Genomic DNA, 112,171 nt, shown 5'->3' on the forward strand with positions numbered 1-112,171 from the left:
GCCACCCAGGCACCCCTGCATGAAATTTTAATATCACAGATAAGCTGTGTATCTTTTTATGTACCAGGGTCCTTTTTGGGGGGAACACAAACCATTGTTATATCTATGATTCCTGCTGCCCAAACCAGTTTTTGACCCCTTGGGGTCAATCGAGAATGCATGCATGCCCTAGACCATGGGCCCTTAATATTTTGTGGGCCACAGACAGTCCTTTGAGAATATAACAAAAACTATGGACCCTACCCAAGAAAAATACATATTTGCATATATAATCCAACACCCTGAAGCAAAAATTCCAAAAGATTCATGGATCCCAATCTAAGTTTCCCTGTATGACACTGAACTCTTAAGGAATCTCATTCTATTAATCTGTCTCCTGAGAATATTGAAAGGTACCTGGCCTGTACAATAATAATCGTAAAAATAATAACAGCTAATATTTACTGAACTCTTACTAATATGTCAGGTACTGTCCTAAGTGTTTTATCTGCATTATCTCCGTTAATGCTCATCCTACCTCATGAGGTCGGTTTTGTTATTACCCCCATTTGAAGATCAGGGAACCAACTGATATTAAGTTACTTGACCACGGTCACATGCTAAGAAGTGAGAAATGCAGTAATTGAATCAAGATCTGCCCCAGCCCTAGAGCCACTTTCGTAGTCATATTATATTACATTTATTGACTACCTGCTGAATGAATGAATCTTTTCCTTTGGTACTTATCAGTTTTCTTTTTTTAAAGGTTATTTATTTATTCATGTGAGAGAGAGAGAGAGAGGCAGAGGCAGAGGGAGAGGGAGAAGCAGGGAGCCCAATGCGGGGCTCCATCCCAAGACCCTGGGATCCTGACCTGAGTCGAAGGCAGACACGTAACCCACTGAGCCACCCAGGCACCCACTTATCACTCTTCTTATAAGACATTCCCTTTTAACCGGTTTATAAACTCCTAAAGGTTGGGAGCTCTTCTTGTGCTTTTAGTATCTATCCTGGAACTTTCTGGTATCTTAGAGGTGCTGTCATTGACCCTGTTTTGTCCTTCTACTCTCCCCATCCTGACAATCTCATGTGCTTAGAGTGTGATGGGGAGAAGGCTGATGGAATGCAGGGGGGGTGCTAATGTGAAGGAGTCAATTTGATGGGTAAGTGGGCAAAGAAACTATACCAGGAAGCTTTATATAAGACAGTGGTTCAAAACCCTGGGAAGGTCTAAGACCCAGAACAACGAAGCCAGACACCTAGATACTGTATGAATCTACTTCTATGAGACTCTAGAAAAGACAGATCTATCGTATGGTCACCAAAAGGGGATCATTGGTTGCCAGGGATGGGGATATGGACTGCAGAGGGACAAATTTTGGGGGGATAAAGGAAAAGTTCTTTATCCTGATCAAGGGGGCACTTACATGGGTGCAGACTTTTGTTAAAACCCATTGAACTGTATGCTTTAAGTGGGTGCATTTTGAAAGCATTAGGGCGCTGAGTCAATATTGCCTGGTTTCTGATCCTCGTTTTGCCACTTCTGAGTTGTGTGATTAAAGTCAAGTTGCTTAGCCATTCAGGGCCTCAATCTCATCACCTGTAAATGGTGATTATCTCATATAATGGGGAGGTGGGGTGAGTTCATCAATGTTAAGTGGTCGGAAAGTTGCCCATGTCAGGCTCTAACAAGGTTAACCATCATTACCGCATACCCACTCACCACCTCCTGGGCCATAGTTTTATTTCCCCCACATAATACAAGCCGTTATGGAAAAGAGACTAAAAATGGGGCGACTTTCAGTAGGCAATTAACTTATATTCCTTCAGATTCTTTTTTTTAAAGGTTTTATTTATTTATTTATTTATTTATTTATTTATTTATTTATCAGAGCGAGAGCACAAGCAGGCAGAGTGGCGGGGAGAGGCAGAGAGAGAAGCGGGCTCCTTGCTCAGGACTGGGATCATGACCTCAGCCGAAGGCAGACGCTTAACCGACTGAGCCACCCAGGCGCCCCATCAAGCAAATTCTTTACCTATTAGTTCAACACTTATCACTGGCACTAAAGGTAATAGTCTTTAATGTATTTGGAATGTTCGTTCATTACATGTTTACTTGATGCATACTGGGGTACAGCTAGCCAGTAAATATGCCAGATGAGGTCCTTGCTCCGTTAGAACCAACAATCTAAGTAGAAGACAAAATATTTAAAAAGTAAATAAATAAAAATAATAATTTTAGAGAGGGATATCTTGTAAGAAAAAACAACAAGGCAGGGTGATAGGATAGTGACTGCGGAGTTGAGAGGGCCATCTGAAGAGGTGACTTTTGAGTGGAGACCTGAATGATGCGGCAAAGATCTGGGAGAAGGGAGTTCTAGCAGCAGGACCCCCAAGTGCCAGGGTCCTCTGCTGTGTCTGCACTGGGCACGTTGGTGACACAGCAGGAAGATCAGTAGGGCTGAAGCAGAGATGTGAGGAAGAGGGTTGGAGAGGCAGCTGGGGGGCAGATCCTACAGGGCCTTTGAGGCCATGATTAGGAGTTTGGATTTAATTCTTAGTACAGTGGGAAGCCATTGGAGGATTTAAAGAAAGGGGAGTGGTAAAATCTCATTAAAATTTTCTCGGGGCACCTGGGTGGCTCAGTGGGTAAAAGCCTCTGTCTTTGGCTCAGGTCATGATCCCAGAATCCTGGGATCAAGCCCCACATTGGGTTCTCTGCTCAGCAGGGAGCCTACTCCCCCCCCCCCTGCCTGCCTCTCTGCCTACTTGTGAATCTCTGTCAAATAAATAAATAAAATCTTTTTAAAAAATTAAAAAAAAAACTTTCTCTAAAAATTACAGGTTAACATGTTCAGAAAAACACATTGGTTTTAAGTGAATTTTTACTTATGTAAGTACCCCTTTAACCACTGTTTAGATCAAGATGTTAGTACATTTCCAGCCCCCAGAGGGCTCTCTTGTGCTCCTCCCCGGTCAGTTTCCCGTTCTTGGTGGTAGCCTCTACTATTAATTTGCTTTTCCTTGAACATTGTATAAATGGAAACATACAGTATGTACTCCTTTTGGTCCAGGTTCTTTTGCTCAATCTTTTGTTTGTGAGATCTTTTTATCCTGTTGCCTATAGTACTTTAGTCTCTTAAAAATTTGTCATGTAATATTCCCTATATGAATATACCAGTTTATCTAAGTTTAACCATTCTTTGGCTGATAGACATTTGATTTTTTGAATATGATGAATGAGGCCACTAGGAAAACTCCCCTGCCTGTCTCTTTTTGCGGGACATAGGCACTCATTTCTCTTGGAAGAGTATCTGTTGAATTAGATTTGATTTTAGAGAATCATCCTGACCACTGAGAGTAATGGGTTTTAGCAGAGCAAGACTGGAAGTGGGGAAATCAGTTAAGAGGCTGCTGTGGCAAAGGACAGAGACGGTGGTGGGTTAGACTAGGGGGCAGCAAGGAAAGGACAGATTTCAGAATATATTTTGAAGTGGAGCTGACAAGACTTGATAAAGAAAGGAAACAAGGATAACTCCAAGGTTTCTGGCCTGAGCACCTTGGTGAAGAGTTGAGAAAGACCTCAGTCTGAAGTTCATTTACAGATAATACGCTTGAGATGCTAATGAGATATCCATGCAGTGATACTGAGTTTACAGGTGGAGATTTTTAATTTGGGCTTGGTGGAAATGTCTGCACCGGAGAGATAAATGTGGGAATCATCAGCATATAGATGTCACTAAAGTCATGAGACTATCTGATCTGACAAGTAAGAATGGGGAAGGGGGAAAGGTAGAAGGGGGAAAGAGGCCAGGACCTTTACCCTAGGAACTCTTGTGTTAATGGACCCAGCAAAGGAGAGACAGTGAAGGAGTAGCTTTTGGGGTGCATGGGTCTGTAGTTCCTGGGAAAAATAATCAAATCTTTCCTGAGAACTGGAAAATATATACAGCCTTTCTCTGTATGACTATAAGAGTTCTATTTTAGCAAGTAATGGATAAGTGGAGAGTATGCAAAGTCACCTTAAAGAGAAGAACCAACTCCCTGCCAGCAAGATTTGGCTGTAACCTAATTGAAAATATTAAAATATTTAAATAAAGAATGTATCAAGCTGAAGAGAGGTCAGCGATGGAAGCCTAATGAAGGGAGAGTCCATGAGGCCCAGGCGGGCACAGCCTTTCTAAATACCATCCTGGAAAGAGTGCTTTAGCCAACAGAATTAGAGTAGTCCAGGAGGACTGGCAAGGCTGCCCATAGAACAGAGATGGGGGTGGAGAATTGTAGCCAAGAAGAGTTTTCTGAACCCATTGGCACGACTCCTTACTGGGGATGGCCAGATGCCATTAAAGATAAAAATATTCCTGTTCAGTTATGTCATTGTGCATTTATATGTTGACATTTTGATTCTGATTTGGTTTAAAGAAGAGAATTGCTGGATATGAGTCTGAGCAACAGTAAAATTTAATGGTAGAATGGTAAATTAATACTGCTATATTATGCTTCGTATTTCAGTTGATTGTAAACTTCACCGGCACAGTCAAGTACTTCCAAGATGTAGTTTTGAAGTCTAGGGGTGCCTGGGTTGCTCAGCCAGTTAAGCGACTGTCTCCAGCTCAGGTCATTTTCCTGAGGTCCTGGGATCCTAGGATCAAGTCCCGCATTGGGGACCCCACTCAGTGGGGAAACTGCTTCTCCCTCTGCCTGTCCTTCCCCCTGCTTGTGCTCTCTCTCTCTCTGACAACTGAATAAATAAGATCTTTAAAAAATAATAATAAAAGCAACTTATCTAATCTTCCTTTTCCCCTCAATAAAAACCTGGAGTCCACCTCCTGTAACTGGGACGCTGTTTGGGTTTCAACCGAAATCAATGTACCCTGAATTGTAATTCTTTGATCCAAAATAAACACTCTGACTTTTGAACCAGTTTCTTGTTTTTATTTTTTATTTTTATTTTTTTTAAGATTTATTTATTTATTTGACAGAGAGAGATCACAAGTAGGCAGAGAGGCAGGCAGAGAGAGTGAGAAAGAAGCAGGCTCCCTGCCGAGCAGAGAGCCCGATGCGGGACTCGATCCCAGGACCCTGAGATCATGACCTGAGCCGAAGGCAGCGGCTTAAACCACTGAGCCACCCAGGCGCCCCCAGTTTCTTGTTTTTAGATGGACATTCCTGTTAGTGGTACATTCAACACTGCAAATCCCTCCTAGTGCTCTCTTGGGGCGCAGCCGGCTAGGCCTCTCCATCCACCATATTCCTACCTTCTGAAACCGCCATGTTTGTTTGGTAAAGTAGAATCACACACTGCTAGATGGGAAAGGGTGACAAGCGCACCATTTTCCAGATGAGGAAACTGAGGTTCCCAGAAGCAGAGAACCTGAGCAAGAGCCCACAGCTTACTGAAGTGAGTACTCAGGTGGGAGCCTCTGGTCAGTGCTCTGTCCAGAATATCCTAATCTCTTAGAATAGACATTCAGTATGTATATCCCCAAACCACAGGGCTCCCCTCACTTCTGGAGCAGGGTTGGTCACTAAGGGGTATGTCTTGGATCTCCTGCCCCCAAAGCAGAATTGTGTGTGTATGTGTGTACAATGTGGTACAAGGAATGGGATGGGGCGTTAAAGGAGTCCCTTCTTAAGTCATTGGAGCAAATGAATAGATGGGTTAATGCCCAGCTGGTTAGGCCTGTAAATCGCCCTCAGCTTCTTCTCCTATTCACCTCTGCTGCTGCCAACTGAAGGGACGAAGGGGAGGTCTGCACTGGAAATAAATAATGAGGGCTGCTTCTGTTTCTGGGAAAAGATGGCAGGGATCTCTCCAGGAGTCTCACCTCTGGCAGTTCAGGATCAAAAACCTTGCTATTCTTGCTTTCTCTAAAATGGCCAGGTAAACTTGGATTCTGAGCACTCCGGACTAGGGAGATGGTCGTGGGAAAAGGGTATGGCTGGGATTAGTGGAGAAGGGGAAGAAGGGAGGTGTTTTGGAGGCAGGAAGAAGCCCTGAAATTCCTGAGTCCTGTCATACTAGGAATGGGGCGCCGGGAAAGGGGCCGCCTTGTTCCTCACCTCCCTTTCTGTCTGCCCACTTGTCTTCCTAACATCACTATTCCTTCCTTAGTTCCTTTCATCTTTTATTAGGAGCGGGCTGGGGAAGGGCTGTGTGTCCTCTCCAGCTGTGTCTGTGACAGCCCCCTTGGCCCCTCCATCCTCGCTCCCCGATGCCCTGAGGCCATCCCCTCCTCTTTTCTTCTGCTGCTCCCCACCCCCCCAACAATGGTCTCTCCCGGTGCTCTGTGGCGCTGGGGGGTGGGGGGGAGGGAGGAGGCGGGCGGAGGCGGGGCCGGAGCGTGTATGGGGGGGCAGGTCTGCATTGCCGCTTCCCCTGGTACCCGGAGCAGCAGTCGATGCTGCCGCCAGCCCCGCGCCCGGGACCCCCGCCCGCACCCGGGACTCCCCTTACCCAGGGCGCTCAGGCCAGGTGAGACCCGTCTCTCAAGTCTCTTACCTCCACCCCACCCAGGGCAGAAGCATCCTTGCCTTGCCTTGCAGCCATTTTATCCTCGGATGCTTTGCTGGGGGGTAAGAGGGTGGGGTGGGGGTGGGGGGTTGACCGTCCGCAGTTTAGGGGTGAGGGGGCTGGTGGTGGTCTGAATGGATATTTATTTCAGTTGCTGTGAGGATCAGAATACATATATGGAGTAGGGGTGTTTTTCGCGACCTTAGCCAAGTCGCTACTACCTTTCAGATATAGACGGGGTGGGGGGTTTGTTAGGTGGGCTAACGTTCCTTCAAAGTCCAATGCCCTCCTCACCTTGCACACCCTCCGCCGCTCCCCCCCCCCGCCCCCCCCCCCCGCAATGATAAGTGACCTTGGCTGGGGCCAGAGAATGGATACTGCCTCAGTCGGCTTGCCTGGAGTTGGGGAGGTGGGGGCAGAGGAGAAAGGGCAGGTGAAGGAGGGAGGGAAGGGAAAGGAAGAATGGAGACGCTGGATAGAAAGATGGTAAACCACCGGGGTTGAAGCGCGCATGGAGGGGACTTTGGGTCGTTGCTCCCGGGTGTGGGGGAAGGGGTGTTGAGCGATGAAGGGCACTTGCCCAGAGGCAGGACTAAGGGTGGTGGTGGGGGGTGGGGGGCACTCAGAGAATAGGTTCAGTCAATTCTAGGGGCTCCTCTCTTACGCCAGAGCAGAGGCGAGATGGGGTGGGGGGGTGCTGGGGGTTTGGCTATTGCTGCAAATGCCGGTAGAGACTGTCTCTATGCCTATGCTTGTGGAGGTCTCTCCCTGCCGCCCAGCCTCTCGGTATTCCTCCGCTGTGCCTTCTCAGCGGACACCTTCATCTTTTTCCCCTTCCGAACTGTGAATGCTCCATCTTCCTAAGCCTGGGATAGGATGTAAGGAGGGGAGGTGCAGCCTTGGGCATCTTGGGTGGGAGCTGAGGCTCAGTCACCCAGCTGTAACAAGAAGGGGAGATCCAGCGCCCCCCCCACTCCCCCCCCCACCCCCACCCCCGCTCCCGTCTTACCCCCCCACCTCCCCGGTCGGTGGATGTTTTTAACTGACTGCTTCTTAATGACCTTGTCACCTGGGCTATGGAGGGTTGGGGAATGCGGGTGACTCCCAAAGTCAGGGATTTTGATTGGGGGTGGGAGCTTCTGGACCCTTTCCTTATCGTCCAGAAGGGAAGCCTTTGCTCGGGAGCCCCCCTTCCCCGTTCTGCAGAAAATCTCCTGGGCCCATTTTTTCCGGTCAGATGGAGCCAGCCAACCTTAAAGGGCCGTGTAACCCTGAATTTTGTCTTCTATAACCTCCACCTCTTCAAGTCCTGTCTCTCCCACAGGCTTAGCCACCCTGTGCTGCTTTGGGGGCTAAAAATAGCACCACTTCCTCACCAACTCCAAGAATTTGTCTTCTTTCTCTCCGTTCTGACCTCCTGGGCTCATTGGCCCTGGGGGAGCCGGCTGTTGAGCCATCATATCCGGCTGTGGCTCTGGGGGCCTTATCTACCTACCCTCCATGTACCTTCTCAGGGCATCTACCTACCCTCCATGTACCTTCTCAGGGGTAACTAGCGTTGACAAACACAGGATGTGGCTCCTGGTGGGTCCATCTGTCTCCTTCAGGGTTTGGGGGTTGGCGGAGATCCTAGACAGGAATGAAAGGAGACGAAAGCAAATGGACATGCAGTGAGGGGACTCCACATTTCCCTCTCTTGCATAGGGGATGGTTGGAGCCTTGAATCACAAAGAAAAGAAGGTGACCTAAGGGTCACTGGTTTTGGTCATTGTGGTCCACTGCTCTCATCAGGCCCAAGGGGCTAAGGCCCTGCTTGTCAGTGCTTCTCTCTGAGCCACGTAGCGTGACTTATCCCCTTCTAACCAGGCTTCTGTATGCGTGTGTGACATTTAAGGAAGGCCCTAGATAGGTGGGAGCAGGAGGCAGGATATTTTTAGGGGAATGTTCTCTGATCAGAATCTCATCCTGCTTCCCCTGTTTCTGTGAAGGAAAGGGGTTTCTCCTGTGCTTCCCTCTGGAGGATGTCTTTTTGGGGGGTAGGCCCAAGGCCCCCTTCATTCTCTCCTGGCCTCCTACACAGTGCGGTATTTGTGGACTCCTTTTTCCTTGACTACTGGAGGAGGAGCAGAAAAGATTAAGGGGGATTAATTAGGAAGGGAGGCCCTGGAGAAAAGAGTCACAGCTATGGACATTAGACCCCCATGATGGAAAAGTATGGATCTGATCAGCCATTTCTATTCCTGCCCACACCAGGGAAGGGGCCCATGGATGATGTCCTGAGGGAAAAGTGGCAGCAGCCAGACATTGCCTCTTCTCCGTGACCTCAGGTTCCAGATCTCCCCTTTTTTGAGTCTTCCCTTGTTTGTCTGGAGAGAGACAGTGTGGGCCCATCTGCTGGAATTAATTTGAACACAGAGGGGTCTTTGGACTCTGTTTTGGGAGGATACTGGACAACAACCTCCAAGTACAACCTCCAGTTCTTTCCTTGCTGCTTCCTGCTTCCTTCACATTTTTTTTTTCAATCTAATAGGAAGGAGGGAAACTAATATTTGTAGAATATCTACTATGAGGTTGAATTCTCTTGTGGACTCAGAAAAAGAAAATTATCCCCAGTTTAAATATAAGGACACTGAGGTTGAGGGAAATTAAATAATTTTCCCAAGAGCAGTCAGTAAAGTAAATGGCAGAGCTGGGATTTCAACTTAGGTCATACAACTGTCGTGTGCTTTGCCCCAAACCAGCTTTCTCCATAAACATTCAGAGGTGGCTTTTGTCCTGGGGTCTCGTGAGGGAATAGAGAGGATCTCACCATGTTATCAGCACTGCAAGGAGTAATGACTAGTATTTATTCATCACTTTGTATGTGCTGGGTACTATCGTAAGGAAGTTATACATATTGTGTCATTTAATCCTTCCTTTCCCCTTAAGGAAGAGGAAACTGAGGCTTGGGTGTTCAGAGTCATGCCTGAGGTCACTTAACTAATAAGTGCTGAAGCAAAAAGTCAAACCTAAGTCTCTCCAACTCTGGAACCCATCTTATACCCACTGAGAAGACCCTCTTTGTGAGGCCTATAAACATGGAACTTGAGGGGAGGAGTGTGGAAGCCTCACTTCAGGTGACTGAAGTCAACAGTTGGGAGGACTTGGTCCCTATACACATTCTTTCCAAGCTCTGCGCCAAGTAAGAAAGCCAGAGTGGACTAGAATAGAGAATTCTGGTTTTCCACGTTTCTTGTTTTGTTCCTTGCAGGTCAGTGGTAAAGCAAGGAATCTGATCTTTATGTGGGACAGGGGATCAGGAGGAGGGCTCTAAGGTGACCCAGACTCTAGAGAAATCTCATAGGGCTGATCTCCAAGGTCAGGGTAAGGGTCTGTGAACAGTCCACGGTCGGTCCAGGAAATCACCCCTTTTTACTGAGCGTGGGCTTGAAGCAAGGAGACCATCTGTAATACGTGGCCCCAGAAGGGCTCTGAGTTGATGGGAGCTCTATCTTGGCCTTCTTTACCATCTTAGGCTTCACAACCTCTTCCCCCTTCCCCTTTATATTTTCTAGATCTCCCGAAGCTTCTAGAAGAAAAGTAGGCGGACTTTCCTGAGTTATCCTGGCTCTTCGTCTTAGCCCCCACAACCTGGCTCCCCCCTCCTTTCCTATTCCCCTGCTCCCCATCTCCCTTCCCCATGTATCCAACTGAATTGGCCAGCACTCCTCACCCTCTTTCCCCCTCCTAGACTTTCCTATTTTCTCATTCCATGGCTAGAGATATTTGAACACACTTCATCTAAGTACCTGGAGGAAGGAGGCTTTCTGACTTCACAAATCCTTGAACAAAATCTGAATAAGGAGCAGGGAGTGGAGGAGGTATAGTGAAGCATTTCCAAAGACATCATGGAAGAAGGCTTCAGAGACCGGGCAGCTTTCATCCGTGGGGCCAAAGACATTGCCAAGGAAGTCAAGAAGCATGCGGCCAAGAAGGTGGTGAAGGGCCTGGACAGAGTCCAGGATGAATATTCCCGTAGATCCTACTCCCGCTTTGAGGAGGAGGACGATGACGATGACTTCCCTGCCCCTGCTGATGGCTATTACCATGGGGAAGGGGCCCAGGATGAAGAGGAAGGTGGCGCGTCCAGTGATGCCACTGAGGGCCACGATGAGGATGATGAGATCTACGAAGGGGAATATCAGGGCATCCCCCGGGCAGAGTCTGGGGGCAAAGGCGAGAGGATGGCAGATGGGGCTCCCCTGGCTGGAGGGAGGGGGGGCTTGGGCGACGGGGAGGGCCCCCCTGGCGGCCGGGGGGAGGCGCAACGGCGGAAAGAACGGGAAGAACTAGCTCAGCAGTATGAAGCCATCCTCCGGGAGTGTGGCCATGGCCGCTTCCAGTGGACACTCTATTTCGTGCTTGGACTGGCGCTGATGGCTGATGGTGTCGAAGTCTTTGTGGTGGGTTTTGTGCTGCCCAGTGCTGAAAAAGACATGTGCCTGTCAGACTCCAACAAAGGCATGCTAGGTAAGACACACTGGGGAGGCACTCCAGGCCTGTCCTGCCCCAGACTCTAGAAACCCCTGTCCTTACCATTGGGCTCCTAGGCCCCTGGCCCCAAGATGTCCCCAGAGGGCTTGGAGTTCCTCTGCACACTCTCCCCTCACACACCCTCCTCTTGAGGCTGGGTCACAGTGAGGTCCTTTGTGCTGGGCTGGGGCTTGGGTGGTAGTCTGATTAGTTCTCCAGGAGGTGGCCATGTTTCTTTGGACACTTCCTTTTGGTCAACTTGACCCTTTCCCTGATCTGGGAAATAAGAAATCAGTGTCTAAACTTCCTAGTTTAGATGGGAAGTCAGTTTAGGCTGACGAGGATAGGGGAACAATCCTAGGCCCGTCTTCAGCCAGAGAAGATGGGCCACACTTGTTCTTGGCCAGCATCGGCAGTGTTCAAGGGCCAGTGAGTGGTCTCTAATGGCCCTTCCTGATGTGAACCCTGAAGGAGGAAACTCCCTAGACTCACCCACAAAGAATCTCTCATTCTTGCCGTGCTCCCAAGTTGCCGTGAGACCTTGGACAGATCCCCACTCCCTGGGGCTCGGCTGAAGCATGGCTAAAATGCAGAGTTTGGAGTAGATGATTTTTAAGATCAGTTCCAACTCCAAATATAGGAAGGAAGTAAGAAACAGGAGAGTTTTAGGTCCAGAAGCCCTGGAACCAGGAGGAGTAAAAGACAGGTTCTGTGTGGGGGGTTTCATCGGGGGGGGGGGATAGAAGGAATGGAGCTGCTTTCCCAGGTACACGAGAGACCCCTCCTGCTGCTTTGAGGGCATCAAGGCTGGGAGGGGAGAGGTGACCCTAGGAGAGTTTGGGAGTCTGGGACAATCCATTGCTCCTTCCAGGCAAGCCAGAGATGGGGATGGTGTGTGTGTGTGAGAGAGGGACAGAGAGACAGAGAGAGAGCAAGAGCTGAGAGCAAGCAAGAGAGAACAGGGGTGAGGGGGGAGAGAAAGAAAGAATTCTTGGGGTTTCCCGTGTCTGCCTTCCTGCCTTTGAATCCCTGGCCTGCAGGGATGGCCTTCTGTCTTTGCTCATATTTCACCGTCTCTTACTTGCTCTCATCTCTGGGTAGACTTAGCTATTCTAGAAGTTCTCCAGCTCCTTGATCCATTCTGCTGCAGCTCTAGCTTACTTAATGCTCACAAAGTGCGAGAAAGAAAGCATGTCCTCTCATACCCCTGCTGCCTCTGTTTCCCTCCTTCAGGCCTTATAGTCTACCTGGGCATGATGGTGGGAGCCTTCCTCTGGGGAGGTCTGGCTGATCGGCTGGGCCGGAGGCAGTGTCTGCTCATCTCGCTCTCAGTCAACAGCGTCTTCGCCTTTTTCTCATCTTTCGTCCAGGGTTATGGCACTTTCCTCTTCTGCCGCCTCCTTTCTGGGGTTGGGTGAGTGGTCACTTCCTAAGCCTCTGGAGGAGTCCTGAAGGAGGACCGTCCATGGTCGCTGTTGTATTTCTAGAGCCCAACACAGTACCGGCATACCAGATGTTCCTCCAATCTGGATGCGTTGAATGAATTCATTTCTTCTACCAACTTCAGGCCAGCTTCCCCCTGTCCAGGACCTATCTACCACTTGTCCAGAACACCATTCCTTGTCCGATCCACTCCTCAGTCTGCCACCCACCCTCTAGTTCCATTCTAAGACTGGCTCCATGAAGAGGCCGGTGGGTCTCAGCCTTAGCCCTGGGTACCTGCAAACCCTTGAGTTATCCCCTTTCCCGTTGACATATTTCCTGCATTTGACAAAAGACCTTGCTAACACCCACAGCGGCCAGAACTTGGAAGCCTTGACCCATCACACTCCCACACTCCCTGAGGTACCAGCATGCGTTCATTGCCCCGGCCGCAAGCTCTTGTCTTTTACCTGCTCCCCACAGACCTGCCCTCAGACTCTTTTCCCATCTTTCTCCTCTGGGCATTTCCCCTCTTGTCCATAATTATCTTCCCTCTCATGCAACTCTGCAGTCATCTTCAAGATTCAACGTCTGTGCCTCCTCTGCCCCTGAGGCCTTCCTGCCTGTGTCTCAGGGTCCCCAGGATGGGTGCTTGCTGGCTGCTGGGGAGGGAGTGTGCAGGGCACTGTGGGAGAAATCTCTTTACTAAGGTGTGGCAGATGAAAGGCGCTCAGGGATGCAGAGCGCTGGGGCAAGGGATCTCTCTAATTTTTCTAATGCTCAGTTCTTGCGATGCCCTCCAGGATTGGAGGGTCCATCCCCATTGTCTTCTCCTATTTCTCGGAGTTTCTGGCCCAGGAGAAACGTGGGGAGCATTTGAGCTGGCTCTGCATGTTTTGGATGATTGGTGGAGTGTATGCCGCTGCCATGGCCTGGGCCATCATCCCCCACTATGGTGAGCAGCCCCCGGGAAACGTGCCCCAGTGTCTCCCTCTTCGCCCAGGTGCCTGGTAGTGGGAGCCCCCCCAGCCTCTGGCCTCTCTGCTGATGCTGACTTGTCCCTGCCAGGGTGGAGCTTTCAGATGGGGTCCGCTTACCAGTTCCACAGCTGGAGAGTGTTTGTCCTTGTTTGCGCCTTCCCTTCCGTGTTTGCCATCGGCGCGCTGACCACACAGCCAGAGAGCCCCCGCTTCTTCCTGGAGGTGAGTGGGGCAGGGGCTGGGCTGGGGGAGGAGAGGCAGGGAGTTCTGTGTTCAAGCACTCACCATGGGTTTGGTTTGGAGGACCCTTGCAGGGTCCATACTTCTGGGGACTTTGGCTTGCTTCCTTTGTCTGGTGCTGTATCTCTGTAGGGGGGTGATCTCTGTGCACGGAGAAACGAGGGTACCTGCTCACCCAGGAGTGGCTTAAGATGTTGTGGGCAGAGGGCCTGGTCCCGACTTTAGAGTTCAAGAGATGTTTCCCTCCTCTACTTCTTCCCTCTCCAAGTAGATCTCGGTCCAGCAGGGTTAGGAAGCTGCTCTTCCTCTGACCATCTCCTTGCCCTCATCAATTCCCTTGTTTTCAGTTCTCTTTTCATTATCCCTATGAATCCCTAGGACCCGTAGTTGTATCTGTCTCCTGGACTCTCCCTACTATGGCCCAAGTCCAATTATATTTTGCCGTATCCCTTCTTGGGCCTCATTCAGAGCAGGTGATGTCCGTGCCCAGAGGTCGGAGGTAGTGGGGGGAGCCTTTTTGTATCTTGGACTAGAGAAGCCACATGGAGGGGGCCTGTTGCCCTGGCTCAGGCAGGAGCTAACCCAGATATGGGAACTGTGTCTGTGGCTCTAGAATGGGAAGCATGATGAGGCCTGGATGGTGCTGAAGCAAGTTCATGACACCAACATGCGAGCCAAGGGTCATCCTGAGCGAGTCTTCTCTGTAAGCCATAGCCCTCCCCGAGATCCTCCACAGCACTCCGGTCCCAGCCCCACCAGCCTCTCTCTGGATACCACCCCCTACCTACCCTGACCTCTCCAACCATACCCCACACCCTCCCTCTATGTCATCTCTTGGGGTATTGTGGCATATCTCTCCCCCACCCCCTGCTTGCATTTTGCTACCGGAGGAGAAACCGAGGCACCAGAATGGGATTGGGAAATACAGACTATATGATGGCTAACCCCCTCTCTTGACCCCAGGTAACCCACATTAAGACGATTCATCAGGAGGATGAGTTGATCGAAATCCAGTCAGACACGGGGACTTGGTACCAGCGCTGGGGGGTCCGGGCCCTGAGCCTGGGGGGGCAGGTAACGAGGGATGGTTCATGAAGAGAGAGAAGGGAGCGGGAGAGGTGGAGATGAAGGCAGGGCTGGAACCTGTGTGTGGGGATGGTGGGTGACCTGAAGGGAAGGGGTTGAGTCGGAGAAGGGGGGACCTGGGGGTACTACAAGTTAGTGTAGCCTCTGTCTGACTATTCTGTTCCACCTAGGTTTGGGGCAATTTCCTCTCCTGTTTTGGTCCCGAATATCGACGCATCACTCTGATGATGATGGGCGTGTGGTTCACCATGTCATTCAGGTGAGGGGGTGTGTGGGGGTGGTGGGGATCAGAGTCCTGAAGACCAGATGGAGGTTAGACAGGCTGGGGGTGGGGGGTGGGGGAGACTGTGCCAGGCCGAGGGCAGAGCAGATGCACGGGAGATAAGAGTGCAGTGGGTGAGGAGACCAATGTGAAGTCCCCCCTGGACCCTCGGCAGTCGGTGAAGGGAAGAGGGGTGAAGGATGAGGCTGGAGAGGTGAGCAAGGTCCGGACTCTCTCCCCCCTCATTTCTGGACCCTCTGGTTCTAATCCTGAGCTTTTTCTGATTCCATCGTCCTTGACTCTCCAGCTACTACGGCCTGACTGTCTGGTTTCCTGACATGATCCGCCATCTCCAGGCGGTGGACTATGCAGCCCGGACCAAGTTGTTCTCTGGGGAGCGTGTGGAGCACGTGACCTTTAATTTCACGCTGGAGAATCAGATCCACCGGGGGGGACAGTACTTCAATGACAAGTACATGGGGAGCTTTCCATGTCACTTCGTCCCTGTCCTTTCTACCTCTTGTATGAGCCTGGGAGTTTGGAGACGGGGTGTTTGGGGGGTAAATGGGGTTTCTTCTCACTTCCAGGGAATGAGTCTTGGAGGAGGGTATGAGGATGAGGGGAAAGTTTATCTCATCATCCTGGCCTTCTAGGTTCATCGGGCTGCGTCTGAAGTCAGTGTCCTTTGAGGATTCCTTGTTTGAGGAGTGTTATTTCGAGGATGTCACTTCGAGCAACACATTCTTCCGCAACTGCACGTTCATCAACACTGTGTTCTATAACACTGGTAAGGTGGTGTGGCTGGTGGCTGTTAGACCAAAGGGCTGGATGGACCCTGAAGGGGGGAAAAGGAGACTTGCTCATTCCCTAGCCCAGGGTTCAGAAGCTGAGATCTGTGGAGCCCTGCAGGAAGGTGGTACACGCGCCTGTGAGCTACTACCAAAAATTCCAAAAATCGAACAGAAATGGAACATTCTCTGTAATAGTTTTAAGACTACCTGGCAAAATATCAAAGTTCTTTGTCTTTGAGCTGGAATTCAAGTAACTGTGTGATGTTATGAATGCAATTTTGAAGAGGGCAGAACTCATTCCAACAGGGTCTTCAGGAAAAAAAATCATAAAAGGGTTATTTGGTGGGTAAAAGGTTGGAAATCATTGCATTAGTCCAGTGCCTGTTTTTTTTTTTTAAGATTTTATTTATTTATTTGTGGGGGCACCTGGGTGGCTCAGTGGGTTAAGCCTCTGCCTTCAGCTCAGGTCATGATCTCGGGGTCCTGGGATCCAGCCCCTTGTGTGGCTCTCTGCTCAGCAGGGAGCCTGCTCCCCCCCCCTGCCTGCCTTTCTGCCTTCCTATGATATCTCTCTCTGTGTATCAAATAAATAATTAAAAAAATCTTTAAAAAAAAGATTTTATTTATTTATTTGAAAGAGAGAGAATGAGAGAAAGTGCATGAGGTGGGGAGGGGCACAGGGAGAAGCAGACTCCCTGCTGAGCAGGGAGCCGGATGTGGGACTCCATCCTGGGACTCCAGGATCATGATCTGAGCCAAGGGCAATTGCTTAACCAACTGAGCCACCCAGGTGCCCTGTTTTGTTTTTATTTTTGTTTTTATTTATTTGAAGGGTGGGTGGGGAGGGGCAGAGGGAGAGAGAGAAAGAGCCTCAAGCAGAGTTCCTGCTAAGCAGGGAACACCACGAAGGGCTCAACCCCACTACCCTGAAATCACCACCTGAGTGGGAATCAAGGGTCGGCTGCTTAACTCAGTGAGCCCCCACAGGCACCCCACATTAGTCCAGTTTTTAAAACAGTGATTCTCAAACATGAACTGCCGCTTTGTCAGCTAGACTGAGGATCCCGCCTCTGATGAAGTACTGGGTAAGCTTTTCCCACCTTGCAAGGAAAAATAATGGAAAGGACTTCTAATGATTTTTAATATCTGCTCAGGAATTTTTCCTAGACCCACAGCTCCACTACTGCTTATAGTCAGCTAGGGCAGACAAAAGGAATGAATAAGAAGCAAAGATTATTAGTGAGAAAACTTGGAAACAGTCGGTTCCACTGTTCCATTTCATAGACATGGTCATTTCCTACACCATAGGAACAATCCTGGTTGCCAGGGTGCTCTCATTTGATGTTTTATAATGAATGCCCTGAGCAAGTTTGAGAGCCCTGCCCCCCACTACCCCCTCCCCCCGCCCCACTAACCCCACAAAAGCAGCGCCTTGAGCCCTGCCTTGAGCCTCCCTCTCACATTTCACTGACCACCCGCCTTCCTTGGTCTTGGCCCCCAGACCTGTTTGAGTACAAGTTTGTGAATAGCCGTCTGGTGAACAGCACGTTCCTGCACAACAAGGAGGGTTGCCCGCTAGATGTGACAGGGACCGGCGAAGGCGCCTACATGGTGTACTTTGTCAGCTTCTTGGGGACGCTGGCTGTGCTTCCCGGGAATATCGTGTCTGCCCTGCTTATGGACAAGATTGGCAGGCTCCGGATGCTTGGTAAGGGGGCGGGTGGGTGGTGGTGTGTCAGAACTGACTCGGGGGCTGGGGAGCAGGGCGAGCTGTCAACATGCTTCTCCCCCGATTCTGAAGGAAAAGCTTAGCCAGAGAAGGTTCTCTCTCTCTTGTCTTCTGTTTAGGTCTTGGCTGCGAGATGGGGTGGGGCCTGGCGTGGAAGCTTCTCTGGGGGGTAAAGGAGGTAGGCAGAATAGTGAGCACGCAGGCTTGGAGGCTATGCGTTTTGAATCTCAGCTCCGCCACCTACATTGGGCAAGTTACTTCACCTCTCTGAGCCCAGGCTCGTCTGCAAAATGGGGGTGATGAAAGTACCTGCCTGACGCATTAGATCAATGCATGTAAAGATCAGGCTCCCTGGCCCCTAGCTGTCATTGAAGAGATGGTTGTTATTGATGTTACTAGTAAAAAGAGAATTATAAGGGAGGTTGGGGATGAGGGAGGAGCCTTCGTTTTAAGTTCTTTGGGAAGGAGAGTCTCATCCTGGGCTACCCTCAAGCCTGGTTGATGGCATGGGGTGGGTCGTGGATGGGAATCACTGTGGCTGGGTTCATGTTCCCTCCTTTCCTGGCTCCAGCTGGCTCCAGCGTGATGTCCTGTGTCTCCTGCTTCTTCCTGTCTTTTGGGAACAGCGAGTCAGCCATGATCGCCCTGCTCTGCCTTTTTGGGGGGGTCAGCATTGCATCCTGGAACGCGCTGGACGTGTTGACCGTTGAACTCTACCCCTCGGACAAGAGGTAGTCAGAGTGTCGTGGGGGCAGGGCCGCCGGTTTTTGGGGAGGTGGCATAAGGAAGTGGGCTGAATGGGAGATCATCTTTAGGGTTAGAAGGACGCACATTCCCATGGAGTTTCTCCTCTAAGGGCTGGTAACCTTAGTATTTGCTCCTTGAAGTCTTAGCTATTAACCAAATTTTTTGGTCTTCTTTTCACCTTGCCTCCCAATCTCTATTCCCTGATGTCCATGCCTCACCTCTCCTATCCTTCCATCCTTCCTCTCCTTCTCGGACACCACCTGCCATCTCTCCTTTGTCCTCCCACCTACTTGCCCATCCCCCACAAACCCTCCCTTGCCTCTTCCTTATCTCCTCTTCTGACTGCCCTGGGGACTCGGAGCAGGACCACAGCTTTCGGCTTCCTGAACGCTCTCTGTAAACTGGCAGCTGTGCTGGGGATCAGCATCTTCACATCCTTTGTGGGAATCACCAAGGCTGCCCCCATCTTGTTTGCCTCGGCCGCGCTTGCCCTCGGGAGCTCTCTGGCCCTGAAGTTGCCTGAGACCCGGGGGCAGGTGCTGCAGTGAGAGGGCCGCCAGGCTTTTGAGGGTGGCAGGCACACTGTGAGGCCAACGGCTCCTTCTCCCTCCCTGCCCTGCCATCCGGCCCGAGCAGCCTCACTCCCCACTCCCGTGTTCCGTGTCTTAGCCGTGTGTTTGTGTGTGCGTGTGCGCGTGTGCATGTGTGTGACCCCGTGGGCAGGAACTACAGGGAAGGCTCTTTCATCCCCATTTGGGGATGCAGCTCTCCTCCCCACCTCCTTCCCCTCGTTGACTTTGCACAGGAGAAGGCTCAGGCTCCCCCTTCTCCCCCAGTGTTAGTGAGGGGTCCTAGCTCTTCCCCGCTCTAGGGCTTCCAGAACAGGCCTCCGGCCCTCCCCCTCATCCCCTCTACCTGGGCCCTGGTGAAACCGTGGGCATGTGGTTGCGCTGGGGGCTGGGGCTCCGTGTAATCTATGGACCAAAAGAACTTCTTAGAGTTGGAAGCGCCTCAGGTGCCCTTTCACAGCTGTCAGATGCTGGGGGAGTAGCAATAAACCTCAGCCCCCTGGCCTCCACTCCCTCCCTCCCCCCGCCAATTTGGGCTACAAGTAAGGAGCCTGAATTTTATGAACTTAGCTGATTCTTATTTATTTATATATTAAGTTCTGAGGCAGCTCAGCAGGACTGTGTGTGTGTGAATGTGTGTGTAACACTTCACGTATGTGTTGTGTATGTGCTGTGGGGCGGGGTGTCACTGTCCTAAGAAATAAGCCAAGGGTGATCTCCGCGGATACACACACTACCTGCCTCCCATAGTCCCTCCCCTAATCTTGTTTCTGGGCCAGGCCTGGGAGGGAGGAGCCCCAGGCCAGGCTAGGATGAGTCCTGCAGTCTAGCCGGACCAAGGGCACCTGACAAGGTCCATCTCCCCGCCTCCTCTCAAGAAGCACAGGCCCCTGGAGTGAGAGGCTCTACCCACAATAGCACAGACAGGGACGGCACAGCTGCCCTTCCACCCCCCACCTGTCCCCTCACAGGCAGGGTAGCAGGGGAGGGAAAGAAACCAGGCATGGGGTCAAACCAGCAGATCAAAAAGCACAAGGAGCTGGGGCAGGGGCAGAAAGCAGGGGCCCTCCCAGCAACTCCTCTGAAGTGGGAAGAGGTTGGGCAATAAGCCAGGGACCCCCTAATGTGGGACCAGAAGCCTCAGTTTCCCCATTTCACCCTTTCTACATGATAGCCCCAGTAAGTTAAGCTGCCCTTGTCTCACCCCACTGTGTGGCTGCTTTCTTTGGTGCCCTCCTGCCCCCCCACCCCCCACTGTAGCTGTGACGTGTTGTAGTTTTTAGCTGTTTGTAAAATGTTAAAAAAAAAAAAAAGTTAAAAGGAAAAAAGTGAAAACAACAACAAAAAAAGAAAATCCAAATTCACCCTCCTCATGCTGCGTCTGGTGCCCCCAGCCTATGGTCACTCCCCCCATTTTGTAACACTGAACCAGGTGGGGACTGTTTAACTCTTTGGTGTCTGTGCTCAAAGGACTGCCTTCTCCAGTGCCCAGTGTACAAGTGTGTACCCCTTTCCTTACCCTTCATTTGCTGGACGCAGCCTTCTCCCTTGTGCCCTCTGAAGGGACCCATCCATCTCTCCCGTTCTCCTGGGGAACCCCCCTAAACTCAACTCTGTTGATGTGAAAATGAAATGAAAAATACTGATGAAAAATAAAAAGGAAATAAACCCTTAAAATCCCAAATGGCTATGTCTGTGCTCTGTTCTAATCAAGCCATTTTCTGATTTTTTTTTTTTTTTTATGGTAGCTCTCTAATAAAACTCTATTCTTTCTATGCCTACAGCTGACCTTGAAGTCAGGGTCCCACCTTCTCTCTTGATCTCTGTGCCTCTCATCTCCTATGCCAATTCACTTACACATCACTGCCAGATTGCTCTGCCCCAGAATGCTCTGTGGTATGGCCTTCCTCAAAACTCAGTGACTTCCTATTGTCCAACCAGATGCAGTCCAAACTATAGCTCAAAATGATCAAAATTTATGTTCATCTTTTTCTTTAGTATGTAGAGTCTATTGCCACATTGAGGTCATTAAAGTTGTTTATCTGGACATCATTTCAGCTCCCCTCAGAAATACAACTTTAAAAGGCTCATAAGGAAAAGGACTATATAAAGTTTTCTCCTTCTTCTATATTCATTTTTTGTATTATCTTTGCACTGCCTTAGTGTGTTTTGGTTTTTGTTTTGTTAAGGATTTTTCTGAGAAACAAAGGCAAATCCTTTTGGAAATGGACAGGCTGATAGAAAGCCAAACATTTCCCTGGTATGAAATTCAAATGTATTTGTAACTCCTGTCTTGTCCAGTCAAGTCACTGTCTCCTCCAGCTTCTCTGCCTTTGCTTGAGCTCTTCCCCCTACTTGTAACATCTTTCCTCTCCTTTTCTGGTTTAAGTGGGCTTTCCTTTAAAGATCCAATTAGGTGACACACACACACCCTGCCCCCCCTCCCTCAAAGCCCTCCCTGATCACCGGAGGCTACAGGTATCTTTCTTCTGCAAAGAATACCTTAGCACTAATTCAACAGGCCATTAACAACACAAAGCAGCATATCTCCTATGATAATTTATCTTTTAATGTGTAGGATTATTACCAACTCATCAGGTCCCATGATTCCTCAGTCACACTCTAACATGAAATGCTTGGGCAGCTTTTCCTAAATAGCATAGGGCAAAGGCAGTGGTGATTCTACTCTTTCCTTGGGTAAGCTCTGATCTGAAACGAGTTGCTATCTGCAGAGACTAATGTATACGCTGGCTGAATGGGACCCAAGGGTCCTTATCCCTTACAAACACCAGACTGTATTGACCGGAAGAAAGCCCGTAGTTTATTCACAGACAAGCCATTAGCATCCTGGTCTTCCCTCTCCTGGGGCTCAGGGGGTTCCCCGAGTTTTCTTGATCCCACCCAGGCAAGGGGGGCTCATGTCCAGTTGAGGGTTTTCCTTCCACTGGGCGGGGGTCCGCGCCTGTATGGCCAGTGCGTGGACCGGCCCAGCCAGCTCCTCAGACAGGGCAGCGTGGACCAGCCGATGCCGCTGTAAGGGGCTTAGTCCCTCAAAGCGAGAGCTCACCACCGCCACGCGGAAATGCGTCTCGCTGCCTGGTGGGACCGCATGGCCGCCGCTCTCGTTGCGCAGCTCCAGCACCTCAGCGTTCAGGGCCTGCTCCAACTTCGTGCGAATGGCTGCCTCGACGGGACCGATAGTCCCCAATCCTGCGCTGCTCCGGGACAAACAGGCGCGACCAGCCATGGAGAACAGGCGCCCGACCAGCTGCCCACTCAGCATCGGCTACCGCAGAGACAAGGCCCAGAGCAGTGAGGGTCAGGGCCTCTCCCCCCGAACCGCCCACATCCGCACTCGCCTCCTGCAGGGTGCCCGCCTCAACTCCAGACACCAACCCTTCCCTCTGTGTGACGTGGGGGAATTTGGCCTCCAGCCGCCGGCAGCGGAGGGCCTACGAGGGATCGGAAAGGGCCCGCAAACAGGCACATTTAGCAGGGAGTGGGCCGGCGGTTGCAAATACAGGGTACGCGCAACTCGGGGTTTGTGGTTGAGCCAGTGTCCCCTTTAAACCCCAGGTTGGGCCCTTTCTACCTTCCGCTAAGCCTTGGCTACCGCAGTTGTGGCTCAGGGACCGGACTCCTGAAGTTCTCGGACAAATGCTGTCGTCGCGTCCTGAGGCACGCTGGGAAATGGAGTCCTTGGCTACGCGGTAGTGGAATGGGGGCTCACGGGAATTGTAGTCTATGAGTTTTGGCGACTCGTGTTTTTAGGTTGTGAAGCAGAGTTGGAAAAAATCCGGGAATTCCTGCTCAGTTGGGACTGCTGTTATTTGATACATTTTATTGCCATCGAGCTGAACTCCTTTACTTTACATAAAAGAAAATGGAAGCTCGTTACATTTACTGGACACATAATTACTGTGCGCAGACCAGTCCTGGAGACTGGGAAATAAAGCTGGTCTGGTCCTCGAGAATTTTCGAGAACCCTGACGATGAACAAGCAAGCGGGCAGTTACAATACTGTGTGCTAAGTGCTATGGTGGGACGGAGAACAGGATGCTAAGGAGTCATGTCAGCCAGACCTGGGGATGCAGAGGAAACTTCAGAGAGATTTTAGGAGAATGGTTTAGAAGAGACAGCTCAAAAGCCCCTGTCTCAGTCCCTCATAGTCAAGCTGTAGTAGTCGCACACGCAAAGGCCAGGAGAGAGAACATTGGAGGAGTGGTTACTTAGGGTCTAGTTAGGTGTAGTCGGAGCCTGGAGGGGGGCGGGGGGGGGGGCGGGCAGAGATAAGGGTGATGGGGAGTAGGTAGGCGTGCTTGGGAGAAGGCAGGGGCTGGACCATACTGGACCTTGTAGGCCTTGTTAGGTGGCTTTGTCTTTATCCTGGTAGCAGTGGGAGGCTAGTGAAGGGTTTTTTTTTTTTTTTTTTTTTTTTGCTAGTGAAGGTTTTAAGCAGGGTTGTAACGGGATGAGCTTTTTTCCGAGATGATATGTAAGTTTTCAATTTGTATTTTATTTTTTATCTTTAATATTTTATCAATTATTTCTCCATACATTCCCAAGTATTTTCCCCAGCTTCTAATTTTGAAAAATGTCAAGCCTGCAGAAAAATAGAATCCAAAGCAATAGCTACCTTTCAGTATTTTTTACATTTATGTATATTATATACTTATAAATATATATTTAAGTACTTTTATACTTAAAAATATACTTATTTTCAAATTTGAAAATTTGTTCAATTATTTTCAAATTTGAAAATAAGTTGCTGATAGTAGAGGCATTTCACCATCAAGTACTCCAACATGTATCACCTAAGAGAAGGATATTCTCCTATATAACCATAATATCTCTATCTCACTCAAGAAATTGAACATAATGACATATTTTTTCCAAGCCTTTAAAAAAATTTAAAAAACTTTCAGAAAAGTTGCAAGATTAATCAAGTGAGCTCCCTATTTACCCTTCATCTAGATTCACTGACAACATTTTACCAAACTGGCTTTGTCTCTCTTTGACTTTGTATGTATATAATAATAATAATAATAAAATCATTGCTATTTTTGCTGAATCATTTGGGAGTTAATTTCAAAAATCTTGCACTACTATCGACTTGAGCATCTATCTTCTGAGAACAAGGACATTTTCTTACATAACCACAATACCATTACCACACGCAAGACATTTAACATTCATAGATCATACACAGCTGACATGCAAATTTCCCCAGTGGTCTCATTAGTGTCCTTTATAACTTTTTATTTTTGGGAAACCAATCAAGGGTCATGCATTGCATTAAGCTGTCTTTAAATTTGTATTTTGCAAAGATGACGTGAATGGTCGGAGAGGTAAGGGTGAAGGCAGGGAGGCTGGCTGCGGGCTCAGTGAGAGATGATGATGACTTGGATGGTGGTGGTGGTGGAGGTGAAGGTGAAAGTGGAGAGAAATTGTGACTACAAGATACATATATTAGAAGGGTAAAATCCACAGGATGTAGTGATAGATTAGTTATGGGAGGGGACGTGTCAAGGCTGACTATTAAGCTTGTACATCCGGATGGATGGCGTTTGTTCTGGAAGATACAGAATGCTGGAAGAAGACCCGGTTTGAAGGGTGGAGAAGGGGAAGATTAGGTGCCCAGTTCAGTTTGGGGCTTGAGTCTGAAGTGTCTTTATGGTATTCTAGAAGAGTTAGCAAACTGGATACATGGTTCTCTGTGTGTGTATTTTATTATTAACTTTTCCTTCTGAAGTACTTGCAGAGTTATAGAAATCCCCAAAATGGTACAAATAATTCCTATATATCCCTGTGAGATAATAGAAATATGTATATTGGTCCTTGGCCCAGGTTCCTGGCAAAAAACTCCTAAAAACCTTGTAAGATCCTAACTGGAAGAAACTCTTGTTCTAATATTGGTCTTTGATTCCAGTTGCTGACACAGTGCTCCTGTAACCCTTGCAACTTCATGGATGATAGCAAAGTCTTTTATTCTAAGAAGGCAACTCTGAAGGGGGATCCTGCCTAAGGGGTGGTCACCAGAAAGACCAGGCCATGATTAGAAGCTTGGAATTTCCAGTCCTGCTCCCATTCTCTTGAGAAGGGAGAGGGGCTGAAAATGAAGTTAATGATCCATTGTGGCAATGTGATGAATTTTCCATAAGATCCCAGAAGTATGGAGCTTGGGCAGCTTCTGGGCTGGCGAACATGTGAGGTACTGGGAGAGTGACCTGCCGGAGAGCCCCGTCCCACATACCTTGCCCTTTCTCTTCCATCTGGGTGTTCTTCTGTATCCTTATCATATCCTTTTGTAATAAACTGGTAAAGGTAAGTAAAATGTTTCCTTGAGGTGTGTGAGCTGCTCTAGCAAATTATTAGAATCCAAAGGAGGGGATCATTGGAACCCTAATTTATAGTCAGTTGGTCAGGAGGACAGGTGACAGACAGCCTGGGCTTACAGCTGGTGTCTGAAGTGTATGTGTGTGTCGGAGGAGGGGTGGAGGACAGTCCTGTGGGACTGAGCCCTGTAACCTGCAGGATGTGATACTGTCCCTGGGTGGATGGTGTCAGAACTGAATTAAATTGTAGGCCACCCAGCTGGTGTTGTAGAAGATTGTTTAGTGTTGGGGGAAAACCACACATTTGGAAGTGAGTTGTTTTATGTGACCAGTAGAGGAGACTCACAGGGAAGAAACACACAGGAGACAGACTGAACTGAGGTATTCTGCAACACCGGTGAAAAATGGAGTGTCTCCAATACATAATCCCTCCTCTGATACTCAGATTATCCAAATGTTAACATTTCATTATGTTTGCTTTATTTCTATGTATTTATCTACACATAAATAATTTTTTTCTGAACCATCTGAGAGTAAGTTTCAGAGATAAAGCCCCACTTCCCTCTGAGCAGCTGTGATGGTTAGTTTTATGTGTCAACTTGATTGGGCTGTAGTGTGCCCAGATATTTGGTCAAACATTATTCTGGGTTTGGGGGGATGAGATTAACATTTAAGTGGGCAAAGCAGATTGCCTTTCCTGATATGAATGGGCCTCATCAATCAGTCAAAAGCCTGAATATAGAACAAAAAGGCTGGTCCTCCTTGAGAAAGAGAGGAGTTCTTTCCTGCCTGGATGTCTTTGACTTGGGACTATGGCTTTTTTTCCTGCTTTGGGACTCAGACTGAAACACTGACTCTTCCTGGGTCTCCAGCCTACTGGCCCTCGGATGGGAATGGTAGCATTGATTCTCCTTGTTTGCAGGCCTTCATCAGCTGTCCCAGGTTTCCAGCTTGCTGACCCATCTGCAAATCTTGGGATTGTCAGCCTCCATAACCATATGAGCCAATTCCTTATAATAAATCCTTCTCTCTCTCTCTCTCTCTCTCTCTCTCTCTATATATATATATATATATATGCTATCAGTCTGTTTCTCTGGAGAACTCCCCCTCCCTGCTTTTTTTAAGTGAGGGGAAGGAAGAAGGAGAGGGAGAGAGAATCTTAAGCAGACTCCACGCCCAGTGCAGGGGCTATTGTGGGGCTCGATCTCACAACCTGAGCCGAAATCAAGAAAGAGTTGGACACTGAACCCACGGAGCCACCCAGGCGTCTGTCTCTGGAGAACTCTTATATTTACTGATGTGCATTTAGTTAAAAAAAAAAAAAGACATTTTCTCACATAGCCACAATATAATTGTCAAACCCTGGAAACTGAGATTGATACCGTACTTTTATCTAATATACAGATCTTACTCAAAATTTGTTAATTTCCCCACTAATGTCTCTTTTGTATATAAAATGAAAAAAATATGTTCTGGTTCCAGATCCAATCCGGCATCACATGTTGTATTCAGTTGCTATGTCTCTTTGGTTTTTGTTAATCAGGAATATTTCCTTAGTCTTTGTCTTTTATGACTTTGACATTATTGGAGAGTACAGACCATTTATTTTGTAATGTCCCTCAATTTGGGTTTGTCTATTATTTCTCTAGGATTCAGACTCAGGATACACATTTTTGGCAGGAATACTGCAGAAGTGATATTGAGCCCTTTTCAGCGAACCATACCAGTGGGCATGTAACTTGATATGTCACCGCTGGTGATAATTCTGATCATTTATTAAACTGGTATATTTCAGGTTTCACCATTATAAATGTATTCTTTTTCCACTTGTAACTGTGGGTGATAATTTGAATCTATGTGTTATCTTGTTATTGAGTTTTTGTCTACTAATTTTAGCATCTGAGAAGTGTATCTGAAGCAGGGGTTATTGAAGATGGAGTGAGGTTATCTTGGGATAGGTGGGTGGGGAAGTGGGTAGGGGTGGTAGAATCATGTCAGGAGAGAATATATGAAGAGAGAATCCGATTTTCTGCTAAATCGCTCTGGCTAGCGTGTAAAGAATGTATTAGAGGGATAGGAAGAGTAGAAAAGCCGTTGGCAGTAATCTGGCGAAAGAATCCGAGTGAAGGCAGGAGATGGGCTAGAGAGAAGTAAATCGATCAGAATACTGCTAAAGAGATGGAATCTATAGGAGTTGTTTTTGGTCAGGCCTTTGCTGCTTGCTAATCCAGTGACTGATGGGGAATGATGGGAGGCTGCGGTTGAAGAAGGCCTTGCTAAGGAGATGATTTAAACAGAGATTTGAATGACTAGGGGGAACTAACCATGTGGAGAGATCTGGCCAGAGAAAATGTATTCATTACGTTCTTTTAAAAAATTATTATTATTATTATTTCTTAGAGCACGAGAGTGGGGCAGAAGGGCACAGGGAGAGTATATTAAGCAGGCTCCACGCCTAGCACGAGCCTGACTTGGGGCTCGATCTCCGGACCCTGAGATATGACCTGAGCCATAATCAAGAATTGGACGCTTAACCAACTGAGCCACCCCTGCCCTTATAGTCATTATGTTCTAAAGATGTTATGTCAAGGTCAGTAGTGGCATACCTGGGTGTTCAATTAAATGTATTGGATGGATATGTGAACTAATGTATGAAGAGAGGGCTGATGACATCATTATTTCTGTTGCAAAAGTGAACAAAAGCTTTGTAAAAGCTTTGTGAATTGCAAACTCCATAGAGCAAGCTTAGTGTCTTTGTCTCTAATAAAAACATAGTCATGGGGCGCCTGGGTGGCTCAGTGGGTTAAAGCCTCTGCCTTCGACTCAAGTCATGATCCCAGGGTCCTGGGATCGAGCCCCACATCAGGCTCTCTGCTCTGCGGGGAGCCTGTTTCCTCCTCTCTCTCTGCCTGCCTCTCTGCCTACTTGTGATCTCTGTCAAATAAATAAATAAAATCTTTAAAAAAAATAAAAACGTAGTCATAATATCTACTATGTAGTGAAGGTTTGTCATGACCAGACCAAGACTTTTAGAGGCGTTAAACACCAAGAGAGGGGCGCCTGGGTGGCCACCTCGTGTGTAATTCAAGAAAACAAAACAAAAAAACAATAAACACTAATCTGTGACATGAGGATTGGGATGTCCCGCAAAATACTCATCTTCCCTCCATGATGATTACTTCAATATTTGTTCTTGGAAAGCTTAATTTGTGCTTATTGGTGTATAATTTACACATAAGGAATTTGTAAGTATACAGTTTAATTCTGCTTATGAATACACCCATATCAAGGTACAGAAAATTTCCAGCACCCTAGAAGGCTCCGGGAAGTCAATACCACCCCACCACAGGTAACCATTATTCTAACATCTATCACCATAGATTAGTTTTGCCCATTTTTAACTTCATATAAAAAGAGCCACATAGCATGAATTCATTTGTGTTTGCATTCTTTCATCCAATATTGTCTCTGATGGCGTGGCAGCAATTTGCTCGTTCTCACTGTTGTAGTATGGCGGGATATGAATATACCACATTCTGGCATGTGCTCTTCGTTGCATGCATTCATTTCTGTTTGTTTATGTATATCCAGGAGTGGAATTGCTAGGTTATCTGATAAACCTAATGTTTATTTTTGAAATGACAAATCAGTTCAAAGAATTTTGGGGATGTCCCTGTTAATGTTGGTGCTAAGTACTGTTTTAACCCCATGAAGTAGCTCCTATTATTACTTTTGCTCTACCAGTGAGGAAGTAGAGACCCTTAGAGGAGAGGTAATTGCCCACAGTCACAGATCCGGAAAACAATGCAGAGTCAGGCTGTAGAATTTGGGCTCTTAACTGTTAACCTTTTCAGCCTCCTAATACAACTGTGGGCCCTCTCGGGTTCCAGGCTCCGTACTAGGTTCTTTACATTTGTTCTCATTTATTCTAACAACTCTATTATGGTTGGATGTCTTTTTGTGTAATCGACGAGCTTTTGGTCTATCTTCCATCACTCTGGCTATCGCCATGTACTGTTTATAGCTGACATTTGGAGAGTGATTGTTGAGTAAGAGAAAGATTTTTGAAAAGAAAACATTAATTCCCTAAGAGCGTTACGCCATTTATTCATGCCGAAAACATTTAATAATAGAACCAGGTATAGAAGGAATTAAGGACGCAGATTCAAAAAAGACATGGTCTCTCCCTTGAGGTGGTCACAGAAAGGAAGGCAGAGCAAAGTCAAAGCACTTTACGGAGTGGTAAGTGCCAGCACCAGGATCTGAACAGAGAGGGGGTACACTGAGGTGGTGTGTGTGGGAAGGGAAGACCTCATGAAGGAGCAGGTACCCAGAAGGACGGGGAGGGTTCTGCCAAGTCAAAGCATTCTAGCCAGAGGCCACTGTACGTGCAATGGCAGGTAACTGCGGACGGGCCTTGCTCAAACGGTGTACGGCCCAGTATGCAGGAGGCTGAGGGTGGCGCTGAGTGAGGCTGTGGTAGAGGGGAAGGGAGAAGAACATGGTGGAATGGAGCCAGAAGACAAAATAAGTATTTGATTAACTAGATTGCCTGGAAAGGAACTCAGTTGCCTGGTCTAAAAATCCCAGTTGCCTGCTTGGGAGCCTGCTTCTCCTTCTCCTCCCTGCTTGTGCTTTCTCTCTCTCTCAAATAAATAAATCTTAAAAAAAAAAAAAAAAAAGAAAAGAAAGAAAGATCTTTAAAAAAAAAAATCCCAGTTGCTTTTTAGTTGAAGGAACTGAGAGCCAGCTTCTTTGTGATGCTGCACTACTTTTACGGACGGCCTGCTCTATTTCTTGTTTTACTAGCTCTGGTAGGAGCACTAGGCAAAGAGCTCTGGGGAGCGATAGACAGTAATTGAGCCTCATATAATTTGTAGGATATTGGCCTATCTAGACTTATCTAATAAGGTTTTATAGCTGGATGGAATCTCATGTACTAAATCTAATTTCTCTTATTCTCTTCTTTTGTTTAATAGAGGAAGAAAGGGTGGCTGTGTAAGTGAAGTGGCTTCCTGCAGCCAGACACCTAGTGAGTGAGGCCGCGTGAATGCCCTGAAGAGCACAGGTTTTGAGTCAGGCAGACCCAAGTTCAGATCACGTCTCAGTAAATGGCTGTGTCCCCTTCAGCAAGCGCTTTAACTTCTCTGAGCCTCACTTTCCTTATCTGTGACACAAACAATCGTCACAGGTAGCCCCTAGCGTAGGGCTTATTACATAATAAGGTTCCGTATAATCTCTTTGCCCTTCACCTTTCCTAATAGCAGCGGGTCACTGCCATAGAAGTAAAAATGAGATCAGAGATCAAAGAGAGGGGGATGTCAGCTGCCCCCTCAAGCAGGGCCTCTTGGGTGCCAGAGTTGTGGTGGGGTCCCCACTCTCTGGGTTCGGACCCTATAGGTCTGAAAAGTTGACACAATCAGAACTTCCAGGAGATACTGGCTCACTGGGGAGAGAACTTCCAGAGGGTACTGGCTCACTGGGGAGAGAACTTACACTACCAAAACACACAAGAAACTTATGAATAGTCTAGAATGCAAAGTCATTACCCTCCAGTGATATATCTTCTCATAACTGGCTCAACCCTTCTCAGTCTCATATTTGTATCTTGAAGTAGAGTAATTGGAAAGTGGTTAATTGAACCTAGAATCTGAGCTAAGAGAGACAGTCAGAACTATTTCACCCAGGTTGTGAGAAAAGGCTGAGCTTTTCCCAAGGACCCTTCTATAATAGCCTAAACCTCCGTGTCTAGCAGACATATAAATATACATTCTTAGTGCTGAAAGAACAACACATTCCTACTGTAATTGCCCTGTTGAGACTCTATGTGGACCACCTCTTTCTATTAACACATGCATCTTCTGCAGTGATACAGCTGATGGGGTTAGAATCACCTTCGGGTACATTCTGCTTTTGAAAAACCTTTGATTGGATGTGGGTGTTTCACAAATCTACACCAGTATTCTTACCAGGGACAATTTCTACAGATAGCTGATTTTAACTTCCAGAGTTTAGATTTCCTCTATTTTCCAGTTTCAGCTATCTTTATGCCCTTTGCCTTGCAGGTAGATCGTACTTGATAAAGGTCAGTTCAATAAAAGCGAGGATGAAAGAGAGAACATCAGAAATGGGCTCAAGGAAGAGGGTTTAAGTGTATTTTTTTTTAAAGATTTTGTTTATTTTTATTTATTTGACAGAGAGAGATCACAAGTAGGCAGAGAGGCAGGCAGACAGAGAGAGGAGGAAGCAGGCTCCCTGCCAAGCAGAGAGCCCGATGCAGGACTCAATCCCAGAACCCTGACATCATGACCTGAGCCGAAGGCAGAGGCTTAACCCACTGAGCCACCCAGGCGCCCTAAGTCTATTCTTTATAGCATTCTACTTCCTGTCCTTATGGGATACTCAGGAGAGGGTGCAAATAGTGTGAGGGGTGTAGAACACTCCAGGGTGGGAAGCTGAGGAGAAGGAAACAAGATTTTCAGTAAAGATTTCTCTAGAAGGCGGCTGGATGAAGGAAAACAAGTCTGCTGGGCTGTTGCTGAAGTCTAAGAGAGCAATGAGGAGGCAGACAAGAGCACGGAAAAAAGGCTGAAGAGACGTTAGGGAAGTGACCGGATATGCTGTTGAGATGCAGATAAGGGTAGACTCTGGCTTAGGTTGTATTCAGAGAAAGAGCAAACAGAGGCGACTGGGGGCCATTTGGATAATTCGAACTGTTGGGACAAGTGGGCTGAAGTACCTGGTAAGCAGTTTGGGGTCAGGGTCTGAGCTTCCGGAACAAATCTGGATGCCTATTATTGAAAGCATGAAAGTGGGAAGACTCCCCGGGAAGAGTGAAGGGTGGAGGGGGGTGTTGGGTAGGAGGCAGAGCCCAGACGGACACGGGAATGTCAGGACGGGCAGAGGAAAAGGAGCAGGAGGAGGGAAGTCGGAAGACATTTTGAAAGCCAAGGGAGCAAGTTTCAAGGCGGTATCGGTTGCCTCCTGGAGGTCAAGAGCAGGAAGACAAATGTCGTCCAGTCCTTGGTTACGTGGATTCCGAAGAGCGTAGGCGGCTGGGGGTGAGGCGAAGCCACACCGAAGGCCACGACTCCATTGCAGAGAAAGCGGACGGCCTTACTAACATATTTTTTTTGGAAGTCTGGCTGTGAAGACAGAAAAGGCGGGACTAGAAGGGTAACTTAAAGCTCAAGGGGATAATCAGCTTCAGAGTCCGTATCCTTGAGTGGGAGCAATTTGCTGGAGGCCCTCTGCAGGCCTTGTGGGTCCTTCTTAGGATTGCTCTTCTAGCTCTAACTGTGAAGGGGGGGGAGAGAGAAAAAACGACCCCCGCCCTTCTCTAAGCTGGAAACAAAAAATGCCATTCAGTAAAAGGCAAAACAAAACAGCGTTTGGTCGGAAAGCCTTCTTTCTTAAAAATCCTGGCATGCAAATAAGGGGCTTTAATGTGGCTCCCAGCGATTGGTAGGTACTTACGAAATCCGTCATTTCCTCGTAGTGCAGGATGCAAACGAAGAGGCTGCTTTCTGCCTTCCTATTGGCTGTTGCACTGAGCTACTTCCCTTCACCCCTCCTGGTAGCTCTTATAAATTACACCAAATTGGTTATCCTCTCCACTTCTTTCTCCTTGAATAAGAAGCTGTAACTGCATTTTTGGTCGTAATGTCAGGACGCGGAAAGCAGGGAGGCAAAGCTCGCGCCAAGGCCAAATCGCGGTCGTCTCGCGCCGGCCTGCAGTTCCCGGTGGGCCGAGTGCACCGGCTGCTGCGCAAGGGCAACTACGCCGAGCGGGTGGGGGCCGGCGCGCCGGTGTACCTGGCCGCGGTGCTGGAATACCTGACGGCGGAGATCCTGGAGCTGGCGGGGAACGCGGCCCGAGACAACAAGAAGACGCGCATCATCCCTCGCCATTTGCAGCTAGCCGTGAGAAATGACGAAGAGCTCAACAAGTTACTTGGGGGTGTTACCATTGCTCAGGGCGGCGTCCTGCCCAATATCCAGGCGGTCTTGTTGCCCAAGAAAACGGAGAGTCACAAGCCTGGCAAGAACAAGTAATTAGGAAGGTCGAGACCATCCCCACTAACCCCAAAGGCTCTTTTAAGAGCCACCAAAACGTCAACGGAGGGGCTGATAACGAAATAGTGCACTAGCTCTTTTTTTGAAAACTTGGGTGGCTCTAAAAAGAGCCTTTGGTCTTTGGCCTGTCAGGGTTTTATTTACTTTTGGCTTTGTGGCTTTCAGTTTTCTTTGGTAAGAGAACGGCCTGGATGTTGGGCAGGACGCCGCCCTGGGCGATGGTGACTTTGCCCAACAGCTTGTTGAGCTCCTCGTCGTTGCGGATGGCCAGCTGGAGGTGGCGGGGGATGATGCGCGTCTTCTTGTTGTCTCGGGCCGCGTTCCCCGCCAGCTCCAGGATCTCCGCCGTCAGGTATTCCAGCACCGCCGCCATGTACACCGGCGCGCCGGCCCCCACCCGCTCGGCGTAGTTGCCCTTGCGCAACAGCCGATGCACTCGGCCCACCGGGAACTGCAGGCCGGCGCGAGATGACCGCGACTTGGCCTTGGCGCGGGCCTTGCCTCCTTGCTTGCCACGACCAGACATAGTTGATAGTGAGGCTAAGACACTCAAAACACGGAAGGTCACAACAAAACAGAACTGAAATGTCTGCGATTGAAAAGCCTTTATAAGCTTTGCTAGGGGTGGGGTCATGAACGAGCTTTTCATTGGTCCTAAATTGGCTCCAGAACTGGCCAATGAGGCCAAGAGTAGGTGTTGTTACGTAGTCATTGCTGATAACGCAAGGTTCCTACAAGGTCCAATAGAAACGAAGGGCTTTTGGAGCCCTAATTTGCATAGGGTGGTTATAAAAGGATCAGGCCCGCCCATTCTCGCACTTCTCTTTGCTAACGCGTACTGGTGTTTTACGATGCCTGAGCCGGCAAAATCCGCTCCCGCGCCCAAAAAGGGCTCGAAAAAGGCTGTCACCAAAGCCCAGAAAAAGGACGGCAAGAAGCGCAAGCGCAGCCGCAAGGAGAGTTACTCCATCTACGTGTACAAGGTGCTCAAGCAGGTGCACCCGGACACCGGCATCTCGTCCAAGGCCATGGGCATCATGAACTCCTTCGTCAACGACATCTTCGAGCGCATCGCCGGCGAGGCCTCCCGCCTGGCGCATTACAACAAGCGCTCCACCATCACGTCGCGGGAGATCCAGACGGCCGTGCGCCTGCTGCTGCCCGGCGAGCTGGCCAAGCACGCCGTGTCCGAGGGCACCAAGGCGGTCACCAAGTACACCAGCTCCAAGTGAGTCCCTGCCGGGACACGGCGCTCGCATGAGTCGCCGGCCGCTTGATTCCAAAGGCTCTTTTCAGAGCCACCCACCTAATCACCAGAAAAGAGCCTTGTTCACTTATTTTTTCCTCATTTGCTCTCACAAAGTAAGTTACTCCACTTGTGAAAGATCTTGGAAGATGGTACACGTAGCTTTTTAAGCCTTTCCTACTCGAGATTTTTGGCGCGTGACTGACTTTGCTTTTTAATCTGGGGCGCGTCTTAACCCTGTAACTGCCTCTTGGTTTTCTTACAAGTCCTTTTCGAATTCGAGTATTGAAAACCCGCTTCTCAATTTCCATCCCCAGACTATTGTGTCCTGGTGACTCTGTTGGGTGTATGTTTCATCGGTGTTCTAAGACGAAATGAGTGGTTTTGGTCATCCTCACTTTTAAGGAGGGTCCCAGGACAACTAAGCCCAGGTCCCGAGAACATTGCGTCAGAGCCTCGAAGAATTCTCCCGAGCGTTTGGCAGCTGCGGGCGTCCAGTCACCACTTCTGTCCAGCGGTGTGGCCTCCGGTGGATACCGGCGGTCTGGGCACTGAGGGTGGAGCCTGTGCTGCCGGGTCTTAGCCTTTTTCCCTGATTGGACGACATGAATATTCAAAATCGCGCGCCCTCTCCGGAATTCGTAGATTCTGGTTTCCGACGCTTGCTTTGGGGCTTTGACCTCCCAATTATTTCTCGGTTTGTGGATCGTTTTTGCATTTAATTCTCTAGTCTCGGAACGCCCCGGCCTTGCGTCGCTGCAACGCGCTGGCCATTTAGGGCTGGGCTCAAAAAGTCACCTCTCAGAGACCTTTCCACGTGCCACTCAGGAATTTGCGTCTCGTTCCTGCCTATCATCTGATCTCGTTTTCTCTTCCTCCTAGCAGCTGTCGGAAATTGTCCGGTTCGTTTATTTTCTTATTTATGGTCTTTCTCAAGCCCTTAACAGAGAGTTTGTTGGTCTGGTTTTCTGCTAAATTATCAGCGACAGTCTGCCTGGCACATGGTGGACACTTAAATTCTTAATTAAAAATTTTCAAATTAATTTTCCCAACCCGTCCCTTTCTTAATCGCTTCCGTGGATGATGTGTGCCGTTCATTTGCATTCGATAAATGTGGAGACAAAAACAAATGTTTTTGGAGCTCTTTGGCAAGTCAGTCCAGGGTCCCTTCAGGGCATTAGCTCTGAGGAGGCCTAGGTTAAGATTATTTTTCTGCACGAAAATGGAGGTTGTGGTGGTTTTCCCATTATGTTTCTGGTGGTGTAATCTCTTTTGGATTTTCATTAAATTCAGAGTATTGGTTGCTGGAGAGATCCTTTTCCCATCTACTTTTCTGACACCCACTGTCTCCATCCTGATACTCTGTTCCCCACGGAAAAGATGAGCTTTTTATTTATACTCATCTTCTCACTTATCAGGAAGCCCTGAAAAGATAGACCCTGCTAGACAGTCAAGGTCAAATAACCCCTTTTACAAAGGAGGTTGAGAAATGCAAAGGAATTGGTTCACTGGTTATGCAGTTAACATTGTTCGCCTTTGTATCCTTAAACGCGCAGACAATTGCATTTTAGTTTTAGTTTGTGTAATTACAGAATGTTCACTCTTTCTGTCCAAGCCTTGATTTTTGCTGATGAAGACACTGATAGTCTGATCAGGTATTCAACTCTACTTTTGGCTAAGGGGTCCTGGAGTTGATCCTAAGGGTTTCACAAATCCAAGTGGACTCCAAGCATTATCGTAAACTGAATTAATCTTATGTTTCCTACATGTGTGTTTTCAAATGTGTGTAGATGCTGTTGTTATTAATAAAATTACCCATTAATTTAAAAGCTTGCCTGGATTCCTTTTATCTGTGATATATTCTCTCATTAAATGAAGTTAGATAAAACTACTGCTGGGTCTGTGGAAAAGCTGTTTGCCTCTGACTTGGCGGATGACTATTTATTAGCCATTGGCCACACTTACTTCTACCCAAGAGGTGCACTGGGGCTGAAGTAGCTTGTTATGAGGCCTAGTCACTTAAAAAGATACGACTGCAAATAAGAAGCATAAACAAGACAGAAGAAATGAAGTCCTTAAAAAAGTTTAACATCTATAGAGCACTTACCATGGACCAGACAATTGGTCTAGGCCTTTGCACATAATTAATCCTCACAAGAACCTCATGAAATAGTCACCATTATTATCTCCCATTTTATAGATGAGGAAACTGAGGCACAGAGAGGCTTCTCTTCAGATGCTCCAGGGAATAAACTCCTAGTTCAGGGTTTAAGGGATTTGAGAAAGTAAGATCAATCTCTAGAAGCCTTGGACCTCTCCCTGGAGTTTGGCGGGGGTAGGGGGGGTGGGGAGACTGTCTAGGCTTTAAAATGAAAATTAAAAGGAATATCACCTGCTTTATTATCTATAGGATGCATCCTGTGTATAAATCTATGGTGGTGACAGTGGTGGTGGCTGAAATCCCTGGGGTTGGGACTGGGGAGTTCTGGTTCTCCAACCCAGAGGCCATACCTCAACTTACTTACCTGCTGGAATCCCTTTACTAGTATAAGAGAGTCTTGATCACTGGTTTCAGGCCCCATCTGGGCATAGTGTTTATTAGGAAGGAAGTTGTAGAGCGGGGAAGGGGGAAGAGATGAATTTGGAATTTGAAATTTTAACTCCGAAGGGGGGCTAATTTAGGGATGTGAGTTTAATCCTTCTAAAGATCCTCTTTGATCACTTTTTCCTCCTGTCAAACATCTGTATACATTTGCTTATGTTGGGGTTAATAACAGTCATTGTTATAATAATAATTACTTCTACTTATTGAGCGCTTAACTGTTTCCAGGGTCCTCTGCCGAGGGCTTTACCTGCATTACCTCATTTCATCTTTGCAGCCACTGTGAAAGTAGGTTCCGCTATTATCATCTTTATTTTATAGTTGGAGGAAACAGTCTCAGAGAAGTGAACTTGTCCCGGATCAGTGGGGAAGTGAGTGATGGAACTGCAGTCCAATGTATGCTTTTAAAAAGCTTGATATTCGGGGCGCCTGGGTGACTCAGTGGGTTAAGTCTCTGCCTTCGGCTCAGGTCATGATCTCAGGGTCCTGGAATCAAGTCCCGCATCGGGCTCTCTTCTTGGTGGGGAGCCTGCTTCTCCTCTCTCTCTGCCTATTTGTGATCTCTCTCTCTCTATGTCAAATAAATAAATAAAAATCTTTAAAAAAAAAAAAGCTTGATATTAAGGGGCGCCCAGGTGGCTCGGTTGGTTAAGCATCTGACTCTTGATTTCTGCTCAGGTCATTGATGTCAGGGTTGTGAGATCGAGCCCAGGATGCCCAGCGCAGAGCCTGCTTAAGATTCTCCTGTCTCCCTGTCCCTCTGCCCCTCTCCACCGGCCCTTAAAACACAAAACAAAACAAGAAAACTAACAAAACAAAACAACAAAAAACCTTGATATTCAAAACTCTCCAGAATCCGCCTCTCCCTGCTTTTATAGCTCTGTTTTCTACTGGTCCCCTGTGAGGTTAGGGAGGTTTTCTGCTCTAAGGGTCTGCTCACCTTCCACTAAGCCCATTTTGCTCAGGTCTGGACTGGACTGCCCCTTCCTTCTGGCTTGGCCAGAGCATTCTTTCAAGCCAAAGCTCTATCTTCCAGCTCAAGTGACACCTTTTTTCTACCTTCCTTCCTTCATTTTTCTACCATATCCACCTGTACTTTTATTTTTATTTTTATTTTTTTATTTATTTTTTTAATTTTTTAAAATTTATTTGACAGAGAGAGATCACAAGCAGAGAGGCAGGCAGAGAGAGAGGGAGGGAAGCAGGCTCTCCGCTGAGCAGAGAGCCCGACGTGGGACTCGATCCCAGGACCCTGAGATCATGACCTGAGCCGAAGGCAGCGGCTCAACCCACTGAGCCATCCATGCGCCCTGTACTTTTATTTTTAAACATTATCGAGTTATAATTGGCATTCAATAAACTGCACGTTTAAAGTATAATTTGCTAAGTTTTGACATACATTATATACCAATGCAAACATCACTACACTGAAAATAATGAACATATGCATCACCCCACCCCCAGAATTTCCTAGTTCCCCTTCATAATTCTTCTCTCTGCCCCCTTCACCAATGACCTCCTTTGCCCCCATCCCTGCCCTCAGGCAACCACTGGTTATTATATATTATAACCACTGGTATTAGAGATAGTTTGACTTCTAAAGTTTTATGTAACTAGAATCCTACAATGTGTATCCTTTGTGTCTGGCTTCTTTCACTCAAATTCCTTTTTTTTTTTTTTAAGAGATTTTATTTATTTACTTCTGAGACAGAGAGAGAGCATGAGCAGGGAAAGGGGCAGAGGGAGAATCAGATTTCCCGCTGAGCAGGGAGGGAACCCGATTCGGGGCTTGATCCCTGGACCCTGGCACCAGGACCTGAGCCCAAGGCAGATGCTTAACCGACTGAGCCACCCAGGCGCCCTCTGTTCACTTGCTGATGGATAGCTGGATTCTAGTTCTTCCACTTTGTAATACACTCCAATTTTTGTATCGTGATAGTTCCACAGATGAACACGATAAAGTTTTTTCCCTCAGTTGGAAAGGATCTCAGATGGGGCATGAGACCTATACACAAATATATTCTGTTCAAGTGGGAGAAAGTGTTAGGGTTACACCTACCCTCTCCTGGGCTCACACCTCTCATATCCATTCCAGGTTCCGCAGCTAGCGCAGTCTTCCAAGCACAGAGCTGACCTCATCACCCACCTGCTCATAAACCTCCAGTGGTCTCCCTCACTGCCTCAGTTGGGCTTTCACCAGAAAATAAATGAAACAAAAAATGTTAAACTTTATCAGTAATTCTTATACCATATTTGGCTTCACAGTGCAGTCTGGGGACCGCATAGCTCACAATATGGCCAATCAGAATTTACTGCAGAGAGGGTAAGCCTGAGGGCCCGCTATGTTTAGGTCTCAGTAAGTGACCCTAAACTAGGAGACTGTCCCCGTGCCTGGGAAGACTACATTTCATCATTCACATGGGTGATGGGAAATCTGTATTTACTAATTTTGTAAAAGTTTTTAAGTATCTATTGATAGTATTAAGTTCTGTAAGAAAGACTCTCTAGGACCATTCCTCTTCCCTGACTCCTAAGCATTGCTAGATATGATATCATTATGTCATTTTTTCACTCAGTAATTTGTTGAGTATCTGTCAGATACCAGGTGGTCTGCTGAGAGACAGAAAGGAGTCGAATGGCATTGAAAACAGGAAAGCCCATCTCAGGGAACACAGGCTCTATGTCCATTCAAGTACCTTGTGGGGCCGATGGCACCTTGATCCTCAAATGAGTATCCAGTCACTGTAATGGGGCTTCCCTGAACGTAGAAATGGCCCCATCAGGCCTTCCAGGCTGATAACAGCCACACGGTGCTCGGAGGGGACTGTGAGATTCCGAGGGGACTGTGAGATTTATAACTGGTCAAATGTAGAGGTTTGCTAATGCCCTGTGCTGGTTAGGGCTAGAGAAATGGGGTAGTCTTATACACTGTTAGTGGCAGAAGAATGTGGTGCAAATGTTTTAGTGGGTAATATAACAATAACTATCTTGATTCCCTTTTCATATACAAATACACAACAAAAGACTTCCAAAAAAAGCCTAAATAAAAGACTTCAAGATATTCATGCAGGGATTGTAAATAGCAACTTTTAATTTAAAAATGTATTTTTAATTCTTTTTTAAAAATATTTTATTTCTTTATTGAGAGAGAGTGCACAGAGGAAGAAGTACACTCCCCGCTGAGCAGAGAGCCTGAGGTGGGGCTTGATCCCAGGAGCCTAGGACTATGACAGGAACCGAAGACAGAGGCTCAACAAACTGAGCCACCCAGGTATCCCCGTATTTTTAATTCTTGATAATTGAGAAATTAAAACATACACAGAGAGGGCAAGGTACTCGTTATCCAACTCGATCAATTACCAAACTTAAGACTGTCTGTCCTGTATCATTTTTTTTTAATTTTTATTTATTTGACAGAGAGAGATCACAAGTAGGCAGAGAGGCAGGCAGAGAGAGAGGAGGAAGCAGGCTCCCCGCTGAGCAGAGAGCCCGAAGCGGGGCTCGATCCCAGGACCCTGAGACCATGACCTGAGCCGAAGGCAGAGGCTTTAACCCACTGAGCCACCCAGGCGCCCCTCATTTTTTTTTTAAGATTTTATTTATTTATTTGACAGAGAGAGAGATCACAAGTAGGCGGAGAGGCAGGCAGAGAGAGAGGGGGAAGCAGGCTCCCCACTGAGCAGAGAGCCCAATGCGGGGCTCGATTCCAGGACCCTGAGATCATGACCTGAGCCGAAGGCAGAGGCTTAACCCACTGAGCCACCCAGGCACCCCCATCCTGTATCATTTTGAAGCAGATCCCAGATACCGTATTATTTCATCCATAAATATTTCTTTATGTATCTCTAAAAGATAAGGACCACAATAGCAAGTCACATAGAAAATAATTAACAATAGTTCCTCAATTCATCAAATATCCGGTTGGTGTTAAAATTAATCTGCATGTCACAGCTTGAAGAAATGCTTTGCTTGAATCTGAACCCAAAAAGTTCTATACACAATGGTTGGTTGACATGTCTTTCAACTCTAATATCTGTTTGCCATTCATCTCTTTTTTCCTTCTAGTTTCTTTGTTGGAGAGACTGGGTTGTTTTTCCTGTTGAGCTTTCCAATTGGGATTTTGCCGATGGCTTCCCTGTGGGGTAGGTTATCAGGATCTCCTGTCCCTCTACATTTCCTGTAGAAACAGATGGAGTACAGGGAGCAGAGCCTTGACTAGACTTAGGTTCACTTTTTTACTCCCTGGAAAGACTGATATGTAAGTGGTGCTATTTTTTTTTTTTTTTCCTTTCTATTAGGAAACCCACAATGTCTGATTGCTTCCCTTTCTGAGATAACATCTGTTGATGTTTAATGGTTCGATCTTTTAATTCATTGGGGACTGCAAAATGATACTCTAGCACTCCTCAATTTATTAACTAGAATGATTGTAAAAAGAGACAGCAGTATTATTTTTAATAGTAAACACTTAGAGACTACTTAAATATCTTTTAGCAGGTGAAAAGAAAGTGATAGGGTCCCTTTTGGTGTAAATAAAAATGGTGTATGTGTACTGGTGTGTAGGAACGTGTACATGCATGAAACATTTTTCTGGAATTTCACGTGATAAAACTGACAATGCTGGCTACCGATAAGAAGGGTTTGGTTAGGCCAGAAGGAGGCTTTTACTCTTCATGTCTTTCAATATTATTTGAATTTTTGATCAATGCTTGAAATCATTGTCAGTAGAGGTTGTTAGGCCAGTGGGGTTATTGGCTTTAAAGGGAAAAAAAAAAAAAAAAAGCCCCAGTGAGTGCTGTGAGAATATTTTTGGTGAAAATAATATGTTTTAAATACTTATCCTACCACTTGGCCGCTACTAGGCCCTCAGTTCATTTTAGTTAATTCTGAAAAACAGTTTAAAAAATCTTCAACAGAATAACCAGCCCTCAACCTAGACAGCAGCAGTGAACCCCAGATGCTCTTGGGGTTTATGTGTGGACCTCCGGTGCAGGGACTGGAACTCTCCTAGTCCCAGTCTCAAGAAAAATACAATCACTTAAAAAATGGTGAACATTGGGACACGTGGGTGGCTCAGTCGGTTAAGTGTCTGCCTCCAGCTCAGGTCATGATCCCAGGGTCCTGGGATCGAGTCCTGCATCGGGCTCCCTGCTCAGTGGGGAGCCTGCTACTCCCTCTCCCTCTGCCCACTGCTCCCCCTTGCTTCTGTTCTCTCTCTCTGACAAGTAAATAAATAAAATCGTAATAAAAAAAGAAAGCAATATGCCTTTTAAAAAATTGTGAACATAACTTTTAAAGAGATGTTTCAAAGTGATTTTCCTGACTAGTCAACCTTGCCTATGAGGCTTCAGTTGGAGATTTGGTGCTCAGCCAGACCAGGAGGGCCAGTCAGACTCTTCAAGGAGGACTAGGTCACGGAGGTATGTGAATTTAGAAGAGAGCATGTAAAGCCGGCCCTGGACAGTTGGTATGGGTTACTGGACAAGTCAAGACTAATACTTAGGGAAGGTTATTCTGATCTTCTTATCTTTATTCGGACTGAGACATGCAGAATAAATTGATGCTCCTAAATTTTACTCATATTTTTAAAAAATTTGCAGATCACACATAATCTAAGGCTCTATTCCTATATTTGCTGAATACATTTAGTAGAACCATTGGCCCCTTTTCTTATTTATTTTTCCTCTATATGTTCATTCTTTACTCCCTTGCCAACAATCTTAATTTACCCTCGCCATGTTCTTGCAAAAAGTGTATTGCTTTCTAGGCATTAAAATAATTATCATTGCATACTATATATTTCATCTATATGGCATTCTTGAAATAACACAACTACAGAGATGAATAGATTAATGGTTTCCAGGCGATGCGGGGGAGATGGGAGGTGGTTGGGAAGACGCTGGCAAGTTCTTTTGAGATAACTGCATTACACAAGTTCATACAGGGACTAAAATTGCATAGAATTACATGCACACACGCACATAAATGCAGGTTAAAAAACTTGTAAGCAGTAATTAAGGCCTGCATATTAGTTAATATAATCTACCAATGTCAATTGCCTGGTTTTGATATTGTATTACAGATACATAACATGTCACCATAGGGAGACGCTAAGTGAAGATCTCATGGAACTCTTGGTACTATTTTGGCAACTTCCTGTGAGTCTATTATTATTATTTAAAAACATAAACTAAAAAGCTGCAGAACGTGCTTTACTACTAACTAAATAGATGCCAAGGTAAACGAGAAGGGCATATATATTTTTTCTATGGCTTATGTATTCTTCCTTGGTGCCAGACGATGTTTTAAACACTTTGCATGGATTAACTCAGTTTATCCTCATTATTTCCATTGTCCAGATGTAGAAATGGAATCACAAGAGAAGTTAAGTAACATGGTTCAGTCATAGGGTCAGGAAGTGGCGGAGCCAGGATTAAAAGCCAGAGTCTCCTTTGTATAACTAAGTCAAAGAAGCAAGACATTGATGCAGCACATATAAGCACTAATATTTCTAAAAATATTAGAAATAACCAAAAATGTAGGATGAAAAAAATTTAAAAATTGAAAAAAATCCTATGTTAATCAAGCTACAAGCACCACTTAGTCTAACAAGCCAGGTTTATGGACTAGTTTTCAAAGAGGGAAAACGCATACCAAAAAACTGTGATGTGTCTCACCAAACAAAGGAAAAAACAGAGTTAATGTAGGTTGTGGGGAAGCCTGGAGTGGAGGGGTTTGATGGGCTTAAAGAAAAGCAGGGCTGTGTGAAAGGATGGACATTAGAATGAGGCTTCGAAGTACGTCCAGGATCCTGTTTCCTTGGAAACCACGAAGTTAAGATAAAGGTGGAATGTTGTGTTTAGAAACCTCTTATTGTAGTTTTGTACCTGGTCTAAGATCAAGGCTGATGCTCTGTGTCAAAGTGATTTGGGTCCTCTCAGCAGGAAGGGGGATGTTCCATTCTTGCTGATGTGCTTTCAAACAGCGAAGGTTCTGGTTGTCTATGATTTTTAGAACAGGTTTCTCAGGTAATAAGAGAAGCAGTGGTCCCTCAAAGAACTCATGACTCTAGCTGCAGCATGTCCTTGGAAGAGATGTCTCCTGCTAATTCTTCGGCTCGCTAGATCTCTGTTTTCCCAGACTGATGAACAGCAGAACGTGTTTTTATTTTCTTGGTTCTAGTTAATTTCTACTCTCTGAGAATGTACCTAGTGGGGTCGTGATTTGACAGATAGAGATCACAAGTAGGCAGAGAGGCAGGCAGAGAGAGAGAGAGGAGGAAGCAGGCTCCCTGTCGAGCAGAGAGCCAGATGTGGGGCTTGATCCCAGGACCCTGGGATCATGACCTGAGCCGAAGGCAGAGGCTTTAACCCACTGAGCCATCCATGCGCCCTGGGTCGTGTTTTATATCATATTCTATATTTCACTTTCCCCCTGCTCTAACCTTGTTTTAAGAATTGGCCTTTCCGGGGTGCCTGGGTGGCTCAGTGGGTTAAAGCCTCTGACTTTGGCTCAGGTCATGATCTCAGGGTCATGATCTCAGAGTCCTGGAGCCTGCTTCCTCCTCTCTATCTCCACCTGCCTCTCTGCCTATTTGTGATCTTTCTCTGTCAAATAAATAAATAAAACCTTAAAAAAAAAAAAAAAAAGAATTGGCCTTTCCTGCTCAACCCCCACAAAGCTGAACCCTCATCTCTGCCCCCGTGTTGTGTTGTGAACGTTCAGTGTGTAGACTGAACTTGCTGCATTAAACTATGATGAGCCAACATTACCTTATCTCCATGCTCTCAGTGACAAACATCGGGGTTTGCTCCACTTCCCCATCATGAAAAGTGCTGCAAGGAACATCGCTGTACCTTTCCCTTATGGACCTATGTAAGAATATCTTTTGGATAAAAATCCAGGAACACAACTCTGGTTATTATGATCTGTTTATTCTTTTTTTTTTTTAAGATTTTTATTTATTTATTTTGGTGAAAGAGGGTGAGTGAGTGAGAAGGGGAATAGCAGAGGGAGAGGGAGAGAATCCCAAGCAGACTCTTCCCACTGAGCTTGGAGCCCATTGCAGGCTTAAACTCACCACCGTGAGATCATGACCTGAGCCGAAATCAAGAGAAGGATGCTCAACTGATGGAGCCACCCAGGTGCCCCAAATCTATCTTTTTTTTTTTTTTTTAGGATTTTATTTATTTATTTGACAGACAGAGATCACAAGTAGGCAGAGAGGCAGGCAGAGAGAGAGAGGAAGCAGGCTCCCTGCTGAGCAGAGAGCCTGATTCGGGGCTCAATCCAAAGACCCTGAGATCATGACCTGAGCCGAAGGCAGAGGCTTTAACCTACTGAGTCACCCAGGCGCCCCGCCCCACGTCTATTTATTAACTGAATGAAGAGTACCAGGGTCACCTCCAGAATAGTCATCCCAGACTTCCAGCACCATGGCATCAGCCCTCCTCTGAGCCCACTTCCAGGCCAACCCTTGCGTCATCCAACTTTCTGAGTTTTTCCCCTCTCTCTGGTGTTAAGTGATATCTCATTGTTTTCGTTTTTGTTCCTTTGATTGTTAATGAGCTTCAAGCATCTTTACATGAGTTTGATAGCTTTTGTGTTTGTTCTCTTGTATATTGCCTATCCCTATCCTTTGCTCCAACATTGTTTCTAGAATAAATCTTAGCCCCTCCCTAGTTTGGCATTGAGTCCCCAGTACTAAAATCTCACTTTTTTTTCCCCAAGATTTTTTTTTTTAAGTAAATCTGTACCCAACATGGGACTCAAACTCACAACCCCAAAATCAAGAGTCACATGTTCGCGGGGGGTTGCCTAGGTGGCTCAGTCAGTGAAGCAGCCAACTCTTGATTTCGGTTCAGGTCGTGATCTCAGGATTCTGGTATCAAGCCCCACCTGGGGCTCTGCTTCAGGATTCCCTCTCTCCCTCTGCCCCTCCCCCTGCTTTCTTTTTCTGTCTGTCTCTCTCTCTCTAATAAATACTAAATCTTAAAAAAAAAAAAAAGTAAGAAAGAGAAGATTTTGTCTCATGTTCCACTGACTGAGCCAGGCAGGTGCCCCTAAAAGCTCCCTTCTCATCACTGCCCTTTGCCCAAGCTACATGTGGCCCCACAGCAGTTCTTCTGTCTTTGTTTTTCCTGTCTCTTCTGCCTGGAGTACACCACCTTCCCCTTGCCCCCAGTCTGAGCATGTCTCAAATCTTAAATATTCTTTAGAACCCAGCTCAAACTATCGCCATCCTTATTTGCTCAGCTGGAATGACCCTTTCCCTCTCAGCTCCCACAGAGCTCAACCTGCATCTCCCGTTGTCACCTGCTGCAATATGGCTTCCGCTGTAGCTGCTGAGGTGGGTATCACCTCCCTACAGAGTCAGGCACGGGTTGTATGCAAGCACAGAGAGGTTCAGGGGGCCTGTTCGGAGAAATATTAAGACTTTAACAATAAGTAGGATGATTTTGACTTTATTCTTCGAAGTTTCCTCTGGACAGTGTTTTCCTAAGTATACCCATTAGTGGGTTATGAAATCGATTTACTTGATAGAGATCACCTTTTTCCTTTTCCCTTTTTTAAGAAGCATAAAACAGAGTATATCGCAAACAGGAAGTATCATTTTGTGAAACGCATTGCAATTTATATTAAGAATATAGGGGAGCCTGGGTGGCTCAGTGGGTTAAAGCCTCTGCCTTCAGCTCAGGTCATGATCCCAGAGTCCTGGGATCGAGCCCATCGGGCTCTCTGCTCAGCAGGGAGCCTGCTTCCTCCTCTCTCTCTGCCTACTTGTGATCTCTGTCTGTCAAATAAATAAATAAAATCTTAAAAAAAAAAAAAAAGAATATAGGCAATGGCGCCTGGGTGGCTCAGTGAATTAAGCCTCTGCCTTGGGCTCAGGTCATGATCTCAGGGTCCTGGGATAGAGCCCCGCATAGGGCTCTCTGCTCAGCAGGGGGCCTGCTTCCCCCTCCTCCTGTGCCTGCCTCTCTGCCTGCTTGTGATCTCTGTCTGTCAAATAAATAAATAAAATCTTAAAAAAAAAAAAAAGAATATAGGCAATGGAAAATGTATTTCATACTGTGAGTTGAGGTCAAGAGAGGTCTGTTCTACTGTACTGAAGCATCACAGAACATATTCCCCCCAAAGGTGCTACTTTGGCATATTGACTATTTTGAGCTGTAGGCACTTGAAAAACAGCAAATGCAAGGACAGACTTTCTCTAACCATGCCTGCCAAAAGGCAGAGAAGGAACTCAGTTGTCACAAATCCCTTCCCTGGGAATTTCATCAAACAGAGAAGACTGCCCCTTATCACAGGAGAACTGGACCCCACAGCCAGGCAAACTTCATCAGAAACTATCATACCTCCCGTGAATTCTTCTAAGGGACTGTTCATCTCTCCTTAAAAGGCATTTACTTTCCACTAAGAGAATTTCGGTTGTTTTCGGGTACCAAGTTTGTGGTGATCTGTTCAGGAACCCTCGGATGCCCTCACTGGCTTCTAGCAGCAGTTGGGGTGTGAGCTGTCCCCAGAATGGGAAGAGCTTGCTGCTGCTGCCAGTCCCCTGTGAAGCCTGTCAGGATTCTTCCTGCCCGGACATGGCGTCAAGGAGCCCACAGAGGTCCAGGGCTGGGGGAGGTCGACCACCATCTAGGGGTGCTCAGTGCCACTGGTGGAGATGGAGATGCCCTGAGGAACTCAGGGCTGAGCAGGTCGGGGCGGCTGGGTAGGCCCATGAAGGAGCCAGTCTGCTCACTGCGGGGCACTGTCTCCCATTCCAGACCCCTTTTTTCTCCTCTGCCGTCTTGTTCCTCCAAGTACACTTCCTGCTCTGCTCCTCATCACTCTTAACACTCCCCCACCCCCCAACAAATTACAAGAACCTGGTGTCTTTCATGAATGAAATGATGGGATGTTTCCTAATCCTGCTTTAACAGATTACCCTAAATTTAGAGGCTTAAAACAGCACAAATTTATTCTCTTACAGTTCTCAAGGTCAGGAGCCCCAAATGAGTCTTAAGGTGCTACATTCTGTGCCAGAAGGACTGATTCCTTCTGAAGGCTCCAGAAGGAGAATCCGTTCCTGTCTCTTCCAGCTTCTAGAGGCCACTGAGCATTTCTTGGCTCCTGGCCTCAGCATCCAATCTCTGCTTCTGTCATTGCATCGTCTTCCCCCCATGAGGCCTCTTGCCTCTTTCTAATATGGTCTGTTATGATGATACTTAGGGCCTACCCGGATCAGCCACGTTAGTCTCCCCATCTCTAGGTCCTGAATTTAATCACACTTGCGAAGTCCCTTTTGCCAGTTAAGGTCACAGATTCTCAGGTCGCTGGGATCAGGATGTGGACGTCTTGGTGGGGGGCTATTCAGTCTACCCCCAAATTTGTACCCCTCCCTAAAGCATCTCCCCTGAAGCACTGATCACCCACTGAGGGCACTGGCAGTGGTGAACTCTGCCTTCAGCTAAGGTCACCAGATGTTGGCTAATGGTGGACTTCAGCCATTTGTGGACAAGTGTCACAGCCCAGGACAGCTATCTTCTACCCTCTTCTGAGACTGACCCGCAGGAAGTTCCTTCCAGGGTGCAGGCTAGACCTGATTCTGACCGGCAAATTCCCGAGAATTCCCTGAAAGGTGGTGTGGAGGTGGGTAGATACTGGGTGCTGTGTCCTTCAGAGTAAGGATTCAGAGTCTGAGGTCTTCAGGTCCCTTATCAGGCATTTCCTGACCACTGAGGCAGTCAGGATGCTGCCTTACAGATATGAATAGGACAACACGCCCATCCTGACCGAACTCAGAGTCTGATGGGGAACTAGAAGGATAAATGAATCCTGGAGGAACTGCTAAAACCAGAGGAGAGTATATACTTGTTAGAACCTGGGGAAAGTGCTGTTGGTCTGAGAAGGAGGAGTAGGGGTTGGGGTAGGGGGGGCACATAAGGAAAGCTTCACAGGACTGAATTGTACAGACTAAACAGTAGGTCCGCCAAGGAGAGGAACATATCTGGACAGAAGAAAGGGTTATGCCGAGTCATGAGAGGAATTGCAAATTGCAGACATTGGGTTGGATGAGAACAGATGAGTGGGGTTAGGGGAATGGCTGATGAACATCCAATGAAAAGCCAGGGAAGGTTTGCAATTTAGGAGCTGTAACGGTATTTACCTTTATAATATTGTTTCGGCTTTTCTGAATAGCTAATAATCTTATTAATTTTTTTCTGTTGTTTATTTTGGATCAGACTTGTGGCGGTCACTTTATGGGAACTGTTTCCTTAAATGTCTCCAGATACCACCAGCAGACAGGTACCAGTGTCCCCATTTTACAGATGAGGAACTGAGGCCTGGTGAGATGAAGCATCTTGCCACAGTGTCCTAGGTAGTAAGAGGCAGAGCCAGGACTCAAACTCAAGTCTGTGGCCTTGCCCTTAGCCTCTGCTTCTCTGTACTGATCATGACACATGGGCCTGCATTTCATGATGAGGCTAATAGGGTGGAGGAGATGGAAAGAGTGTGAAGCTCAACTCTGGCACAGGGTGGAAATTTTTTCTCCCTTGATAGTGGTAGAGACAGGTGGCCTATGGGTAATGAGTCCATTGAATCAGCAAGTCCCTCAATCCTGTACATCATGAACTTCCTGTTCCTGCCCCCCCTCCAGCTTCCTGTATGTGCTCTTCACTTGGTCTTTTCTGCTTTGGAATGTGAACTTTGGAGTCCTAGAACCTTGGTAAGAATCCCTGGCCATGGCACTCACTAGCTGCGGAAGCGTAGGCCAAACACTTTAAGCTTCCTACTCTGTAAAATGATAAAACACCTACCTGCCTTGCAGGGTTGTCATGGTGATTAAAAGAAAGATGAAATAACAGGCTTAGTCGGAAGTGACCAAACTTGATGAACACAAGTGGTTGTCATCATTTCTGCATGGCATGCACAATATGGCTCCATTGCTCTCACCTTTGCCTCCCTGGGACAAATGCTGTCCAGGTAGCCCTCATCGGTCTCCAGCTATCCTTCTGTCTCTTGGCATTCCCTTCCTTTCCTAGCCCCATCACTGCTCTGGCTGCTTCAGTCCTCCTCTCTTCTCCCAGACCCATGACTAGATCTCATCAAATCCCCTGCCTTCTTTTAGCCCTTGTTCCCTTATCCTTCCTTCTGCTAGGAGCTTCCCCCAGAATATCTCCAGCTGAGCCCCTTCACTGAATAGATTAATATTCTTAACTCCCGGTGAATGTGTGGACAGTTAATGGAATTCTCAACCGAGTGTCAGAAAGGCCTTTAAGCATCTTCTTGGTTCCAAAAGAACCAAAGTTTGTTCTCCCTGAATTCTTCACCTTAGTGAATTTTTCCATCATCTCCTAGTTCCTCAGGTCAGGGAGAAGCTCTTTCTTCTCTCCTATTCTCCAAATGCCTACATCACCAAATCTTTTTTTTTTTAACATCACCAAATCTTACCAGATTTATCCTTCTACAATTCCCTCCAATCCATCAATTCATCTATGTCTTCTGGTCACTGCCATAGCCGAGGCCACCATTAGCTCTGATTAAAGGACCCAAAGTCCAATTAACAATACCAGTTCTGGGGCACCTGGGTGATGCAGTTGGTTAAGCACCAGACTCTTTGTTTCAGCTCAGGTCATGATCTCAGGGTTGTGAGACTGAGCCCTGTGTTGGGCTCTGCGCTCAGCATGGAGTCTGCTAGAGTTTCTCCCTCTGCCTCTCTGTCCCATGTGAGCACACGCCTTCTTTCTCTCTAAGAAATAAACGAATTTTAAAAACAAAAACAAAAAACCCAATACTAGTTCCATGGCAGATTTTTTCCAGGAACCAGGTTGAACATGATGAGACTTTTTCATTTTCCTTCAAATTTTGTGATGAGACTTTTGAAGAGAACATGAATTGCCTTTTGCCTTTTTTTCCCATCCAAGTACTAACCAGGCCCAACCCTGCTTAGCTTCTGAGATCAGACGAGATCGGGTGCGTTCAGGATGGTATAGCCATAGACACCTTTTTCCTTTTTCTTTATATGACTAGTTTGTAATTATGTACCTAAAACAATAAGATTTTGATACTGACATAAAAAAATTTTGGTACTACTTCACCCCTAGTTTCTCAAACCAACAAAGACATTCCAAACATTTCCTAGGAAGTTTGGATTTCACAGAATAGTGGTAGGAATGTCAGCTCTGTCCTACTACCAAACAGGTGTCAAAGTTGTCACTAAAATGCCTGTGGCAGTTTTGGAAGCCGTTGAAGGCACTGGAGAGTTCCTTGTAGTCCTCCCCAAACATGCTTACAGTGAGAATCAGATTCTGTGGCCCTAGCCCTGTGGGGGCAGATTTCCAAGATGGCAGCTGATAGGTAAGACAGCAGTGTCCTGACAAGACCTGACCCTCTGCTGGGCGAGAAATATTGAGTTAATAGGTCCCACTTCCTCAGAAAATGAGTTTGCATACTGCTTTTGGTTTGCTAGCCCTATGTGAGGGTAGGGGGCTCAGTCAGGCTGAGGACAGAACCCTTCCATTGTCAAGACCCACACCTGCCGTTATGTCTCATCTTTGACAGGAAACCAGTTAACACCAGCCAGGGAGGGCCTCCACTGTCCCATAGCAGTGAGGGACCAGGCCCTAATTCCCCAGTGCTCCTCATCTTCTGCTTTCATTCACTGTTCTCCTTCCACATCCTGCAATCTTTGAGTTTGGTGAGTGAGCACTCCACTGTTGTGGTGAGAGGAAGAGAAGTGGGTAGAAACAGGAGATGGGTGAAGGCACATCCTAGCCATTCTCATTAAGCTAGGAGCCCCTATCTTAGCCATGACAGACACACATGGGCTGTCCTCCAATCTCAGGGCCATGGGCAGGTCTTGGGTATCTTTGGCATTTCAGATTGTTGGTATCTTGCTTTCAAATCTGATTACTATCAGTTCAAGGCATGTAATCCTGGAAAGGAAGGGTTCCAACGTGGAAAGTCACACGCTCAGGCATCTGCTCAGACACTAACGGCTCTGACACTTTGGAAGTAATTCTTCTTCTGAGAACTTCAGGCTGCAACTTCAAAAACAAATTCCAGTGGATGAGATGCTGGGTGCAAAGCTGTCATCTCTGCACAGCTCTAAGTCACTGCTGCTTCTGCTTATAACTAAGTCACAGAGGATGCCATCACGTACCGTTGGTCTGAGCAGGGACTGAGGCCCTGGGCACAGACCCTAGAGCCTGTATTGATCTCCTAGGGCTGCCCTAACAAAATATCACAGACTGGGTGGCTCAAGCAACAGAAATTTATTTAGTCACAGTTCTAGAGGCTGGAAGTCCAAGATCTCTTTGACATAGGATTTGGTTTCTTCTGAGGCTTCTCCTGAGCTTGCAGATGGCTACCAGATTCTCCCTCTGTTCCCTTATGGTTGTCTCTCCGTGTTGACTGTGTCCCAATCTCCTCTTCTTTTGTTGTTTTCTTAAGGATTTAATTTTAGAGAGAGCACCCACGCAAGTTCATGTGAGAGCAGGGGAGGGAAAGAGGGAGAGGAAAAGCATCTCAAGCAGACTCTCGGCTGAGTGCAGCACTGCCTCATAGCCCTGAGATCATGACCTGAGTCAAAACCAGGAGTCTGACGCCTAACCGAGACACCCAGTTACCCTCGATCTCCTCTTCTTATAAAAAAAGACACTACTTGCATTGGATTAGGGCACATCCTAGTGACATACATTCCTTTCCTTCCTTTCTTCCTCCCTCCCCCCTCCCTTTCTTCCCTCCCTTCCTCCTTCCTCCCCTTCCTTTATTTCTTTCTTTTCACTTGAGAGAGAAGCACAAGCAAAGGGAGCAGGAGAGGGAGAAGCTGGCTGTCCACTCAGCAGGGAGCCCAGTGTGGGACTGATCCCAGGACCCGGGATCATGATCTGAGCTGAAGGCAGATGCTGAATAAACTGAGCCACCCAGGTGCCTCCTTAATGATATTTTAACTTAAATGCCTCTTCAAAAGTCCTAGATGGCCTTAAGTACAGTCACATTCTGAGGTACTAGGAGTTAAAGCTTCAACATAAGAATGTGGGGAAGAGGGCAGGAGACACAATTCAACTCATAACAGGGACTATGAAAATCTCTGAGTCTGGGGATGAAAATTGTAGCTACAATCCATACTGCTCTCTCCTCTTCCCCCTCCCCCCAACGCCTTGCAAAAAGGCAAAAAAAAATTTCAAGTCTTTCCTCCTCAGTTTCTGTTCCCTTCAGTGAATTTCCACCAATATCTGTAATGGTTTTACCTGTGAACAAAAACACAAACTCTGGCCTTTTCCAGATGCAAATAAGTGGTGTTCAAAGAAGAGGGGTCACCCACACACTTGCTGCTGAGTCATGTGCAGTGCCGGCTTTCCAAGGCCCCAGCCGACTCGTTTCTAAGACACCAAGAGGCCTTAAATCTTCCACCTTATCTGTTGTACGAATCGCCGGTCGGAGATAAACTCGTCTCTGCCCTCACAGATTCTAGGACGCCAAATATAACCAAGAAGGGGAGGAGCAGAGCGGGTTGTGTGCCTCCCATTAGTTCCAGCCGCCCAAGAGCTTGAACTATGAGCGCCCCGCGCTGGACAACTCCTCCACTACATGCACAAAGCTTTATGCCTGCATCTGGGGCTGTTCTGGAGGAACAGGAGTCTCCGGCTGCGGACGAGAGCAGGTAACGGTACCGACCAGCAAAGATCGCGGGGAGGGGCCTTGGTTAAGGCGGCCTTTGAACCTTTCCAGCGGCTGCCGCTCTTTTTGATGAAACCCACAGGACTGTCAGAACTGAATGCCGGGCTGCAGAAGCCAGACCCTCTGTCCTCTGGTCCATTTCTGCTTGGAGCTGCCAATACTACCCGCCTTGAGGCCCACTGACATTAAAAAGGGGGACGGGGTGGGGACAAGACTGGGGAAAATGAGAACGTCAAGGACTTAAGAACCTCTGGCAAAGTCGCTCAGGCCCACAAGGGACTTTGGACGAGCAAAATCCGGTTGGTGGGAGAAGCCTGGGCATTACTGACACCCAACCCGCAGGTAAAGCTCAGGAATCCAGAACTTGACGCGGAAGAGGTCGGGCCATACGAAGGTGGCGATTTCCCTCCCCAGCCGGAGCGCCGCGCCTTTTGGGGCCACTTCCGACTGGGATGTGGAGGTCGCCCGCGCACAGCGACGCCGCACCACTCCCCGTGGCTTAAAAAAGCCAGCTGGGGGGCGCCTGGGTGACTCAGTGGGTTAAAGACTCTGTCTTCGGCTCAGGGTCCTGGGATCGAGCCCCATATCGGTCTCTCTGCTCGGCGGGGAGCCAGCTTCCTCGTCTCTCTGCCTACTTGTGACCTGTCAAACAAATAATCTTTAATTAGAAAAAAAAAAGAAAAAAAAAAGTCAGCCGGGGTGCGTCCTGGACTGCAAGTCTCCAGCGTGGCATAGAGAATCCGTTGTCTCGGGCCCCTCTTGACCCTGAAATCCCTTTTTCTCTTGCCCAGACAGCTTACAACCTGGGTCACGGTGGAGCGGCTAAAAAAAGACACCACGCCCACCAGTAAAGCGAACGTGGACCGCCGTCTCGGAGAAGCAAAACTGAGGGCGCTGGCCGCCCGGAGAGGAAAGCCAGCCAACAGGGAACCTGGATCCGGCGCGTGGCCTTTACTTCACCTATCCGGAGCACTCCGCTGTCCCACCCTCCCGCTGTAGGGAAGCGTCCGCCGGGAAGAAGAGGATGGATGACTTAAGTGGCACAGCTTCTTCCGAGTGCTATCGTGGGTGGCTCTGAAAAGAGCCTTTGGATGGGATGGAACCTCGAGCCGAGCGCTCACTCAAGCCCGCTCCCCGCGGATGCGGCGCGCCAGCTGGATGTCCTTGGGCATGATGGTGACGCGCTTGGCGTGGATGGCGCACAGGTTCGTGTCCTCGAACAGCCCCACCAGGTAGGCCTCGCTCGCCTCCTGCAGCGCCATGACGGCCGAGCTCTGGAAGCGCAGGTCCGTCTTGAAGTCCTGCGCGATCTCGCGCACCAGCCGCTGGAACGGCAGCTTGCGGATCAGCAGCTCGGTGGACTTCTGGTAGCGCCGGATCTCCCGCAGGGCCACGGTGCCCGGCCGGTAGCGGTGCGGCTTCTTCACGCCGCCCGTGGCCGGCGCGCTCTTGCGGGCCGCCTTGGTGGCCAGCTGCTTGCGCGGGGCCTTGCCACCGGTCGACTTGCGGGCGGTCTGCTTCGTGCGAGCCATGCCGACCAAACCACCACCTCACCCGCGCTGCCGCAGCCACGCTAACGCCGCCTCCGCCCGCCGCCCCACTTTTTATAGGCACCGTCTGTCTCCGATTGGGCGGGACAAGACTTGAAAGTCCCGCGCTGCCCGTCCATTGGCCGTGACGTCACCCGTCCCAGCGTCACCCATTGGCTTGGGCAGAATCCTCCCTACCCCGCCCGCCCGCCTCGCTTACTCTCCAGTTTGCCAACAGCTTTCCGCACCTTTTTTTCTTTTCTTTTGGGCGGGCGGGGGAGGGGTGTGTTAGCTCGCAACCGGGTCGAAACGTTGTTCCTCCCCAGCCCTTCAACCCCCTAGAACACACGGCTCCTCCTCCCTCCCTCCCCCCGCCCGCCCGCCCGCCCGCAGTCTCCCCAACTCGACCTCAATCTTGCGTTGGCTCCGTCCCCCAAAACGCCTTGTTACCTTTGCAGAGCCCCCTCTTCCCATCTGACGGGCCTTTTTTTTCCCCGCCCGTCGGGGCTTTTCAGGTCGGAAAGTGGTCTCACCTCATCCCCTCAACCCCACCGCCTTCCGAGCGCGAGATGCCGCCTCCAGGAAGCTAAGTGGGGGCCCGCACCGCCGCTGCCAAGGCCGTCCCTCACTGTTACTTGACCTACAGCCGGCTCAGTAAAGCCCAGGACCAGGTCCGCCGCACTCCCGCAAGCTGCCCGCCCCCTTGCCGGCCGGCAGGGGGTGCACGTGTGCGTTGGGCAAAGGCCTCCGGAAGCGGGCCAGCGGCGCCCTCGGCCCCCACTTAAAGAGAGTCAGGGACCGCCTAACGGTACTCCTGACCGAACCGAGCGTGGCTGCACCCCAAGAGGTCTGACCCTTCTCCCTGCGTCCAGTCCTAAGGCCTACGAGCCGCCCAACAAAATAAAGATGGTCGAGAGCTCAGGGTTGGAGACGAGTAACGGGGGGAAGGGCAGGCCCTCCCCTTCGCCTCGCCTCGCCTCGCCTCGGTGTCTCCGAGGGGATCGGCCCACTACCCGCAAAGGCAGAACGGAGCAAGCTGGCTACTGTAACAACTCTTTTATTTGACAGAGTGGGTGGCTCTTAAAAGAGCCTTTGATTTCACAGGTGTCCCCTTCCACACCAGGGCTGGCTGGACTTCAGGACGCCGGCCTCACTTGCCCTTTGCCTTGTGGTGGCTCTCCGTCTTCTTGGGGAGCAACACGGCCTGGATGTTGGGCAGGACGCCGCCCTGGGCGATGGTGACTTTGCCCAACAGCTTGTTGAGCTCCTCGTCGTTGCGGATGGCCAGCTGGAGGTGGCGGGGGATGATGCGCGTCTTCTTGTTGTCTCGGGCCGCGTTCCCCGCCAGCTCCAGGATCTCCGCCGTCAGGTACTCCAGCACCGCCGCCATATACACCGGCGCGCCGGCCCCCACCCGCTCGGCGTAGTTGCCCTTGCGCAACAGCCGGTGCACTCGGCCTACCGGGAACTGCAGGCCGGCGCGAGACGACCGCGACTTGGCCTTGGCGCGGGCCTTGCCTCCTTGCTTGCCACGACCAGACATGACGGCCACGTTCCCGCAAAACACCGCCCGCTAAGCCTCCGACAAAGTCGCCGTGCACCACCCCGCTTCACCCTTTTATAGGCAGAGCCCGGATTGTCCACCCAGCCCTTCCATTGGCTGAAGCGCAGCTGTGTCCTCACGGCCAATAGCGTGGCTCGGCCAGAATCCGCTCATTTCCATAATCTCGTCCCCCCGCGCAGGAGCGCCGCCGAAAACTCGCGAATCACCACGCAGCCCAAGCAGAGCCTTAATTTGCCTACGGCCTCTTTAAGTAGCGAGGCGCTTCCGGCCGCCTGGGCCTTACTGCACTACGTGCGCCTCCGAACGGCTCTGGGGTGTCGCTCGCCCTTCCCGCTATGCCCGAGCCGGCCAAGTCCGCTCCCGCGCCCAAGAAGGGCTCCAAGAAAGCGGTCACCAAAGCCCAAAAGAAAGACGGCAAGAAGCGCAAGCGCAGCCGCAAGGAGAGTTACTCCATCTACGTGTACAAGGTGCTCAAGCAGGTGCACCCGGACACCGGCATCTCGTCCAAGGCCATGGGCATCATGAACTCCTTCGTCAACGACATCTTCGAGCGCATCGCCGGCGAGGCCTCCCGCCTGGCGCATTACAACAAGCGCTCCACCATCACGTCGCGGGAGATCCAGACGGCCGTGCGCCTGCTGCTGCCCGGCGAGCTGGCCAAGCACGCCGTGTCCGAGGGCACCAAGGCGGTCACCAAGTACACCAGCTCCAAGTGAGTCCCCGCCGGGACGCGGCGCTCGCTTGCGGCGCCGGCCGCTTCGCTCCAAAAGGCTCTTTTCAGAGCCACCCACCTTCTCCGTGAAAGAAGCTGTTCACTTGCTGTGTTCTGTATGACTCCTATGTTTTTTGGGATTTTTTCCCAGTACATTAAATGCATGCCTCTTCCGTTCAAAAGTCCGTCTCTTCCTTTTTGGTAAGCAATAGGATAGTTTATGCCTACTCAGGTTGGTGATAAACGAACTGGGGTGTAGGTATGATGTGGCTTGTTGGAGAGGACTGTTTTTGAAACTGGCTTTGGTTTTGCTACGTGCAATTGAACATGTACACTACTAGGTTAGACTGAGAAAGGCTGTGTTGATTTTCATAAACTTATTCATGCACGATAAGATAGTCTCCGGATAAAACCTGCAATCCTATAGTGTTACCAGTTGGCAAAAACGGTGGTGGTACTTAAATACTTAATTATGTATGCTAAGAAGTGATGGCTTTTATATTTGATTCCAGCAGATCCCTCGAGTCGGTATCCTCGATTCACAAACACCTCCTTATATCATTTATGGAAAATTCTCTGATTAGGAAAATTGAAGCTGATTTTGATAGAGGAATTAACCCTTCATGATGGTGCCTTCTTTCTACCTTCTCTACCCCGAATCAAATTCCACAAAACCTTCTAAAATATGGTAATAGTGATTTCCCCCAAGAATTGTTACTTAGATTAGTTTGTCCGATTTAAAGTCTATTTCCACATATTGGGAACGAAAAATGGGTAATTTCTGAAGCAGGAAAGAGACTGAAATGCTAGAGGAGCAGAAAGCCCAATATGGTTGGGAAAGTGAAAAGGAAGTTGATTGGCTTGAGAGTTTGTTCTCAGTGTTTTGGGAACTCTTGGATTGTTCTAGGCAGGGATCTGTATAACCTTAAAAAAGATTACTCTGGTTGCTTAGTGGTCATAGACCCTAGGTTGCCCACAGTAGGAGCAAAAAACCAATTAGGACGCTATTGTAGTGTTGCGGACTAGAGCAGTGATTCCCGAAATCTGGTCCCCAGATCAGGAGTATCAGAATTACCAGAAAAAATCTATTAAAAGTGAGAATTTCAGGCCCTGATAATCTGTGTTAACAGATCCTTTGGGTGATTCCAATGGGTGCCTAAGTGATAGAACCCCTAGGAAGTCTAGACACTTTGGATTGGAATACAGTGATGTAATGGTGATGGTTAGCTATGTTGGAATTAGGATTATATTTTGGAGGTAAAATTGACTGGTTTTGGTGAGGAATAAGATTATGTTAAGAGCAAAACCCCTAAATTTTTGGTTTGAACAATTAGTGCTGTGTGGGTTTGTTCTTTTAAAGATTTGTTTATTTGAGAGAGAGTGTGTGTGTGGGGTGGAGCAGCCAGAGGGGGAGAAGGAGAGAATCTCAAGCAGACTCCCTGCTGAGCCAGGAGCACGAGGCAGGATTGATCCCTCAGACTCTGAGATCATGACCTAAGCGGAAATTAAGAGTCAGATGCTTAACCGACTGAGTCTCCCAGAACGCCTCTGAACAACTGGGGCTGTAAACCAAAATGGAATACTGGGGGGCACCTGGATGGTTCAGTCTAAGTGTCTGCCTTTGGCTGGGGTCATGATCCCACTAGAGGAAAAAGTACATCCTCAGGGGAGAATCGGGGAACTGAACCAACTACTCATGGAATTCAGCCAAACTGGACATCCAGTTAAGTCTGTCAGACATCCGTTAAGCCTGTTTATCTGACATACTTTCGTTTAAACTAGTTTGAATCTTGAAATGTTTGAGAAATAATAACATAATTTCCCAGCATAAACAATGATAGACCATTTGCCCTGAAAGTTCTCAAAGAGGTTAAATGAGGTAGATAAGAAAAAAATAGAGGTGCTCCAACTGCACATTTGGACCAAGTTTCCAAGTTAAATTAAAATCAATACTTCACCAGGTGGTGAAGAGATTAATATTACCATCCAGAAGGAATGTCTGGGATTTAAAGAAATCTGAGATTTTATTTAAAAACTTAATGTAATTCTATTATTAAAAATCTTAGTATTTGTATGAGTTTCTCAGGGCTTCCATAACAGAGGGCCAGAAACTGAGTGGCTTAAAACAACAGGAATTTGGGGTGCCTGGGTGGCTCAGTAGGTTAAGCCTTTGCCTTCGGCCCAGGTCATGATCTCAGGGTCTTGGAATCGAGCCCCGCATCGGGAACTCTGCTTGGTGGGGAGCCTACTTCCCCCTCTCTCTCTCTGTCTGCCTTCCTGCCTACTTGTGATCTCTCTCACTCTCTCTCAAATAAATAAATAAAGTCATTTAAAACAGCAACAGGGATTTATTCTGCCGTAGTTCTGGAGGCTAGGAATCTGAAGTCAAGGTGTTGCCAGGGCCCAGTCCCTCTGAAGGCTCTTAAGGAGAACCCTATTTTTTCCCAGCTTCTGGTAGCTCCAGCGATCTTTTTGGCATGTGACTGCATAACTCTGACCTCTGGCTCAGTTTTCTTTCTGTGTGTTTGTACATTTTCATGTTCATAGTCACATGGAACTTGGGCCCACCCTAATGACCTCATTTTAAATTGATTACAGGCAAATCTCATTTTATTGTGCTTTGCAGATAATGCATTGTTTACAAATTAAGGCTTGCACCAACCCTATGTGGAGCGAGCCCATTGGCATCATTTTTCCAACACCATTTGCTCACTCAGTGTCTCTATCACATTTTGGTAATCCTCACAATAGTTCAAACTTTTCATTATTATTGTTATGGAAACCTGTGATCAGTGATCACAGCTTGCTGAAAGCTCAGATGATTGTTAGCATTTTTATCAATGAAATATTTTGTAATTAAGGTATATATATCGGGGTTTTTTTTACATAATGCTATTGCACACTTAATAAAATACAACACAGTGTAAACATAACTTTTATATGTACTAAGTAACTCAAAATTTCATTTGATTTGCTTTATTGCAATATTTACTTTATTGTGGTGGTCTGGAACCTAACCCACAATATGTCAGTGCCTGTACATTGCTGCAAAGACCCTACTTCCAAATAAGGCCACATTCTAAGGCCCTGGGGAGTTAGATTTCAACATATCTTTTTAGAGGACAAAATTCAATGCCTAACAGTAGTCAACAGCTGTGGTAAGCTGCACATGGCCCCCAATTACATGTACATCTAAGTCCGTAGAATCTGTGAATGTTACCTTATATGGCAAAGGGGACTTTACTGATACGATTTTGAAATAGGGAGATTATCCTCAATTATTTGGGTGAACCCCAAATGTAATCATCAGGGCCATTATCAGAGTAAAGCAGAAAGGTCAAGGGCGGAAAAAGGTAATGAAAGCAGAGAGAGATTTGAAGATGATACAACACCTTTGAAGAGGAAAGAAGGGACCATGAGCAGAGAAAGGTCCCGCCTAGAAGCTGGAAAATGTGTGGAAATGGAGTCTCTCCCTAGAGCCTTTGGAGAGAGTACAGTCTTGGTTTCCACTTGGTGAAACTGATTTTATATTTCTGATCTCTAGAACTGTAAGAGAATACGTGTGTGTTTTAAGCCACAAAGTTTATAATGCAGTTAGTTGACCCCTGAACAACACATTTGAACTACACAGGTCCACCTGTACACATTTTTTGGATAAATACGGCCCAGAACTCCAAATGTATTTTCCTTATGATTTTAATCACATTTTCTTTTCTTTAGCCTACTTTATTGTAAGAAAATAGTATATGACACGAACTATGTGTTAATGACTGATGTTATCAGAAGGCCTTCCTTCCAGTCAACAGTAGATTAGTAGTCGTTTGGGGGGAATCAAAATTCATATGCAGACTTTTGACTGCTCAAGGGTCGGTGCCCCAAACCTGTTGTTGTTCAAGGATCAACTGTAGGCGGTGTTGCCAGTGCCCCGGTGGAGAACCTGAGGTCATCATGGAATCTGAAATACTTCAAGTGGATACAGAGTGATTTCCGCACTGCAGACAATGAAGTGTGTTGTTGTGGGCAATCGTGCCATTGGTAAAACATGTCTCCTGATATCCTACACAACAAACAGATTTCCACCTGTCCATGTACTAGCTGTTTTTGACAAGAATGCAGTCAGTTACGATTGGTGGAGGCATATACTCTTGGACTTCTTGACACTGCAGGGCAAGAGGATTGTGACAGATTACCACCACTGAGTTATCCACAAACAGGTATATTTCTCCTCTGTTCGTCAGTGGTCTCACCATCCTCATTTGAAAATGTGAAGGAAAAGTGGGTGCCCGAGATAACACCCCATTGCCCAAATACTCCTTTCTTGCTTGTTGGAACCCGAATTGATATCTGAGATGACCCCTCTATGACTGAGAAACTTTCCAAGAACAGACAGAAGCCTATCACTCCAGGGACGGTTGAAAAGCTGGCCCGGGGATCTGAAGGCAGTCAGGTGTGTGGAGTGTTTTGCACTGGCACAGAAAGGCCTAAAGAATGTATTTGACGAAGCAACGTGGGCTACCTTGGAGCTTGCCGGACCAGAGAATAGCCACCGGTGTGTGCTGCTGTGAATGTCTCTCCAGAGCTCTTTCCCTATGGCTGGCGTCAGCATCATACTAAAATCAATTTTAAATCAAACTCAAGATTAAAGATTAAAATTCATTTTTGCAATAATGACAAATGTCTGCACCCACCCACATGCACTCATGTGAGACAAGCCCCGAACTATGGTCCCCTTACCCCTCTCTAATTTGAGTAATTGTGTATTGTCAGAAAAGTGATTAGTACTAGTTATTGTTTTGTCATTTGTTTAAAAGCAAGGCATGCTTGTGATGACTATAGCAGATTAATGTGGGATATTGAAGTTGTTTCCAGGCTCCATCCACTCTGGAGAATGATCTGGGACATTTAAAGATTTTATTTATTTATTTGACAGAGAGAGATCATAAGTAGGCAGAGAGGCAGGCAGAGAGAGTGAGAGGGAAGCAGGCTCCCTGCCGAGCAGAGAGCCCGATGTGGGACTCGATCCCAGGACCCTGAGATCATGACCTGAGCTGAAGGCAGCGGCTTAAACCACTGAGCCACCCAGGCGCCCCATGATCTGGGACATTTAATTTTGTTTGTTTGTTTGTTTCTGGTTTTGGTGGGGGCAGTGGGGTGGGGTACAGGGAGTGTGTGTTGGGGGGTTGTTTTTATTTAGTCGTGTTTTTTAAATTCATTAACCACTGGACAGCCCTTAAGGGGAGGAGGACGGATTGATTCCACATTCCACTTCCTAGATCTAGTTTAGAAAACTTGTTCTTTACCTCATGCTCTTAGGAAGGAGTATAGTAAATGCCTCATTTAAAAACATACCCCTTCAGGGGCGCCTGGGTGGCTCAGTGGGTTAAAGCCTCTGCCTTCAGCTCAGGTCATGATCTCAGAATCCTGGGATCTAGCTGCGCATCAAGCCCCCGCACAGAGCTCTCTGCTCGCGGGGAGCCTGCTTCCCTTTCTCTCTCTCTCTCTCTCTGCATGCCTCTCTGCCTACTTGTGATCTCTATTAAAAACAAAAAAACCCACTCCTTTTTGAAAGTTGCCTTTTCTCTCTACTCTTGAATAGGTCCAGTATTTGAGGAAACTCACAAAGGTGGGTGGAACGTGTCTTGCCCCTCCTCTCTTCTAGGATGCACACTATATATGTGACTGTGACTTTCAAGGAAATTTGCTTGCCATTTGCTTTTGAAGTTAATTTCTAACTTCTTTCTTCTAACTGATAAATGAAGAAAAGTATTGTGCCTTTGGAAGTACACCAAATGGATTGAGTACGTGATTAAAAAACATTTTTTTCCCATCAGTCATTGTCTTACATGCTTAGCAGAGATATCCAGCTTAATATTGTACAATACGGTGTTCCTAGAATACAGCTGAAGACGTGGTAAATCGAGAAAATGTGAGAGATGGCGCTAGGAGACAGATCTTTGGAATGATGCACATCCTCTTTCAAGCTGGGAGGATGAAGAAGCTGGGGGTGTGGGTGGGGTGGGGAGAACATTTAACAACATGAGACCAAGTCAGGGGAATCCCCTTATTTCTCTTTTGCATATGAGGAACCCTAGAGTAGCTAGTTGAGGGCTCTAATTTAGTTAAAAAAAAAAAAAAAAAAAAAAAAAAAAAAAAAAATCATGGAGTCTTAAGACTCTTTGTGAGAGTTAATAGGAATTTTATCCACTTATTTTGGTTGCAGTTTCCAATTTTTTAAAAAAAATGTTTGGGTAATCTTCTCCATCTTCCCTTAATCCTAATTCTTGTAGATTCATTACTGTTGAACCAATGCTTTTTCATGTCCTAATTCTTTGTATATGCATTCTTTTCAGATGTATTAACAAATACAAAACCCTTCACCAAAAAAAAAAAAAAAAAAAAAAAAGGATCAACTGTAATTAGTTACAACTGCAAAGACTATTTCCATTTAGGCCATGGAAACTAATATAACAGCTATATATAGGATATTTTTTTCACAATTGAAGAAATTTGAATATGGATTGTATATAACTTAATATTAAGTCAGTATTAAATTTGTTGTATGTAATAATGGTATGTCGTGATATAGGACATCTTTATTTTTAAGGGAGAAATGCTTAAGTGTTTAGGGAGAAATGTCAGAATGTTCGCAACTTATTTTTAAATTATTCAGAAAATGTGTAAGTGTGCATGACAAGTGATAAAGCAATGCAGCAAATTGTGATAATTAGTGAATCTAGATGAAGATATGGTTGAAGATCTACTATTTTTTTTCAATTTTTCTATACATTTGAACTCCCCCTTCTTGAGAAATTTTTTTTAAAATTGTGATTAAAGACTTTAAGTGCTACAGAAACAGCTTTCACAGACATTATCATCCATTTTATTTTTGCAATAAAACAAATCTATGTTGGGCGCCTGGGTGGCTCAGTGGATTAAGCCGCTGCCTTCGGCTCAGGTCATGATCTCAGGGTCCTGGGATCGAGTCCCGCATCAGGCTCTCTGCTAGGCGGGGAGCCTGCTTCCCTCTCTCTCTCTCTCTCTCTCTGCCTGCTTCTCTGCCTACTTGTGATCTCTCTCTGTCAAATAAATAAATAAAATCTTTAAAAAAACACAAATCTATGTTAACTGATACACTTTCATCAAGAACATACGATTTTTTATCTCATTAAAGGGCTTATGTATGTTTGAGAATGATCATCCATCTACTAAATAGAACTCTGAATGTTATCTCTCGTTCATCATACTTGCTCTATTCATTAAAGATTACAGTGACTTACGTGATTGCACTAGTCCAAGGATGCTCTAATTACAGTGGCTTAGACATTTGGTTATTCTGTCTTCTAAAGTCTGAGGTTGAAAGTGAAGTTGCATAGGGGAGTTTATTCAAATTTGGTCTCAGTAGACCAAAGCTAAGTCATTTCCAGGGAGAGAACACATCTTGACATGTTCTAGTGACTCTAAGTGCTTTCAGAAAGAGATGGCAGATCATCTACAAAGAGCAAGAACCAGACTTTCTACCCCCAACCCCTTTCTCTTCCCTGAACTCCAGATTATTTCATATTCCCATTTGGGAATTTGATCTTTCCTATCTGATTCCTACTTGATATTTCCACTCAGATAGCTACCAGGAGTCTCACAATTTTGCCCGAAACAGTACTTCTGGATTTCTCCCTCTAAATCTACTCATCACTCATGTCAGTAAATAGCAGCTCTTTCTGAATGCTCTGTCCAAAAACCTGCAATTAATCCTTTATTCTTCTCCTGTCATAACCTGCATTCAGCTCATCAGTTTCAATTAAAATATATCTTCACTACTTCTCAGATCTCTAGTGATACTACCTATCTCTCTCCTGCTACTACTCTTGCTCTCCTATAGTCTTTTTTAACATAGCATCCTGGATGAGCTTTAAAAAAACAAGTCAAATAATGTCATTACTCTGATCAAACTCTCCAAAGGCACTCCAACTCACTTAGAATAAAAACCAAAATCTTTGCGACAGCCTATGAAGCCTCTCTATGGCCTACGTGGTCTGACCCTCAGCTACCTCCCTGATCTCTTCTCCCTGCAGATATTCTCTTTGCTTGCTGTGTTTCAGCCGTATAGCATTGCTTATTCCTTGAACTCCCCAAACTTGTGCCTGCCTCAAGGCCTTTGTGCTTGTTTCCCAATTCTTAGAATCCTCTTCTCCAAGGTAGGCTATGGCTCACTATCCTATCTATTCAGGCCTTTGCTCAAATATTAAGTGATCAGACCTGCTGTCCATACAGGTTCCATATTCTGTGGAATATGTTCCATATTCTGTAGTACTCCATAGTACCTATCATTCCCTGATTATAGTATTACATTTCTTTCATTTACTTCTTTTCAGCATCCACCAATGAACACATAGCTTTATGTGGACAGGGACTTTTTCTTCTCTGTTTATTGCTGCATCCCCAGCATGTTTTATTTATCTGAGGGTGCAAAATATGATCCCCCTACTTGCCTTTATTGCAGGAAGTGGTGTGCACTCATACTCATGGTGGAGCCTGAACAGATGTCTGTTTTGTTTTCACACTTGTAAGTGTAAATTTTGATGCCAAAGGGAATTATTGATGGATAATATAGTTACACTGAGTCACCTCACCTTTACGAATTAGCTGTTTTTGCTTTCCTACCCAATACTCGGAGAATCCTCAGAACCAAATAGTGATGACTCCCTCCCCAACATGTAATTATAGCATTTGCCCAACATCCTGTGTGCCTCTTAAAATGTTTTCATTATATTCCTACCCTGTAAACTCAAACCTCCCCCTATTTTCTTTTCTCCTTCCCATTTCCACGCTTCAGCCTCCTGCCTAATCTCTTAGTAGATTCAAGCAAAGGCACGTGCAAAAGCAGGAAGATGTTTCCTGGGGTCTAACCACTGGAAAGAAGGGATGGATTCAGTAGAATACTAGGAAATAAGCTACTGTTTTTTTAATAAAGCAGGGCAGACGGGAGTCAATAAAAAATCATGCTGGAGGATCATATTTGGGATTTTATGTGGGTACATGAGAAAAAAGGAGTATATGCAAGGGGATGAGCTAGAACACTTGCAGTGTACTTAACATTTTTTTCCAGGAAGTTTTAGTTTTGCACCTTTATTTTAGTACCTTATTTTTCTGTTCTCACTTGACCTCTTTAAAATGTGTCTTCGAGGGCGCCTGGGTGGCTCAGTGGGTTAAGCCGCTGCCTTCGGCTCAGGTCATGATCTCGGGGTCCTGAGATCGAGTCCCGCATCAGTCTCTCTGCTCAGCGCGGAGCCTGCTTCCCTCTCTCTCTCTCTCTCTGTGCCTGCCTCTCTATCTACTTGTGATCTCTCTCTGTCAAATAAATAAATAAATAAAATTTTTAAAAAATATAAAATAAAATGTTTTTGAACACTAATGAAGGTAGAAAAGCAAAGTCCTATGCTGTATTTAGTGCCCCGGATTAATGATGGGATATATGAAATTAATTTTCTGTGTAGTATTATAGAGAGTTCTGGGAAAGGACAATTTTGGAAAAAGAAGTAACTGTCTGGGCGGTTGACTGACACTGCCAACAGGTTCTTACCAACTAATATGGCAACTATATAGACAGTATGTCAGTGGTTATCACATATGTGAATCACCTGGAAGTTCCAGAGGTTGTCCATCCTTGTCTCTCCCCCTCAGTGCCCGTGATCTGGGTTCAGTGGAAATGTTTGGCTTTAGAGGTAAACAGACTGATTCAGGGTTGAATGGCCTCAAATATTAGGAAGCACTGCTTTTAAACATCTAATCTCAAAAATGGAGAAAGCCCTTTTCATTCTCTAATATTTAGTGCTTCTATTTTCAAGAGAGGAGAAAACACAACTGTTACAAGAAAGTGACAAACATTTTTCAGACTTAAAAGTTTTAGCAATGTTGAGTTCCTGGACACTTTATGATTAGCAGGCCCAGGTTCTGGAAATCCCTGAGCATCTATAAACCCTCTTTCCTTCCTTCCTTATCCAGACTGTAAAATAGCAAAATTACAACTATGGGGAATTGTGTAACTTCTTAACACCTGAGCAAAAATGGTTTACTATAGATTACAAGTGCCCTTTTTACTATCTTATTCTGACAATTTAATGTCTCCAAGTTTGAGCAGTAAGTACGTACTGACTCAGTGTACCTGAAAGGAATACCAAACTGGGACAGGAGAGGTATGTAAACTAGAAATTACTTCAACGACAGAATCCAGATATCGAGATACACGAAAAGAGAGGTTCTGGAAGTGGTTTCAAAAGTATTGTTTTGCATTTAAACACATGAATTTTCTGTTGCAATGAATGTTTCTGCAGCAAGGAAAATGCAGTCACAAAGTACAATCCAAACTAATTGCTTTACAGTAAACACTCCTTAACACTAATTTCCACAATCTTAACTTGAGACTTACGTTGACTGCCACATATCGCTACCCGTTTAAGTTAGAGCTGTTACTTTTCAGAATGAATGTACGTACTCTATCTAGCTCTCAACCACGCAAAAAAACCAGGACCCATCTTGGGTTCCTTTCTTGTCCTCCAAAGGAAAAAGCTGATATTGCCTAACGAGCTGAAACTAAGTGGTGTGAAAAGAGAAGTTTTGAATATAAATAGAAAAAAAAACAGCTTCTTTCACGGAGAAGGTGGGTGGCTCTGAAAAGAGCCTTTTGGAGCGAAGCGGCCGGCGCCGCAAGCGAGCGCCGCGTCCCGGCGGGGACTCACTTGGAGCTGGTGTACTTGGTGACCGCCTTGGTGCCCTCGGACACGGCGTGCTTGGCCAGCTCGCCGGGCAGCAGCAGGCGCACGGCCGTCTGGATCTCCCGCGACGTGATGGTGGAGCGCTTGTTGTAATGCGCCAGGCGGGAGGCCTCGCCGGCGATGCGCTCGAAGATGTCGTTGACGAAGGAGTTCATGATGCCCATGGCCTTGGACGAGATGCCGGTGTCCGGGTGCACCTGCTTGAGCACCTTGTACACGTAGATGGAGTAACTCTCCTTGCGGCTGCGCTTGCGCTTCTTGCCGTCTTTCTTTTGGGCTTTGGTGACCGCTTTCTTGGAGCCCTTCTTGGGCGCGGGAGCGGACTTGGCCGGCTCGGGCATAGCGGGAAGGGCGAGCGACACCCCAGAGCCGTTCGGAGGCGCACGTAGTGCAGTAAGGCCCAGGCGGCCGGAAGCGCCTCGCTACTTAAAGAGGCCGTAGGCAAATTAAGGCTCTGCTTGGGCTGCGTGGTGATTCGCGAGTTTTCGGCGGCGCTCCTGCGCGGGGGGACGAGATTATGGAAATGAGCGGATTCTGGCCGAGCCACGCTATTGGCCGTGAGGACACAGCTGCGCTTCAGCCAATGGAAGGGCTGGGTGGACAATCCGGGCTCTGCCTATAAAAGGGTGAAGCGGGGTGGTGCACGGCGACTTTGTCGGAGGCTTAGCGGGCGGTGTTTTGCGGGAACGTGGCCGTCATGTCTGGTCGTGGCAAGCAAGGAGGCAAGGCCCGCGCCAAGGCCAAGTCGCGGTCGTCTCGCGCCGGCCTGCAGTTCCCGGTAGGCCGAGTGCACCGGCTGTTGCGCAAGGGCAACTACGCCGAGCGGGTGGGGGCCGGCGCGCCGGTGTATATGGCGGCGGTGCTGGAGTACCTGACGGCGGAGATCCTGGAGCTGGCGGGGAACGCGGCCCGAGACAACAAGAAGACGCGCATCATCCCCCGCCACCTCCAGCTGGCCATCCGCAACGACGAGGAGCTCAACAAGCTGTTGGGCAAAGTCACCATCGCCCAGGGCGGCGTCCTGCCCAACATCCAGGCCGTGTTGCTCCCCAAGAAGACGGAGAGCCACCACAAGGCAAAGGGCAAGTGAGGCCGGCGTCCTGAAGTCCAGCCAGCCCTGGTGTGGAAGGGGACACCTGTGAAATCAAAGGCTCTTTTAAGAGCCACCCACTCTGTCAAATAAAAGAGTTGTTACAGTAGCCAGCTTGCTCCGTTCTGCCTTTGCGGGTAGTGGGCCGATCCCCTCGGAGACACCGAGGCGAGGCGAGGCGAGGCGAAGGGGAGGGCCTGCCCTTCCCCCCGTTACTCGTCTCCAACCCTGAGCTCTCGACCATCTTTATTTTGTTGGGCGGCTCGTAGGCCTTAGGACTGGACGCAGGGAGAAGGGTCAGACCTCTTGGGGTGCAGCCACGCTCGGTTCGGTCAGGAGTACCGTTAGGCGGTCCCTGACTCTCTTTAAGTGGGGGCCGAGGGCGCCGCTGGCCCGCTTCCGGAGGCCTTTGCCCAACGCACACGTGCACCCCCTGCCGGCCGGCAAGGGGGCGGGCAGCTTGCGGGAGTGCGGCGGACCTGGTCCTGGGCTTTACTGAGCCGGCTGTAGGTCAAGTAACAGTGAGGGACGGCCTTGGCAGCGGCGGTGCGGGCCCCCACTTAGCTTCCTGGAGGCGGCATCTCGCGCTCGGAAGGCGGTGGGGTTGAGGGGATGAGGTGAGACCACTTTCCGACCTGAAAAGCCCCGACGGGCGGGGAAAAAAAAGGCCCGTCAGATGGGAAGAGGGGGCTCTGCAAAGGTAACAAGGCGTTTTGGGGGACGGAGCCAACGCAAGATTGAGGTCGAGTTGGGGAGACTGCGGGCGGGCGGGCGGGCGGGGGGAGGGAGGGAGGAGGAGCCGTGTGTTCTAGGGGGTTGAAGGGCTGGGGAGGAACAACGTTTCGACCCGGTTGCGAGCTAACACACCCCTCCCCCGCCCGCCCAAAAGAAAAGAAAAAAAGGTGCGGAAAGCTGTTGGCAAACTGGAGAGTAAGCGAGGCGGGCGGGCGGGGTAGGGAGGATTCTGCCCAAGCCAATGGGTGACGCTGGGACGGGTGACGTCACGGCCAATGGACGGGCAGCGCGGGACTTTCAAGTCTTGTCCCGCCCAATCGGAGACAGACGGTGCCTATAAAAAGTGGGGCGGCGGGCGGAGGCGGCGTTAGCGTGGCTGCGGCAGCGCGGGTGAGGTGGTGGTTTGGTCGGCATGGCTCGCACGAAGCAGACCGCCCGCAAGTCGACCGGTGGCAAGGCCCCGCGCAAGCAGCTGGCCACCAAGGCGGCCCGCAAGAGCGCGCCGGCCACGGGCGGCGTGAAGAAGCCGCACCGCTACCGGCCGGGCACCGTGGCCCTGCGGGAGATCCGGCGCTACCAGAAGTCCACCGAGCTGCTGATCCGCAAGCTGCCGTTCCAGCGGCTGGTGCGCGAGATCGCGCAGGACTTCAAGACGGACCTGCGCTTCCAGAGCTCGGCCGTCATGGCGCTGCAGGAGGCGAGCGAGGCCTACCTGGTGGGGCTGTTCGAGGACACGAACCTGTGCGCCATCCACGCCAAGCGCGTCACCATCATGCCCAAGGACATCCAGCTGGCGCGCCGCATCCGCGGGGAGCGGGCTTGAGTGAGCGCTCGGCTCGAGGTTCCATCCCATCCAAAGGCTCTTTTCAGAGCCACCCACGATAGCACTCGGAAGAAGCTGTGCCACTTAAGTCATCCATCCTCTTCTTCCCGGCGGACGCTTCCCTACAGCGGGAGGGTGGGACAGCGGAGTGCTCCGGATAGGTGAAGTAAAGGCCACGCGCCGGATCCAGGTTCCCTGTTGGCTGGCTTTCCTCTCCGGGCGGCCAGCGCCCTCAGTTTTGCTTCTCCGAGACGGCGGTCCACGTTCGCTTTACTGGTGGGCGTGGTGTCTTTTTTTAGCCGCTCCACCGTGACCCAGGTTGTAAGCTGTCTGGGCAAGAGAAAAAGGGATTTCAGGGTCAAGAGGGGCCCGAGACAACGGATTCTCTATGCCACGCTGGAGACTTGCAGTCCAGGACGCACCCCGGCTGACTTTTTTTTTTCTTTTTTTTTTCTAATTAAAGATTATTTGTTTGACAGGTCACAAGTAGGCAGAGAGACGAGGAAGCTGGCTCCCCGCCGAGCAGAGAGACCGATATGGGGCTCGATCCCAGGACCCTGAGCCGAAGACAGAGTCTTTAACCCACTGAGTCACCCAGGCGCCCCCCAGCTGGCTTTTTTAAGCCACGGGGAGTGGTGCGGCGTCGCTGTGCGCGGGCGACCTCCACATCCCAGTCGGAAGTGGCCCCAAAAGGCGCGGCGCTCCGGCTGGGGAGGGAAATCGCGATCTTCGTATGGCCCGACCTCTGCCGGGTTAATTTCGGGATTTCCGAGTTGTGAGTGTATCTAATACTCCCATTTTTCGCCAGTAGGATAAGTCCTATCTTCCATCTCTAAGACAAAATTGGGGTCGCGGGGACAGGCTGGAAAGTGCCTGCGGTAAGCTGGGCCTTCGCTGGTGCATTCTCCGTGTAGACCCACAGAACTGAGACTCTTGTGTGTTCTGTGAAGGTCTCTAAAAGCTTGGATTCGTCTCTGGATTTTGTTAAGACTCGGAATTACTTGTTTTGTTAAGACACGTGGGAACTCTTCAGGTATCTGAGAGGTTACCCAGAGAAAGAACAGATTGGGGGGCTTTTGAGTGAACGTTCTTGGGAAGAGTAAAGAGGCAGAACATAGTCTTCCTTTGGGAGATGAATTTACCCACAATCAGGAAATAATGAGGGTGTGGGCCTTAGGAATGGTTCTTGCACCATTTAGGAAGTGCAAGCCCTCTGGAGTGGGACAGAGCCTTGCTGACCCCCCTCTACAGAGCTCTACAGGTCTGAGATGCTACGGGTACAGATGCAAATGCTCTGCTAGTCTTAGATGACACCTCTTTTAACCTTAGTCATGTCCTTGCCCTGGAATGGGCCAAGACTTAGGTTTTCTGTTTTTTTGCAGCACAGTGACAGGTTAAAAATATTCCAGCAGGTATTCACAAGGGAAAGAAGAGGAAAGGAAGGAAACCGTTCTGTTTTGTAAGTTCCTGTTCTCTCTCCCGAAAAGGTGGAGACTAGCGTATTTTCGTAGGGACTGGGTCACACCAATCTCCAGGGCATACCCCCAGGTTCCTATTCAGACCATTATTCCCTGTTTAGGCCCTCAGTGCAGGATAGATCCATGGGTCTTGCATCTGTACTATCTGAGTTAAGGAGTAGCTTTTCGAGGTCGGGAGGGAGAGGGTACCACCTTTGCACCCATCATCTCACCCATCATCATCCATCCATCTTTCAGGCACATAATAGGGCTTTCTGAAGTACAACCTGAGGCTTTCAGGTGTGGCTTGTCCAACATCTCAGGCCCAGGAGTGGCTGAATTGACCCTGGAAGTTGTGATGTTGGTTACAGGTGTCAGTCCTCTACATCCTGCGCTTGCCCCCAATATCACACTGCTTTAATCTACCAGTCTGAGTGCCTCTAACCTCCAGGAAATCTCCCTGTCTGAACCTCAAAGGGAAATTTAGTGGCATTGTTGATAGTCAGAAATAGAAGAAAATAAAAAAAAAAAAAAAGAAAGAAAGAAAGAAAGAAAGAAAAGAAAAAAGAAATAGAAGAAAATCTTGTGTTCCTGTTACTGGAAAAGCCTCCCCTCCCAGCAATCTTTCAAATCTTTAAGAGACCAGCACAGACAGTACATCAATACAAGATAACAATTTAAAGTGTAAGTTTTCAGTGTCCAAAATCTACAAAGAACTTAGCAAACTCAACACCCAAAGAACAAATAATCCAATCAAGAAATGGGCAGAAGACACGAACTGACATTTCTGCAAAGAAGACATCCAGATGGCCAACAGACACATGAAAAAGTGCTCCACATCTCTTGGCATCAGGGAAATACAAATCAAAACCACAATGAGATATCACCCCACACCAGTCAGAATGGCTAAAATTAACAAGTCAGGAAATGACAGATGCTGGCGAGGATGCAGAGAAAGGGGAACCCTCCTACACTGTTGGTGGGAATGCAAGCTGGTGCAACCACTCTGGAAAACAGCATGGATGTTCCTCAAAAAGTTGAAAATAGAACTACCCTATGACCCAGCAATTGCACTACTGGGTATTTACCCTAAAGATACAAACATTGTGATCCAAAGGGGCACGTGCACCCGAATGTTTATAGCAGCAATGTCCACAATAGCCAAACTATGTGAAAGAACCTAGATGTCCATCAATGGATGAATGGATAAAGAAGATGTGGTATATATATACAATGGAATACTATGCAGCCATCAAAAGAAATGAAATCTTGCCATTTGCGACGACGTGGATGGAACTAGAGGGTATCATGCTTAGTGAAATAAGTCAATCGGAGAAAGACAACTATCATATGATCTCACTGATATGAGGAAGTGGAGAGGCAACGGGGGGGGGCTGGTGGGTAGGAGAAGAACAAATGAAACAAGATGGGATCGGGAGGGAGCAAACCATAAGTTACTCTTAATCTCACAAAAACTGAGGGTTGCTGGGGGGAGGGGGATCGTTAGAGGGTGATGGGGTTATGGACATTGGGGAGAGTATGTGCTATGGTGAGTGCTGTGAAGTGTGTAAACCTGGCGATTCACAGACCTGTAGCCCTGGGGATAAAAATACATATGTTTATAAAAAAATAAAAAATTAAATAATAAAATGTAAGTTTTCACATTTAATAATTTCTGTACTTGACTTAGGTGAGAGTTTAGAGATAGTTAAGGAGAAGGTAAATAAATGTTCTTCCTGTAATGATTAGCTTCTACATGGCTAACTGGGTTGCAGGAAAAGTCTACCCTGAACCTCCCTTTTTTTTTTTTTTTTTTTTTTAAGAATTTTATTCACTTATTTGACTGAGAGAGCACAAGCCAGAGGAAAGGCAGGAGAGGGAGAAACAGACTGAGCAGAAAGCCTGTTGCAGGACCTTGGGATCTTGACCTGAGCCAAAGGCAGGCATTTAACCGACTGAGTCACCCAGGTACCCCAGAACCTGGGATTTTCAAGAAGCGAAAACCAGTTTTTGTTCAGATTTAAATTGGCCTTAGGGTAGGGGATGTGTTTGCTCTGTGGTATGGCCCTGTGGGCACTATCTTTTCTTCCTTGGAAGAGAACTTGGTCTCTGGGTTCACACCCTCTCCTGGTCATCCTTATCCTTCTCCACATCCCCATCTCAAACTTCTCTTCTCTGCCAGGCCCACTGATATTCCTGGTTTCAGCCATGCTGGCCTTGGCTTTTTCTTCCTTCCAGCTCAAAGGAGATCATGGATTTCCTGCTTGTCATATCTCTGCTTCCCTCAAGTGCTCCCAAGTTGATATTTTCTGCTGTGTCCCCTGTCTTGAGCTGTACACCAATATTTTTAACTGCCGGGTGGCCAGATTCTTCTAGATAGGTTAATAAGCCCTTCACACTCATCTTATTTCTAAAAGTACATCATCTTGCTTCCCAAAGCTATTTTCCCCCTTCCATATTTACCATCTTGCTGAAATATACCTTCATCCCCCAGGCTGTTCGGGGCAGAAGTTCCTTCCTCTTCTCCTTTGTCCAAATTTCAGGAGGCACCAAATGTTATCAAATCTACTTTCTGACTTTCAGTTCCATCACCTTTCTCTATCCATCCATGGTCTCTGTGTTAACTGAGCCCACCCCCCACCCCCCACTCTGATCTGGAGGATTAAGCTTTCAGGCTAGACTCTGCCCTGCCAGTAAGCTCCCACTCTGTCACTCTCGTGTTTTAATTTTTTCTACCTCCTTCCCATTCCCTTCAGGTTAAAGCCTACCTTCTTTTGTATGGTAGTTCAGAGCAATGGAGGTTAAATAACTAGTTGGGGCTCAGCCATTAGAGGAAACCAAACTTGAAGGCCTTACCCCTATAAGAGGTCTGTGACTTCAGCAGGTAAATCTCGGTAGGCCTTACTTTTCCAGTTTGTAAAATGGGGACATTTGTAAAACGGGAACATCTTGCAAATAGTGTTTTTGGAAATATTAAAAGTGACCATTCTTAAGGAACCTAGCACAATGTCTGGTCCCAAATAAACATTCAGTTAATTTGAGCTACTTTATTATCCGTTATTAAGTTTAAAAGATCCCAATAAGAATTGATGTACCTCTAGTTCCTGCCATTTCTCAGAGCCTTCCCAGCTTTTGGACCCCCTGCCAGGCAAACAAGTAAGTTCTAGTCCAATGGAACATCTGCAATCCCCAAGGATACCATGTCTTCACACATTCCATTTCTTCTATCTAGAATTTCTTCTGTGCTCCCCTTTTTTGTAACCCCAAGAACCCCTGCTCATTCTTCAAGATCCAGCCCCCCTTCCCCTTTCTCTTCCTCCTCCGCATCTCCTTGCCTCTCCCTCTACCTCTTACTCCCCTTCCTTTACCCTCAGCTGTAGGCCAGCAGCATTGCTCAGGGTGAAGATCATCTTGTTTTCCCTCTTGTTCAGGCCTGTGGCATCAGCACCCAGGGTGCATGGCATGCCCCAGGGAGTCAGGAAATGCTTGACATGCTTGACGAGGGACCCGCCCTTTGGCTTTTACATGAAGAAGTTGGGAATAAGAGGCCCCAGCTCTTGGGTCCCTGCAGTTAGAGATGAAGAGGAGGTCTGAACTAAACCTCGGCAAAGAACTTCCAAGGTCCTTGGGGGTGTGTCTTGGAACGTGGGAGCAAGAAAGTGCCCGAGAGCAGAGTGTCTGGAAAACCTGTTCCTGGTGATAGTAACTGAGAAAAGAGTTCCCTGAGCTCTACCCCAACCCGCACCCCTGATCTGTTCCTGAATGTAGACGATCTGGGGAGAAATGTCTCCCTTTATATCCCCAAAGACCTCAGATTTAGAACTGCTAGTTGGATTTTTTGAGGATGTGATGGGGGACCAGGAACAGACAGTAAAGTATATGTAAGGAGAGGTGGGAAGAGGAGGAAGGATGGCAGAGGAGAGAAAGGGGATAGAAAACGAGACCCAGGGTCCTTGCTGCTACAAACTGGGCTTGACATCTGAGGCCCATTGCAGGTAGGACCAGGGCTCCTGAACCCCAACCAAGGAAAGCCTCCCAAGAGAAAAGACTGGGATCTCCGTTTCTTCCTGTGTTAAGCAGGATCATAAATGCACCAATGCACGAATGTTGTGAGGATGAAGAGAGACCATATAGTCCACAAAAAATGCTTGGAACAGGGCGCCTGGATGGCTCAGTGGTTTAAGCCGCTGCCTTCGGCTCAGGTCATGATCTCAGGGTCCTGGGATCGAGTCCCGCATTGGGCTCTCTGCTCGGCAGGGAGCCTGCTTCCCTCTCACTCTCTCTGCCTGCCTCTCTGCCTACTTGTGATCTCTCTCTGTCAAATAAATAAATAAAATCTTTAAAAAAAAATGCTTGGAACAGAGCCTTACATGTCATCATAAATCAGTATTAATAGTATCATTAACATCGAGGGTGTAAATATTAGTGACATTCATGGGAATTGGTGTAAACTACAACCCTGTCAAGTCACAATCATGACACACATAAAAAAAACTGACGAATAATTGTAACTACACAACCTGCTTATAGACTGTGTGGGTCAGGCAGTGATAATATCTAAGTCCAGGTTCCTAGATGGCTTAGGGCTCATCTTTCACTCACCTGTCATTCAATTCACAATAAGCCTGGGGGTGAGGAAGGGCCTTTTTTCTTCTTAAGATTTTATTTATTTGTCAGAGAGAGAGAGAGAGGAGAGAGAGAGCACAAGCAGGGGGAGCAGCAGGCAGAGGGAGAAGCAGGCTCCCTGCTGAGCGGGGAGTCCAATGCAGGACTTGATCCTAGGACCCAGGCAGACGCTTAACCAACTGTGCCACCCAGGCGTCCCTGGTTCCTGTTTTCAAAATCAATTTTACCACTGAAAACCACTGAAATAAAGAAAATTATGAACAAAGTAAAATCATCACTGAAATGAAAAATTGTTATTATTTTGTTTGGCAGGAATCCTAACATCTCTTCATGCCTGGAAGCACATGCATGAGTTTGCAACATTTATGGAAATGAGTTCTCCAGGCTGTGTGAGGAGCCCTGCGCTATAACGGAAGGCATGCTGTGCCAGGTGGCAGAGAAGGTTCGGATGAGTTCTCCAGAAGCTCAGAGGGAGAGGTGACTTCTAACAGAGGGAACCAGGAGCTCTTCCTGTAGGAGAACTTGGGCTGAGGCATGGAGTCTTAATCCAGGCAGAGGAATGAGAAAAAGATGAGAACTGTGAGTGGAGGCCAGACCACAGGGTGACCCAAGGGTGGGAATGGGAAATTATTTTCAGTCATTTCTGACTCTGAGGCCAGCTTCTTGGGAGTCAGCATGCCGACTGGGGAGGGGTAAATTTTATTCTGTAAACAGCATAGGGGAAAGGATTACAGAAAAGGAAGCAAAATATTTAATAAATACATAAAGAGAGATGTTCAGAGATATTAGCAATCAGATGCACTCGGGTGGCTCAGTGAGTTAAGCATCTGGCTCTTGACTTTGGCTTAGGTCGTGACTGCAGGATCATGAAACGGAGCCCTGTGTCAGGCTCATACTGGGCACAAGCCTGCTTAAGATTCTCCCTCTCCCTCTGCCCCTCCCTGCCTCCCAAAACTTGTGCTCAAGCATGCTTTCTATCTCTCAAAAAATAAATAAATAAATAAATAAATAAATAAATAAAAGTAATCAGAGAAAGGCAAATTAAAGCAATAGGAGATGGCACTTTACTCTGGACACTGGGAAATATTGGAAAGCCGAATAATACCAAGGGTTAGCCGGGATGGAGGGCTTCGATGGCTGGTGTCCTGCTGGTGGGGTGTGGACTAGGAAAGCCTTTATGAAGAGCAGCCTGGTGCTTCTTAGGCCAATTAGGGATACACATGCGAGGAAGCAACAATTCTGTTTGGGGGGAGTTTTTTAAAGATTTTTTTAATTTATTTGACAGAGAGACACAGTGAGAGAGAGAGAGCACATGCAGGGGGAGTGGGAGAGGGAGAAACAGACTCTCCACTGAACAGGGAGCCCGATGTGGGGCTCGATCCCAAGACCCTGGGATCGTGACCTGAGCCGAAGGCAGACGCTTAATGACTGAGCCACCCAGACACCCCAACAATTCTGTTTTTGAATATTTATTCAAAACTTCGCCCACAGGCCTATCAGGGCACCTGACATTAGAAGCCATGTGGGTATTTGTCACTGGGAGAGCAGATGGAGAACGCATGCTGGATTCACTCCCTCCCTGGGGATCTCTGCGGCAGGAAGAGACAGTGGATTAAATGGACACATAACTAGGACAGATCTTAAAAACATAGTTCTGAGGGAAATAAGATAACGAATAGAATTCGATGTAAAACACTACTATTTATGTAAATTAAAAGACATAAGTATATTTTGCAATCATGCATAGAAACAAAAAGATAGTTAAAACATAGTAGAATGGTTTTCTACGTGGAGTGAAGGAAAGTTTGGGAAATGAGGATAAAAGAGAACAAGGAAAGGGAGGGAAGCCAATAGAGGGTTGTGCCTCAAGAAGGTGGGTCACAGAATCAGAGCTGTGTGTAAAGAAGGCCAGTCTGGGGTGAAGGCGCAAAAGGAGTGAGAGGTGAGTGGCACCCGAGGTGGGAGGCCAGGACAGAGGTCACACGGACATTGCAGATGAGGGGTGTTAAGGATGAGAACAAGGGAATCAGCCACATCGATGGAGGGGAGGGAAAGTTTTGACATTTTTGCATGTGGAAGATTGCTGGAGCCTGGATTGGGGAAGAAGATTTCTCTAGACCTTCCTGCCTGAGTGACTAGGAGGATGTCACCTTCGCAGGAATAGGCAGCCTGGGAGGGGGCGCCTCTGAGGTTTGAAGGTCAAGCCCCACGGGTTCAGAGCTGTCAATAGGCAGGGGCAAGTAGCTGTGACCTTCAGGCAGCTGGGAATGTGGATCTGGCCCTAGATGTAGTTACCCCGCTGGGTTCTCTCATCTGCCCTTAGGAGCTAGAGAAACACTTGGGCCGTCCTGGGAAGAGCTTGTAAAGACATGGCCCAAAGGAGAGGCCTCTTAGGAACATTTACACCACTTAGGGATCTGGTGGGGAATGGAAGCTGATGCCAAGTTTTGTCCTGGAGGAAATATTTATATTATTTATTTTATTTATTTGTTATTTTTATAAATGTATATATATTATATTTACATAAAATACATAATATATATTTATGTTTATAATATATATTTATAATATAAAATATATTTTATATAAATATAAATGCATATTATATAAATAATATAATATATATTTATAAAATACAGTAAATAATATAATAAATCTATATATGAATATATAATAAAATGTATGAATATACATTTATATATAAATATATAAGTAATATAAAATATATTTTATGCATTTGTTATATTTATTTATTATATTATAGTATTGTTATTATATTTTCTCATTATGTTTAATGAGAAAATTGGACCGGGTGGGGTCCTTTCCATCACCAATATTGTATGGTTTTATTAAATGAATATGGCTCATGTATTAAGATCCTCATGTTATTTGTGATGTAAACATTTTAGAAAAATACTGTAGTAAGATTCAGGAGCACCATAGTGTATCAGAGAATGCCAAGTTATCAAAGCCGCATAAACATCAGTTTCTGGCATTGTAAAATAAGTGTATTATTTACCTTCGGGTGTTGTTCTGAAGATTTGGAATGGTACATAGTAGGTATTCAATAGATGTGAACTATTACTCACTCTTTAGTTAACAATTAAATCAAAGAGAGGTATCTAAATTCTACCCAAATGCCCCCACAAATTTGGGGAAACCAGGGATTTCCATGCCTCCTGCCAGCACCATCTCTTTTTCCAGTATCTTTTTCAGTGCTGCTGCCACCATTCTTGTCCAGGGCCCTCTCTGGCTTGTAACACTCTCCTAATTGTTTTTAGTTTCTCATTCTCCGTCCCCTTCAGTCCAGCTTGCACCCAAAAAGGTCACCCTAAACTTGCCCAGAATCAACCCAGATCTCTATGCTTTATTCTTTTGACTCTAATCGCCTCTGTCTTGTCTCAAGATTCTCCAAGATTCAGCTTTTTAGGGTGTGGTTAGCTATGGTATTGTGATACACAATAAGAAATATATATTTGGTCTTTGTCTCAGTTAATCTCACTCTCTAAAGCTATATAAACCCTATATAAACTTCTTTTGTCTCAATCTGCCTCATTCTTATTAAAGGATGTAGCTTATCATTTAAAAGATGCTTCTTGGGGGGCCTGGGTGGTTCAGTGGGTTAAGCCTCTGCCTTTGGCTCAGGTCATGATCTCAGGGTCCTGGGATCGAGCCCCTCATCGGGCTCTTCCAAAGCGGGGAGACTGCTTCCCTCTCTCTCTCTCTCTGCCTGCTTCTCTGCCTGCTTGTGATCTCTCTCTCTCTGTGTGTGTGTGTGTCAAATAAATAAATAAGATCTTTGAAAAAAAAAAAAGATGCTTCTTATTTACTCAGACTCATGTTAATGGATATTTAGGTACTATCCAGGTTTTTGCCACTAAAAACACTGCTACGATTTATTATCCTTGTGCACAGAACTTGGAGTATATTTTTCAGTAATTTTGATAATTATTGCTAAATGGTATTCCAAAAATTTGGGTACAACAGGCTCTGGACGTCGGTTAACTTTTAAATCTGGCTGGTTTGTTATCTGGTTCTGATTCTCACAGTTCCTCTTAGGCACCCCGATGAGTAAAAATTAGGTATTTCCTGGTCTTGCAAATTTTCTGAAGGCAGCGGTTCCTCTCCAGCCCATCAGGGCCCCTGCTCTGGGCTAAACTTTGAGCTTCTGAGTAAGTTTTCTCAGCCAGGTTTTGATTTCAGGTTTCTGTTTCTTTGATTGCTCTTTTCCCCTTCCTCTCTTCCTTTACTACTTGGTTTTTGTGTTTAGCTCTCTTTGAGGGTTTATCATTACACTGCCCTGGCATTGCAAAGCTGTAGAAAGGAAATGAAGGGCTGATACCTCTCGGGTCATCGGGATGACCTCCTGGGTCCTTGCTCAGCCCATTCCAGCCTAGTCCTTGGCTCTGTAGACTCACAAATTTCATTTTGCTGGTAGGCTGGGTGTAGGAGTCTCTGAGAACCTAGATCCCACTGACCAGACTCTGAAGGGACAAATGCATAAACCCTAATAATAACTGTTGTCATTAACAGGCAGTAGCATGTATTGAGTGCCAGGCATAGGGCTAACTGCTTTGTAAACATTAATACAGGTTATCCACATAAAACCCTGACACCATAAATATTCTTTCCCTCCCGATACTATTAATAAAGAACATGCAGTGCAGAGATTAAGGAATTTCCCCAAGGTTTTACTGTTAGTAAATGGTGAAGTTAAGACCCTAACCCAAAGAATCTGGTTCTAGAAATTGTGCCCTTAATTTTCAATGAGAAGCAGAACTGATTCACTCATTAGCTCCCTGCTGGCAAACCTGCACAGGAAGCCAAACTTCAGTCAGAAAATTGGGGAGGAGCATGGAGGCAGGCGACCTCAGGCACTGCCATTATTGAGTTGGAATGCTGTTTCACTCTAAAGGCAGCCTCATTGCAGGATCTGGATATGCTCCCTAGAGCCAGGATCCCGTCTGCCATGGAGGGTTATCTGGATGGTCACAATGCCATGGTTGTGTCTTTACCCACCCACCCCTTGTTTCCAGCCCTCTTCTATAATATAGTTGTTGTGGTGAGAAATTACTTCGCTGTAATCATGGCTTCCCACTCTGTCACCAGACAAGGAACCCCAGAATTCACCAAACAAAAAGGTTCACAGGCCATATGAAGACAGATATACCAAATCACACAGTTAATTACAACCAGTTAACACATACACCAAGGAGGAAGGTGAAGGTGATGTGGGAAGTTAGCACACTTAGAAGAGGGTGTAGTGATGGCAGAAGCACCACACAGTATCCAACCTTGACTTATACGATCTGTCATCCCAGTTCCATCAGCCTTCCCAACCCATGCTGCCGTTAAGAGGATTACAGCTACGCAGGAGCGTGGAGGCTCAGCAGATAGAAGGTGTCTGAAGCTAACTTATGCTCACTCCATCACAATAACCTACTGAATAGCTATGGATTTCCCTGTGTGTGGCAGGCAGAGGACATACTGGTCTTAACACCCATCTCATTCATTGGTCTCACCAATGGATGGTTGATTTAAGGCTTGAACACTGGGTACCTCATGTACCTCATGAATATTCAACATGGTTCTTGGCCCTTCCAACCCCATCCCCGTATCTCTGTTTACCACACATACTCTACTTAAGTTATTTCTATTAACATGTCTCAGAAGTTAATGCTTACTTATTATCTACAATTACCTTCTTCCCTCTTATTTTTCTTACTTTCTATGGAAGAATTGACTTTGTTTTTGTTGTTGTTTTGTTTTGTTTTTTTTTGAGAGGGAGAGGTTTGGCAAAAGGGGGAGAGACAGAGTCTTAAGCAGGTTCCATGCCCAGTGCAGAGCCTGACGCAGGGGCTTAATCTCACAACCCTGAGATCATGACCTGAGCCAAAACCAAGAGTCGGACGCTTCACCACCTGAGCCACCCATGTGCCCCAAGAATGAATATTCTTAAAGAATACATTTAACACATTATAACAGTCAACTCAGCTGGGGAATCATTTGATTCTTTAAGATGACTACATTTTTCTGGTTTAATTCTGAAAAATACAGCCTGGCCAACATGTTCAGACCTCATTTTTTACCCACTATCACCATCTTCTCGAAATTTTGGCTATACTGTCTCCCCACCACACTCATTATAGAGCATGTAAGAACTAGATTGGGTGAAATAGGCAACAAACACACCAACTTTAGTTTCTTTTTATATTACTTCAGGGCTTTAATCTTTCACATAGATCTCCTTTGATCCTTAAAACATTCCTGTGAGAAAGACAGGAATTCTCAGTAACACTAAAGATGAGAAAACGGAACTTTGGCAAAGCTAAGATTTGTCATGGTTCATACAGCTCAGATTCCCTATCTAGCTATCTATTATCTATCTTGTGATTGTTTGGGGGGAAAGTTATACATGTTTATTTTAAGAAATTCAAACAATTCAAAAATGTTCAACAAATGTAACAAAAATCAACACCAAGAAACCATTCTACAATTTTTATAAACCTTCCTGGTAATTCTCCATACAGCCAGAAATATTTATATTATATATATATTTATAATATAATATATATTTATATATATTATTATATATATTATATATATTATATATTATAATATAAATATATATAATATAAATAAAATAAAATTATAAAAATATAATATAATATATAAATATAAATATAAAACTTTCTGTGTAATGATAGTTCAGGTCTTTTGGCTCAAGTAGAGAAATAACATGTTAGAAGTAACATAGCTAGAATAGGAAGCACAGAGTGAAAGGTTTCCAAGGAAGAAAATAAGAATGTAGTGAAGGATGACTCAGCAGCGGCTGGCCTGGGTTTCTGGGAGGATAATGCAGCTATTCTGACAAGTAGGGAGACTGGAAAGGGAAGGTAAGACTTCAGACTGGTCCACTGTGAGGTTTGATTGGCCAGCGGGACACATAAGTGTCTCTACTTCCATGTGGAGGTAGACCAGCAGACTGGATTCTATAATCATGGATATATATATTCTAGTGGAAGTCCTGAAATCACCTAGGGAGGAAATCACAGATGGCAGCCATGGCTGGTTCACAGAGAACATCTGAGTCATTCATGGGTGGAAATGAGAAATAAATTATCTTGTCGGAGATTAAAGAGATTAAGTAGCTATATTCCTGTTACAGATGGTTATGAGCAATAACAAAAAGCCACATATTAACGCAAAAAGGAGCAGAATGTGTATTCTGTAATTCGGCAATACTCAGAGGCTGGGTAGAGCTAACAGAAGATTCAGTTATGCCATATAATAGTATTTAGTGAGGGAGAGAAGATGAGAACAAGGATCACTGTTAAAACCACAGTAAAGAAGATGCCTACTTAATAGGTAAAGGACCATAGCTTGGAGAGACTTGAGAAGAAAAAACATATCCATTGATTACAAAATTCGATAGTGTTAAAACACAAGCCATTATTATTTAGGAAAACAAGCTAGCTCCACTTTTCATCCATACATCTTTTATGTTTGCCCCAAATACTTTGAGAAAACAAGCTGTTCTACCTTTTCCTTCTGTAATATTTTGTACTAGAGAAAGTTTACTAAGATCATTTCCCCAGTGTTTTTGTGTGTGTGTGTTTATTCCCTTCAAAAAAAGCAAAATTTAACATTTTGGTAAACAAATTAGGGCAATATATATTCAGATGTAAATACTTTAGTTTCATTTAGAGAAAAACTACTACGTAGACCAGAGGTTCTAAAACTGGGTATCATAATCACCTGGAAGGTTTGTTAATACACAGATTACTAGGTCTTATTCCTTTGAATTTCAGTAAGTCTGGGCGGATCCAAGATTTGCATTTCTAACGAGTTCCCAGGTGATCTGAAGTTCCTAGATGAGAGACTACATTTGAGAATGGCCCGTTTAGACAAAGGACATGTGTTTAGACAAAGGACATGTTCCCCTCCCCCTTCCGTTATTCTCGGAGTTCTCTTAAAACTTCTGGTATCTCCTCCTTCAGAGTACCTCAGTGAGGATCAGATATAGTTAATCCTCATTGCCCTTAAAATTAAAAATTTTTAATTTTTTAAATTAAACAAAAACAAAAACACAGTGATACTTGCCACAAGCCCCACTTCCACAGCCAGTATTTCCCATTTCCCAGCAACCGGGGACTTCCGCAGGATTAGGACTCCCACGGTAATTATTGTCTACATTTCTCATCCTACTGGACCTGTGCAACCTGTGCCATTCTGCCCTTTATGTAAACATATATGTATTTTATGTATTTTTCCTCCAACAGACAAATCTCTCATCCTTTGGCTTTCTGGCATCTCCATTGCTAAGGCCCAGGTTTTACATCTAGTTCACCTTCAAGCGTTTGATGCTAATGAGAGCAGCCAAGTGTGGAGACCAATCAAAGTAAGAGCGAGCCTATCTGTGGGGAGCTGATCTAGTATTTTTTGTCTCAACTACACACATAGACAAATTCATCTGTAAAATTATAACCCAGAAATGCTGAAAAAAAATTTCTGCTTGCAAAGTAGTAACTACAACACTGTAATTAGGTTTAAGGATAAGCAATGTGGACCCACCACTCAATCCAAATCAGAACAATTAGAAGTGGTAGTGCTGGGACGCCTGGGCGGCTCAGCCAGTTGAGCGGCTGCCTCCAGCTTAGGTCCTAGGATCCAGTTCCACATCGGGCTCCTTGCTCGGTGGGGAGCCTGCTTCTCTCTCTCCCTCAGCCTGCCACTCTGCCTGCTTGTGCTCTCTCTGTCAAATAAATAAATACAATCTTAAAAAAAAAAGTGCAGCGAATGCCTTACTGTGATCTATTCTAGATCAATTGGTCTAGAACAATTTGCTTTGCTTTGTCAAAAATTGTGCTTTCTGTATTGATGGGTATATTCCTACAGGTCTCTACAACAGGCCCTAATAGAAAAAGTCAAATACCTGTATTAACTGAATTAACTGTTTCCTCCAGACTTGCTCCCATGATGTTAAAACTATATAGTTTGCTTGGCTTTATACATATCTATATAGATACACATATATAATTTTATATATAATTATATATAATTATACACATATAATTATGATATATAACAATTATATATAATTTTTTTAACTTACTTGTCAGAGCACAAGTAGGGAAATCAGCAGGTAGACTTAGGGAGCCACCCAGGTGTCCAAGTTTGCTCAGCTTTTATAGAAGCTGCATCTGTATCTTTGCAATGTCTTCATTGAAATCATCTTCTAGACCTTTGACTTAAGTTCTCCCTTTGATATAGCATCAAAAAAGACCCAAAAAAATGTACTCAGCAGACAATATGCCAAACTTGTTCTAAAACTGCTCTAATGAGCTCATCTGTCCTAATAACCTAGATTTATCCTGAATGTTGGCTGGTTGATGACTGGACTTCAGTGCTTTTGCACCTTTTGGGGAAGAATACAGATCACAAAGCAAGGCCCACTATTAAGAGGGCCCTTAGTACCCACCCTCTTGCTCTGGAAGTTGGAAGTGAAACCAAAAATAAATTGAGGCTTAAATCCAGCAAACTGCCTAGCCCGCACATTTGGGTTGCAAGCCCAGGAGTGGGCTGCCTTCCCAGTTTGCCCAAGTGGATACAGCGAGCTAGAGAACTCGACCTTCACGGAACTCTATCTACTTTTCACAGACCAACAATCATAAATGACAGCGTACCGAGAAGCAAACGGAAAGGCTGCTTAAATCTGGACCCTAGTCTTTAAAAGGAAGCAAGCGAATGAAAGGCATTTTTAAGTCAACGACTATGGATTCAGGGTGGTTAGCGCTGAAGGAGCCATTACTTCCCACTAAGCTTGCCGACTGTAGTAGCCCAACTCCCAAAGCAAAGTTCCCCAAGGTCTACCCAAGCGTCCAGCTCCTCTGAAGACTAGATGGTTGGCCCTAAAAAGGGCCGTTGGCATGGATCCACGCAGAGCTGAAGTGGCCACTTAGCCCCCGAAGCCGTACAGGGTGCGCCCCTGTCGCTTGAGGGCATACACCACGTCCATGGCAGTGACCGTCTTGCGCTTGGCGTGCTCGGTGTAGGTCACTGCGTCCCGGATGACGTTCTCCAGGAACACCTTCAGCACGCCCCGAGTCTCCTCATAGATGAGGCCGGAGATCCGCTTGACGCCTCCACGCCGGGCAAGGCGCCGAATCGCCGGCTTAGTAATACCTTGGATGTTGTCCCTCAAGACCTTGCGGTGGCGCTTGGCACCGCCTTTGCCCAGGCCCTTACCGCCCTTCCCTCTTCCTGACATACTGACTGCAGCTGGTAAACACAATCTCTGGAGAAGTGAGTGTACCGGTCCCCTTAATATACAAGAGTGCCGGACCAGATTGAGAACAGAAGGCGCGCGGCGGGAAAGCCCGCCCCAAATTGTCCCCGCCCGTTCGGCAGCGCGTCCTTTCTTCTCTGCAGTGTCCCCAGCCCGGCTTCCTCGCTCTCCACCGCTCCCTCTGGCGGGCTCTTGAAACAAGAACCTACCGGCCCTGGACCCCGGGAGAACACAGATCCCAAAGCCAGGCTTCCGGCTGCCGCAACTGTCTTTCTCCTTCGTTTCCCTCCATTTGCGGACTCCCCGGGCATAAAATGTAGGCTAAAAAAGGTCTTTCTGGTGGGAGAAGACGAAAGGAAGGGCAAACGGAGTGGAGAGACGGGGAGGAGAAGACAGCGCCAGCGCCGGGTCTCATCCAGAGTAAAAGGGTGCGGGGTTCCGAAGTACGGTTGCAGAGAACAGCAACAAAAGTAGGTCTGACGCTTTGGCCGACCTAGAAGGTCATGGTCAGGGCCGCCGCACCTGGGTGTGTGCCGAGCGTGGGCAGAGAGCGCGGTAATTTCTGAGTCTAGAGTGTTTTGTTGATGGAATTTCACGTCCCCCAGGAGAAATCAGATCCTAGGCAAATTGGTTTTACGATATTTGCAAGCCTTCTGGTGGAGGTCAGTGAATCCAACCCACATCATCCAAAGCTCGGCCGAAAGAAGCAATATATACAGAAAGAAGACGAGGATGTTCTGTGTCCCCGTTTCTACAGATCCTCTAAAGTCGACCCTTGCTTGCAGTCAGAAATCGGTGGTCGGATTGTGTCCCCATGGACGCCCCACGGGGAGCTAGCAAAGTTTGCTGAATTGGGTTTCTCAAGGGGAAATTTCCCTTTTGAAGATCATTACCAGAAACTGCCCTATGAAGTTGGTTGGGGTCCTTAATGATAGTATGTTTGTTACTTTACCAGGGCCTTCTGTAAGGAGAATCCACCAGAAGATGTGGTTTCTGTATCAGAAAGAATTACCCCTTTTTTCCTGAGGGGTGTGTATTATCTTAAATCTTACATGCCTTTTGTCCTCTCCTGGCTCTATCTTTTATATGCAATGAGTCCCTGTAATATATCTTTATCCAGACTTCTAGGTTCCAGGCACAGAGATCCTCCTGGTTGTTCTTTATTTTTAAACTCAAAAATCTCAAAATACTTAAACTTCAAAGCTCCAAGGTGTGCCTCTAATGGGGGCTGAGGGAATCCATTCTCTTCCTTCTTCCCCAGCCATAAACCTTGTTCTTTGCTCATTGAATAGTGCCACCATCATCACTTGCCTAAACCAATACCTGGGATTCACAATAGGTGTTGATTACAAAAATTAAATGAAAGGAATGTTGATAAAGAAGGTACCTTTAAAAAATAAATAGCCTTTTTCTTCCTTCTTTCCTTCCTCTCTCTCCCCTTTCTCCCTCCTTCCTCCCCTTTCCCTCCCTCCCTCCTTTCACCCCTGTCCCTTCCTTTCCCTTCCTCCCTCCCTCTCCCCTTCCTTCCCTTCTTTTTCTTCCTTTTTTCCAGACAGGCTGTATATTCATTGAATTGTGAACATTCTGTCCTAATTTTCCCCATAAACCAGAGACAGTGTTATACTAACATCTGTGGCCTGAACTTAAAAACAACAACAAAAGACCCCAAGTAATTTACTGTTCTCATGGAAATTTTTCTGAGCTGCTTTTAGGTGGAAAGGGGGAGGTCAGAGAGCCCCACCTTTATCTGTTGTTTCTCTAGTAACTTCAGCTCAAAATAATTAATCTACCAGAGGGGCATATTTGGGGATGGTATCTTCTGAACCCTGCCAACTAAAATCTGCTGTAGAGACACTGGAGCCCTTGTAAGTAAATGAAGACCCAGAGAAGCAGTTAGAGTTGACTGCTTATAGACTGAATTGGACAGAAGAGTGAATCATGAAAATGTCACAAGATGGAAGGGTTTTGACTAGGGCAGTTCATGGTGGAAAAATCGCTAGGAAGATAAGGGTTAGTTTAAGAAAGGTTTCTTTGTGCAGATTTCTCTTGGCGTCAACTCCCCATCCTGGGTGAAAATAATGCTGTTTTCCTCCTGGTATAGGGAAGATATCTTCCATGTGGGTGTTTTGTCTCCTGTTTTTAGGAAAGAAACAGAGGTCAGAGCATGTTTCTTGTACTTGCTGTTTTTCATGTACCTTTAGCTCAAAATAATTCATGTGCCAAATGGCATAATTTAGGGGTGGCATATTCTGTCACTGATGGGGTTTGGGACATACATATTAAATATTTTAAGCTGAAGAAATCTTGAGAAAGGGATATAAGCAGGAAGGTCATTGTCAACTTCCCTCCAAAGCCTTCTCCCTTGAAACAGGTCGTAAAAGCTTCTTGTGACTTCTCTGTAGGACTAGAGGGATAGATGAGGAAAGGAGCATCTTTGGTTCTAAAGACAAAGGGACCCACAGAAGAAACCTAACAAACAGTTCTCGCTTCCTTCTCTGGGTTATTAGACTTACTTCATACTCGGTACTCTACCGCATTTCTTTGGAGTGCCTACCCTTCACCACAGCAAGCATAAAAATACTCTGGTGGGGCGCCTGGGTGGCTCAGTGGATTAAGCCGCTGCCTTCCGCTCAGGTCATGATCTCAGGGTCCTGGGATCGAGCCCCGCATCGGGCTCTCTGCTCCGCAGGGAGCCTGCTTCCTCCTCTCTCTCTGCCTGCCTCTCTGCCTACTTGTGATCTCTCTCTCTCTGTCAAATAAATGAATAAAATATTTAAAAAAAATACTCTGGTCAAACTGTTTCTTTGGATCTCCATTTCCTTAGGAAGGTTCCCACATCACATAAAACTTGTATTAAGTACCTGTGTGTTCTCTTCTGCTGTTGGTTCTGTCTTTGTTGGTTTAATTTTCAGTCCCCAGCCGGGAACCCGAAGAGGACTGAGGAAAACTTTCCTTCCCTATGCCACCCCTCACTGCACAGGACAAGGACTAGTGTTAAGGTAAAAGGGGGAAGATTTCACCCAATGAGCAAGGTGTTGAGGGTATGACTTTATCTCAGAATGGAGTTAAGGAAAGAAGGTCAAAAGCCCCTGGTTTCTGAATTTGGTCCTGGGCTAAGGGCTACGTAAGATAAAAGGAAATCATGTCATTCATGTGTGGAATTTAAGAAACAAAACAAATGAACAACGGAAAAAAAAAAAAAGAGAGAGAGCAGGACAAACCAAAAATAGACCCTTAAGAGAAAAAACTGATATATACCAGAAAGTGGCGGTGGGGAGCAGTTAAATAAGTGATTTAAAAATTAAAATTTAAAAAAAAAAAGATGAAAGGCAATCAGGCACATGGCTGGCCCAACCCACAAACCAAAGATTCAGTCTCATCTTGAGGGCTGAAGCCCTGGGGTGTCTGCAGTCAAAGACTGAACACAAATTCAGTCTTCTTGGAACATATAATTTAGTCCATTATTTCTATATTAAGAACAAACACATGCACATACAAAACATTATCCTTTTCTTTTACCTGTTTATTTCCTGGGGCAATATGCTCTTCTCCCCATTCAGCACTAAATAATGAAACTTTAGGGCTCAATCTGGAAACTGCATATTCTTATTATTCCTGGCAAAAGAAATTTCAGAGATATTAGTAGGAGAAAAATACTCCCTTTTCCCCACAGCAGCAGCAAATCAGAGGTTCTTCTGCATTGTCAAATTTACTTTTTTTTTTTTCAAGATTTAATTTATTTATCAGAGAGAGAGAGCGCGCACAAGCAGGCAGAGTGGCAGGCAGAGGTGAGAGAGAAGCAGGCTCCCTGCTGAGCAAGGAGCCGGATGGGGATTCGGGCCCAGGACCCTGGAATCATTACCCGAGCCAAAGGCAGCGGCCCAACTGACCGAGCCACCCAGGCATCCCAAATTTACTTCTGATAGAATACTGTATTGAGAACATTCACAGGAATCATTCCATTGTCCGATGTGGAGACCGGGGAAAATCAAACGATTATGGATCTGAATTCTGTTATTAAAGGTGACTTCTAAGCGTTGGGGAGCAAGAATTTCCTGTGTCCTTCAAGGTTCTTCTACCTAGATTAAGAATCAAATTGACATGAGACAGATTAACAGAAAATCACATTTAAATCTGTAGGTACAAGGAATCCACACAGACATGGAAATTCCAAAGGCAGGTAAGATGAACTAAGGAGAAGGGTAGGACCTGGGACTTCAAAAGGAAGGAATGCGATTCACAGGAAGATGAAAAAGAGTCCATGTTTACTAAACACATGTGTGCTGGGCCACTCAGAAACAATGGGACACAGAGGACTTTGGTCAAACAGGCCTTGCTAGGTTCCTCCCTGTCGACCAGACCTAGTTCATGGTGTAAGGTAATTATCCACAGTGACAGCTCTCTTTCTGGAGCAGGTCCTCTATCTCAATTCTTTGTAGGTAGATGTAGGAGAGGTAAAATGCTTTTCTTCAATCTACTGGGTTTTGATTTCTTTTTATTATATATATATATTTTAAAGATTTTATTTACCTATTTACCTCAGAGACAGAGCAAGAAAGCCAGCACAGGCAGGGAGAACAGCAGGCAGAGGCAGAAGCAGGCTCCCTGCTGAGCAAGGAGCCTGCCGTGGGACCCTGGGATCACGACCTGAGCCAAAGGCAGAGGCTTACCCAACTGAGCCACCCAGGCGTCCCTTTTGATTGCTTTTTAAATTTGAAATAATCTTCACGCTTGACCTTCGCATCTGTAAATAACAACTTGTTCTATTCTGAAGATAGCCAGAAGAAGACTCTTGGAATTTTCTTATTCTCTATATTATAGGGGTAAAATACATCCCATGACTGCGGGATTTTGTACAAATGTACATTTAGGGGAGCAAAATCTCCCTCCAAAAGTGTTTCTTTGGCACATAGATTATTTTAGGCTGATTATTTTTAGGAAACAGAAGACTCAAAAAAGTTTTTCTTTTTGCCTCCCTCCTAACACCTTAAAAGAATTCAGATAGAGGAGCTGCTCTAGGAAGGGAACTATGACCCTAGAAAACTACTGTACAGTATGCCCTAGGTGTGGTAGACAGGGAGGAACCCAGCAAAGTCTGTTTACTGAAATTCTTTTCTATACCCCATTGTTTCCCAATGGCCCAGCAAACATTTGTTCACCAAACATTAACTCATGTTATCTTCTTGTAATGGTCTTTCTTCCCTTTGCAGTCCCAGACCCTGACTGATCCCTTTCTTAGCCATGGATAGCATATAAATCTCAATTGCCTGACTGCCTGGGGTCTCATATTCTTGTATGACTTTCTTATATTCTTATATGATTTTCTCCTGTTAATTGATCTCATGTCAATTTAATTCTTAGGCCAGCCAAAAACAAACAAACAAACAAAACTTGAGGGGTAGAGCAAACTTTTTACTCCCCAACAACAGCTAAAGAATCTTTTTCGTATCTAAATGAATGCCATGGCCAAGAATGCGTATATTTAAAAAACACCACAAAGAAATGTGAGGCCATTGTGGGCTGCTTTAGGCTGCCATCCAGATCCCCGGATGGTAGTTTCCTATTCTGATGGCAATAATTCAGTGGGGAAGAAACACTGAGGAGTTTGATTGCATGATGGGAAAATTCTTCAGTGCCTTAAAATGTGCACCAAGCCTGATGAAACTGGAAATCCATTATAAGTTCATTCTTTTGTTTTATGGTATCATGCAGGCCTTGTTATTTGTCTGGGACAAGCCATAACTTCTCTGAGACTCTGTCTCTTTATCTGTGGAATGGGGAAAATAGCATCTATTTCACAGAGTTGGGATTAAATGAGACAGTGCATGCAGAAGAATTTTTAAATACTGAGTCATGCTCTCTATATGTTAGTCATTATTACAAAACAACCACAGGAAGGGGTGACAGCTGTTCACATCAGTTACACTTTTGCAGGACATCTAAGGTCTTCCTAGAGCAGGAGACTGTGGTGCCCATGGGGACACTTGAAGATATAAAAAGAAGTTTCTAGGTTGTTTAGTGTTCAGGAAATCCCCTCAAAATAACTTTTATTCTGCCTTCGGCAGGAAGGTGATCATTCATATTGATACCATAAAGTAAGTTTTAAGCTTGTTGGGCCTGGCTGTGTTCACAGGTTTGAGGGTTTTTTTTTTTTATAAGGTTTGGATGCAATAGAAGGAGCATATGATTAAAAGTTATATATTAACTCTTCACACTTTTTAAGCATTGGTAACCTTACATGACTTGTTTTATGACATGTAATTTTCTGAGCAATACTTCAAAGCATATGAAATAACTAAGAAGCAGACCTTCAATTTTCTTATAGAGAATAGAAAAAAATGAAACTTTTAAGTGAAATTTTATTTTATTTTTTAAGTGAAACTTGTAGATGGAACTACTTTATTGAAGAAAATGTTTTATCAACTCAGTAATCAACGATTAATTTATTTGCTTTGAAATTTTATTATAGCTTTTAATCTGATAAGCAAGTTGAATCTTTAGAAACTATTCACTATTCACAATTTCTCCTTGTAAAGGAGAAATTAACGTTTCCGGTCCTATATTCCTTGACTTAGAAGCATCTCATCTGCAGGACCTGGATGGCCATTGATGGATTGAAAGGAGGGAACCGTACTCCAAGGTGAAAAACCCAGGGAAAGGCGGAAGGCTCTACCCTGCAGGTTGCGGCTGATTAGCACAGGACTTGGGAGTTCCGAAGTTGGGTAAACGTAAATTGAATTTTTTGTTCCTTCAATTACATATTGTTTCGTTGAATCGCCGTCGTACTGTAATGCAACTAACACCCTCAGCACAGAGTCAGGCGGTAAATAAATGTTAGCTATGGGATTGGAGTTACAGTAACTCTTAACTGGAAATGGAAGCTGAAACCTAGTTCATGGGAAGGCGTGCTTTTATTTCGAAGGCACCCGTTAAAAAATAAATCCCAGGCTGGCGAAAACACTTTAAAAATTGCTCTTACAAAAATGACACCAATTTAAAGGAAAGATCTAAAAAAAAACCGTCCATGATCGGTGAGATTACAGAAAAGTACGGAAAGGTGAAAAGGGGGGGATAAATTAGCATAACAATCTACCCGAGCAAAGAGGATTGAATTTTAGCCAATGACATCACATTCTGGAGGTTCCTAACCCTCCTGGCCCAATCAAGACAAGGCTACGTCTATAAATAGGACTGCCTGGACTTCGTCGGGGGGAAAAAAAAAACCAGTAAGACAGCATGGCTCGCACGAAGCAGACCGCCCGCAAGTCGACCGGTGGCAAGGCCCCGCGCAAGCAGCTGGCCACCAAGGCGGCCCGCAAGAGCGCGCCGGCCACGGGCGGCGTGAAGAAGCCGCACCGCTACCGGCCGGGCACCGTGGCCCTGCGGGAGATCCGGCGCTACCAGAAGTCCACCGAGCTGCTGATCCGCAAGCTGCCGTTCCAGCGGCTGGTGCGCGAGATCGCGCAGGACTTCAAGACGGACCTGCGCTTCCAGAGCTCGGCGGTCATGGCGCTGCAGGAGGCGAGCGAGGCCTACCTGGTGGGGCTGTTCGAGGACACGAACCTGTGCGCCATCCACGCCAAGCGCGTCACCATCATGCCCAAGGACATCCAGCTGGCGCGCCGCATCCGCGGGGAGCGGGCTTGAGTGAGCGCTCGGCTCGAGGTTCCATCCTATTCAGAGGCTCTTTTCAGAGCCACCCACATTTTCATGAAGAGCAGCTGTGCAGTTTTTCCCCTGGGGCGGGCTTGCTATAGCGCACTGGTGCACTGGATAGGGACATCAGGGGCAACTCGCACGTGTCGGGTAGTAAGATCATAGAATTAGTGACTTAGCTGGACCGCTAGAAGGAACAGCTGAAACGGTTTATAGATCGTTTTTGCCAACCCCCCTTTTGAGGTGCGGAGTTACTTTTTATTTTTTTATTTTTTTTTATTTTTTTTTAAGATTTTTATTTATTTATTTGACAGAGATCACAAGTAGGCAGAGAGGCAGGCAGAGAGAGTGAGAGGGAAGCAGGCTCCCTGCCGAGCAGAGAGCCCGATGCGGGACTCGATCCCAGGACCCTGAGATCATGACCTGAGCCGAAGGCAGCGGCTTAAACCACTGAGCCACCCAGGCGCCCCGCGGAGTTACTTTTTAAAAGTCTGGAGCGTCAGATACAGAAACTAAGTGGGAAGGCTGTCATGTGGGTTTGTGATAACGGCTGGAATGGGAATCTGGGTTTATCAGCCAGATTTTACAGTTGGGAGAGCTAAACCAGATGTAGGTCCCTGTTTAAATACTGAAGCCTTTCCCTGGTTTATGTGTCTTAAGAATTGTAAAGGCAGTGACCTAATATGTTCCTCATTGCATAATCTAAGCGGCGCAAACAAGAATTTGAGGGAAACACCTAGGTGTTGTTTTTTTTTTTTTTTTTGAGATGTGGGTTTAGGTATTCTAAAACCTAAAAAGCAAAACAAACTTCCACAAAGCGTAGAGAAGTAAAACGGTGCAAAGGTAGGAGAAAGTTGTTTTCAGCAGTTCCTTAAGATCTCTTTCGTACGCAGGCGTAGGGCTGAAAAGTGAAAACCACCCTCTAACGCCCCAAACAGGTGAAACTATTGGGTCGCCTGAAATGGAACATTTTGATTGGCTAAGAAGACATTTACTCCCCTAACCACTAAGGAAGTACGAGCGGATGCTTTATCTATGTGGACTCCACCCCCATGACGACATTGTTGGCAATTAACCAATAAAAATGCAGGCGTGTGCGAGCCTTCATTTGCATACAGGCTCTATAAGTAGCGCGTAACCAAGCCCTTCGGAAATAGTCCGGATCGTTTCTGGCGTGTTGCGTTTCTTCTTGCCGAAATGCCTGATCCAGCAAAGTCGGCTCCTGCTCCCAAGAAAGGCTCTAAGAAAGCTGTTACCAAGGTGCAGAAGAAGGACGGTAAGAAGCGCAAGCGCAGCCGTAAGGAGAGCTATTCCGTTTACGTGTATAAAGTGTTGAAGCAGGTGCACCCGGATACCGGCATCTCGTCCAAGGCCATGGGTATCATGAACTCTTTCGTCAACGACATCTTCGAGCGCATCGCCGGCGAGGCCTCCCGCCTGGCGCATTACAACAAGCGCTCCACCATCACGTCGCGGGAGATCCAGACGGCTGTTCGCCTGCTGCTGCCTGGCGAGCTGGCCAAGCACGCTGTGTCCGAGGGCACCAAGGCGGTCACCAAGTACACCAGTTCGAAGTAAGGGTACATAAAGGACGCAAGAGAACAGCTACTTGACTCAAACGGCTCTTTTCAGAGCCACTTAATTTGTCACAGAAAGTGGCTGTAAACACTTGCTAGAAGATTCTTGCTTTTGGTTAGGCGGGGTGGGCCTGTGATCTCGAGAACATTGGGATTTGGGGCTAGGTTAGGACCGTGGTAAAGATTGCCGTGGCTCTTAAGATCGGAGCCTGCATGTGGTGATGTCCCCTAGTGGCACGACTCTTAACTGGTAACGAAAAACTAGCCCCCAAAGTGGTCTCTACCTAGTTCTACGGAGTCCGCGGTGGAAGCTTAGATACAGGTAAGTGAGCAAGCAGGTTTGCTATGGTTTAAAGTTGGTTTTTGGTGGGGGGTGCTGTTCTACTTTTTTGTCTATAAACGTCAACCCAAAGGTTTTTCTAAGCTGGAATTTGTTCTTAGCGTACTCGTGGAAGTCCTTCCATTCCCCACTGCCTTAATGTATTCGTAAACATTTCTAGGCGTTTGTCCAAGAACGATGGAGCAATAAAGCAAATATACTTTAGTCTGTTAACCTACGTGTAAGTTCTGACTTAGCACTCCTTACCTAACTTCCTCCCTAACCCAATCCTTCAGCCAGGTAAAAAAAATTCTGCCTTCTGACCCTTAGGGACATTTAGTCCCACCCTGGAGACAAAGTCATCTCCTGGGGAGGGATGCTAACTGGCATTTAGTGGGTAAAGGACAGGGACACTGATAATTCCAAAATGCATAGGGCAGCCCCCGCAGCAAAGAATTCATCACCTCTGTAACCCCAGTCCTTGTCCGGCAGTTGGTAGACCCAGCGCCCAGACTTCCTTTATGTCAGGATTTCTCATTTGGCTCAAATCTTCCTTCCACCCCACCACCTAGTCAATGTTACTGCTCTTGGTGAAAGCTGAGCAGAATGCAGGTTTACTGATTACTTAGCACTACACAGGAAAGTCACCTTCTCCAGGGCAAGGAACTTGTTTTTCTGTTAGTTTCCTGGTTATAAGAACCACCTTGGTGCTTCTTAAATGCATTTCCAGGTGCTTGTCCTGGAACTTCCTGATAAAGCCAGGTTGGAAGTGGGGACTGAGGAGTTAGGTGACTTTTAGTGTTCTCTGGTGTATTTAAAAAAAAAAAAATGGGGGTGCATGGTATGCAAAGGACACAACTAACCTATGGGATGAATTCCTAAAGACTCCTTAGATCAAAACTTGCATAATTCAAGACTAATCCCGACAGGCTGCTGGATGCTTTACCAAACCACAGGTATCCTTAAGGTGAAAGGAAAAATCTTTGTTTCCAGTTCATTTGGCAAGCCTTGAAATTAAGCCATTCTTGATCAATGTTAAGGAATTTGCTTGACAAGTCTGTACTTAAGACAAATTACTTATTTTAAACATTTTATTTTGTCAGAGAGCACAAGCAGGCAGAGTGGCAGGCAGAGAAGCCGGCTCCCCACTGAGCAAGGAGCCGGATGCGGGATTCGATCGCAGGACCTGAGCTGAAGGCAACAGCCCAACTGACAGCCACCCAGGCGTCCCACGAATTTTATTTATCACGTAAGAGTTCAAATTTACATCCACTTGGGGCACCTGGGTGGCTCAGTGGGTTAAAGCCTCTGCCTTCAGCTCGGGTCACGATCCCAGGGTCCTGGGATCAAGCCCCACATCTCAGGCTCTCTGCTCAGCAGGGAGCCTGCTCTCCCACCCCCCACTTCTCTGCCTGCTTCTCTGCCTACTTGTGATCTCTGTCAAATAAATAAAATCTTTTAAAAAAAATTTACATCCACTTAAAGTTACATAAAATGGGCTGTATTTCTTTCCCCGGAAAATGAAGATTTTTCTGAGTCATTTTCCCTGGCAAGAGGAATGACTCACTGAGAATTTTAATTTCCCAGTGAAACAAAAGAAATCGTCATGCAGCACATTTTACAGTTGGAAAGGTTAGTAAGTGAAAAGGCCAGGATGTCTGTTCTACTCTGTCAAGTTATCAGACCCTCAGAGACCCCATCTGGTGTCCTCCCCTAGGATCCTGTAGGCTCTCCTCGCTGAGTGACCCATGTTTCTCATGGTCTTTGGAAGTTAAAGCATTGTCAGCTGGCTCACCTAATCAAAAGCTATCATTAATTACTCATGACCAAATGAGTAAGCCTCAGCCCCTTGTCCTGAAACTAAAGGTCTTCTGCCATCTGGCCAAAATTTTCCCCTTCAGCTGCTTGTTTTCCTCTGCTCTCTAGCAGAGCAAAATGCAGTATCCACGGTACTGTACTGCCTCTTCTCTTTATGCCTTTGTTAGGTGGTCCTTCTAAACTGTACTACTTTCTGTTGCTCTCACACTACTCAGTCTGTCCATCTGCTGGTACTTTAAACCGTTGCTCACATCTCGGTCCTTGAAGCCTTCACATCCCATTCTAGGTCACAGGAAGTCTTTCTCCTTTTAACTCTTAAGGCTTTCTTTGTTCCTTGCACAATGAATTTGCAATTAACTATAGCCTTGTGAACTAGGTAGCTTTTCTTCTTAATTTCTTTTTCCTTGTTTTTACACATTCTTGTTTGTCTTCTAATAGAAGACAGGGTTTACTTTTTTTTTCTTTTTAAGATTTTATTTATTCATTTGTTGTTAGCACGCTCAAGCAGAGGGAGAAGCAGGCTTCCCACTGAGCAAGGAGCCTGATGCGAACTCAAACCTAGGACCCTGGGATCCCAACCTGAGCCGAAGGCAGCTGCTTAAAGGACTGAGCCACCCAGACATCCCCAGGGTTTACTTTCTTAAAAAAATTACTCCTTGGGAATTTTCACAAAGGCTATTCTAGTGTCCATTATAAAATAGCATCTCGGAGCACCTGGGTGGCTCAGTTGGTGAAGCAACCGACATTTGGCTTCAGCTCAGGTCATCATCTTAGGGTCATGAGATCAAGCCCTGAGTTGGGCTCCCCACTTAGCTGCTGAGTCTGCTTGAGATTTTCTCACTCTCCTCCCTCTTCCTCTGCCCCTCTCCCCTCCCGTGCTCTCCCTCAAATAAAATCTTAAAACAAAAAAACATCACAGGGAAAGTTTGTTGACTGATTGCCCAGACCAGAGGATGCTAGAAAATTGGTCTGAAGGTGGTACTCCAATAGGCTTTTTTTTCTCCACTTTTTCCTAAATTTTCTTGCTCCTTTAACCTGAAACACTCATAATAATTACTGACCCAGTTAAAACAACTGTCAGAGATTAAAAACTCCTAAGAGGGGCAGAAAGAGTACTGCACTTGATTGCTTCCCTTTATTCACTGTATCTGTGTGACCAAAACAATGGAATTCTACTGGAGCTTTTCCAGCCTAGTTTAGATGCTACTTTTCCAGTGCTGCAAACAACCATTGAGGAGGGAGATGCATTCCAAAAGATGAAAAAAGTCTGTGGTATGAAGAGAAGGAGCTTTAAATATCAGATCCAGTGAGCATTGCAAATGGGCTTGGTCTGGGTTAGGGCAAGTGTCATTAAGACTGGCTAGTCATGGGGCGCCTGGGTGGCTCAGTGGGTTAAAGCCTCTGCCTTCGGCTCAGGTCATGATCCCAGAGATCTGAGATTGAGCCCCATGTCGGGCTCTCTGCTCAGCAGGAGGCCTGCTTCCTCCTCTCTCTCTGCCTGCCTCTCTGCCTGCTTGTGTTCTCTCCCTGTCAAATAAATAAATCTTTAAAAAAAAAAAAAAGACTGGCTAGTCATTATTTCAACAACTGGGGAATGGATTGTGGTATCTGTATAAACTTACAAACATGACCGTTTAATTCTGTCATAATTTGTAGACAAATGCCTCATTTTAAAACTGGGTGCATTTCCTCAAAGTGATCTAAGGGTCAAAATACTTAAATTCGGATGACTATAATTCAAGCACAGGACAACAGATGGGAAATAAGTTATATGATCTCTTTGAGGGGCATAAAGTAGGAGTTATGAAAGAATGTCAATCTTAAGGAACAAGACTTTGGAGAATTACTAGATAGTGATTTCTTTTCTACATTTCCTAACTATAGCTGAGCCATCATGATTTGGCAAAAATAGAAAGCTTGATAAAAATTCTAGATCCCATACTGCCAACATTAACAGACTTTTGAAATGTAAAAACAGGGTGTGTTTTCTTTTCATGTGTAATCAAAGAAATATATCAAACATATATTAGCAAAGCAATGAGATGGATAAGAAGAATGTAACTACATCTCATAGAAGGGATTACACCAGTATAAAAATAATTACAACTCAAGGCAAAATGTGTTATTCCCAGAAGACGGGGTAAGAAGGAAATATTATGAGTTAAGGAGAATGATAGGTTGCCTCTGGCTGAACATTCCATGAGGAGAACTTACATGTGCCAGGTCCTATATGGGTGATGGGATATAGAGGTATCCTCCTTCCCAAGTCCATGAGGTTTCTCTGGAATATTGTTTGTAACCAATATATCAAGTGTCCTTTGGAAATTTTTTTTTAAGTTTTATCCAATTTTCTGTAACCTCTTTCAATTTTTTAATCATTGATTTTGGTAGATGAAATTCTCCTCCATTCTATACTCTGTGACTAGAGGTCATAATTCTGTACCCCTCTTCCCGCTTGTAACATTTCCCCAAATCCTGCTGAGATTGCAACAACTATGGTCCATAACCCAGCTGAGAAGCTTCACAGTTTAAGTTGTTGGATATTTATACCAACCTACACTGATTGAGAAGCAGTAAGAGGGTAAAAGAAAATTTTTGTTGCCTCTGCTACTCTCAATACTTTGAGCCACCAAATGCGCGGGTTCTCCACACCAAGCAATTCTGACCTTACCTCCCTGGATTTGGCACAGCCACCACAGATTAAGGGCTCAGCCCCATAAGACCACCCCCCACTTCATTTTTTTTTCTTTATTTTTTTATTATTTTTTTTTAAAGATTTTATTTATTTATTTGACAGAGAGAGAGATCACAAGTAGGCAGAGAGGCAGGCAGAGAGAGGGGAGGAAGCAGGCTCCCTGCGGAGCAGAGAGCCTGATGTGAGGCTCGATCCCAGGACCCTGGGATCATGACCTGAGCCGAAGGCAGTGGCTTAATCCACTGAGCCACCCAGGCGCCCCCACCCCCCACTTCAGACACGACTCACAGTAGGGGGTCTCCAGGTTACCCAGGCTTCTGTCAGTCTTGGCTACAAATCAGGGATTCCCACTGTCCCCTCTTCAGGTTTGATCATTTGTTACAATGGCTCATAGAACCCAAGACATGTTTACCAGTTTATCATAAAGGATATAGGAAAGGATACAGATGATGATGATCCAGATGAAGATGTACACAGGGCAAGGGCCAGAAGGGTCCCAAGTGTGGGAGCTTCTGTCCCTGTGGAGCTGTGGTGTCCGCCCTCCCGAGATGTATGTGTGCACCAACCCAGAAGCTTTCTGAGCCCCAGAGTTTGGGGATTTTTATGGAGGCTTTATCAAGTAGACATGATGGATTATTGGCTCAATCTCCATCCCTTCTCCTCCCTGGAGGATGGCAGGGGTGGGGCTAAAAGCTCTAATTATAGTTTGGCCTTTCTGGTGACCAGCTATCATCCTGAAGCTTCCTAGGAGCCCACAAAATCCAACTCTTTAGAACAAAAGACCCTTCCCATTACCCAGGAAATTCCAAGAGATTGTCAGGAACCAGGGGCAGAGACCAGATACATATTTCTTATTACGTCACAATCCACCCCTGGTCTCTAGCTAGGGACCCGTTACAGCACACTGGTTATAATAAAGTCAAAAGATACTGGCTGAGGGGCCCCTGGGTGGCTCAGGCAGTTGAGCCACCAACTCTTGGTCTGAACTCAGGTCTTCATCTTGGGGTCACGTGTTCAGGCCCCACTGCATTGGGCTCCATGCTGGGCATGGAAGGTGAGTCCCAATCTTCCCACCTAAGAGCCATATGACCTTGGGAAAGTGTCTTTACTCCTGGGACTCTCAATTTCTTCCTCTGTAAAATGAGCAAAATAATGGAACCTACCTTACAGGTTTGTTATGGAGATTAAGTGAGATAATGTGTTGTGTGCGCTTCATAGAGTACCTGGAACACAGTAAATATTTGATCAGTGTTTCCTTATGATTGTAGTTAGGCACTTCTGCAGGTACGATTGTAACTCCGGAGCATTCTTCCTGTCCCAACAAGTATGGGTTTAAGAGATTTCTAGTGATTTGAGAGTCACTTTCCTACACACTGGAGCAATAAGACCTTCATTTTCTAAAACATCATCCAAGAAGGCAATTTCACAATTTACTGGTCAGGCCTTTGATTCTGTAGAAACTTCAAGTATCTGCCATGTTTCCTGAAGGGAAAAAAAAAATGAATTAGGATACAAAAGACCTTATTTATAGTGTCTGTTAGCAGTGCTCTATAAAGACCTATATTATCTGGCAAATACCTTTTTTTTTTTTTTTTAAGTCAGATGATGTTTGCAATACTTGCCATTGAGTGTTCTCCGGAAAAATGAAATACTTTTCTTAAATACTTCTTTCCTATTTCTGATTTCTGAGTTGAAAGCTCTGGATTTTGAGGACTTAACACAGGAGCAAGGCCAGTGAATAAAAATGATTTAGGGCACACTATTAGGTACCACAGAGAAGGACACACCTTATAACCAAAAGGAGACCAAATAGGCAAATATTTGGGAAATGTTAAAATCAGGAATTTTAAAATGGGCTTGGTGGAGTCAGGATGATGACTTAAGACCTCAGTTTTGTTTTTGTAGGCAATGATGTTTGAGCCTTGTCTAAGTTTTAGTTTCTACTTGGTAGAATTCTAATTTTCAAATGCATTGAAGGAAAATTCTTTTGGCCAAGAAGGTGTGTGAAATACAGTTCAGCTACACCACAGATACAACCCTGGGCAAAAGTTGTTCAGTGTTCTTAATATAATTCCCAATCCTAGGGTTGGGCCTTGCACTACTTGAATTTCTTTCTGGAGATGTGTTTCATCTAGCTTGGCATGTCTAGACTCAAGACCCACATTATAACATGTAGAATAAGGAGAAAGAGAAAGACACACTGGTTAACCTAGATATAATAGGGTTACTTTCAACAAGTGAATATACTCTTGTTTTCTTGGGCTTCTTCACTCCTCTGCCTGCTACACTATGAAAAATGAGGAAAAGTTATTTCACCTGTTGAAGTGTCTCTGTAGGGGACTTTTCCCCTGGTGTATTTTTAAGTGTTTGAATTGTTGAATTGTTCATAGTTTTTTGTTTGTTTGTTTTTTGTTTTTCACATTACTGTCAAGGGACTGGGCAACAGAAATTATTCTTCAGTGAAAATTTTTTTTCAGAAATAGCAAGTATAGAGAATACCATTTTAGGATTAGCAGGAAGAGTTAAATAAGGTAAAACTTGAATTTCAATCCTTGGCCTACAGAAAAAAACCTAAGAAACTTTTCATTGTCTAAGGGGAGGTGTATTTCATGGTATTAAGATTGTGGGATGTGTTTAGATGGGAAAGGGGCATAACAGATCAATCTTCCTGGATTCGTATATGCCAATCATTTCTAACGGGGAAAAGTGGAGTCCAGGCACTGGCAGATCAAGTCGACTAAAACTTGTTGAGGATATAGAGGATCCGAAGAACATGGTTAACAAAAGGAGTCATAACTATGCTTACCCCCACACCATCTTGTATCCAAAGTAGAAATCGTACATTTTGAATTCACATAAATATTGATAAAAACTGACCATGTGAAAGATGACAAATGGAAGCTCAACAAGTGTTGAAAAACTTGAGGGGCGCCTGGGCGGCTCAGTGGGTTAAAGCCTCCGCCTTCAGCTCAGGTCATGATCCCAGGGTCCTGGGATCGAGCCCCACATCAGCCTTTCTCCTCAGCAGGGAGCCTGCTTCCTCCTCTCTCTCTGCCTGCCTCTCTACCTACTTGTGCTGTCTGTCAAATAAATAAATAAAATCTTTTAAAAATTAAAAAAAAAGAAAAACTTGAAAGTATATGAGACACACATTCACTAATCCTAATGCAAGGACATAACTAAAAATATTCTTCTTGATCTATACTGTTAGGAAAAAGCACAAGGACGAAAGAGGACGTAAAAGTAAAAATTATATACTTTTTGGTATATAATAATAACAAAGATAGCACTTATATGTAGAGATCAGAGGAAAATTCATAGCTTTAAAATGCATTTACGAGACAATGAGAACTATTAAAAATAATGAAGTAAACTTTTAACATAACACCGACTAAAGGGACACCAAAACAGGAGGGAAGTAGAGGCATAAATTAGGGCAGAAGCAGAAATGAATAGATCTTACTTCCTCACTCCCCCAAAACAGAATCAATCAAGTAAGCCAAAATCTGGTTCATTGAGAGAAGGTTAAAGGGCTAATCCTTTGGTAATTTAATATTGAAAGAGAAAAAGTACACTACTATACCAGCAACATCAAATACAGAAGATATTTTAAATGGTATGTGTATTTTAATACGTGGATTTGCAAATGTAGACAAAATATTTAGTTTTTAATATAAGTGATCAAAGTTGCCTTAAGAAAGGTAGAATGACTGAATAAAAATAGCTGAAGGAGAAACTGAAAAAATAGGCAAAGACCTACCCTTAGGTCTACCAGGTCCAGAGAGTTTCACCAGACATTGAGGGAAGAGACAATTTTATATAAATGGATGAAGATAATGGAAAAAAGATTAAAATCCGCATGCAAATATTATGAGGAAAAGAAAGCAACAGATACTATTAAGTTTAAGTGAACTAAGGGTGTCTAGGTGGTATGGTTGGTTAAGCATTCAACTCTTGGTTTTTGTTCAAGTCATGATCTCAGGGTTGTAAGATTGAGCCCAGCATCAGACTCTGTGCTCCACACAGAGTCTGCTTAAGACTCTCTATCCTTCTGCTCCTCCCTCCCGCTATTTATTTCTCTAAAATAAATAAATAAGTCTTAAAAAAAAAAAAAGATTAAGTGAAATAAGCCTTGCAGAGCAATAAAAGAGTGTTTGGTAAGGAAAACAAATCCATAGAAGTTAGATATTATGGGCCACAATACAGATATCAAAGTGGAATGAAGAGTAATTGGGATAAGAAACTGGGAGCTGTTAGGTACACAGTTGGGATTTGAATTCTAGTGTGTTGGACCCAAAGCCTGTGAAATGTTAAGATGTGACTGAATTCAAGTTAGGAAATTACTATTTTCTAAAATACATAGGTACTTACAAACCTGTTGCAAATGTCTAGTTCTTCTCTTTCAGACCTTTTACTGCCCTTTCAGAAGAAATGGTCTTCAAAGTCACAGCCAGACTCCAGAGCTGATTCCCCGGAGATCATGCCATGGCCTCCTCAAAATTATCTCCTGACGGAGAACCACATTTGGAGAATTTATTTTTTCAGAATGTGTAAACCAATTATTTTGAGTCTTTCTTAGAGATATTCTGTCTCCATTAACTTGCTCATCATGTTTGGGAAACCTTCCTTTTAACACATGGTCTCTCTTCACAATTTATTCTTTTTTTCTTTTTAAATATTTTAATTATTTATTTGTCAGAGAGAGAAAGAGCACATGTGTACAAGCACAGGTAGGCAGAGGTAGAGGAAGAAGCAGGCTTCCAGCTGAGCAAGAAGCCCAATGTGGGTCTTGATCCCAGGACTCTGGGATCATAACCTAAGCCGAAGTCAAATGCTTAACCGACTTAGCCACTCAGGCGTCCTTCACAACTTACTCTTAAGTGGAGGAGGTAAGGAGTAACATGTACTTTATGTGGTATGGAGATGAAATGGGGAAGGCAGAAAGATGAGCTTCTCACCCTCTAGGAATTTGGACCCTACAATTAGAAACAAACCCAGAAATAAGGAATAAAGTAAAGACAGCAAACAATTTTATTGGCTCCCATTTGACTGCCAGTGTGCATTCCAAGGAAATCTATACCTAAAAGACCTGGAGGTCCAGATTTTCAACTGACTAGAATTTTTTTTCTTCAACATCCTGCTTCCCATTGCCAAGCTTAATAGACAGTTCCCTTAGGGTCTTTCAGTTTTTAAATTATCCTAACAATGAGATTGGTAATAATCAGTTTTTAAGATTTTAACAATACCGTTTACAGTAACTTACAAAAATGAAAAACCCGGGCGCCTGGGTGGCTCAGTGGGTTAAGCCGCTGCCTTCGGCTCAGGTCATGATCTCAGGGTCCTGGGATCGAGTCCCGCATCGGTCTCTCTGCTCAGCAGTGAGCCTGCTTCCCTCTCTCTCTCTCTGCCTGCCTGTCTGCTTGTGATCTCTCTCTGTCAAATAAATAAATAAAATCTTTAAAAAAAAAAAAAATGAAAAACCCTGGTACAAATCTAATGAAAAGATGAACAAAACTTCTAGGGAGAAAATCATAACATTGTTGAGAGAGATTAACAAGGATATAAATAAATGGAGAGTTATACCATGTTCATGAATTGGAAACTCAGGTATGTATACATATGTATGTATATGTATGTATACAATGATGTCTGTATCTCTCCTTCACTCTCACCCCCAAAATCTACATATTTAATGCAATTCCACTCCAAATCCTGTAGTCTTCTCGGGAGAATTTGACATAGTTTATCACTGGTTTTTTGGGGTTTTTTTGTTTGTTTTTAAAGACTTTATTTATTTATTTGACAGACAGAGATCACAAGTAGGCAGAGGCAGGCAGAGAGAGAAGGGGAAGCAGGCTCCCTGCTGAGCAGAGAGCCCAATGCGGGGCTTGATCCCAGGACCCTAGGATCATGACCTGAGTCGAAGGCAGAGGCCTTAACCCACTGAGCCACCCAGGCGCCCCTATCACTGGTTTTTTTTTTTTTTTTTTTTGAGGTCTTTCTTCTTTTCTGTTTTTCTATTTCACTAGCAACATCCTCTGTTGCCAATGCCTTTACACAACCTTTAAAATTTGGTGCATCCCAGGGCTCAGCCTTAGACCCTTTTCTGTTCTCTATCTGTGCTTTCTGCTTACATTGTCTCTTCTAATCCCATGGCTCTAAATGCCATATATATATATATATATATATATATATATATATATATATATGATGATTCTCAAATTTTTTTTTAAATTTATTTATTTGACAGATAGAGATTACAAGTAGGCAGAGAGGCAGGCAGAGAGAGAGAGACAGAGAGAGAGAGAGAGGAGGAGGAAGCAGGCTCCCTGCTAAGCAGAGAGCCTGATGCGGGGCTCGATCTCAGGACCCTGGGATCATGACCTGAGCTGAAGGCAGAGGCTTTAACCCGCTGAGCCACCCAGGCGCCCCTGATTCTCAAATTTTTATCCCTACTTCAAAATTGTTCTTTGAACTCCACTGCTTTTTCAACAGTTAAATAGGAATCTTGATATGTCCAATACAAAACTTTTGCTTCTTGCTACTCCTCTCTCCTGTTACACCAACTTGCTCTTTTGCAGTTCCTGGTCCCAGTCAGTGGAATCGGTTTATTGCCCAGGCCCAAATCTAGAAGTTGTTTCTGGTTCCTCTTTTTCCCACATTCACTACATCTAATCAAATCAGCACATTTTCTGGGCACTTCTCAACACCTCCACTGCTCCCTGTAAGTCCAAACTACCATTGTCACCTGGATTCCTAACTGGTTTCCATGCTTCCACTCTTGTCCAACCCTTGCTGCCCATGGGCTGTCTCCAACTGGCCTGGTGGCAGTGAGGACCGTTGGTCCCCTTCCAGCCAACTGCCAGCTATGCCTCCATTCCAACTGGTTTTCAGGAGGTCTGGCTATCTTTGGCTTCTGGGGTGGACGTGGGGGTGATTCCTAAATCCGGAGGCTCTAGGTTTTCTCCCAACTATGCGGTAGCCAGGAAAGACCTAGAATGGACCCAACTCTTCCCACTTTACCCCAAACCAGTCCATATGCCCTGAGGCTTCCTTCTTAGGCTAGTAACACAAATGGGCCTGAACTCCTCTAGAAGCTGGAATGAATGAGTTTAGGGCTTTTCCTGTGCAACCTGGAAGATGAAAAACTGAACCACCCTTCTCACAACCAATTGCCTGTTTTGCTGTGATTGTCTCCTCTGGGATGGTGTGCTTAGTTCTGCAAGCCCTGGGGATTACAGAATGTGCCCGAGCGCAGTGGTAGGTCCAGCAGGTTTCTGGGTACTGTCCCTGAGGAGTCTCAAAGCTATGAAAGAACACCCTCCCTCCCTCCCCCAATACCGACCACCCTCCTCCTTGCCACCTGCACCAATCCCTCCGGGGCCTTGTACTCAGTCCTGGAAGCTCTGATCATCCGGGATAGGACCGGCTTTGGGAGAAGCCACGTGATGCCCGAAGGCATTTCAGAGAAACCCCTGAAGAGTCTACCGCCTCCCTGCCCACTGCCCAGCTGGTTCTGCAGGCCCGGGGTCCCTTCCTGGCTCTGATGGTGGTGGAACCGGTAGGAAAGTCATCTGTGTTTGAATGAACTACTGTCATTCACTCCTAACCTGCTCCTTCCCCGCGGCCGTCTCCTCCAGCCACCTTTCCACTGGGTCTCCCGGCGGGTTAGCGCTGGTCCCATTCCGTGGTCTCCCAGTCATAGTTCTCCTCTCCGTGGGGTGGCGCCACCGGCGGGTCTGCGAGCAGGAGGGTCGGCCCCGGGCCGGCCTAGAGAGGGATTTTTTAGCTACGCACTTCCGGGAAGCCGCCCGCCAAGCCGTACTTTTTGGTTGCCCGCAGTACTTCCTGCGGCTGGCGACCGGGTGCAGTGGGGAGTCGGGCTGTCATTCTTGCCTACCCCGACAGGTAACTACTTCGGAGTTTGGGGGACCGCCCACGAACTGAGTGCTCTTTTGGGTACCGTGACGAATGGGACACTACTCCTTGCTCTCCTCTCCCCCTCGGCCGCCGACCATTTCTCAAAGACCCTTTCTCGCCGCTGCCGGCTCTGGGGAAGCAGATCGCTCACCAGGTTTGGGGGAAGGTTGCGAAGAGCGGGAGGCGAGCTAAGGTGGCAGTGTGCACGGGTGGCCACCGGGTAGCGCCAGCGGCCCGCTGCGAGACTCTCTTGGCGCGCAAGTTCTCCCGGCGGTGCCGCAAACCGCCTAGGTCTTTTGATCCAGGAACTGGTTGTAGTCATTAATTAAACGTAGAGCTTAAAAGAGCGTATTCGTGACCTTGAAAAGCTGAATGCAGTAGAATCTACTAACCGTCCCAGTTAGGAACAGAGAAATGGTTGATGAGCATATTTGCAACCAAGTAAAAAATGTGACCACGGATTTAAAGTATCCAGTACTTTTTTTTTTTTTAATTAACGAAAAATTCTTCTAAATTGCTCAAGAAGGTTCAGAACACCAACTTACTTTCTGTACATTCCCTTTTACTTGGAGGTGTAATTTTGATCTGTTAGAGGTAAAAGAAGTTTCATCTTTTTTGAAATCAGGCAGAATACGCAACTGAGAAACACTGAATCATGGGTGAATGAGTTCCTTCCCTTTACTTAGAATACTGAAAATGCAGGGAGACTGCTTTTGGAAACCAGTTGATAATTCCTAGCATGCTTTTTATAGATCTTAAATACTCCATGTTAGCATTTATGCTTTTACAGTATTTCCAGCTTCTTGCCTTATGCTTTCCTTAGGATTTTACATCCTCTTTGTGGTTGAATGGAGCTAGATAACTAGGTCTGACCAGTAAGGTGGAAGTGTTGTGTGTCACTTCTGTGCTGGAGAATTTAATTCCTGGTTTGGGATGCTCCATGCTCTCTCTCATCTGACACAACTGCTGGCAGTATTCCCCAGGGTGCCACCTTAACAGCCTTCTCATTTGCCTCTGGTGTAACATGAATGAATGATAAACCTCTGTTGGTTTAAGGTGCTGAGATTAAGGAGTTGCTTGTTACCTTAATAAACCCTGGCCTCTTCTTACACAGCCTAATTCACAGATGAATGGGTCAGGTGTAGAGCTGTGCATAAGTTTGTTGCCTAGATAAGATGCGGTTATTAGTATTTGTTAACACTCTTTGCCTTGTTCTCAGGACTCTCCCTCAAGAGCCAGGCTGTTTTCGTTGTTGTTGTGTGTGTGGTTTTTTTAATAATAAGGAAGACACAAGGTCTTTAAACGAAAATTGTCATAAATTCTGCTTTATCTGTCTTTACAATATACCAGGATTCAGAACATCTCAGCATGGGCCAGAATATTTATTTCTAATTCCTAGCGTTGCCCTTACTGCCCATAAATATGAGACACACAAAAACTTACCTGTTTTGTCTCTGGTACACAAAAATGTTTTTATCCTCGGGGCAATAAATCATGATTAGTATGAGTAAGAGGTATGCCTTTCTTTTGCAGCCTGTGTGAAGGGTGAGTGGGAAAGAGTAGGTAGAAAAGCAGCACTGGCTTCAAATATTTACAGTGTGTGTTCTTAGGCACACAATATAGTGTTCTCTTTTAAAAATATGGACATCATTAGAAGTGTTATTGGGACAAATGGGTTTATAAGACTCCAAAGACTTCATAAATTTTGCAGTGGCGTACAAAGCACTCAGATTGAACCCTGGGAGCAGATGTTGGATAGAGTTTGAGGCGCAAGATGTTTATTAAGGATGAACCCCTATAAAAGGAAGAGTGAAGAGGTAAGAGTGGGCAGTGGAAGAAATGAGAGTTCAACGAAAGCTTGCTAAAGCCTTGACCATCCCGCTGAGGAGCTCTGGAGCAAATACTGCTTGCAAGCATGATCTGCTTTGAGCTGAAATGTCCTGTTCTGTTCAGGCAAGACATGCTGGGTACTCTGGGAAGGATATGACTTTGGGAGACCTGTGGGGGCTCTCAGCAAGCAACAGTTTGCTTTCTGCTGGATTTTGCAATTTTTTCCCTTCTCTCCCTTTGGGCCATTCGCTCCCCACTTGGATCCAGTCATTTCTGTGTGTTTCCAGTACTGGATGGAATGAAAATAGTGAGCCCCTGGATAGGCAGGGACAAGTGTCAGGGACAGGGAACCCAACCACTGTAGGGAAACTGGAGGGCTGGGCACCCACCTGGACAAAATATGAGGTGGTACCAGGCCTTGACCAGACCGAGCACCAAGGCTGGGGGAACCAACAGGTAGGCATCAATTTGGGAGACTCCCAAGAACCTATTCCTGTCACAGTTATAGGCCAGAAGTATCGGTAGACTGAAGTGCAAATTGTTCAAATGTTAGAGTAGGCAGTTAGGTTCTAACAGGATACCTGGAGGCCAGCAAAGAGGAAGTCATGGCTAGGATTGTGAATGTCAGAGGCCTGTCCCCACAGAGCCAGATGCCGGGCTTGATTTGAGGACCCTGAGATCATGACCTGAGCTGAAATTAACCAACTGAGCCCCGAAACCAGTATTATCTTGAAGTTAGTAATCATCCAGAAAATCAGAAGGGCAGAGTAAATCTCTGGAGGTAAGAGCTGGGGCTTCATGACGTCACTACCCCTCCCCAGCTGAAGCTGCCCCTTGCCCCTCCCTGCTGGGAAGTGTGGGTATAATTTATTAAGGAAGGCCTCAGTGACATGGTCTTCCTGTGGGGTGGGGGAGTGGGATAGGCAAGTAGGACTCCTGGTATCTCTGGACACAGAGATGTTACGAGAAAGCCTCATACAAAAGGACAGAAGTCATGCC

At 46.2% G+C, this 112,171-nt stretch overlaps 13 protein-coding genes and 1 pseudogene across 15 annotated transcripts; 8 read left to right on the forward strand and 6 right to left on the reverse strand.

Moving 5' to 3' along the window:
* Window positions 1–6,334: 6,334 nt before the first annotated feature.
* Window positions 6,335–20,469, forward strand: SV2A (synaptic vesicle glycoprotein 2A). Its single transcript, XM_045981012.1, has 13 exons — window positions 6,335–6,454; window positions 10,048–11,002; window positions 12,239–12,419; window positions 13,231–13,382; window positions 13,496–13,629; window positions 14,261–14,350; window positions 14,611–14,721; window positions 14,904–14,992; window positions 15,303–15,467; window positions 15,649–15,782; window positions 17,288–17,494; window positions 18,087–18,246; window positions 18,627–20,469. Exons 2-13 carry the CDS (start codon window positions 10,381–10,383, stop codon window positions 18,808–18,810), a joined length of 2,229 nt encoding a protein of 742 aa, XP_045836968.1. The 5' UTR covers window positions 6,335–6,454; window positions 10,048–10,380; the 3' UTR covers window positions 18,811–20,469.
* Window positions 20,470–21,379: 910 nt separating this feature from the next.
* BOLA1 (bolA family member 1) lies at window positions 21,380–22,514 on the reverse strand. The gene is made up of 2 exons (XM_046016885.1): window positions 22,424–22,514; window positions 21,380–22,117 (listed from the first exon to the last, which is right to left on the reverse strand). The coding sequence occupies exon 2, from the start codon at window positions 22,112–22,114 to the stop codon at window positions 21,701–21,703; it is 414 nt and encodes a 137-aa protein (XP_045872841.1). The 5' UTR covers window positions 22,115–22,117; window positions 22,424–22,514; the 3' UTR covers window positions 21,380–21,700.
* Window positions 22,515–32,828: 10,314 nt separating this feature from the next.
* On the forward strand, window positions 32,829–33,359 carry LOC123947511 (histone H2A type 2-B). Its single transcript, XM_046013784.1, has one exon. It carries the CDS (start codon window positions 32,829–32,831, stop codon window positions 33,219–33,221), a length of 393 nt encoding a protein of 130 aa, XP_045869740.1. The 3' UTR covers window positions 33,222–33,359.
* Window positions 33,360–33,363: 4 nt separating this feature from the next.
* On the reverse strand, window positions 33,364–33,786 carry LOC123947516 (histone H2A type 2-C). The gene has a single exon (XM_046013796.1). The coding sequence runs from the start codon at window positions 33,766–33,768 to the stop codon at window positions 33,379–33,381; it is 390 nt and encodes a 129-aa protein (XP_045869752.1). The 5' UTR covers window positions 33,769–33,786; the 3' UTR covers window positions 33,364–33,378.
* A 278-nt stretch (window positions 33,787–34,064) lies between these two features.
* LOC123947524 (histone H2B type 2-E) lies at window positions 34,065–34,618 on the forward strand. The gene has a single exon (XM_046013807.1). The coding sequence runs from the start codon at window positions 34,094–34,096 to the stop codon at window positions 34,472–34,474; it is 381 nt and encodes a 126-aa protein (XP_045869763.1). The 5' UTR covers window positions 34,065–34,093; the 3' UTR covers window positions 34,475–34,618.
* A 19,850-nt stretch (window positions 34,619–54,468) lies between these two features.
* LOC123946759 (histone H3) lies at window positions 54,469–56,249 on the reverse strand. The gene has a single exon (XM_046012482.1). It carries the CDS (start codon window positions 55,294–55,296, stop codon window positions 54,886–54,888), a length of 411 nt encoding a protein of 136 aa, XP_045868438.1. The 5' UTR covers window positions 55,297–56,249; the 3' UTR covers window positions 54,469–54,885.
* An 85-nt stretch (window positions 56,250–56,334) lies between these two features.
* Window positions 56,335–56,897, reverse strand: LOC123946768 (histone H2A type 2-A). The gene has a single exon (XM_046012508.1). It carries the CDS (start codon window positions 56,834–56,836, stop codon window positions 56,444–56,446), a length of 393 nt encoding a protein of 130 aa, XP_045868464.1. The 5' UTR covers window positions 56,837–56,897; the 3' UTR covers window positions 56,335–56,443.
* Window positions 56,898–57,075: 178 nt separating this feature from the next.
* On the forward strand, window positions 57,076–57,732 carry LOC123946776 (histone H2B type 2-E). Its single transcript, XM_046012516.1, has one exon. It carries the CDS (start codon window positions 57,193–57,195, stop codon window positions 57,571–57,573), a length of 381 nt encoding a protein of 126 aa, XP_045868472.1. The 5' UTR covers window positions 57,076–57,192; the 3' UTR covers window positions 57,574–57,732.
* A 3,252-nt stretch (window positions 57,733–60,984) lies between these two features.
* LOC123950047 lies at window positions 60,985–62,460 on the forward strand (annotated as a pseudogene).
* Window positions 62,461–68,188: 5,728 nt separating this feature from the next.
* On the reverse strand, window positions 68,189–68,821 carry LOC123946783 (histone H2B type 2-E). Its single transcript, XM_046012529.1, has one exon. The coding sequence runs from the start codon at window positions 68,677–68,679 to the stop codon at window positions 68,299–68,301; it is 381 nt and encodes a 126-aa protein (XP_045868485.1). The 5' UTR covers window positions 68,680–68,821; the 3' UTR covers window positions 68,189–68,298.
* Window positions 68,822–68,978: 157 nt separating this feature from the next.
* Window positions 68,979–69,537, forward strand: LOC123946762 (histone H2A type 2-A). The gene has a single exon (XM_046012497.1). The coding sequence runs from the start codon at window positions 69,036–69,038 to the stop codon at window positions 69,426–69,428; it is 393 nt and encodes a 130-aa protein (XP_045868453.1). The 5' UTR covers window positions 68,979–69,035; the 3' UTR covers window positions 69,429–69,537.
* Window positions 69,538–70,139: 602 nt separating this feature from the next.
* LOC123950175 lies at window positions 70,140–95,256 on the forward strand. Its single transcript, XM_046017959.1, has 6 exons — window positions 70,140–70,980; window positions 71,798–71,864; window positions 87,125–87,309; window positions 87,418–87,800; window positions 88,115–88,272; window positions 94,589–95,256. The coding sequence occupies exons 1-6, from the start codon at window positions 70,576–70,578 to the stop codon at window positions 95,002–95,004; spliced, it is 1,614 nt and encodes a 537-aa protein (XP_045873915.1). The 5' UTR covers window positions 70,140–70,575; the 3' UTR covers window positions 95,005–95,256.
* Window positions 71,007–87,339, reverse strand: LOC123946789 (histone H4). Of its 3 annotated transcripts, XM_046012550.1 has the most exons (3): window positions 86,943–87,339; window positions 86,185–86,331; window positions 71,007–71,316 (listed from the first exon to the last, which is right to left on the reverse strand). In XM_046012550.1, exon 1 carries the CDS (start codon window positions 87,337–87,339, stop codon window positions 87,028–87,030), a length of 312 nt encoding a protein of 103 aa, XP_045868506.1. In that variant the 3' UTR covers window positions 71,007–71,316; window positions 86,185–86,331; window positions 86,943–87,027. The 3 variants fall into 3 exon arrangements, with proteins under 3 accessions (XP_045868506.1, XP_045868513.1, XP_045868498.1); XM_046012557.1 differs by lacking the exon at window positions 86,185–86,331; XM_046012542.1 differs by having other exon boundaries at window positions 86,185–87,339.
* Window positions 95,257–95,503: 247 nt separating the features above from the next.
* Window positions 95,504–98,190, forward strand: LOC123950218 (histone H2B type 2-F). Its single transcript, XM_046017958.1, has one exon. The coding sequence runs from the start codon at window positions 96,211–96,213 to the stop codon at window positions 96,589–96,591; it is 381 nt and encodes a 126-aa protein (XP_045873914.1). The 5' UTR covers window positions 95,504–96,210; the 3' UTR covers window positions 96,592–98,190.
* The last annotated feature ends 13,981 nt before the right edge of the window (window positions 98,191–112,171 follow it).

The sequence above is a fragment of the Meles meles genome, chromosome 1 (genome assembly GCF_922984935.1).
Source record: "Meles meles chromosome 1, mMelMel3.1 paternal haplotype, whole genome shotgun sequence".
NCBI lineage: Eukaryota > Metazoa > Chordata > Mammalia > Carnivora > Mustelidae > Meles > Meles meles.

Excerpts from the sequence above, each read along its gene's own strand:
- SV2A (XM_045981012.1), top strand. The coding sequence starts at position 10,381 with ATGGAAGAAGGCTTCAGAGACCGGGCAGCTTTCATCCGTGGGGCCAAA. Across the intron at positions 14,351-14,610 it reads ATCCTGAGCGAGTCTTCTCT|GTAACCCACATTAAGACGAT; the intron begins GTAAGCCATAGC and ends TCTTGACCCCAG. Across the intron at positions 18,247-18,626 it reads CTCTACCCCTCGGACAAGAG|GACCACAGCTTTCGGCTTCC; the intron begins GTAGTCAGAGTG and ends GACTCGGAGCAG.
- BOLA1 (XM_046016885.1), bottom strand. The coding sequence starts at position 22,114 with ATGCTGAGTGGGCAGCTGGTCGGGCGCCTGTTCTCCATGGCTGGTCGC.
- LOC123947511 (XM_046013784.1), top strand. The coding sequence starts at position 32,829 with ATGTCAGGACGCGGAAAGCAGGGAGGCAAAGCTCGCGCCAAGGCCAAA.
- LOC123947516 (XM_046013796.1), bottom strand. The coding sequence starts at position 33,768 with ATGTCTGGTCGTGGCAAGCAAGGAGGCAAGGCCCGCGCCAAGGCCAAG.
- LOC123947524 (XM_046013807.1), top strand. The coding sequence starts at position 34,094 with ATGCCTGAGCCGGCAAAATCCGCTCCCGCGCCCAAAAAGGGCTCGAAA.
- LOC123946759 (XM_046012482.1), bottom strand. The coding sequence starts at position 55,296 with ATGGCTCGCACGAAGCAGACCGCCCGCAAGTCGACCGGTGGCAAGGCC.
- LOC123946768 (XM_046012508.1), bottom strand. The coding sequence starts at position 56,836 with ATGTCTGGTCGTGGCAAGCAAGGAGGCAAGGCCCGCGCCAAGGCCAAG.
- LOC123946776 (XM_046012516.1), top strand. The coding sequence starts at position 57,193 with ATGCCCGAGCCGGCCAAGTCCGCTCCCGCGCCCAAGAAGGGCTCCAAG.
- LOC123946783 (XM_046012529.1), bottom strand. The coding sequence starts at position 68,679 with ATGCCCGAGCCGGCCAAGTCCGCTCCCGCGCCCAAGAAGGGCTCCAAG.
- LOC123946762 (XM_046012497.1), top strand. The coding sequence starts at position 69,036 with ATGTCTGGTCGTGGCAAGCAAGGAGGCAAGGCCCGCGCCAAGGCCAAG.
- LOC123950175 (XM_046017959.1), top strand. The coding sequence starts at position 70,576 with ATGGCTCGCACGAAGCAGACCGCCCGCAAGTCGACCGGTGGCAAGGCC. Across the intron at positions 70,981-71,797 it reads GCCGCATCCGCGGGGAGCGG|GATAAGTCCTATCTTCCATC; the intron begins GCTTGAGTGAGC and ends TTTCGCCAGTAG. Across the intron at positions 87,801-88,114 it reads AAAGGGTGCGGGGTTCCGAA|ATCCTCTAAAGTCGACCCTT; the intron begins GTACGGTTGCAG and ends CCGTTTCTACAG.
- LOC123946789 (XM_046012557.1), bottom strand. The coding sequence starts at position 87,339 with ATGTCAGGAAGAGGGAAGGGCGGTAAGGGCCTGGGCAAAGGCGGTGCC.
- LOC123950218 (XM_046017958.1), top strand. The coding sequence starts at position 96,211 with ATGCCTGATCCAGCAAAGTCGGCTCCTGCTCCCAAGAAAGGCTCTAAG.